The 121,045-nt window shown below is 34.0% G+C and overlaps 1 protein-coding gene and 1 pseudogene across 18 annotated transcripts; both read right to left on the bottom strand.

Annotated features, from left to right (window-relative positions):
• Positions 1–6,832: 6,832 nt before the first annotated feature.
• CD36 (CD36 molecule (CD36 blood group)) lies at positions 6,833–95,506 on the bottom strand. 17 transcript variants are annotated; one of them, XM_081284170.1, is made up of 19 exons: positions 55,630–55,771; positions 48,582–48,804; positions 42,009–42,220; positions 40,603–40,700; positions 38,901–39,000; positions 35,418–35,511; positions 34,669–34,878; positions 25,185–25,345; positions 22,810–22,957; positions 22,235–22,414; positions 20,842–20,933; positions 18,950–18,996; positions 15,845–15,914; positions 14,632–14,819; positions 13,823–13,941; positions 12,835–12,908; positions 12,267–12,321; positions 11,403–11,477; positions 6,833–7,768 (listed from the first exon to the last, which is right to left on the bottom strand). In XM_081284170.1, the coding sequence occupies exons 7-19, from the start codon at positions 34,786–34,788 to the stop codon at positions 7,718–7,720; spliced, it is 1,380 nt and encodes a 459-aa protein (XP_081140296.1). In that variant the 5' UTR covers positions 34,789–34,878; positions 35,418–35,511; positions 38,901–39,000; positions 40,603–40,700; positions 42,009–42,220; positions 48,582–48,804; positions 55,630–55,771; the 3' UTR covers positions 6,833–7,717. The 17 variants fall into 17 exon arrangements, with proteins under 17 accessions (XP_081140296.1, XP_081140289.1, XP_081140288.1 ...); XM_081284163.1 differs by having other exon boundaries at positions 11,321–11,477; positions 34,669–34,792; positions 55,630–55,766; XM_081284162.1 differs by having other exon boundaries at positions 11,321–11,477; positions 55,630–55,765.
• Positions 57,443–66,881, bottom strand: LOC308643849 (ribose-phosphate pyrophosphokinase 2-like; annotated as a pseudogene). The gene has a single exon. The product of its transcript is annotated as a ribose-phosphate pyrophosphokinase 2-like (transcript).
• Positions 95,507–121,045: the final 25,539 nt, after the last annotated feature.

Raw genomic sequence — 121,045 nt, forward strand, 5'->3', positions numbered from 1 at the left:
TCTAATTGCTCTGGCCATTTGAGAACTATTTTGAAGAGAAGTGGTGATAGGGGGCATCCCTGTCTTGTTCCAGATTTTAGAGGGAATGCCTTCAATTTTTCTCCATTCAGAATGATGCTAGCCTCAGGCTCAGCATAGATAGCTTTTACAATGTCGAGGTAAGTTCCTGTTATCCCTAGTTTTTCTAATGTTTTGAACATAAAGGGATGCTGTACTTTGTCGAATGCTTTTGCTACATCTATTGAGATGATCATATGGTTCTTATCTTTAAGTCTATTGATGTGGTGAATAACATTTATTGATTTCTGTATATTGAACCATCCTTGCATCCCAGGGATGAATCCTACTTGATCATGGTGCACAATTTTTTTGATGTGCCTTTGTATCCGATTCGCCAGAATTTTATTGAGGATTTTTGCATCTAGGTTCATCAGAGATATTGGTCTGTAGTTTTCTTTCTTTGAGGTGTCTTTGTCTGGTTTCAAAATCAGGGTGATGTTGGCCTCATAGAATGAATTTGGCAGAGCTCCCTCTTTTTCTATTTCCTGAAATAACTTGAAAAGTATTGGTATTAATTCTTCTTTAAAGGTTTTGTAATACTCCGCTGTATACCCATCCGGTCCTGGGCTTTTCTTGGTTGGTAGTCTTTTGATGGCTTCTTCAATTTCATCCATTGATATTGGTCTGTTTAAATTGTGTGTATCCTCCTGACTCAGTCTGGGCAAATCATATGACCTAAAAAAATTTATCGATGTCTTCACTATCTTCTATTTTATTGGAATATAGGTTTTCAAAATAATTTCTAATTGTCTTCTGTATTTCTGTAGCATCTGTTGTGATATTGCCATTTTCATCCCGTATGTTAGTAATTTGAGTTCTCTCTCGTCTTCTCTTCATTAGCTTGGCTAAGGGTCTGTCTATCTTATTTATTTTTTTCGAAGAACCAACTTTTAGTTTTGTTAATTTTTTCAATAGTTTCTTTTGTTTTAATTTCATTAATTTCTGCTCTGATTTTAATTATTTCTTGCCTTCTGCTACATTTGCTGTTGTTTTGCTCTTCCTTTTCTAGGGCTTTGAGATGAAGTGTGAGCTCATTTATTTGTTGGTTTTTTCCTTTTTTTTTGAGGAAAGACCTCCAGGCGATGAATTTCCCTCTTAAAACTGCTTTCATTGTGTCCCATAGATTCCGATATGTTGTGTCTGTATTTTCATTTATCTCTAAGAATTTTTTGATTTCCTCCTTTATGTCTTCTGTAACCGATTGATCATTCACTAACCTATTGTTCATTTTCCATGTGATGTAGGATTTTTCCTTCCTTCTTTTATCATTGATTTCCAGTTTCATTCCATTATGATCTGATAAAATGCATGGTATTATCTCCACCCCTTTATATTTACTGAGGTTGCCCTATGGCATAATATATGGTCTATTTTTGAGAAGGATCCATGTGCTGCTGAGAAAAATGTATATCCACTTGATGATGGTTGATATATTCTATATATGCCAGTTAAGTCTAGGTTATTGATTGTGATATTGAGATCAATAGTTTCTTTATTCAACTTTTGTTTGGAGGATCTGTCCAATGGTGAGAGAGGTGTGTTGAAGTCACCCATAATTATTGTGTTGTGGTCTATTTGATTCTTGAACTTGAGGAGAATTTGTTTTATGAACGTCGCAGCACCATTATTTGGTGCATAAATATTGATAATTGTTATGTCTTGTTGGTGAATGGTTCCTTTTAACAGTATATAATGTCCTTCCTTATCCCTTTTGATTAACTTAGTCTTGAAGTCGATTTTATTCGATATGAGGATGGCCACCCCTGCTTGCTTACAAGGACCGTGTGCGTGGTATATTTTTTCCCATCCTTTCACCTTCAGCCTGTGTTATGTCTTTTCCAATCAGATGTGTCTCCTGGAGGCAGCATATTGTTGGATTTGTTTTTTTAATCCATGATACCAGCCTATGTCGCTTTATTGGAGAGTTTAAGTCATTAACATTTAGAGTTACTATTGATACATGGTTTGTACTTCCAGCCATGTTTGATTATTTATCTTTTTTTAAAAAAATTTAGTTTGTTTCTCCATGATTATCTTCCCCGTCACCCTCTGTCTTTACCGAGGCACTTCCCACTCATGGTTTTGGTTATTGTTTTTCATTTCTTCCTCGTGTAGTGTTTTGCTCAAGACGCTTTACAATGCTGGTAATCTGGCTTCAAATTCTTTTAACTTTTGTTTATCATGAAAGATTTTTATTTCATTGTCATACCTGAAGCTTAATTTTGCTGGATACAGAATTCTTGGTTGGCATCCATTGTCTTTGAGTGTTGGAAATACGTTGTTCCAGGATCTTCTCGCTTTCAGCGTCTGTGATGAAAAATCTGTTGTTAACCTTATTGGTTTACCCCTGAATGTAATCTGCCTCCTTTCTCTTGTAGCTTTTAATATTTTCTCTTTGTTCTGTATATTGGATATCTTCATAACAATGTGTCTTGGCGTTGGTCTATTGTGATTTTGTGTGCTCGGTGTCCTGTATGCATCTACAATTTGTATATCTATTTCCTTTTTTATTTCTGGAAAGTTTTCTGTAATTATTTCATTCTGGAGGTTACTCATTCCCTTGGTATGAATCTCTGTGCCTTCCTCTATCCCGATGACTCGTAAGTTTGGTTTTTTTATGGTATCCCAAATCTCTTGGATGTTTTTCTCGAGATTTTTTACCAGCCTATCTGAGTTGGCTAGACTCTTTTCAAGATGATATATTTTGTCTTCATTATCTGGCGTTCTGGCTTCTACTTGCTCCACTCTGTTAGTGATACTCTCAATTGAGTTTTTAATTTGGTTTATCGTTTCCTTCATTTGTAGAATTATTGTTTTTTTTTTTTATAATCTCTATCTCCTGATAAAGATTCTTAACTTCTTCTTTTATCTGTTTATGTAATTCATTTTCAATGTGTTCTTTCACTGTTTGGATTTGCTGTCTCGTATCCTCTCTAAGGTTCCATTCCATCTGTCTAAGGTATTCCTTGAGTTCTTTATATGACCATTTTTCTGATGACTCTAGGTCCTCTTGAATATTTAGGCTGTCTTTCATTGTTTGTACTCCTTTTCTTCCTTGCTTTTTTATGCTGCTCATGTTACTTCTTATTCTGTTTGACTGAGTTACTGTTTACTCTTATAAATTTATTTGATGCTTGGGAGGAAAGATATTAGAAGGGAAGGGAAGAAATCACTAGAGAATGAGAGTAGGCAGGTAGAATTCAAGGAAGGGGGAATAAGAAAATTGAAATGAAATGAAAAGACAAAAGAGAAAAAACAGAAAATGAATAAAGAAAAAAATTTAAAAAAAATAATAATGATAATAAAAAATGAAAATTAAAATTAAAATAATAATAATAATAAAATTGAAACATTTTAAAAATTAAAAACATTATAAAAAAGTTAAATAACAACAAAAAAATGAAAATGAAAGAAAAAGCCCAAATTAAAAAAAAAATAATAATAATAATAAATGCAGTCATAGAGTTCGATTAACTTCTCTTCCAGTAGGTGGACCTGTGCCCACTGGGCCAAGCTTCTCCTCTCAATAGGTGGGAACCAATCACTGTGCAGCAGCTCTTCCTCCCAGACTGGGCAGGTCTCCAATTCTGAATGCCTAGGGCCTTCTCTTGTGTTTCCTCAAGCCAGGTCCCGCTCACCTGTGATGCTCTCCACAATACTTGCTACACGCCAGGTCTGCTGCTCCTGGGAGCCCTGTTTTCATGAATGCCTGGGCACACTCTCCCTGTTTGCCTCCCTCAGACCCTATGTTTGTAGAGCTTGGCACTGAGAACCCCCAGCGAATTTGCTTGCCCTTTGGTAGCCACGCCCCCGGTAGCTGGTGCAAGAGACCTCAGTTGTCAGCACTGGTGGGAGCGGTAGCCACTAGTCCCGCGCCACTCCTGATTCCCTTGTTCTGGCTATCGCGCTCACAGGAGAGCTGGGAGGGGCCCTTAAGTCATTCCCCTAGGAATTCCCCGTTGCCGCTGGTTTCAATAAAGTTATCTCCTCTGCCCGTGATGTCAGTTCTCTGCCATGGTGGTATCCCATGCAAATGGTGACCGTTTATTCCCTTTGCTGGGTGACCAATGCAACGGGTGGGTCCTGACTGTGTCTCCCAAGCCCTGTTTCAATCCTGTGGCCACTGCCTATGAAGGCTCGGTTGGCTTTTACCTCTGTAAGTTCAGGAGGGCGGACCAGGTATTTCAGCGGGATCCTTAGTGCTGAGTCATGAGAAGCAGGTGAACCAGAGCTTGAATGCAGCTGATCCGGGCTCGGTGTGTGTTCTGAGAGGCCCAAACTGTTCGCCCCAGATCCACGTCAGCTCAGCATTGCCTAGTGATCCTGAGCAAACAGCATTTAGACAGTTTACGACTCCCCTATGTCCGCGCAGCTGAAGAGGTCAGACTTGATCTCTCTGAGCCCGCCGCCATGTTGGATCTCCGGGAATACTTAACTCATTTCATAAGGCCAGGATTACCCTGAAAACAAAGTCAGCAAGTGTGGGACTGTGTCCCTGGGCGAGGCGCAAAGGGAAAGCGGCTCCGCTGAAGCCCACGGCTACTGGATGCAGGTTCGGGTCCCAGTGGTCGGCAGCCCCGAGGCGCCTCTGCCTTGGTTTTGTTTTGATAGTTAAGTTTCAGTGCATTCCTCCTGGTACCTACCTCACTGAGAAGCTTATTCCTGTTTTTAAATCTGGTGTTGAGGAACTCTTGGGATAGCCATCCTTTCACTAGTCTACCATCTTCCCCTCTTCCCAAATACTTTCTCTTTATTGAATACATGGATGTGGGACCCACAGATATAGAGGCAATACTGTATTTTCAAATAACTTGTCATCGAGTTTATATATATTTTTGTTTGATCAAATCTGCTCTTGATGCTTGAGGTTGGCAATTTTCATTACATTGATTGTATTTCTCAGCTCCAAGATTTCTGAGTTTTTGGTCTTGTATTTCATTCAATCTGTTAAATGTCTGTCTGATCACTTATTGTCTATATTTTCTTAAAGCTGTGAACTTCCATAAAGCAGTTATTTTACATTTTTAGACAGTCCATATATCTCTGTCTTTCACTCAATGACATTTTATTGCTTTGTGGATGTTTCCCTGATTGTTTTTGATCTGTGTGGCCACGTGCCAATGTCTAAAAATTTGAATAAGCAAGGTACTCTTTGTACTTTTTGCAGACTAGTTTTGTCTGGGAGAGCACTTCAACTGTTAGCCCATCCAGAGAATATGAGCAGAGCATCTGGTGAGGGCCCTGCATATGCAATCACTGTGTCTGTTGCCGAGGTAGGGAGTGTCCTATGTCCAGGACTGCCGGTAGCACCTGACCTCCTGTGCTACTGGGGCAAATGCAGTTCCCAAGCACATGTGGAGATTATGGCTGTTGGAGACTGTCATTGAATTTTGTCTAGAACCCAAGTTCATAGTAGTTTGCTAAAAGTGATGCACACTTATGGACTACATATACCCTTGAGGAACCTACAGTTTCTTCCTGGTTCCAGGGCACTTCTAAAGGCTATTTGTATCAACCTAGAGTTTTAATAGGTGTCTTCCCAGTGCTGGGTTTTACTGTGGTACACATGGGGTTGGGGTGTAAGACAAAGTCCCATGTTTGCTCTTCTCTTTCTAATAAGTGAATAGTATTTCTCTTCATCTGATGTTATCTGGGGAAGAGGTAAAATGCATAATATAAAACTGTTCTTCCAACTCTGTCTAGTGCATCTATTATGCTATAACCAGGTACTGTGTGATCTCTCATCTGGTTTCTGGATTTCTCAGCACTTGTGTGGAGGTACCCCCCCCCCCGCCCGCCCCAGGTATGGACAGTTATATCTTTGCTTCTGAAGGGGGACAATTACTTTCATCAATATGCTTCACCCTCTTCCTCATATATATTAAAAAATTCTCATTTACAGAATCATTTTTCTACTGAATATTTTAATATAATCTTACTGTTATATAGACTAACTTCCTTTTTTTACACATTTTAGAAGATTTATGAGAAAATAGAAATTAGAAGTTTTACATAGTTCACCCCTCCATATTCAAGAATTAAATTTATATTTCTGAGATCAATATACCCTAGTGCAAAGGGAATTGATTTTTAATTATCAAGGAAAGATGTTTAGGTATCTCTAAGATATTGACATAAAATTAAACTCTATTTTAATTTCAATTTAAAGGAAAAGCTCTAATTTAGTATGTTTCATGTATTGTCAGATTCAAAAGATTCCTCCAAAGGTGTAATGTCTTAGTTTGAGGTATTCAAGATAAATTTTCAATATTTACATAAAGCATAAAGAGACCTCGATAGTCTTAATTTTGGTATCCTAACAGGTCAGTTACTGATCATTTATTCTATAGCCCTCTGTGTTAAACACAAGATAGAAAGGAAATACAGGTAAATCCTATTTTGGAAATTTGTAAGACTAGTGCTTTCTGTAACAGATAAACCCTCCCTCCTGAAGAAAGCATCAAAACCTACTAATGTGTCTTCACATAAAAATAAACTTTGCATTCAAGTCCTGCTATTGTGAAAGATAAAAGTGTGTGTGTGTGTGTGTGTGTGTATATATATATATATATATATATATATATATATATATATATGTAATATACACAAATATATATATTTGCTCTTGCACTTGGCATAAAAAAAGATGCAGAAGCAAATGGTTAAATTGAGAAAGAATATTTCATAAAAAAGTGTGGATTCACCTAGCATAATTCAAGTGGAAATAAGGGCAAACATTTTGTAGCACAACATGTTACACAAAGCACAGGAATTTAAGGAAGAATATCTTTTAATGCTCGAAACCAGTATTTCTGAGGCAACTATGAAAGCAAGAACTATTACAACAAATAACATTTAATGCTTATATTCTCTAACATTCCATACAATAATTCTTTTATATCATATACATCTATTAATACTAGAACAGCATTCTGAAGTTGCCAGGCATATGTTGCAGCTAAATAGAAAGACAAAATCTATTCACTTCCAGAAGAGCTATACAACATGAAAACATAACGAAGTACTTAAAATACAAAGAGCTACAGTGTGTGAAAAATTATGACCATCTGAAGGATCAGTGACAAACAATATAAGCCCATTGTTATAAAGTACAAAAGTGGCTTTGATGTCTGCTGTACAAAGGATTACATAGAGAAAGGAACTTAAGCTGTAATAAATGGCTCATAAGCCAATCACTCATTTTCCATTTTTAAATGTCTTTCAAAACATTTGATGCTCATGAAATGCAATGTACTGACATTCCTGAGGTCGGTCTGTTGCCAGTTATCAGGGACACTCCTCTGAGTGTGAATGGGTTTTTCACAGTTCATGAGAAAGATGGGAGTTGGGAGCCCAGGATTTGTTTATAATGTCCACTTCCTCTCCTTTACCACCAGAACCAAGTAAAAACAAATCATTTCATGCTAGAGCCAGGTCTGCAGAAACTGAAAACAACTCAGTTGTATAAATGATGAATTTTAAAAGATGCCTTTTTCTGTTCAAATTATAGATTTTAATGACATCCTAATCTTTTTGAAATGTGATGCAGCTTAGTGCAAAAAAATATATAGAGAGAAAGTGCCACCATTTCTTCAACTAAAGGATAATGTGTGTTTTGTAAAAATAAAGCATTAAATATCCATTTTGTAGACTGGTATCACCAAAGGTCTTGATGTAACTGGTGCTTAAGTGCAGACTCATTTACCACCTGAAAAGTAGAATAAGTAATACTGTTTATTAGAAAGCAGCAGAATAATAACAGTACTGCATTCCTATATATCCAAGATCTGATGCTTTCTGTTAGGCAGTCTAATATCTCAAGTAGAACAGAGGGGTTCTCTGTTGTAGCTCACCATTCAGCCAATGCATGTCCCCATTCACGGATTCAAGCAGTTGCTTCCCAACTTTCAAGATGAGCACATAACAAGCCAAGGGACTGGTAGCTAACTAAACTGCTCTAGACAAACATCTCTACCCTCTTGAGACCATTGTTTTCTTGCAGAGTTGGATGTATTACTACTCTCAAAAGGACCACTGACATAGTCTCCTTGTGATCCAATAAGAAAAAAACACTTTAGTTTTACTATCATAAACTTTCTTCTCTCCTATACATCTGTCTCCTTCCTTTTAATAAATTTCCCCACTGAACTTAAGGAATGCTATATCTCCTATAATTCCTTCAATTCTAGTAAATCAAGTAATGAAGAAAAAAATTTTTGTAGGGGGAAAAGCGTTATAAAGGCAATAATTTTTTCTTATAACCATTAAATGTATGAGCAAAACAAATATCTGTTGACCAGCACTGACCATTTTCAGTTCTGTAACTTGGCTATATTTAGACCCAAGGAAGCTGATATTCAGAAATCTTTCTGTGCTGAAATCCATCACATAAGTTTAACACAGAATTATTTTTAAAATAATTTCTTTATAAAAGCATGTTTTACCACTTGAATAAATTTGGTTTTAGATTTTCAGTGAATGAATATTTTTATATTTTTTATTACATAAATGATCCCATGAATAGCCTTCCAACTTGTTATTTCAGTAGTGGCAAATATTAATATGCCATGCTAACATTTTGAATACATTCTGTTCAAATAGATTTTAGGCAGGGTTTTTCAAGTCTTGTGTGTGCGCGTAAACAAACAATTGCAGAAATGATCCAGAGAAAAAATATTGAGCTGCCTCCCAAGACACAGCTCTCAATATCTTAATAAAGTATAAAATGACAGTGGAATGAATAATGTTCCAGTGTACATATATGAAAACATTGGTGAATCCCATAATGAGGACACCATTCTTGTAGATGTTCATAACTAGAGTAAGATATATTCCTTGCATGTATGATTATATCAAAATGGATTCTATTGTGTATGTCTACAAATTCTACTTTAAAAATCATTATTTAGACTAAATTATACTTTAGTAATAGTCACATCTATTAAATTTTGATTTTCTGTATTGTCTCTATAAGATAGAACTGAGGTTGATTAATTCAGACAATTGGAAACTCATTAAATTGTATTAAGGAATAGATGTGATAACACATAAAATGTAAATATTTAAAGCTCAAATAGTTACAAGTAGAAAATTCAGGATTTCATTCTCGTATTGCTAAGTAATATTCCATTGTGTATATATGCCACCTTTTTTTAAGTCCATTCATCTATTGAAGGGCATCTAGGTTGGTTACACAGTCTAGCTATTGTGAATTGTGGTGCTATAAACATTGATGTGGCTGTGTTCCTATAGTATGCTGTTTTTTTAAGTCCTTTGGGTATAGACTGAGGAGAGGGACAGCTGGGTCAAATGGTGGTTCTATTCACAGTTTTCCAATCTCCATACTGCTTTCCATATTGGCTGCACCAATTTGCAGTCCTACCAGCAACCTATGAATGTACCCTTTTCCCCACATCCTCGCCAACACTTATTGTTGTCTGTCTTCATAATAGCTGCCATTCTGACTGTAGGGAGATAATATCTTAGAGTAGTTTTGATTTGCATTTCTCTAATTGCTAGAGATAATGAAAATTTTTGGCATTGGAGAAGATAATGCTAAGTGAATTTAGCCAATCCCCAAAAGCCAAATGTTTTCTCTGATATAAGGAGGCTGATTCATAGTGAGGTAGGGAGGGGAGCATGGGAGGAATACACAAAATCTAGATAGGACAGAGGGGTTAGCAAGGATGGTGGAATGTGAGGGACATCATTATCCAAAGTACATATATAAAGACATGAATTGGTGTGAACATGCTTTATACACAACCAGAGGTATGAAAAATTGTGCTATAAATGTGTAATAAGAATTGTAATGCATTCCACTGTCATTTATTTTTTAAAAATCAATTAAAAAAAAAGAAAATTCATTCAAAGCCTAAGACACACAACCAACCAAAATGGAGTTGCTATTGCTAAAGGGAAGAAGAGTTCACAGCCAGCCCCTAGTGCCTGAAGAGACTCTGAGGATTCTTAAGCGTCCTTGGAACATTGTTTGCAAACTGGGGCTCTAATGCAAGACCCTTAATTTACCCAAAAGATCTGAGGCCATGAAAGAATGCAACCTAACTAGTCACTGTATTAGTTTGTGGCTGGATGTGGATCTGAAACCAGTCCAGTTTTTTTGAGAGTCGGGAAAGTTGGCTTAATGTTCAGGTAGTATCTGGCCTGCAATTGTTCTCATGACCATCCAAAGCTCCTTCTTCTATGTTTGTTGGTTAGACAAAATAAAACTAAACTAGGGAAACTGTGTATCCTTTCTGCCAAATTGTCATCTCCCTCCCAAATTTATATTAAAATAGACTTGTGGCAGAGATTGCTAGTCATCACTCGGAAAAAGAAAGAAAGAAAAAGAAAATTGAGAATTTCTATATAAGATAGTTTATATTCATTTGTTTGATTAGAAAGATTCTTAAAAACATTTTGATGTTGTGACTTTCAGAGCAAGCTTATCCTATTTATACTGCATGCACTTTTGACATGGAAATACCTCCCTAAAAGGCTATTTAAAGAAAGGCTTTTATTTAGGGACAGTAGGGCAAGATTAATTTCTGTTACTGTATAGGGAACATGGTCACTAATATCTACATCAGTGACCTGAACCCCTTTTGCAATTTGTCCATAACACTCTTCTCCAGAGTTACTGGGTTTATCTTCTAGCCTGTGAATAACTTGGTTGACTAATTCTATTTCTTAATACTGTTACACACAAATTTTTATATCATGATTTTTAATTGTTCATCAGTATTTCATATGAAATATCTAGGGTACACACCCAGGATTTGGACATATAGACATCCTGTTCTCCTTAATATGTTTTGTTTTATAATTCATTTTGCTTCTATGCTTTGAAAAAAAACAGCATATTTTTTTCCTTTTAAGTTTTGGCCTACTTAAAAACTGTAGAGGTTTAACGTTGCATAAGTTTCTTAGTATGTAGTAAAATTATGTATTTGTAGTTTTTTTCATAATTAAATATAAGAAATGAAGATTTGGGGCAAAACCTATCCATACTAACTTTATAATGGGCACAATAGTATTTTTCCATTCCTCACAGAATTAAGGCTATAACTTAGTGATCTGCTTGACTGTTTTTGCCTTATTTACTCAGTCTTGATTTGTGTCTTAATACAACCTCCAATTTTTGAAGCGCTAAATATCTCTGGAAAATCTGTCACCCAATATGCCACCCCTCTTCAACAAAGTGTAAAGAATAACTATATAAACTAATTCTACTTAAGGAATATATATTGCATGTACTTACTCCTCTTTGATCTGCATGCACAATATGAAATCATAAATGCAACAAACATCACCACCCCAACACCGAGTAAGATATTTTCTACCAGGCCAAGGAGTTTTATTTTTCCAGTCACTTTACTTTTGAACATTTCTGCCTTCTCATCGCCAATAGTACCAGTCTGCAATCAAATGAATATTTAGCATTATTGGGGAATTTTAGTGAAACAAAATGTTTAAACCCTCCAATTATGTACCATCCTTTTTTTTTTTCAAATCCTTGTAGAGGTATTAATGATCTGCATCTATAGGACAAGTCAGTGGGATTTCCTTCGGCATGCCAAACATGACATGTCAACATAGAGTAATAATACCCTTCCCTTTAAGTGTGCTGGATAGTATTCTTCAATGTATTAGAATTAATCTTCAGAAGTATGTGAAATACTTAATGATTTTCCAAGTGTTTCCCACTGGCAGAGGAAAACTACAAAGGTCAACATTTCTTGTTGACCTTTTGTTTTGAAGGCTTCTGCAAGGCATTTTTTAATTCTGAAAATAATCAATTTGGTGGTTTACACCATATTTGGCTAGTCAGGAAGTAGGACAGAGTGCCTGCACCTACTCTAAAAACAAAATAATAAAAGCCAACTATGCTTTTATTGTCACTAGCATGTTCAGTGAGTCTTCTGTAGGACTCTTCCTAAAGAAGAGATGAAGCATGAAGAAAAATATGTAATAAGCACTTTAAATTTAGATTCAAAATACACTTAATTTTCATTTTTGTTCAGAATACTTAACAAGTTTCTATGCAATTTGGTTATCTCAAACATACATCATCAGTTAAGTGCAAATTCATCCATATGGGCAATAGGAATACAACTTCAAACACTATGTAGACATAATTTTGAAACATCAAAAGCTTTTTTACATAATAAATTGACTGCTAATGACTAATAAATGAACATACTAACCTCATTAAGCCAAAGTATAGGCACAATATAATTTTTCTTCAGGTTCTTTAATGCTCTGTAATAAACATTGACATATATTTTAATAATTATTTCCAATCTATTTGATAATAACCACTAGCATAAATTTTCAGAAATAACCAGTATGTCATGGAAGCTTAAGTTTCTTGATTTTGGTCTCTACAATGAATCATTTAAATTTTAACACAGTTGTTCCTCAGACTTTTCACTAATAATTAAAAATTTCCCAAGCACTCATTTTTCTTTTCAACAAGTTCTACTCAGGGAAGCAAAATGTCGTTTAAAAGTTATTGTCATAGGAATAATTGTGAAATGAAAGGACCCAAAAATCCAATCAGAAGTATTCCAAAATATGTAAATACCATCTCAATAAACTCTAGGTATTAGTCTGAATTATAAGATAATATATCCTAAGTATTTAAATAGTTAATATATAATGACATTAAGCTAAAGAGAAGTCAATATTTGATATTCTTTCCACTTTTATAAATTTACTTATATTCTTTCAAGACAATGCTCCAAATTATAATTAATCTTATCAAAGACTCACTCAATTTTTTTTGCTGGCTTGACCAATATGTTGACTTGTAGCCGTTTTGCAAATTGTAAAGTGAATCCAGTTATCTAAAAAGAGAAATAATTACCAAATTGTTTTAAAGACATTCTTATAATATCCAAAATCCACTTTTGGTATGATAGCAGAAAAGTTTTTAAAAGAAAAAAATTTTTGAAGCTTATAAAAAATTAATTGGACCTAATTATTATTCCATATACAAATACACATAGAATGTGTTTATGCAGTTATGGGTCTACATAACTTTCATATACATGTGTTCATATACACATTTTTGTTGTCTAACCTAATATCAAGGTTTTAGTTTTATGTTATTTACCTAAAATGGTTTTGAAAAAAATAATAGCAGCGTTAACAAAGTGCAAAACACCTTATATAATTTTTAATTCCTGAACTATGTGTGGTCAAATATATTTGGTCAGAATCCATGTATCTGTTTGGGGAGGGTGCTGAAGAGCAAACCCAAGCCCTTTCGCTAGGCAATTGCTCTGACATAGCTATATTCCCAGCCCTCCTTTAACATTTGGAAGAAAAAAAAGACTAAAATAATTCAAATATTAAAACTGTGTGCTACATGAATTGTTAGATTTTTATTGACAGGAAATACACTCATAACACATTGATCCCTCATGGAATACACTGACTCCTTACAGAAGGCCTGTAGAAAGACACGGTATTAGAATAAAATAGTTAAATGTATCTGTATATTTAATTTTTATCAGGCAATTAGTCTTATTTTCATTATTAGATTCCTGACCTATGAAACATTCAAAAGGCTTAGGAAGTTCCATATGCTGAAACTCAAATTGAATTTTCTTGACATTTATGTATGTGCAATAGGAAGAAGTTAATGTAACTTTCACTGAAATTATGTTTCAGTAATTAAGAATGATTCAAAAAGTATGCTCAATATGTGACTAATGAGATAATTTTCATTTTTTAAGAATAATATATATATACTTACAGGTTCAACATCCAAGAATGTACTATGTTCTTCTTCATTTGGATTTAAGCCTTCTATAGGTTCTGAAACATCATGACTTGCATGTAGAAAATGAGGAAGCGAGATGTACACAGGTTTACCTGAAAACAAGTTTTTAGAATCAATTGGAAATTTCTTCTTATATCACTCAGAAAATATTTCCTTAAAAATCTTTATTAGATTAAAAACTACATAATTGGTTTTGAACATGGATTACAACTAAGGGTAAAGGAAAAGTATATCAGGTTACTATTCTACAAAAATAAAACCATCCTACTACTCAGTTCTTCTTTGGATGTCAATTTTCAATATGCAAAGTTCAGCAGTTAATCACAAAGTTTCAACTTATAATTTTTTCATCTTTTGAGCAGTAATAGGTCAATGGACCTAGGATTTAGGAATATTTTTTCTTTCTTCCTTTGTAGTCAGGATAGTATGAAGAATATGATCCAGAAGTTTTGTCAATTCTTGCTTTAGAGACATACTGAAAACACATTTACCTTTCTTTACCATTTTCTAGGAGAAAAAGTGCTAGAACAATGGTGCATGGTAACTTAAAAGCAGCACAGGTTATGAACACTCCCCCCAATAACTACACTGAAATAAAATTGAGGCCTCAAAAAAATCACATGAAACTAAGACCAACATTTCCTGTCACCAACACTTACATTCTGCCATCATCACTGTCTTTAATGTTAAATTGGGGATAGAAAGGGAGTTTAGGCAAAATTTCTACTTAAGGAATATTGCCAGTTACATCATGAAGCCTGACACTGAGCACGTTTACATACCTTCTTTGCACTTGCCAATGTCTAGAACACCATAGGATGTACAATTTTTTGAGATAATTTTTTCTGTGCAGAAACAATGGTTGTCTGGATTATCAACTGGAGATGCAAAGGCCTTTGCTGGAAGAACAAATCTATACACAGGGATTCCTTTCAGGTCAACTTCAGATCCAAATACAGCATAGATGGACCTAAACAGTGATACAAATAGCTTTATTCAAGAACCAGAGGCACATTCTGAAGATCTATTATTTCTTTATTTTAGTTTATATTCATGCTTTAATTTAGAAATATCAGATACTTGCTAGAATTTAAAATTATTAGAAGAAAGTTTTCTTGAAGTTTTAAGACACATAAGAATTCACTACCTGAGTGTGAAATATTCTTTTGTTCTCAAAAGCTTTAGACATTTAGGGCAAGTTTTGCTTATGAACTACCGTAGAATATTTATATCAAATATATTTATCATAGTAAATTTCTCCAAGAGAGTAAATATTTATAACTTACTTCAGAATTCATTATTTGTACCCAGTGTAAATTGAGTGAAATTTCTATCTTTCAAAACTAAATCTTGAGAAAAGCCATTCATTTAGTGAGTCATGTTCATGTGCATGCACACATAGACCTCTAGCATTTGACAAGCATCCACCAGCACCCTAGGAAATGTAGAAGATCTCCATAAATATTCCTTCTAATCCTCAATAACCCTGTGTGAAGAAACACTGCTCTCATTGTTCTGAGAGAGAGGACTGTTTTAGAGATGTTAGAGATCTGCCCACAGTCTCAGTCCTTAGGGATAGGACTGAGATTCAAAGGTAGTGACATGCATGGGCTCCAGTTCTTGTGGGGTATGAATTGAGCCCCCACCAATTTGAAAAGATGCTGTAGTGGCAGAGGATAGCCATTAATAAATAAATTTGTGATAGCTGCATTATCTTTAGAAATACTGGACATATCCTTTTAGGCATGTTATTAAAAATAAATGCATATTAGGTCTTAGAAATGGCAAAGAAAATTATTATAAGTGGAAGTGTATAGAAGGATATTTGCAGAGTTAAACATCATGAATGCCATATGCTGCATTTATTAAATCAAGAAAAACTTCCTTAACTACATTTTTCCAAATGACAATTAAGTAAGGGTTTCCTGACCTTAATTTTTATCATTTGGGAAACTATGTCTGACTTTCAGAGATACATTGATGTCTTTCTCTTACCTGCAAATATCAGAGGAAAAGAACTGCAATAATCGAGTCTTCTCAACAAAAGGTGGAAACGAAGCTGCATCTATTTAAAAATAAATCCAGTGGCAAGTGATTAGATTAACGTGCATTCTAGAAAAATCTAGAAACTTCTAGCATAGTCAATGGAAATGATATAAATCACCTATGTGAAAATTATCTAATACCACAGTAACTTTAAAAAAAAGTAACATATATTTTTGTTTTGAACCAGTATGTCAAAAAATATTTTCATTTAAGTTCCAGTGTGCATTTCTACTAACATTTCAATAATACTAGCTATAGTTTGAGTGCTTGAAAACCGCATGTGGCTAAAAGCTATCCTTTTTCAACAAATTTGCATATCATGTGCATTCATAGGTATAAAATTAAAAAATGGTAAAATCAGATGTAAAAGTTGTGATTTTTATGTGGTTTTTGAAATGCCCTTTTTCATCACCTGAGTGGCTTTTTTTTTTTGTTAAAGTTTATTTAGAACTCTAGCTATATTGTCATTGTTCTTGTTTTTACTTGTGATTCATTCATTTGTACTAATGGCTGATTAATATTTTTAAGACCATGAAGTTCTCTAACTAGTGTTTCTTGCAAATGCTTTCAAAACATATCCATCAAATTTAAAGAAGCATTGTTTTAGTTTATTGAATTCCATAACTATGATTATAATCCATAGCACTCACTGACTAAATGAAGAAATAACTAGGTAACTCCTCCAGTTACTTCCAAAATATTACCAAATTGAGCACCAGTGAATGCATGCATTCTAAACTGTTTAAACTCATCCTTCAATTATGCATTCCAGGTTCTTTTTCTGGCAAAATTGTAAACCCTATGACCTTGTTATCCTTCACCGATGCTCTTGTTATGTGTGATTTTTTTTTTATTAGCTACACATGACATTACAATGATCTTGGCAATTCATACATTTGAATCAATTGGGGTATAATTTCTCATTTTTCTGATTGTACAGATTGCAGAATCACACTAGTCATAGAGTCACCTATATACATACAGCAATCATAATGTCTATTCTATTATAATAAAATTACAATGATACTATGGTCACTGCTTGATCCTGGCATTCAGAGGACAGGATATTAGAGTTTAAAATCCCCATATTGGTCCTTATAGGGCATAGCCTACAGCTGTCTTTCAGGTCATTCACAATTGAAAGAAAATACATTGAAAAACTTTAAAAATCATTATCTGAAATATCATTGAAAATATGCCATAACTATACTCAACAATCACCTTGTACGATGATGATCATAAGTTGGCTTACCTTTCTTCCCCAAAAGAAATGTTCTAAATGTGGATCTTATTTTCACTTTGTCTTTTCAAATTTACTGAAGGTAGGAGATGCACTACTTAAGCATGATGAAAACACATGGGCATCCTTGTTTCATTCAGTATGTCCCCTGCCTCTGCCAAACTACCTCTGCTCTTGATTTATTTTCTGCTTCCATATCTTTACCTTCATGCCTAATGTTCACAATTGTCATTGTCACTAACAAGTCATCTGACCTCTGCCTCCTTTTGTTACACTTATCTTCTGCTTGCTTTGGACAGAATTGTTTAATGATTTTTTCCCATTAAACCCATACAGGATTCTTTCTTCTTTAGGAGCAGTTTAGTGCATTTCTCTCAGTCCTAAATGACTAAGTATTCTGTTGGTAACTCTTAGACGAGTGCCTTAACACTATTAACTCTGTTTATTTGTAGAAATACTCTTAGAATTGTTTCCAAGGCCTAAAATCCTACAAAGAAAATACAATAGTGCTTTTGCTGATTTTTTCCCTTATAAAATTTTAATAAACAGGCAAAATTCAGTCATATCTTTGGAAAAGTAAACAGCTCTGGTGCTTCCTTTTTACATAATTTCGTTTGTCTTTATCATTTTCCTATAGTGCATTTCCTTGCCTGCTTTGTAAACATTTTGCATGTATTTCTAAGCAGATAAACTCACCTGATTTTAATCACCTCATAGTATTTCATTCCCACTGTTTAAAAATTCTTTTCTATTATACATAACAGTAGAATCTGTTTTGATAAAATTGTACATGCATATTTATCTTATTCTAATTAGAACCTCATTCTTGTGGATGTACATGATGGTGGGATTTGCTTAGGTTTTTTCACATATGTACATGGGAAAATTATGTCATATTAATTCCAATGACATTCCTATTCCTATTCTCCCTTCCCTTCATTCCTCTTTATCTAATGTACTGAACTTCTGTTCTTTCCCTACCCTCTTATTGTGTTTTAGCTTCCGCATATTAATGAACACATGCGACCTTTGATTTTTGGGGGGTTGGCTTATTTCACTTAACATAATCTTCCATGCATTTACTGGTAAATATCATGAAGTCATTCTTTATGGCCGAGCACCATTTCATTGTGCATTTAAACCACAATTTCTTAATTCAATCATCTGTTGAAGGGCACTTAGACTGAGTTAAATGTGTACTTTTCTTTTCTTCAGGAAAATAATTATCCAAATCTAACAAAACCTCAAAGCTCTTAAATTTTCCTCCCATTCTAATTCTGAACTTATTTTTAACATATTTTTAAGGTTAATAGCTAATCTTGTTATTTTTTTTCTTTGCTCTCTTATTCTGACATCCAAAATAGATGGTTCAGTTCTGCAGCTTCTCTCATTTAGCTCTGAATCTCAGAGCAGAGTGTTTTCCCATGTGTAATTATGTTAATTTCTTTTCAATTCTGTTATCTTTATGGTATTTGGAAAAGGTCTCAAAAGTAATTATGTCTATAAGCCTGTTTTTTTTTCATTTTAAGCAACTTATTTCCATTGCCAGGATAAGAGTTCATTTAGTACAGGTTTTACAAAGCAAACATTTCCTAGTAATGCAGTAAGAACTAATCATCTGCAGTTAATCTTCAGAAATACCATAATGTTAAACACACATTTACTAAACCCACATAAAAATAGAGACAATTATTTTGTGGGGACTAGAAGACAAGTAAACACACCCTTAACCTTCAGAATAGTGTAGGTTTGGGGCTGTATTGTGCGAGCAGGTGAGTTGGGTTCATGGTGATTATTATCATAAGTGTTCTTACCTGTACCATTAATCATGTCACAATAACTTGGCCAGTAGGAGAGATTCCTTAAGAATAAGAGAGAAATTGAACAAATATTTAAAGAACACCTTACTTGTGTTACTTTTTCTACTAGGATTCAATACCTCTGCTAACATAATGAAAATTAAGATGTGACAAATGAAAAGTTTAAGAAATGTTCTAATTCATTTGATTCACATTTTGTTCAAATCTTTCAAGCTTATTGCAATAAAATACCATCAGTGGCCAGGTTATAAATAAAAATTGAGATGCCAAGTTAATCAGAAACTATTTGGAATAGATATAGTTCTAAAAGAAAACATTGAAAAACATTTATCAGAAATATAGATCTCTACTTAGGGAATTTTCCTTCCAGTAAAATAAATAAATATTTGGTTGCATATTGGGTATCCATATGGAAGAGGAGAAAAACATTAAAGGGATACTAATGAAAGCTTATTATGAGGCAGAAGAGGGGAAAGAAAAGCAGCAGATGTTTGGATACACAGAATTCAAAACATGTAAATATTCAATTTTTATGTTGTCTTCATTATAACACTTGCATAGATTGGCATTAAAGTAGGATAGTGTTTACTAGTTTATGTATTAATGTCTATGTAAGAGCTAGAGAAGGCTCTGGATGTGATAGAAAAATAGGAATAATAATTTCCCTCCATCTGTAGGCATACTTTTGGTGATGGAAAAAATTAGTTTTTTCCCACTCATTATCTACTGAAATGTCAACACAAGCTTTTTTTTTAATTTTAAACATAATATGCTGTTAAAAATGTTTGGTCTTGTCATGAGGAGTTAGGTCAACCCTATAGTCTTAAATTAATGGGTAATTCTTAATCTAATTAGTAGTACTAATTAACTGTCAATAGTGAAATGCTCATTGTTCAAAATGTAAACATCAGTTAGTGATTTCCCCTAGAATAAATACTTAGAAGTGTTTGTTTTCCTCCACTGGACTTTGGTATGAAAAGATGTAACTATGAACTCTTTAGAAGAGGTACTACACTAGTAAATATTTAACTATTGCATGCAGTATTAGATAACAATCCAGTTTGAGGCAATAATTAATAAAAACATGTAATATCTTTCAGTTTTGCTTATTTTTTTCAGGAAATAATTGGTCTAAAGTACAGTTATAAATTTTAAGAAAAGTCTTGCTCACCTGATATATTTTTTCATATGTGTAAAATAGAACCCTAAAAATGACTCCTTTGGATGAGGTTGCAGGAGAAGGGAAATAATGCACTTAAGAAGCTGTGCATTATTATAAGAAGTTGTTCTCTTACTACTTCAAAGATATTTCTGCATTTAATATGCAAATTCTAGCACTGTACTTAAATTCATTCTTGCATTCAGATAGGTAAAATGAGCTGAGCCATTCTTATAGAAATCATTTCAAGATTGTTAGCAGGAGGAAAAAGCTTTTGCATAGATTCATCAAGTTTCTGTCTATATAGACACATTTAGATATGTCACTAAAATGCACAATTTTTATTTGACACACTTAGTTATAAAAACATTAAAATATATTCTATTTCACTAGACTACCAATTAATGTATTGATTTTTCTTTTCAGTTATGATTCTCTCATTGTATGGGTACACAAAAATGCTGGATATGCAGCAGAGATGATAAGATGATAAAGGCAAACCAAACTAAACAGTGCAGATGTTCAACAGCACAAGCTTTGCTTTGCTGTGAACCTGCCAGTTTTCATATTTGATGGGCTAATGCCTGGCAGAACGGTAATTTCTAGGGCTGATATACAGCTGCCACTGGGGTCACAAGTTGAGTCCTCTGCCTTAAATACCACTCCTGCCTTAGAGTAGTACCCTAGTAACTACACACACACACACAAAATTTACCCAGAAACTTACCTTTTACCTTTATAAGTGTCTATTATGGCAACATTGTTTATATTATCTTTTCCACTGAAGACTTTATAAACTCCATCAGCAGTATCATTGTACTGAAAAAAAATGTCCAAGAAAAAATTACTTGCAGAACAAGTCATATTTCCAAGTTATATGTAAGTGACTTACTTGCGCATTTCTTAAATACTGGTAATTCACAATATTATTGCTTATATCATGCAATAAAGTTTTTAAATTATAAGAGTTAATATTTTAAAGGGTAGAATACAAAAATTACCTAGAAATAAGTTCAAAATGCTGAGACAAAGAAAATAAATATCAGAAGCTTTTGTGACACAAACTCAAGCCCTCTGTGTCATAATTTAGCCAATGAGACCATTTTTATCACCATTCCTATTATGTTGAAGTGAGGGCTCATTAAATAAAAATTCTAAGAACAAAGATAGATTTTCTAGAGTTTTTAAAATTTTTTGATTTTTAGAAAAAGTGCATATTAATTGTACAAATATGCCACAATGAAACACAATATTTTGTATAAACATAGTATAATTTGATTAATTTCAAACCCCTATAATCTCCCCCTCCTCCCTCTTAATGGTCTACCTTTTATCTTCATGAAATCTCTTTAATAAATTGTGACTAAAATGATAAAGATCAGACTACAAATTTTAAAAAATAGCCAAGGAAAGAGTTCTGAATCTTTTGAGTTCGAATAATAATTGAATCCCTGATTCCTTAAGGCTTTCTACATTGATATTTATTTGACATATAACTTTGCAATCCTAAACACTGTGTAAATGTAAAACACTAAAGAACTGAAAAATATAGTGTTCACATATAGTGCTAAATAAAGACAAAATGTCAATTCAAGACAGTTTATTCTTTCAGTAATTTAAACCATCATCCTATAACTAAACAAACCATTGAGTCCAAATGTTTTTCTTAATTTCCATACTGCCATTTCATGATATTTGTGAACCACTAAAATAAGGCATACTGACCTAGCCTGAATTTGCACATTTCAATAAGACAAGTTTTTAATTAAGTTTTAAGAGTAACAGGATAAATCATTAAATGCAAGAATAAAGCATGGAACTTGACTTTGTGAAAAGAGTTGCAATAAAAAATTTAAATAAAATTGTATATTTATAAAAATAGAAACTCTTAAAGTTAATTAAATTAAGTAAATTTTCTAACTAGAAAACTGAAGCCATCTGAAAGGGATACTTTTTTGAAAAACTTAGGATTTATATTCCCAGGTCAGGAAGAGGGCTAATACACTAAACTATACTTTGCCAATGACATATATATATACACACACACATACATACGCACACATACATATATATTTATATAATTAAAATATAACAACATGCCATTCATATTGAATACTTACAGGAAAGAACACACCAACTGTGGTAGTAATAGGGTATGGAACCAAACTCAAGAATGGATCCTTGTAGCCCCACAACAGTTCTCTCAAAGTTCTGGTTTGGAACATAGAAGATTTTGACTTTTTGATAAGTGAATTGAGCACCACTTGAACAAATGCATTTTGATAGATATGGGGTGCAGCCTAAAAAAATAACAAACACCATTTAAGGCACATAATTCTAACAAATAAATGAATCCGTTATTAGAATAAAACTTCTTAAACTATGTCTAAAATTATTGCTAAATCCTGCCTGGCCTAAAAGTGTAATTTCTCTAGCTCATTGCCAACCATCATATAACATTCCAAGTTAAGCCCTTTTTTGACATTTGATTCATGATATGCTTAAACAGTCTTCTATTTCCACTTGTTATGATTTTTTCATCTTTACAAATGACCATAAGTCCATTCTAAATAACAGAAGACTATGTTTTCATTAAAATGGCTAAATGACTAAAATCTAATGATAATTTCAAAGATGAGATTGTTTTAAATACTCCAGGACCCAGCATAACCAGAGTTGTTGTCTGTCTACTCACTGCTACAGCTAGATTGAGAACTGTGAATGTGTCATTCTCGGTTCCAACTGACAGTGAAGGTTCAAAGATTGCAGCATTGGGCTGAACGAAAGAGACTGTGTTGTCCTCATAATCATGAGTTATATTCTCCTTGGCTAGAAAACGAACTCTGAAACAAGCAGATATAAGCAAGATTTAAAGAAACTATCTCATGTGATCATTAGATGTCAAATGCTACTTATTCAACAAACACTATTTGAATCCACAGAATATGTCAGACATTATGCTGAACAATGGTTAATTCATCTTTTAAACAGCAGAGTAGAGTCTCCAGCCAACTAATCAGAAGTATTTTGTTATTTCCTCATGAATAAATTAATGGCTCACATTATTTCAAGAGGGCTCAAAATAAGATACTAAGATATATTAAAATATCTGTACACATATATTAAAGATTTGTGTTCAGAGCGCTATTCTCCTTTGAGAATGGTATTTTATATTTTTATATATATATATATATATATATTTTTATTGGTTGTTCACAACATTACAAAGCTCTTGACAAATCATATTTCATACATTAGAATCAAGTGGGTTATGAACTCCCATTTTTACCCCAAATACAGATTGCAGAATCACATCGGTTACACATCACATTTTTACATACTGCCATATTAGTGACTGTTGTATTCTGCTACCTTTCCTATCCTCTACTATCCCCTCTCCCCTCCCCTCCCATCTTCTCTCTCTACCCCATCTACTGTAATTCATTTCCCTCCATGTTTGTTATCCCATTCCCCTCATAACCTCTTATATATAATTTTGTATAACAATGAGGGTCTCCCTCCATTTCCATGTGATTTCCCTTTTCTCTCCCTTTCCCTCCCATCTCATGTCTCTGTTTAATGTTAATCTTTTCTTCCTGCTCTTCCTCCCTGTTCTGTTCTTAGTTGCTCTCATTATATCAAAGAAGACATTTGGTATTTGTTTTTTAAGCTGAAAAGTTTTTTCTCAGCAAGAGAAACAATAAGAGAGGTAAATAGGGAGCCCACATCATGGGAACAAATTTTTACTCCTCACACTTCAGATAGAGCCCTAATATCCAGAGTATACAAAGAACTCAAAAAATTAGACAATAAGAAAACAAACAACCCAATCAACAAATGGGCCAAGGACATGAACAAACACTTCACAGAGGAGGACATACAATCAATCAACAAGGTATTTTTATATTTTTTAAATATAAAAACTAAACAGTACCCAAGTCAAAATTACAAGTAATGTATTTTCTCCCAAATAATTATGTTAAAACTTGAGTATAAATTATTACTTAAGAAAAAGCTACTGTAATTTTAGGAGCATTTGTGGATATATAGTAATTGAAAAAAGTACCAAAATAATTGTGATCCCAATTGAAGGGTATTGTCCAAATTGAAGTGTACTTATAAGATTATACCAGTAGATGGCAGTCATTAAGAGGAAAATCCTTAAAACTGAGCCCTGCCTTCAGAATGTACTTTCAATAAGAACATTACTCAGGATTTTTTTTTAAGTAAAATAATAAAGTTTTGGAAAGTGTTAGTTAATAAGGTCAAGGGAAAGAATCTGTTATGGATTTTTCCCAAGACTTCTTCCTTCGTATTCCTGCCAAAGGTAACTTTAAAAATGATCTATGTTGAATCTCAAAATAGTCTGAAGGAATTACAGTATTCATTGAGATGGTGTTTGTTGAACTAGAATTAAGTCTTGATCCAGGCAATTTCATGCTTTGACCGATGTCATATTATGTCAATGTTTTATCAAGTTCACTTTAGAAGCCATTAGACAAGTAAGTCTTTGGTTCTGTTTAGGAGAAACATCTTCTGATAGTTCCGATTTCAACTAGATTCAGGGTATAATTGATACAGAAGCACATTTAGCTCAACATAGAAAGAAGACTTGCAAAGTAGTAACTTTAAAAAAAAAAGAAGTCAGTATTTTTCGGATTAAGTCATTCAGGCAAGCAAAAAAAAGACTCCATTTTGGTGGTATGAGAAAAGATAACCTGTGGTTGATCAGGAATCCTTTTAAAATTGTTATACAAGGAGGAGTTTATTGTTCATAAAATTTAACTTTAAACTCAACTCTTTCTCTCCATATCTCCCTTGTTGCTTCCCCTAGCAAAGCAAGTCTATCTAACACATCCCCTGGTTGTCCATTAAAGAGGTTAAAGGCTCTTTATTCCACCTTTTCAAAATATAGCCATTACATTCCTAGATTAGTATTTTATGCAGGTAGCAATAATATACTTTGAAAGTAAGTCAACCTCAATACAATGGAATACATCAGGTGGGAACCTTCTCAGCAGCATTCATGCTCAAGGTCAGAGTGCCCCTCCTGTGCAGGGACTCACTCACCTGTATGTGTAAGGACCTCTTTGTTTAACCTTAATGTTGCTGCTGTTCACTGCCACTTCCTGTGGATTTTGCACATCAAAGATCCAAAACTGTCTGTAAACTTCTGTGCCTGTTTTAACCCAGTTTTTATAAGCCGTTGTACCTTCTTCAAGGACAACTTCCTAAGAAAAGGAAACAAGTTTGAGTTATTTCATTGTAGTAAATAAATAGCACTTCTGGAAGTTCCTTTATAACATTTAGGCAGCAAGAATAAAAGGACCACTCCCAAGCATCTTACTCCCGAGGACCTTTGCAACTTTATCACACGCTTGCAACCAGATATTTTTGTATTTTTTTTTCAGCTAGAATATTTTCAACATACTACAGTAACCTTATTTAGTTAACCTTTTAGAAAGAGAATCAGAGTGATACAGAAGCCATGGCTGTTGATTTTAAGGTAAGTTTTATAGCGACACTGTACAATATTGTAACACTGGGTACCACATTTTATTAAGCATGTTTTATTAAAGTTGTCCCAAAAAAATTCTTAATTAGGTTGAATATTCTGCCCCTAAGTAGCTATACCGAAGAGGCAAAAAGCAAAATTAAGAAAATCTAGTAGTATTGAAAGCTTCTTTCCCTTTAAATGTTAGATGACTAATGGGATGGTGACTTAACATTTATTAAATAAGTACTTATGGATGAAAAACACAAATATGAATTTTTCCTCTTCAGAGATTTGCTCAATATGACCTCCCCAACTCTTAAATATTTGTAGTAATGCATTAATTCATGTATCCAAAAATTATGGCTGAATAATACTTCTTTATTTGATTACTAGTTTTTGAAGAACAAGACAAGGAAGATGCCCTGTTTGTGTATGAAATTTGTTAATAATTGATGTCCCTAATTTTGAAGAGAGACAAGTAGAAAATATGCCAAGGACAGAATTTTGAAACCCTATAATAAAATCATGGCATTTGCAGGTAAATGAATGGAGTTAGAGAAGATAATGCAAAATGAAGTTAGCCATTCCCCCAAAAAAACAAATGCCAAATGTTTTCTTTCATATAAGGAGGCTGATTCACAGTGGGATTGGGAGCAGCAGAAGGATGGGAGGAAGAGAGATAGGGCAGAGGGGTTGGAGGAGAAGGGAGGGGAACATGGGGTTATTAATGATGGTGGAATGTGATGATCATTATTATCCAAAGAACAGGTATGAAGACAGGAATTGGTGTAAATATACTATGTATACAACCAGAGATATGAAAAATTGTGCTGTATGAGTATTAAGAATTGTAATGCATTCAGCTGTAATATATAAATAAAAAATAATGATAATAATAAAAAAGAAACCTAGGTCCTCACTTTCAGAGCTTTGGGACTAAGTGAAAAGTCACCAAATGCTTGAGTGTCCTTTTCTTTGTAAGATGAAGAGGCTTTACCAAGATGTTCTCCCAGTTTCCTTCCTCATCTTTCCTTCCCAGAGCTGGAAGTCTATGAAACTGCAGCAACCAGTGTGAACAAGGTCATTTATAGCTGGTAGCATTTCCAAGGAAGTGCCTGGGGAAGAATGCACCTCGTTCAAGAACTCCAGTTTACCTTAGTGTGCAAGAGGAAGAGGAAGAAAGACTTCATAGAAAATGAACCTAGGGACTCAGGAACAATCAGAACTATTTTGTTTTTTCCTTCACCTGGAAGCATCTTTCATAGAATAACAGGAAAGAACACTGGATATTATCACATTTTCCAGTAAAGTGCACCGAGGCTCTGAAAAGCCATGGAGCTGGCTTGAGGGGTAACCTAGGCAAACTGTGGCATAATCCTGTGAATATACTGATCTTTGACCTTTATACTAGTCTTATTGTACATCATGCTAGTACTGGCTTTTTATTTTTTTCTTTCTGTCACTATCCGTACTTAATTGGTAGAAGTTAAGTTAGCTTCTACATCTACATGATATTATGGTGTTTAATGCAGGGAAAAAGGGAATTCTTTAGGGAAGAACTGGGTATCCAGTTAAAATGCAATTATGAAATCTGCTTTCGAAATCCACATACTCTTGGAACAAGAGTTGCTAAAGTGACTCTAAACTCTCTATTGCTTTTACAACAAAATGTCCTTGAAGAACTTTTTGTTTGTTCTCCAAAAGGCTTATTTCCACACCATGCTCAAATATTAAGGAAAAAAAATTGCATAAATTATGACTGCTCTTTTAAATGTAAAGATGTTTGTCAATGTTGAAACTAAAAACTGCTCATTTTCCCTTTTTAAAAGATTATATGAAAGGAGAAAACACACAAGGTTATTCACACACTATATGAAACTTAAGGCCAAAGGCAATATCTATCATCATGTGACTCTCAAGGTGTGTATTTTAGTCCTTAATGATAAGAACTCAGTTTCTATGGAATAGGGAGTCATTCTTTCCTGCGCCCTTCTCTATCTTTAATCTATGTGCCTCTAAGTTCCAAAACACACTGGAAGTGTATTATGCCTTTTTCTTAAAGGCTATAAGTCGTTTTGACTTGTTTCTGGAGATTTTGTTTTTTATAATGGAAAAGTTGAAACACACAAAGTGGAAATGAAAACATTGAATTATCAGTTGTTAGAAAATGGATCCAAGCAAAACAGATGCATAGTTCAATGTCACATGCCAACTTTGTAGCGGATAATGAAGAAATCAAGTCTTTTCATCCCAATCTTTGGACAAGTCATGGCATAATGGAAATCTCCAAGACAAGTACTGGAGTAGGCAAAATAGGAATGCAGTTCCTCTGATGCTAATACTATTATATGTATTATAAAACTGTATAGCTGCTTATTGAATGCCAAGAATGCTACATATTCCTCTAATTTTAAAAAGACATTTTATGACCTTTGTGAATTAAAAATATGGTTTTAAATTAAACTGGACTGGACTATCTAACCTATTTGGAAATATCTCACTAAATTTGAAGTACAACACTGTTAAATTATGTTTCTTTTCCTGTGTACATGGTTAAGATCCCCTCACTTAGTTAAGTCAGTATTTGCTGCTGTGGTTAAATATGCAGGGACTAGATTCTAACCTGGACATTCTCACATTGCATGATCTCCAGTTGTGTTGGAAGCCATTGACCTTGAAACTTCTATTCTTCTGTGCTAATTTGAAAGCAGATGTTTGGGATAGTAATATCTCCTATATACCCACTTGATTGTTGCATGAAAACTCCTTGACATAACTGGAAGGTTTAACATAATTATTAAAATGCCCTTGCTGTATTCCTATGTGGAGTACATACAGCATAAAGGCAGAAAACATGTTGTCTCATTTCTCAAGGATGTTACAAAGTACATATAGCAGATTTGAATCTATGAGTTAAACTCTTGCTGTATCTACCTTGCTCTAACATTGTAGTGACTTTTTTAAAAGCATAGAGTGAAATGGTTAAACTGTAGAACTAGATGCTAGAAGTCTGGCCCAGTTTGGACACTTAACTATTCAAATTGGGGCACTTATTTGTTTGTAACACAGCTTCCTTATTTATAAAGTGAGGATGATAATATTAGTTTGAACCATATTTCAGCTTTTATTCTTGAAAATGAAAACAAGATGACTACTTTTTCATATGATTTAAACATTTATCCTTACCAGTTGATTAATAAATGTAGGCATTTAGGATAGTGTCGGGCCCTAGCAGACATTCAATAAGTGCTAGCTATTAATATTATGCAAATCCAGTTTACTCTCTAGAGGGACAACTCTATCATTTAGTTTCCACAATGCATTAACCACTTGGTTAGTAGTATTTTTTGCCTAATCCATTGCCAGTAAGCCATGCAATGTCCTGGGACACTTCTTTCTGCTAATAATTATTTTATATCTATTCCCTCTTCATTAAAATAAACACTTCCTGGACGAGCAGATACATACTGAAAATAGCCTCCATCCTCCTACCCACTACTGCAATTTACTCATTAACTGCCTAAACAGCAAAGTTTTCTCATTTAAAAAAATGTTTCACATTTATTCATTATGAGTGCAACCTAAAAGACTATGAATTATAATATTAGCAATAGTTGTGCTGAGAGTTGAGTTTTAGAAATCATCAATTAAAATCCAGAATAAAATTTGGTAAAATATAGTAGAGTATATTATCATACATATATACTGTTTAATCTTTTTTTCTATGCTATTTTATAAATTTAAAAATTTTTGGATATTTCTTGTTTCCTCTAGTTATGAAATATAATACAAAATCATCATCTTTAATAACTAATACTTCAGACATTTGAGCTTTATGATACTGTGAAAATGCACACTATCATGTCTAGAAATAATATATTTTATTAAAGTAATAGAAAAATTATATAACTATTGATTTAAAAGTTTGGTCCTTCTAATAAATAAATAACCAATTTTTTTTTATCCTAAGGAATTTTTAAACAAGCTATTAGAGGGTTACTTTCAAGAATGGGGAAGTAAATGATTGCAAAATTGAATTAAGTAATAATTGAACATTAGTCTTTTAATAGAAGTCTTTAATCTTCCTTGGTGTTTTATAGTTTATATCAGAAAATTAATTTATTTAAAATTATCTGTTATAAAATAATGATACAATGTTTAGTGAATAACAATATCAAGTATTAAATTTTGCAAATGGGTTGCATAACTTTGAACTTTTTAAAGTGCTTTGATAGTCTGTACATTCATGGAAGCTCCTGCTATTGACTTTTAGTCTGTCTAAAAAGATTGCATAAACCTACTAGGTCTGCACAAATATATTAGGGATTATACTAAATAACATTGGTTGAAAAAATTATAGCTATAAAATTCATGAAGTATCCAGAAAGTATCCTTTGGAAATAAAGAGCAAAAATAAAATAAAATAGAAATAATATTTCTGGACTATTTAGGCTACTTCAAATAACAGTGTCAGAGTGTCACCTTTAAAATAAGGGAACTATCATAGAACTCCAACTCTATGCTTTACAAAACAATGGGAGATGATTTTCTGATCTCTTTCAAAATGATACTTGTGCATTAGTAGCTTTCTCAATATGCTATTAACTAAATGAATAGTATTCAATGAGTTTTGATGATAAATAAGATGTCACCAGTACTAAAATTTTTTAAATAATTGTGAAATAACAACAAAACTCTGAATGTTCCTAAGGCAGGGATTCAGAGAGTTGGCCTGTACTATATGACAAAGATATACATAGCTCCAGTATAATTTTAAAATTAGTTTTGTAAACTAAAAAAAAAATAAATGAAGCAATCTTATGTTAACAAATTAAAAATCCTAGCTTCTTTTTTGGAGGGCTGTGGAATGAACCCAGGAGTTCATACTTACTAAGCCCAGGCCCTCCCACTAGCAGCTTCCTGAGCTGCACAGCTTATTTAAACAACTAACATTGGTAAAGTCAGTGTGGTCACATAGGAACGTGAGAGCAAATCTATCTTATCCTTAAATGTGCCACAGACCTTGATCACTGTGGGGAAACTGATGATGGGTCTTAGTCTATGGATGTGGAGTGAGCATACAAGGTAAACGAGCCTTCGATCATTCTTTGAAACTTAGGTTTTCCATCCAATTTCAGTTCAGTACCTCCTCCTCAAGTTTACATTCATATTTCTCCATTTTGACTTGTAAAAGATTGCCAGATAACATTCATTTCAAAAATAAGAAGGAAAAGTACTCTATTTCTTAATTTCATCTCTTTGTGATTTCAAAATCATTGTTGACCATGTTCCAACCATTATTTCCTTAACTTCCATCATCCAGAAAACATTTTATTCTGTCTTTCCTTGAGTTCTGGTTTCCATTTCTTTATATAAAAATCACTTCTTTTTTTCTTTTTGTCTTCCTGCCTCTATGTAAAAACATATTTATAGTAATTCTGCTTTTTTATGCTCAAGCTCTCTAGAAAATAAATCTAGTTTTTAGTTTTCTGTCTGTGATTGCAATAGCAAAGATCAAGAGATCTGACCTTTGAAATATAGACTGATCCTATCACACCACTTGTTGAACTTTTCTTCTGAGGTACATTTTTCTATTATTAACTCAACTGAACTCTGGCTTCTTATTTTTGTTCTACTCTCTCTTTAGTGTTTCTATCCAAACTTCTATTGCATCCCATCATACACAAGTTTCAATTATGTACTTCACTACAGTAGACCAGAGTGCCTTTGGTTTTGTATTGGACCTTTTATTCAAATATCTTTATAAAAAAATCTTAAATTCTCCTTAAAAAATGGCCATGTCATAATTTTTTTCTTATTTCCTCTCTTTGGTCTTCTCACTTTACAACCCTTTTTATTGTATAAGAATAGCATAAATGGCTATGTATTATCTAGGCTTAGATTGCTGATGTTTGGAAACCAACTCTACCAACTCAGCTAGCCAACTGATGTAAGGATTTTTACTTATAAAATGGGTAATATTACCTCAAATCTGTAAAGATTCATTTAACACTAAGTACAAAAAAAAAAAAGCTCAACATTTGACAATATCAATCCCTAAATAACACAGGTTTTGTTACATCTTACTTTTTAAAAAAATACATCAACTACCATTTTATAGTATATCATCAACTAAATATTCTTATGTTCAAAGATAAATCGAATCCCAAACTGCTTTTCCAATCACCTCTCTAATCCTGTCACATCTGCTACCTCCTTCCCTCATCACTGTATCTAGTTGCATTTCCACACATTTTTTTTTCCATACTGTTAATTAGCCTTTTGACACCTTTGCTACAATCCTCTTTGGACATTCAAAATTTGGTACTTCTTCAAAATCCAACTCAGTTCCACTTTCTTCCTGACATTTGTTGAATACTCAGATTTCTCTTTCTAAATAATATTTATTTTCCATATTATACATAATACTAGAATATCACAGGTTCCTCTTATCTGTTTTCCTGTAAGTTCTTTTTAAATGTTTCATTTGATTTATTTTTCCTTTCATTTCCAAGATTTTTTTTAACATTTGCAATACACATAAAAATGTTGACAAACAATAAAATAAATCTGTGGCTGTGTGCCATATGATAATTGAGAGAATAAATAATTGCAACAAAAGCATTCCAATAATCGAAGCCTGACTGCAGGACTATTCAACCTGTTTTCCAAAATAATACAACATCAAAACTATCATTTACCCAATTTTCCGCTGACCTTTATGTCAGGTGTTGTTTTTTTTTTCCCAACAGTATCAGTAGTTTAAATATAAATGAACTTGATATTACAATTAAAAGGTATAAATATTCAGGTGGAAAAAGCAAACTCTAGTTATATCTTAAACTTGAGATAAAATTTATTTTACTCTTTCCATCATACAAAAGCACATTTTGATGCCACAGAATTCTCATGATTAATCATTATGAGCTTAGAGATAAATTCTAAATAATTAACCTAAAATACATGCTAGCACTCACATGTCATTCAAGAGTATATGCACTCATTTTTTCTCACAAAGAAAAAATTAGTTGATCCATACTCAGCTATTGATCAATATATAAGGAAAACAGTCTTTGTCTCCAATGTAAGGTATTTTAGACTGACTTTTTTATTCCAAAAATTTTCCAACAGATAAATCATAATCCAACATAGATACTAATTCCATTTTAGCAGAAGATCCAGGTGAAAAGCTCAGATTATGGAGCAGACTGTGTATTGGAGTGATGCTAATTCCATGTCACTGTTAGACAACAGTGACATGGAATTAGCATCACCAACACCTGTCAGTCTTATTGGCCTATATCAAAAGTACTATCAACATTGCAAGTTCAAAGTCAGCCTGAGCAACTTAGTAAGACCCTGTCTCAAAAAAAAAAAAAAAAAAATCAAAACTCTAGGGATATAGCGCAGTGGTTAAGTGACCGTTCAATTCCTGATCAAAAAAAAAAAAAATACTACCAAGAAAACTAGGAATTCCAAGGCTCAGGATATGGTTCAATTTATAATAATATGTTTATATACAATATAATATATATATTATATATTCACATAATGTTTAAACTCATGAGGCTAAAGATCTGCAGTTTGTTTACAATACAAGAGATACTAATGACCAAATTATCATTAAACAAATATAGAATGCATCTTAAAAATGCCCTATTTTTATAGAAAGACAACATTGATAATAGTACAGAGAGATTTTTTTTTAACTTTAAAGCAGTTAGCATTTTTTGCTAAAGAAAATTCAAAGTAACTTCTTGTCATGAGTAAACTATATTTGAAATCAGTTTCCAGGTTGTCAATTAAGTCAATGCATCAGGGAAACAAAATGATATTTGTTTATATTCCTGGTTTTTCAGGATGCTAAATGTGAATGCATGTATGAGAGAGATGAAGGTCTGGGCAATATCACACATTTCAGAATAAATGAATAAGTCTAACTATTTCAACTCCCATTTCTCTACACTGTGCCCCACACTTACTAACTCTCTGTCTAGGTCACCAGGATACCAGCCAGGAAGAAAGCTGAAGCCAGTGCTCTGAATTGGCCAGCATTATGCCCCACAGGCTCACCTCCAGTAAACATTCATGCCTTCAAACAGCACAGAAGTCCCAAGTTCACAAAGGTCCCTTCTTTTTACCTTGTTCTTGACAGCTTAATGTCTTTTTAACCCCCATCTCCAAACTCCCTAAGCCATTTACCTTTGCCATACCTGGTTAAGGATTTATGCAGATCTGCTTTCTCTTATTCTGATTTCCATCAATTAAAATTTCTGGTAAGTCTGAGGATACTTGGAATGAAGTAGGGTAGCAGATGATATTTGTGCAAATCCTGTTGACCAAATCCCTCTAATTTTAGTTAAAACTACAGTTTGTTGATATATCTGAGATTTTCCTACATATATAACATGTTCCAGAAATGTTTTCCTGAATTACTTTTAAGTCAAATATAAACATTTGTAAATAGAAAATACTTGAGATAATCAGTATTATACTTTGAGATAATCAGTATTATACTTTGAGTCAAATATAAACTTTTGTAAATAGGAAATACTTGAGATAATAATACTACTATAAAAATCTGTACTTCACCAGTTTACCAAAAAATTTCTGCTTCAATTATAAACATAATGCTTACAAATACACACATATATAATTCACTTTTCTCAGTATTAACCAAAATTCAGTATTAATCTTGATAAATATCCCTCTACAACATTATTTTTTTTCTCATTCAAAAGCATGTAAACATGACTTTGAACATAATTAAAAACAATTATTACTAACCTATGTGCCTATAGTTTTATCAGAAATAATACTTAAATTTAAGATAGAAATGTATTCATGTTGAATACTTGTCACATTTTACTCATGGTCACATTATCATGTAGAGTTGCAGAAATTGGCAATTACTTTCATGTTGAAGGCACAATATTACCAGTTACCATGAAACATAAAACGAGGGCCCAAAGCCAAAAAAAGAGAGAGAGAATGAATCGGAATGGCAAAAAAAAATAAAAAAAATAAATAAAATAAATAAAATTAGACTACTTGTACCTTTTTAATCGTCTTCTCAATAAGCATATCCCCAACTGGCATTAGAATACCTCCAAACACAGCCAGGACTGCACCAATGACAGCCCCAGTGATGAGGCCACAGTTCCGGTCACAGCCCATTTTTCTTGTGCAGGAGAAGAATTGAGGTTAATCACCTGTTTTCTTTTAAACTCTCAGGTATGATTAAGGTGTTTTCTATAAGGTGTGGTTCTATCATTAGAAAGAGATCATAAAACAGAAGCTTAAATATCAGCACAAGAAGATCAAAGTACAAAGAAAACACACAATTTAAACGTGACTTTGCTGTCTATAAACAAAATAAATTGTTTTTAGTTTTACCAAACTGAATTTCTAAGTCTTCTCTCTTCTCTGCCTTCTACCTACCTACCGATGATCGTAATAATGTTAGAACACTTCTTCAAAATTCTTTAGTTTTCTTCCTATGGCTGATTACTACAGTCTAGGAGAACTGTGTTTATGCACTCCTACCCTCACTACTTTCCCTCAGCCTGAGATGTTTCCTGATAACCTCACCCCTTATATCTTCTGCACCCAAACACAGCCCTCTCCACTACCCTCACTACTTTCCCTCAGCCTGAGATGCTTCCTGATAACCTCACCCCTTATATCTTCTGCACCCAAACACAGCCCTCTCCACCTACTAGGAATTCTCCTGCACTCAATTTGCTTGAACTGAGGTCTTCTCTATCTGAATGTTAACCCACACATGGTAACAGATGTGAATATACCTTATTCACAAACAGCAAGATATGGGTTGGGTTTCACAGGAAATCACCTGGTGATTAGCAGAAAGAATCGATACTTCTAATCATTATAAAATACCTGTTAAAACAAGAAAGTATGGGTAAGTATGGGAAAGTATATTATCAAATAATTAATACTAGTAAGCTCTCTAATATCACCATAATTAAAATTGTTAAAGAAAGTCATATTTACATGTACATTGAGTTTATTCTTGAAATGTTTATCTTATAAACAGTGTGGAAAACATTGAATTATTTAAAATGCATTTTGCTTTTAATTTCATTGTGAATGACTTTTGAATAGACCAAAGATAGGAAGAATTTAAAATACACAAAATGTAGACGATGTCTTATTTTAATGACAGGCATTTTACTAGTCTTAAAGGTTTTTTAATATATTCAAATACAATGTTGTTTGTCATATGTGGTGTTTCACAAAAATTCTATTAAAATCAACTATTTTTATGGATTTCATCTTGCCAGTCTTGTTCATGGTATCATTACACAGTATCTGGTTATTATATAAAAATGAGAAGGAAACAATTTATGGATGAGTGGATGCTGTTGTAAAAATTAATAAGAATATGTCATTTATGATTAAGAATTTTATTTGAGCTATATTGATTATAATTGCATTTTTTATGATGGACTTGAACTATCACTGATGTACAGTCAGAATGTGCCTTGTGGTTTATAAACTAATATACTTAACTTCCAAATGCAGGTGGCCAAGGCAAGCATAGATCCCAATAGAACAAAGGCTACAGACAAACAAAGAGGCACACAGTACTTTTGCCAGCATCATATTAACAAGTATGTTTTGTCATGGTCTCAGGTTTTCCCTTCACATATTTGTTGCAACAGAAGAATCACTTATGATTTCACTGGTGTTCATTTCCACTTGAGGACCATTTAGTTTTAAAAAATAATATTCCTTATGCAGCTAAGAACATAATGGAAAGAGATAAGACTTTTCCCTCAAATGGAGAAATAGAAATGGTATTTTTTTGTTGTTGTTGGCATTTTAATTACTTTTTTTTACCTCTTGGGAATTCCCTTTACCTACTCCTCATACCTTGGATACTCACATTGTAAACCATAGGAATCATGCACCTCATTCACCCTGAGGCCCTCGTGACTAAGACACTTGAATAATTTATTAGTGAATTCATTAATTCACAAGTTTATTCCCAAGCAAATGGGAAACACATTCCTAAACAAGTGATTTATTTTTATGGTGGCATTTTATGTCTCACTGAACAACTGAAGCTGGATTTTTAGCAATTGTTTGGGGGAGGGAATAGGAAGAATAGCTTTCCTTATTCTTTCAATTCATACAATAAGCTACCTCCGATGGCTTTAATCAAGGTTGTCATAATGCAATGAAATAAGTTAGTTAAGGCTGATAAGGACTGAATGTTATCAAAATAGAATATCCTTTGCAAAGTATAATGATGAAGCACTTAAAGTTTTCTTGAAACAATATTTTAAGCAACTGAATTTTTTTGCTAAATTGAAAATATCATTCTGGTGTTTTATAAGCTGTAAATCAATAATTATATTTGCAGATTATATGTAAGCAGCAATCAAAATACAGGAATCCAATCTGGTGCAATTGCATTCGGAGACTGGAGAATCAACCAAAGACTGACTCTCCACTCTTGCTAGGTGACCACGGGCAAGCTACTTAATTTCTTGACACTTCGGTTTCATCATTTGTAGATCTAAGAGATCTAAGGCACCATCAGCAGCCTTCAACCTCAGTAGTTGAAATGGTTCTTCGCTCGCTCCGTCCTTACAGAAGACCAAAAAGCCTAGTGACTATGTTCACATAGCAGTGGTAATAACCCAGAGGCCCTCATTCCTCACTTGGTCTCCATTCCTGCATCTGTCCTTTCTCACCCTTAAAAAGCTTCAGGAGAAGCTCTGTAAGAACCTGTGGGTATTTGAGGCCATTAAAATCAATGAGGCCCCAAATCTTAAATCCAATTCCAATTCTGTGAACTTAATATGAATTTATGTAAAAACAATATAACTCAAAGATTTAGTAATCTCTTTTGGAAAGTTATGTCTGATACAAAATTCACTAATGTAATTCCTTTAGTAGTAATGTAATTCCCAAATCTGTAGGTGAAATACAGAATGATTTAAAAGTTACAGTTCTTTAAAAAAATCACATTTTACTTTAATCAGATATATACATAGATTTACCCATTTTTTGAGTTCTACATCATGACCTGTGAATATTTTTTCAGAACCATTGTTTATTCATCACATGCTACATGAAAGGTTCTGTGCAAGGGGTAGAGAATTCCAAGAGCTGTACCTGGAGGATAATTCTTATGACTGTGTGGACTTTGAGCCCAGATGTGTCAAGCAGTGGGCAGGCCTAGCTATTCCCGGGATTCTGTCTGCTTTGAACCTAAAACTGAAGTGAGATTATATACCTCCCACTTCGACTGACTAAAGTTCATTAGAAAACAGAAGTATCAAGTAATGTATTCAGTTGAATCACATAGCTGGACAACTTTCAGTTATCTGTACCGCACATAAAAGTACTAATCTAACATTATTTCAATCACTTACTGATATTTGAGAGACTAAGTTAAGTTTTTCTACTTGTTCAAATTCTTGATTGATTGATTAACTTTTACTACCTTGACATAAGGTTGTTTTATTTCCCTATAAGAATAGGAAACACACATGACATATTTAGGTCCATTTATTATCCTTCAGTGCCCTGACACAGTGAGTAATGATGCTTTGCTAGCATAATCAGACTTTGTCCTGATGCTGTGGTACTATATAGTTGGTGACTTTTTCCTCCCCAGTAACAGCTGATTGAATCCAGGTCTTTCACAAGAAGTGGAAGGGCTAGTGTTCTACCACTGAGTTATATCCCCAGATATCCCATACCCTTTTTAATTTTGAGACATTGTCTCATGAAGTTGCCCCAGGGACTTCGAATTTGTGTTTCTCCTGCCACAATTCCCCAAGTAGCTGGGATTACAGGTATGCACCACCATGCCCAGCTCAAAATAGTTTTATTCACTTGAGGCAGGAGGAGGACTGAACAGTGTATGTGAGACATGTACCAAGTATATGAAAGTTAACAGCATATTCTAGCCAGGAGCTTTTTTTAAAAAATACATAATTAACTTCAAAGAAAAATTCTTTGCTTCTTCCTTTACACCAGAGTTAGCTATTCAGGCACACAAAATTTGGATCTACCACACTAAGTTTTCTTAATAACACAGCTCCTTACATATTAAAATAGGTCATTAATTCCATTGGCTAATTTTAAATCATTTTTACTATTTGCCCTTTATAAGAAATGGACACAATATTGATGTCTTATTTTTTACTTCAGGGCACAAATTGAGAAGGCAGAGAATGAGCACAGGCACAGAAAACCTATGCTAAGGGGGAAGAGAGAATGGAAGGGTATCTTTGTCACTAATTACATACCTTTCTTGATTCTATAGGTACATCAGTTGCCACCCATTCAGTTTATAGGTTATAAATAGATTCCTTTTGTAGAACTGTGAGTGGATTTTATTCCCTTGGGCTGTATTTGAAAGAAAGAGGAAAAAGTATATTTTTTTCTGTCAGATTGATAGTGTTGTTATAATGAAGTTTTTTTTTTAATACCTTTCCTCTATATTGGGAACATGATAGAAATGAAGAGGCCAAGATTTCACAGAGCCTGTGGTAGGCTGTTATAAGAAGGCTCTCTAGCAAATAGGCCAGAACATTAGATCAAACCCTCAGAGAACCTATAGTCATTCCTATGTGTGGTTAAAATTGTGCTCCCTGGGACACTCCACCCAGAAGCAGTGTGACCCAGAGGTAACATTCACTGGGTCACATTCTGAAAAAGCTTCACATTTCTAGGGTACTTGTACCAGAAATAAGTGATAAGACCTGAATGTCATTTTTGTTTTAATTGATTGGAGGATAACTAAAATTTCCTATCCTTTCCTTCAAACTTCAATTTTTCTGAAGGTATAAAGCAAGGCCATGTACCTCTACTTTCCCCTATTAATCTTGAGTATATAGTCTTCCCACCATAAAAAAAAGCCCATATAACCCAATATATGGAGTTACTGGGGATAATCAAATTGGATATAAGTATAGATGTTAGGTTTTAAAATTAAATTCCTTTCCATACTCTTACCCTACACCATATTTGTGTGTTTACAAATCCATGGTTCCTTAGACATGGGTACTATACACTCAACTCCAATGTATTTGAAATGGGTGCAAATCCATCATTTACATCTGACTATATTTCATCTTGTGGAAATGAGATGATTGATTAGGTCAGTTTTTATAGAGACAGAGCTCTAGTTAACGCGTATACATAATCTTCAGCTATAAAGACGATTCAAAGAGCTACAACCGTTGTCCCCTCATTTAGGCTCAAGTCATCCCCACAAAATTAAAGGACTCTACAGAAAATTTAAATTGGATCAGGAAGCTTCCAACACCTATCCTTTGACATACATGCTCATTTGCATCCCAAGAGAATATATTAAGGTTAAAAATAGCAAGAAAAAATGTATAGGTATAATTTAAAACAGTAATGTATCTAACTAAATTATGCTTATTAAATATCACAATGTGAAACTTGTTTTGTTAATAATATTGAAAAAATACAATACATTCATTAGCTTCACATATGCTTAGGATCCTTCAAGAACTAAATCTGTCTTATAGTAATTCCTAGTTCATAAGTCTCTAAGTTTTAAATGACTCTTTTAGTCATGTTGACTTTAAATACAATTATCTATGCCCATTTTTAATGATTGAACCCTAGATACAAATGTGATTTTTTAAATGCTATTATTTCTGCACCTAAAATTCACTGTAAATGGAAAGAAACTAAAAGATTTATAGTGGTTAAAACTCTATACTTGAAGTTTGGAAATAGAGATTTAATTCTGGGTCTTCATGTGGAAGCTTATGATTCAATTTCTCTAATAAGTCTATTATATATCAAGGAAGTCTGCAAGTATTAAATGAGAAAATGTTTAAAAATTCTCATAGAAAATAGAATGCATATTTTACATAAATAGAAATGACTATTGGCAAAACAATAAAATCTGATATATCAATAAAGACATATATGAAATTAAACTATCATACAAATGAAAAAAGAAGCTTCTACCTTAGAACATGCTACTTGAAAGTTTTAGCCATATCTTGGGACAGTGAACTAAAACATCTTGTGATTAAATTAGACAATAGTTACAGAATTAGTTCCTTCTGGAAATAGAAAACAACACACAAATAATTTGGGAGTGAACATTGCCAGTATTTCATAAAAATAAGGATAGCAAATGTAATCCTCAAGGTCAATTCCTACATTTTCAGTACATTCTGTACCTCTCCCATTGTTAATTTAAGATTTCTTCCAGGTTAACATGTTATCTGATGGCTCTGAATTTAGTTTATTGTTCTGGTTCAATAATGACTTGAAGAGATTACAAGGTTTCTACATTTTTTTTCTTATTATTAACTCCAAGGATCCACTGTAATATCTACATAACAAAAAATTTTAAAGATTTCATTCTGGTTTCCTTGCAAGTCAATATTTAAAGTAATTTTTTCTTTTAATATAAAAAGATATTATAGATTAGAACAATATAGAAAAGGATGAAAAAGTCTGAAAAATCTTTAAAATCATCTTTCAATGTGTGACTTGATAATTCCATAACTGAAATTTACTAAAAGGAATTTGTGCCATTTATATTTATAAAGTTACTCATTATAATTAATTGAGCCTTTTAATTAATTTATCCAGAATGACTTGTCCTCTATATACAGTATAATTATTTAAGACAATTCATTAATGTTTACAATTATCTTCCTGAATTGTAAAGGTATAAATTTTGGCTTATTTTTGTTACCAAATTATAATATGCACTATTAAATTTCAGATTATTGTCTAAAATGGATATTTTTTATCATTCCTAGCAGCAATTACAGCATCAGGTTTCATTAAAAAAAAGGCTTAATAAGCACATATCCGATATATACCTTGCATTTAACCATGTACACAAAGTCAGGTTCATCAAAATTTATACAATTCAGATTGAAAATGAGAAAAGCTAATGACTGTAAAGTAATCAACAATTGCACAGTATAAAGGCTGTTGACAGAGTTGAAAGTCATTTATAAAAACTAACGTCATTTTAATGTTCATCTTAATCGAATATTATGTATAAATAGCCTTAAGTATAAAATGAAAATCCTGCTTTCATTTGGATTATAAATCATTTTAAATACTAACAAATGTTTAAGGATAGACACGATATTAAACATTCAGAAATGAAAATGTCATTGGTCATTGATCACTGTTAATATTTAAGCATAAAATGGAACAAGATTCACAATTGAGAAAAACAACATAAACCTGATTTTAAAATAAAACCTAGATACATTAAGAAAACAGTAACTACTTTTTGTTGTTCCTGCTCTGTGACTTGTCTGGATTACTTATCATCTTCTCCCATCATTTAGAAAATGGAAAATTTCTTGATCTTTTCTACTTAAAGAAAAATCATGACTTACCTTTAAAAGAGTTATTAAGGAATTTTCAGTCAAATACTCCAACATTTGAACAGACAATTCTTCATAGGACCAAATGACACACTGCAGAAAAATCCTATCCTGAAACCCTTACCAGCATATGTGTGTTAGAGTTTAAATATGCTTTAAAAAAAAAAAAAAAAAAAAAAAAACTACAACGTCAGATTCCAGTGTGTGGTTTGCTGCCAGAGGAACTGAAAAAAGAAAAGAAAGAAACCCCACAGATATCATGCTACTGGGATTGGTCTATTTTTATGGTCTGCTAAAGACCCATTACCTATATCTGAGATATTCAGTATTTCCCCCCACCCCCAATTTGGCCGTCTTCCCATCCAAGTAAGTCAGAGGCCATAGAAACAAAAGGAACTGATTTGTTGAACCACCCCTAATGTGCTTTACTACACAATCATTTTTCCAGATGCCAAACGGGGGGTAGAAAAGGGAAAGTGGGGAACATGCTCACATTCTCACTTGCCGGACAAGATTGACCTTGCAAGCCCATCTGATGAAGCTGAAAGAAAACGTACTTTTCCATAGAACACACCATAAATCTGACGTACTTTGAGACTAATAATTTTGAAAACAGTTGGAAACTGTCAATTAACAGGGATGACAAACAGACTTTAAAAAGGGAAATAGCCTATTGTTCTAGCTTGACCTTCTTAACTGTTTATCACTCTGTTAGTTTTAGAGAAGTTTCAGGAGCACAGCAAGATCCTTCTGCAAGGGAAAAAAAATCCCTTAATAGTCTGAAGCCAGACTATAAAATAACATTTAAATTAAGATACTATTGAAGATGATCTTTTACTGTAAAAAAAAATAAACCCTTTACTTTCAAAGAAAGGAATTATGTCCACATCTAATCTAAATAGTTATTACATTTGGGGTAAGCGGACCCTCAACGTTAGGACCCTTAATCTTACAAAGTAATTCTTAGTATCAAGTTGGTTAAATCTTCAGAAAGTTAAACTGGCATATATTGGAGAGGTCAACTGGATAAATGCCTACAAGTCACTCTTGAAATAAAGTAACCTAAGAATAATGAGCAGAAATATATTTAGTTCATTAGATTATATTTAAAAAACCCTTATCCTTATGTTACTCTTGCTGTCTCTGTTGTTCATATTAGATATGTTTCTTCTCATTTGCAAGCAGCACAATACAACTGGAAAGGAACCCCAAACTCCTCTGCTAAGCATTACTTTTGTTTTTCCAGTGTTTTTACTGAATATTTATTTTAAAATAAATATGAAGCCCTAAAAATAGATAAGTGATATATTTGAAAAATGAAATCCTTATCTAGAGAAAGTAGAAATAGCCTAGTGCATTCTCATTACGATTATACTTTTCATTAAAAAAAAAAAAAGTGTACAGAGATTCCAGAAACATAAGGCAATTCCTTTGTGACTACCACCATTTATCTTGGTGTATGATGTTAAAAGTGTAGTATAAAGGGCAATCTTAACTATTTTGAAGGTATATGTAAGTACTCTGCTGTAAGTATTTTCTTCTCAAACATAAATCATATGCTTTATATATATATACATACCAGTATGACAATTTTAAAACAGCTTGCAAACACAAGAGTTAAGATCTATTTTAAAGAATATATTTAAAATGTTTGACAGGATAGTTAAATTATAATAAATGTGTACACAGAAAGGTATTTCAGAAAAAAACATGCAAAATGGATGTAAAAGGATACTGACCTTACTTGAATCATTATTTAATCAGTAGCCTAATGCCATCCAAATCTGACTATGCTTGGAGAGGAAAATGTCACACGTTCCCATGAGCAGTCCAAGGAATCAAATTTACATCCCCAGAGACAACTGTGAAGTGTCCAGTCCCATAGACAACATCCCCCGGGTAGCTTGGCATTCCAGAATGGAAAAAGCACATAGCTGAACCAAATCTACAACCATGGATTTTGAGAAAAATCTAGACCTTGAACAATAAAATAGGCATAGCCTTTTGCTGCCTTAAAAATGAAAACGCAGCATTTTTTAGAGTGCACACCCACCATATTTTGAGAGAATATTTTATGTGAGGGTACACTTATCCTTATGTACATCCACACAACCATAGACAAACTTATTAGAATGACAAATTAAAAACTTCAGTACTATTGTTCACTTAGCCACAATAGTTTGGAAAATCAACTTTAAAACATGATTAAAAAAAAACAAACCACATAGGGTTAAAAGACAGATATTATTATTATTATTATTATTATTATTATTATTATTATTTTGTGGTGCTGGGTTTGAACGCAGGACCTTGTGCATGCAAGGTAAGCACTTTACCAACTGAGTTATATCCCCAGCCCAATGGAAGAAAAAGTAGGCCCTAATCTTTATCATGTAAGGCTAGGCCCCAACTCCCTTAATAAGACGCCTATAGCACAAGAATTAAAACCAAGAATCAACAAACGGGATGGATTCAAACTAAAAAGTTTTTTCTCAGCAAAAGAAATAATCTGTGAGGTGAACAGGGAGCCTACATCCTGGGAGAAAATGTTTACTCCTCACACATTAGATAGAGCACTAATCTCTAGGGTATATAAAAAACTCAACAAGCTAAGCACCAAACAAACACAAATTATCCAATCAATATATGGGCCAAGGACCTGAACAGACATTTCTCAGAAGAGGATATACAAACAATCAACAAATATATTTAAAAATACTCATCATCTCTAGCAATCAGAGAAATGCAAATCAAAACTACTCTAAGATACCATCTCCATTAAGAATGGCAGCCATTATGAAGACAAACAATAAGTGTTGGCGAGGATCTGGGGAAAAAGGTACACTCATTCACTGCTGGTGGGACTGCAAATTGGTGCAGCCAATTTGGAAAGCAGTATGGAGATTCCTTGGAAATTTGGGAATGGAACCACCATTTGACCCAGCTATTCCTCTTCTCAGACTATACCCAAAGAACCTGAAAACAGCATACTACAGGGACACAGCCACATCAATGTTTACAGCAGCACAATTCATAATAGCTAAACTGTGGAGCCAACCTAGATGTCCTTCAGTGGATGAATGGAGAAAAAAGTGTGGAATTTATACACAATGGAATATTACTCGGCACTAAAAAAGAACAAAATCATGGCATTTGCAGGTAAATGGGTGGCGTTAGAGAATATTATGCTAAGTGAAGTTAGCCAATCCCCCCAAAACAAATGCTGAATGTTTTCTCTGATATAAGGGGGTTGACTCAAAGTGGGTTAGGGAGGTAGACCATGGGAGGAAGATTATTTCTAGATAGGGAAGAGCCATGGGAGGGAAAAAAGGGGGGAAGGGAAATAGTAAGGATGAGGGAATGTGATGGTAATAATTATACAAAATATATGTATGAAGATTTGAATTTGGTGTCAACATACCTTATATACAAACAGATATGAAAAATTATGGTATATATGTGTATTAAGAATTGTAATGCAAAAAAAAGGTACATGTATAATGGCATAATTTGGTGTGAAAATACCAAACAGTTACAAAAACTGTGCTGTAAATGGGTAATCATGCATATAAAGCATTCCACTATTGTCATGTATGTAAAAAATAAATTTTTAAAAAAGACATAAGTTTGAATCATGCTACCAGGCACTAGCTATATTAGGTAGAAATTAAATAGGAGTTGTTTTCTTTTTAGCTCTATCAAGTTGAATGTGATGTTTTGATATGCATTGTGAAATGATTACCATCATCTATCTAACTGGTGGGAACTGAGGTGAGGAGTACACAATACTTGACAGGGCCCTACCACCTACTGGTCCCCCAAACTAGAATGCTTCCCTTATAATCACTTCCTTTTCTAAAGTCCTCTTCCTCCTTTCTTCTTTCTCTGTTTTGCTTTACACAGGTCACTTTTCAGTGTTGGGCACACTCCACAATTGACTTTCTAACTCCCCCCCCCATCTTTGTACCTACTAGAATATAGAGTCCATGAGGAGGGGAAAAAGTCTAACTTCCAAGAGCATGGAACAGGGTCAGAGTTGCTAATCAGTTGAAAGAATGGACCTATACAATGATTATTATAATAGAAAAAGGAATGAGAATTTATGAAAATGAGAGCTATATGCTGCTTTTTTATAGCATGTATATGTAATGATTGGAACTGGAAATTAAGAGTATCTGCTATGAAGATGAAAGAATCCATGTTTGAATTCATTACTTCCTAAGTGTATGACTTGTGGCTAACTTCTTTACTTCTGGTAGCCTTCACATAATTGTTGTAAAGATCGATAGTGAAAATATAAAGGACTTCACACAGAGCCTAACATAGTTTTTGCTTAACAAATAATAGCTGCAGTTATCATTGCTAATAAGCAAAATTTCATTTAAGGAAATCTATTAAAGAAGGCAAGTAAGATGGTAAATTATATAAAGGTATAAAATGAGAAATTTCCAATTTGAGAAGCAATGTTAGCTATATTAACTACTATAGGTAGTTTAATAATGTCAAAATTATATATTCATGTATGTGGCATACAATATATACTGAATCATATTTTCTGAAACTTTCCTCTTATATTATGTTCCTTGTAGGTATTCCTATATCATGAATAGTCCATTATTGTTCTATTGCAAGATATTTCATAATAAGTGCTGTACTTGTTTTAAATAGTAAATGCTGTATGAATGAACATCATTGTTTCTAGTTTTCTGTTCTTATAAAGGTAAGGCACAAAATTCTCATAGCTTTATGTACATGTACCCTGGACACCAGTGTATGCTGTTTTTCCAAAATTCCAAGGATTTTGTCAAATTTTTATTTGTACACAGCCATGTGTGAGAATGCCTGTCTTTATAAATATTCACACTGGTTTATACTGAAATTTAAGATTTTAACAAGTACGTTGGTGGTTTTTAAAAGAATATTTAGTTCATGAAATATAACATTTTCTAAAGTATACTAGCCATTTATTTTAAAACACTTATAATATCCTCATTTATTTTTTTCAGTGTTGATTTGTCTTATCCTCAGTTTTTTCCAATAACCAATGTTATGATATTTGTCATTTTAAAATTTTGTCATGTTTTACTTTATGTGTACTGATGAATAAAATTTTTAAATTTCTGTAATTTATACAAGTTTTAGTCATTTCCTTTTAAAACTCATGCCATTCTTCAAACTGCTTTCTTTACTTTGAGAATATGAAAATTAACAGGGTTGCTTCTAGAGAGTTCATGGTTCATACAAATTCTTTGCAGCAGTATGTTGGACAAGCTGACTCATGGAATTTAACTCTTGAGAAATAAAAGAGGAACAGGATAAATTGAGTAGCACAAATATTGCAACATATTTGAGAAGCAGATGACAGATGCATTTAAAAAAAGTTGAAGAGAGATCACATGGCCCCAATTCTTAGCTCAGCTTTATTCACAATGGAATTGGTGAAGTGGACATGACACAGTCATTATATTCCTGATGTCTTTCTTATCAAAGAGGAAAACCGTAGAGTCTATACCCTCAAGCTGACAATCAAATTAGATGATAGATTTAAATGTACAGTCATACACAAATATAAATTTGTCATTCACAGTAATAGGTTAGCATATTTTAAATTTAAGTGATATTTTTCTCTTGACAGTAAATGAAATATCCTACAGCAAATGAAACATTTCATTATTACTCGCATTGTAAAGCTAGGTTGTACAGGTAAGCAAAACACTCCTAAGTTATAAAGATGATGATAAAATAACAAAGGTAACAAACAGTGGGAGCATACTAACTGCCAGATGTTGAGCTAAGTGTTTCACATGTTTTACCTATTGACCACTCATACCACTTATTAGGCTCTTTATATAACCAGCTGAGGTACAGAAGGATGTGTCAAAACAAGGGTTAAAATCCAGACTAACTGAAGAGCTTATATTCCTTTCTAAAATGAAATATCAAGTGTGTTCTTGATCAATACTAATTTTACATATTCTTTAAAATTTTTGTAGAAATTCAATAGTGATTCTAAATAACCTAATATTACACTGAGAGAAAATTTTCTACATATAACAAATGAATGATGAACATATTCTGTAGTTGGCAATTAACAATCATTTTCAAATTTATTAAATAAAATGGATTCTAATGATCTGGAAATTGTCTCAAAACATTATTTAGCAATGTAAAATAGGAAAGAATGTATCCCATTAATCCTTAGGGAATAACAATATAGATTTATACATACAAACCTTTATGCACATATGTAAACACATGCTTATACATTTTTCAATTGCTAGCTTGTGTATTTATTAGAAATATTAAACTAATGGTTTTTTCACTTGTTTAAAATGGTAAGGAAGGACATGACATGTAAGAATAAAAATAATTATGTAGGTATAGATTTTAAGAATTTTAAGTTGCAAAAGTCAACAGTATAATGTAATGTCAGATTTCTAGTGACTCTTTTAAGAGAAAACTTCAAAAACATTCTTAATAGATAAAATGAAGAATGTCAAGGTAATATCTAGATTTAAACCACATGGCTCAATGAATCAAGACAATGTGACAAACATACTCATTAAAAATATAAAGTAATCTTACCTAAATGCTTCCCAGAAGTCATAGTAGAAGTTGTGTGTAAAAGAGATTAAACAGAGAACACCTCTGTGTATAAGACAGACCTTATGTGGGCATGGCCAGATCAATATGTAAATCTCTCAGGCCATCTAGAAATGTTGGCAGACATCATTCTTACTTGAACAGGTGCAAACATGACTTAACTCTTTAAGTGTTGACTTCCTTTCTTTTCTCTCCTTAAATTATGCTATGGAACGAGAAATATTATGTTCAGCATAATTTATCAGGTAAGTTGTGCTCATTGAATAGATGGAAATTTTTAGGGGAAAAGAATAATTAGGTCTCAAAGCATGAAGTGGTGGAATAGCTGGTAAAAAGATCAATAATTGGTAGTTAAAATCAGAATTTAATTGACAAATACCAAATATAAAATTAAGAGAGTCAATTAATTTGAAATTTCACAGGGCAGAAAGACAAAATTTGTCATAATTCAGGGTACAACAATTTTAATGCTGAGAAATATTATACCCCTGAACTAGAGAGAGAATCTCTCAAGTGGGGGATAAAATAAACATAATAAATATTCTAAAAACAATTATGTTAGCATCTGTACCTTCTACCATCTTATTTTTTAAAACACACAACTCTTGAGCATTAGCTTCCTTGGAACAGTTAAATGCATATACAGACTCACAAGCAAACATACTCGCACAGTTTCCAGGCATATGGAAGCACACCTAATTAGACCTATTTGTAAAGTTTCTAAGAATGATGTTATGTAACAACAACTTATAAAAAAAAACAACAGAAAATATAGCTCTGAGACTTTCTTCAGTTTTGTGTATTTTTGTTATTGTTGTTTGAGTAGAGAAGTGTGATCCCTCTGCCCTGACAGTTCAGAGAACCACTTGGCACAGATCCTACGTTTGAGTGACATAGAAGCTTCTGCTAACAGTTTTTAAAGAATGTCAAATAATCAAACCATACAGTGAAATCAAAACCTCACTCTACAGGTTGAGTCTCATGTTCTTAAAGGAAGGACCTATTCTTGGAGAAGCCCGAATTTTCTTTCATGGTATCAGTAGGTTTGACTTGGAATATTAATTCTCGAAGGTATTCTTGGGAATACCTTAAAATATGCTCTTAATATTGTCAAGAGTTTATAGGATTAAAAGTGGCAAAATCTTACTCTAAATGTACTTTTCTTCTTTGACCAGGCACCATACAATATTCTTTGCAAAAATATGTAAATATGTTTTACATATTGTTCCTATATAGACATATAACTAAAATAATGTGTTATATATAATATTTGTAACATATAACATATTATATATAAGACGCAATATATATCTTTAAACTTCCAGAAACAAATGTGTTTCTCGAAATTTTATGAATCATTTACATTGCTTTATTTATACCATATTTCCATAAACATTCTAAGTAACATTAGAATCCAGAAAAAATTTAAAAATCCAGGTTACTAATCTGTAATATATAACAGAGATGTCTTATGAATTCAGAACCATTCTAAATTATTAAAACTGTTGACTGTATTGTATGTGTTTGTGATTTCTGATTAACTGCTTGTATGAAGAAGTGAAAACTTGTCAGGCAGGAGTAGACTGAAATCTTCACTTTGGAAACTCCTAATTCAAATTTTCAATAATAGAGAAGCTTGACTTACCATCTTAACACTTACCTATTAGCCCTGACACTTTGTTAGGGCTATCAAAGTTTATCTCGCATTATGAAACAATGACCATGAACTAAAGTACTTTACCTTGTGGGTCACATAGAAAAAAATTCCTTCCTCCTCCTAGCTCTTCTTGGTAGGTTTTGGTATCATGAACCCTGTCTATGCAAGTGTCTATAATCCTCATTGTTCTTCAGTAAACAACCAAGGACTTGACATGTTTATTGTCACTATTCCCTTTCAGTTTTATGAATGTAACTTTCCTGTTTAGAGATGAGATTTAAGCAAACAATAGTGGGTTACAGAATCTTACTTGCTGTGGAATGTCATCCTTAAAATGACTACTCGCCCTGCTACTTTTGCACTGCTGAATTAGGACATAGATCCTCAGAGATTTCTAGAACACAGCTCAGTTTGACTTTGGAGCCTGCAATTTCAAGTTTGGTTAGCAAGCTCTCCTGCTCCAAAATGCCTCCTGTTCATGGATCCAGATACAAATGTGAGGCAAGATGCTTGTTTTGTCTATGTTTCATTGTACTTGGATGTTCCTTTGTTAACATGGTGCTCTGGTGCTCAGTGTGAATGTGCTAAGGGCACCATTTTACCAAGCTGCATGTATAAGTCTTGTAGCAGCATCTTTCATGCAGCCTAAAGACTAAAAATATTTTCTGGCCATGATCCAAGATTATTGCTCAGCCTGTTTTTCCTCTCATTTTCAATCACTCCTCAGGGAAAAATCAGGTAATCACAGTAGGTTGGAGGAAAGCAGATGAAAGTGAGCAAAAATCTGAGGTGAAACAAATCCATTAAAATATGAAAACGACATTCATGCAACCCCAAGTACAAACGTTAAATGCTGCCTATGTCATAAACATGCATATTTTCAAGAACGTTTTATAATTAGTTTTCATGTGGACTTAAGAAAAAAAAATGGTGAAAGAGAATTTCATATTTTTCCTTCTTTTCTTCCTCATTTACCCTATATTCACTGATTCTTGAGTTTTGACTAATTGATGTTTTCTATCTTAATTTTCTCAGTGATATCCAGTTTTAGGTGTATAAATTTGTGATTGCATCTAAATTAACTTAATGCAATTTGCACACACAAAATTACAAATAACCCTATATTAGAAGAAACCATGAGTTTAGGGGTTCTTGAATCCTTGCATGGATATGCTTATTTTATACACTTTAGTGATGTTTCCATTTTAAGAGGAGACATCCTCCAATGGCAGTTCAATACACAAAAATGAACCTTCAAATATTATGATAAGAATTTTAGTCAATATTGAACCTTATTCTGGCATTTATTATTTTAACCCTTGTTTTTACCACATAAAATACCATGTGGCATTATTTTCTTCTATATACAACTTCAGGGCACTTTAGTGTCCTGCCATAGAAGGTATTCCAGAAAAGTTCAAGTTATCATGCATTTGTTCTTTCATGAGTAGCAAAGGAGCAGGTCACAGTGAAATTTCCTACAATGTATTCTCTGGGAACCATGTTGTAGTGTTTACCATTATATTCCAGAGTTTAAAGGTGTCTGACACATAATAATGCATGCCCAAATATTCCATGAATAGATGCTGAATAAACTATTATGAGTATCACAGCATAGGTTAAAAACAGACATGAGCATGTTAAATACTTTTATAGGAGATATAGTATCTTTGCTTTTTCAAGTTATCAGATGTTAAATTTAAAATAACTGATTTTCCAGATATGCATTTTAGGTGTGTGTGGGTGTGTGTGTGTGTGTGTGTTCAATAGATACCACGCATATATAGTTTGTTTTAAGCAAAAATCTGAATATTGAACAGATAAAGCAATTTCACAGTAGAGAATATTTTTATGAAGGACTTTAATTCTATCATTCCATAGACATTTATTGAATAGTTATAAAATGGATTACTTGGTTCTATGAAATATTTACCCAAATATTTTAAATGATGCTATGTGTCGATTGAGTGTTTATATTCATTGCCAGGAGTAGACATTTTGATTAAAATAAATTTTTTTATAATTTATTAGAATAATTCAATCACATTAACAAGCATGATTAAACATGAAATGTAGATCAGTAAGTAGTACTATATGTTTTTGTTCTCTCTTCTGAGTCTGTTTCATGTCTCCAGAATATTTATATTCTGCTAATTTGTACATGCCAATCTACTGCCTCCTAATAGACTATAATACACATATGTGATTACATGATAAGAGTTTGACTCCTTTGCATTGTTCAATATTTTGGACTGCTCACTTATTTTTTCAAATCAGTGGAACTTAACCAAATGCTCCCTGTCAAGGGAGATATCAATATAGCCTAGTCATGAATCTTTAAATAAGGACTTTGGTAATTGAGTTTTTCAGGGAAGTTAATTCCAGCGAAATGGCCCAAGTTCTATCTCTTGCACTTCTTTCCATCTGTGAGATGAGGCATATGATTACCCACAGAGGCAATGCATAGCTGAACTGAAAAAATAGATGATTCAAAATAGTAAAGCAGATTGATTATCTTCAGAATTATGTGGAGGTGAATATAGCGTAAAGAAAAATTGAAACCATCAAATGTAGCACTGTCCTGTGAAAACCTAAGTCAGACTGCTTCATTCACTCTCAAGAGAACTTTTAATATGGTGAACCTTAAATATCAAAACAAAATGCATAAATGCCAAAACCCAGGAGAAAAGGACAATAAAAAAAGCCTGCTAGTAGTCCTGTCTCAGGAGAGCCTGCTAACTCTACCTTGCTATTGACTGTGATAAACACAGCAGAGGCAATCAATAGGGAGATAAAGTAAACGCAACACTTACATTTGAAGAAGTGCAGAGAAGATTACAGTACACAAATAGCATAAATATATGAAACAATGAAAGCTATTAGAATCTAAAAGCATGCCTAAAAACAACGGGTAAAATCATCTCATCGTACATTTATTGCAGTAAGCAACTGCTCAAACTAAGGGTAAAAGCACGTTCCCCAATGCCTTTCCACATCACCAAAACTTGCTTTTCCAGTAAATACATTTGTGTAGCAGATTATGTGGTATATTACTTAAAACATAAGATTCAAAATAGAACTAATACAGTTTCATATTTATATGATCTGTGAAGGAGTTAGTGATATAAAATAAAAATGGCATTTTACTAGATAGACTTTTAGGTTAACACAGAAATAATACTTGAGAGATTTACATAAATATTTATTTGCATATGGATAATATGGTGTACTAGTTTTTTCTACATACATTTAATAAAAATCATATGTTTCTGTATATCTCAAAACTCAGACAATAGAACTAGTAGACATTATAAATTTGAATTAAAAATATAGAATTCATGCTTTACTTTCTTATATTAATAAACTGTTTTCAATATTTAGTAAATTACAATATTTAGCTTGATTGTATAAATAACAAAAATACTTATAAAAGGGATAATCTGAATATTCTTACCAGCAAAATATGGAGATTTAGCAAAAAGCCAGCTTAGTTTTTCATTCACTGATAAATTGGGTTGCCATAGCAAGCCCATAGTCACTGAGTTTCTAAGCAACCTACAACTCCACAGACCGCAGATACTTACTAGTCCACGGATCTTTCATCATCTTTAAAACAAATATGAACACTATAGCAAAATCAGTGGAGGATCCCTTGATTGTCCAATCAAGAAGTGACTTTCATCCAATGTCCCCTGCACTGATAGGCATTCAGTTTTTTTTTTTTTTTAGAAGAATAGAACTTGTATTAGGGGATTATTTGAATATTCAGTGCTAGGTAGAACAAGTTAAGTGCAGAAAATAGTCAGTACCTCAGTACTAGATGGAATAAGTATAAAAAAAAAAGGTCAGTACCTATATATTATGTATTGAGCAAACAAATATTTATTGAATGAACAAAGATAAAACATACAATCTAACTTCTAGAGAGTCATTTATATAATGCTAGTTTCATGATTTATTTTCTATTCATATATATTTAGTATTCTTAATATGTCCCTTTAATTTGTACATAATTATTGTATATTACAATAACCTTGATAATAGTAAAGCAACAATTTTTCCTGAGATCTTGTATTAAAAGATTGTAATTATGGCTTCTCTAGAATATTTGAGTAACAATATTAACTACCCAAGAGACACACAAATTACATAAATGTGGATGAAAAGTTATGTTTTCAATGAGTTTATATTAGCATTTCCTGTTCCTGTCTATAAACACCTCTTCACTCTCCTGTTTCACAGTGCCCACTGAGATAAACCATTGCCTCTGCACTGTTTTAATTCACTAGGTTGCATTTCTAACTATTTAATTGCAATAAATAAAATTAAGACATACAAATCTGGTCTATTCCTACAGATCATAGTATTACAATGCTAGTCCAAATAAAAGGTCACAAAGGGGAATGATTGTATGTGACCAGCAAAGTGATTGTAACTAATCCGTACAATTTTGCCTAGTTCCATGCTTAATTTTCTATACTTTCTACTGTCATTCTATGTAGTAAATTCTTTCCTTGAAAAACATCTTGAGGGATGACTTTCAAATTGGAAGCCAGCTTTAATTTACTGGTTAATTATTTGTTACCTTATACATCCTATTTGCTATTGCATCAGAGATTTAGTAGCCAGAGTCAATACATTACAATAACTGAGTTCTCTAACCTAAGTAAAATTACAAAATCACCTCTTGGGCATGTCACAGAAGGCACCTGTTGACTAGTGCCATGCCAGGAATTCCAGCAGTAGTTACTGCCTGTGACCTCTACTTGTTGCACTGATCATCAGAAGCAGGGAGCACAGATTGTTCTTTCTGTCTGAGAAGACAGCCACTCTGTCTTAAAATCTTAATACAAGGGAGACCAAAACTTCTATAACTCTGTTAATTTCCTCTTGGGTTGAAAGTAACCATCTATAATTTAAGTCTTCCTAGGACATACATATCCCTCAGAAAAAAAAGATTCCTGCACATAATGTTGTACTTTTTAGTATGTTGCTCTACTAAGGTATTTCTGTCATTGCAAAAATGGAACCATATATTGGAGGGTTTAAATAATTGCAAATACTTTTGAATGCCCTCTTTTCAATTAGTAGTGTAGACATAGGTGAGATCACAGTAAATTACTACACCTGGCCTCTCGCCACTTTCTTTAAGTATAATCCTTATTTAAAAGTTTGGGAAACAGTGTCTGAATGCCTACAATACCACACATATTCTACTCCCTGAGAGAAGAGAGAAATTCAAGTATACCCTAAACCGGGCAAGGACAAAGCAAAAATCAGAACAAAGCAAGAGAGTTTAGTACTGCAGGCACCAGTCTGGACTCTTACATCTTTAAACTAGGTAACTTTCAGTTATTATATAGATGTAATTACCGGTTAGAAGTCCGATGAGAGAGTGCAAGGCCACGAATATTAACGTATTTTGAAAATGCTGTTGGAAGACCACAGAATAACACTGATGACTCCAGTCTGTTTGCTGCAAGTGCTGGATCAAATCATTGCTGTATGCCAGACAGCCCCACCTCCAAGTATCCAAGAATGGCTGTGGAATTTTGATTGACACTCCAGTGAGGCAGTAGACTCCTAAACCAAAGTAAACCCTGCACCCAGTGTTTGCTAACCTGTCCAGCTTGAAAATGAGCTCTCTTTATCCTGGTCCTTTTCTTTTTTTGAAAAAAAGAAACAATTACTCTGTGACGTTTAAAAGAACACTGTAGCAGTTCCCTCTCCAGGGATGGCCCTACTTATTTTCCCCTAGCAATTCCCTGGACTCCTTCCATTCTGTGTCTTAGTTGAAGGACTTTATGGTCTTCCTTGGAAGCACGTAAGAACATGTATGCTGGACTTTGGGAGGAGAAACAAAGCACCAGTGAATACTCTGGGTTTTGGAAAGCTGAAGATAGCATTGAACAGAGCCATGGAAAACTGTCACTATCAAGTTCAGGCTCACCATAGTGGTGATGCTCCTTTGCCCTATAAGAGAACCAAGATGGTACTATTTGATGAACATACCATTAAATATGTAATACATAATTATAGTTTAAAACAAACATACTCTAAAAATTAAGGGCATTTTAATATATGCTAAATGAAACCAAAAATATGATTGTTTCCCAAATCATTTAAGAAACAACTGCAGATTTCGAGCCTGATGACATTTATCCTCATGTACTCACACATACCTCATGAATATTTATCATGTAGCCACTACATGCTGAGAACTCTGCCACAAAGAAGAAAGCATGATTCCTACCATGACATTTTCTGCAATATACTTCAAATACTTCAACATAAATTACAGCGTGTATCCAAGTGTTCCATATTTTGAACCTACCCTAGTTGAGAACATTCATTCTAGAGATAGTTACTTACCTAGCATTTAATACAAATCCAAAATTTAGTTATCTTTATTCCCTCAAGAGGTTGGCATAATAAATATTGAGGTTTTAATGGTGAAATAAATGATTTCAAAGATTTATGGATTGGCTATAAATAGTACAGGCTAACTCTCTACTCTTATATAACAGTTTAAAAAAATCTATCAAGTAGAGTTGTCTGAAGCTAGCTCAGAAATGGCTTGTTGTCTAAGCATTGATTTAAAGCAGTCTTGGCTGCATCCAATTGAACAGAGGGTTTTAGATACACATTAAATGTATTTCTCAGATGAACTGTTATTGAGGTTACTAATACTTACGGAGACAACCCAATAGTAGTGCCTGTCCAAACTGGCACTTAGTATAGAGGAGCTTATATTGTACATACACAGAAGACAATTTCACAAAGATTCAAGCGGGGAGCGGAGGGGAGAGACCACAAAGTCCTTTGACTCATAGGACATGCACATTTGCTCAGATATAAATAGCTGTGACTCACAGTCCAGGGACCCTTTTGCCCACATCTACATGTGATACAGTTCTTCTCTTTCCTTCATGACCTTCATATTGCAGAAGTTGAAAAAAATCTTATTGATCATTGATTCTCCATCATTTAAAAAAATAAGGATTTAGAGAGCTAGGGAGTCAGGAAAATCTTGTTTTAAATCATCCTAATGGTTATTTTTAAAGCCCTCAAGTCAAATATTGCTTGATTTTTATCATTGTGTTCCTACTTTCTCTACTTGTCGCCTTTTCTTCACATCTCTTATCCCTGGCTCTGCCATGTGATTGGACAAGGTACTGCTTCCATGTTTTGTGTATGTCATTATTCTTTGTTCTTCAGTGATGTTACTCAACCTAATAATAACCTCCTGGGTCATTTTAATACTTTATGCTTCTTTTTGATTTCCATACATTGTTAATATTACTGCTACTAGTATGAAGTTATTTTTTTTAAAACTTTAATTCCAGTGTTCTTGTGTTTTAATTTTAAATTAAATCATTAAATAGAATTAAAATAGGCTATATTAATCAAATTGAATTTTTAATTAAATTATTAATAGAATGATGTAAATTAAACAATATATCCTATTTCTTTCTCCTTATTTGGGACAACTTGACAAATTATAGGAAAGAATAGGAAAAGGACAAATATTTATGCACACATTACCATGGGTCAGGTGTCATGTTAAATATTCATGTCCAGAAAATTTCTATGAATTAAGTACTTTTAGCCACTTTTTTTTTTTTTTACAAAGAAAATAACTGACCTGAGGAAATTAAGAAAATTAGATAAATGCAGACATGTCCACAATTGGGATGAAATAGGTAACCTTGATTTTATGCATCTAGTTCACAAGTATTACTAAAGGTTGGTAGGAAAACATGAGGATGCTTAGTAAACTATAAGCATTTTCTTGTTCATATTTAAATTTTGCCTTTTGTCAATATAAATCTCTCAGCAGAAGCATTTCTCTGTTACTTTGATGTTTCAGGATTATCTTATTTCCACATAGATTATAATTAAAACACTTATTGATAGTCATTTAACTTTAATGAACTAATCTTTAACAATAGCTATTTCTGAGTCCAGAGGATCTGAAAATAGACAAAACCTTTAATGGAAACAAGCTTAGTTACACATACAGAAAAATTATTATCAAATAGCACAATGGAGACCATAGCAGAGGGTCTATGGTTCAACCTACACAGAGGTGGCAATCCTAAAGGGGGTTTTAGGAGGACAAATGGCAGGCTCCATAGAGAAAACAATAGACCATCTCTATGCTGAAGCTGGAGTTAAGAGATCCAGCACCAGGCCTTGGCCAAGGCAGAGGACATTACCCCATCCAGAGGAAGATTTAGCAATTTCCACCAGTAGCCAAGGACTCTGAGAAGGGAAATGGAGTTGTGGTAGCTTCAAAATAAAAGAGGAAAGTCATTTCAAATTGAGTACCTAAATTCAGGCTTCACTAGAAGAAAACTCAGGTTTCCAAAGCAGCCAGACTGCTAAAAGTTCTCACTTCACTTGCATTAGGAAGCACAAATAAAAACTAAACACTCTATTTCAAGTCACACAAATCTCAATGCTAAAAAGTTACAAAATACTTGATGCATTTTATAATCATCTTCGTTTTGTTCTTTGGCAACTTTCAGCCTAAAGAAAACCCCATTTAAATCTAGAAAATGAGGGCAAATCTGTTGACTTGTTATAAAATGCAGAAACTATTATTCAAAAATAATAAATACAAAAGCTAAGAGATTTGTTTATAACTTTGGAAACATTATCATGATTTCTAAGCCTTACAGTATTCAGAATAAAAATATCAAAAGGTGAGTGTTTCTGTCAGTACAGATCTCTTTGCTTTCTGAAGTAATATATGTTTTAAAAAGATCTTAGTATGTTTCTTTGTATCTATGGATAAAAGCACATCATATGACTATGAATGTTGGGGGCAGAAAAAGCCAGTGCTCAGGCCTATGGAAATAAGAAAACTGAGATGGGTAAATAATCATCCACACCAATATAGAAGCCTAATTGATATGTTCATAAAGAAATTAAACACAAGGAAACTTGAATATTTTAAAATGTTTATTTTTTCTATTTTACACTTTGATATGGAAAGAGTCTACATTGTAGAACAGTGTTACTGAAGTGAGCTTTTGAAAAGTACAGATTTTGTACTAATCTCCCTTATTCCCCCACCCCTCTCCCACTTAAAAATCTCCTAGCAATCCCCGGTAACTCTTGTAAAATACACTCTCGTGGTGCCACTACAGTCACATTTATTTCCAAGTTCTGCTACCCTTCCCAGAAGCTGGGGTTAAGCTAAGGACAGCACACTCATGCGCCATGAAGCTCACTCCCTGGCCTCTGTCCAACAGTTTTTTTCTGGAGTCTCTCACCCTCTATTGCTCAACTGGATTAGTCAATAGCAGCTCAATCTTCCTGTCCCCCCATCAGACAGCAACCCTCAAAGTCTCTGGGACAAGCACTGGCCTCCTTTTGCCTTGAACTTAACTGAGCTTCGATGTAAACAAATGGATACATAGTCAGACCTAGGAGCAACTTCCTAGAATAAGACAACTGGGGGAAATAGGTATTTATATCTTACTAAATTCCAACCTTTAGTATCTCATACCCCTTCCTCCTTGGGGTTAAGTAGAACCAAAACTATTTATAGTGACTGTTTTAAAAGTCATTATGCTTATCTCTTTAATCTGCTTGGAATTGAGGAGGAATTTACATATTATTGTGGAGTGTTGTCTGTTTAAAAAAAATCCCATCACCTATTTTAGTCCTTGAAATATGACTTCATATTTTAACCTGTGAAATTATATTTCCATAAGTTCATGTATTGAAAAACCATTTAAACTGTATTACATTATATTAATAGCTAACATTGACAGTGCTTAACACAGACCAAAGAGCATCCTGATAATATTACATGGGCTTTTATGTCATCTATATTAATCTTCACAACATCCTTCGAGAAATTACTGTTTTTCCAAATATTATAAACAGCAAAATAAGTTAGGTAACTTGCTCAAGGTTAGTCAGTACTGAGCTAAGGGTTCAATATCACCATTTCCCTCAGATGCTCCATCCTTTACTATGACTATCTCACATGATCACCTATTGCTATCTGTATAAAATAACATTAAAAAGGAAATATTTTTTAAAAATTATATATTTTCTCTTAACTTTTTTCATTAGTATTTTCTTTCACATATAACACTTATCTAATTTACATAAAGAAAATGAAATCCTGTTCAAATCTGATTTGGGCAACTTAGGCCTCACCACATTTTTGCAAGTCTACTCTATCTTGTCTTTCTTTACTCCAGCATACAGAGCATAGGTTTCTTTGCAAAAATACCATAATGATGTCAGAAAAGAAAAAATCTTCAAGTATGAAGTTACCTTCCACACAGCAATTTAACTTTTTGAAACTTGTTTTCAGGACACTTTAATATTCAAATAGTGAAGTTACATAAACCAGAATAGAACCCATTGTGACAGATGTCACTGACCCTCCATATTCATATTTTCTAAACAAGCTCTGATATTATATTTCATATATTTTATGTCCATGTAATTCTAAGACCCTCTTTCAAGATACTGAGGCTGAATATTGATCAATTTAATAATTCTCTTTGATAATAAGAGATGCACACTCAAGATAGAACACAATACTAACAATTAAGGCATAAAGAAAATACAGCTACAGAGCTATAGTGATGGGTTCACTGTGTTTTAAAAAATTGACACAAGACAAATACGTTTTATCCTACAATATAAAGACATGATGCTTGGCATTCCTACAGCTACTTTGTACCCATGAGATAAACATTAATGAAATTATAGAAAAATCCATGAAGAGCCCTATCATTGTTGACCCTGTGAATCAGCCAGCTTAGAATCATCCTGCATATTGAATCCTTGTTATATGAAACAAATTATTGTGCCCCATGTTTTAAGTTGCTTTTATTGGACTATTTTATTACTTACAGATAAATTTATCCCAACTCATAGAACTATAGATCTTTCACTGAAACTTATTTCCATAATGCTTGTTAAAAAAAAAAACTCTAAAGATAAGAGACCCAGAATAGCTAAAGCAATCCTTAGCAGGAAGAGTGAAGCAGGTGGCATCACTATACCAGACCTTAAACTATACTACAGAGCAATAGTAAAAAAACAGTATAGTATTGGCACCAAAACAGACTGGTAGAACAATGGTACAGAATACAGGACACATAGACTAACCCACAAAATTACAATTATCTTATAATAGATAAAGTTGGCAAAAACATGCATTGGAGGAAAGATAGCCTCTTCAACAAATGGTGCTTGGAAAACTGGAAATCCATATACAACAAAATGAAATTAAACCACTATCTCTCACCATGCACAAAACTCAACTCAAAATGAATCAAGGACTTAGGAATACAACCAGAGACTCTACATCTAATAGAAGAAAAAGTAGACCCTAATCTCCATCATGTGGGATTAGACCCCAAGTTCCTTAATAAGACTCCTTTGGTGCAAGAATTAAAATCAAGAATAACAAATGGGGTGGAATCAAACTAAAAAGTTTCTTCTCAGCCAAAGAAACAATCCTGGAGCCAATCTTTCCCCCTCACACATCAGATACAGCACTCATCTCTAGAATATATAAAGAACACAAAAAGATAAACATAAAAAAAACAAATAACCCAATCAATAAATGAGCCAAGGGCCTGAACAGACACTTCTCAGAAGATGATATACAATCAATCAACAAATATATGAAAAAATGCTCATCATCTCTAGCAATTAGAGAAATGCAAAAATCAAAACCACTCTAAGATTTCATCTCACTCCTGTCAGAATGGTAGCTATTATGAAGACAAACAGCAATAAGTGTTGGCAAGGATGTGGGGAAAAAGGTATACTCATACGGATGGTTTGACTGCAAGTTGGTGCAGCCAATATGGAAAACAGTATGGAGAGTTCTTGGAAAATTGGCAATGGAACCACCATTGACCCAGATGTCAATTTGGCCCAGATTGTAATGCATCCCACTGTCACATATAAATTTTTAATAATTAAGAAAAAAAAACTTCTGGCTTTTCCCTAGAGTAACCATTATAAAATATTACACTGTCATGACACTTTGATACTATAATTACTTGTTCAATTATATATATATATATATATACACACACACACACACACACACACACACACACACACACACATACACACACACACACATGTACATGTAATCAATAGAAATTAAAGATTGACATATTGTAGGATCTCCTAAACCTATGGGAAATATGAGTCTCTTTATTTAAAGGGAAGAACTGTTATACATTAAGAAGTCAAAATAATTTTTATTTTGAATTTTGACTTTAAGTCCATGATTCTATCACTCAGGGAAATTAAACTGGATTCTCTGACGTATGGAATGTGAAATATCAAATTCAGCTGAACCAAAGTAAAGCTATCACAGACTTGGAAAGATCTTTCATTTGTTTTCATAAGCAAATGATCACAAGAAACCATGAGGATGGTTGTATATTACTGAAATAGAAATGAAGGTCACTGTCAAACTCTGGCGTGCAAAATGGAATTTTTATTATTATTTTTTTTAGTCAGCAGGATTTTATTGAAATTCTTTAGTACACTGTAGGATCTTAAAATCCTAGATTCTAACCAATGCAAGCACTGCAAATGATACATTCATGAATCTAGTTGGCAGCATATCTACTAAAGGGCAGTTATCATCTGAACATCTATAAGTTGACTAGTATAATTTAAGTTGGAGGTTAAACAAGTTTGGTATAGTCATATTTTGGTGGATCCCTTTTTTGGCTAGATATATGCAAAGTTTGCCCCCATTCAGGAGAGTTGGACAGGATTGATACATTTGGTGGTCTCAAGTTTTCACACAAAAAACAGCAAGGAAGGAGTATGTTCTGGGATTAAGCTGTTCACAAGGCATTCTTCGTCATCTCTGTCCACTGGAAACCACTGAATAGTTAAAGCCTGTATCTCCATGGTGTAAGGCTAAGTCCAATCTAATTAGTTCATAACTGTATTCAGGAGTATTTTAAAATGCAAAAGTAGGGCTAAGTAATGATAGTAGCAATATTCTTAAATCTGGAAATCATTATTATAAAACTAGTTCTATAAATTCTTAGACTTTAATTATCTTAGATAAAACGGTTACCTTTAAATCAACTGGTTTTAGTCAACACACCTGAACTTGCATACTTGTATGTCAAGCTGTCTACATAAGCGTTTACATTTGTTTTCATTTCATACAAGCATAGCAATCCAATGAAATACATATGTCAGACATTTATCAAAAAGGAAAATTCCAAAGCACCCATATAGGTTCTTTACCCATCTCCAGTCGACTCTTTCTAGACAGAGTCAATCTGCACTGCAGAGCCAACTTTTTACCAGGCTTCATCACTCTTTCTCAAAAAACAAATTTAAAGTACAACAAAATGATAGTTTTGGTAACAACTTAAATGATATTTTCTTTCATATATATATATATATTTTTTTTTTTAGTTTTCGGCCGACACAACATCTTTGTATTTGGTGCTGAGGATCGAACCCGGGCCGCAAGCATGCCAGGAGAGCGCGCTACCGCTTGAGCCACACGCCCAGACCCTTAAATGATATTTTCTAACTTCAACTTCTGCTGTCTTAAATTTTTAAATTCTAATGACTGCTGTTCAAGTTCGTTAATGACTTAGATTTGATTGTTCAACCTGAAGAATTTTGATCAGAGCATTTATTCTCTCTCAGTGTTAAGACTCAGCAGAGATTTTAATCCCCAGTTCCAATAAAACAATGGATGAAAGATTCAGCAGAGGGTATCGTTTTTCTCATTTCTAGGCTTTATCTATGCAGAAGAATCCTGTTATTTGGGGGCTGACAAGTTCAGTTGGTTTTCCTCCAACATGCATATAATAAATTCAGAGAGTCAATGCTTGACTTCTGCCACAGAGACAGCAAGGCACTTCACTTAAGAGAATGTTATCAAGGGCCATTTATGGAGAAGGCATTCCTCAGTGAATTTTCCCTTCACAATCTTTAAATCACTTTTGAGCCACTTTTTGAACATTATCCTAATGAAGCAATTGATGTTGACTTTCCATAGGCCTCTCCTGCACACATTTTTTTGGGGGTGGTGTACCAGATTTAGTTAAGATGTTTGTTTGCCAGATACCTACTACTTCCAAGGGCAAAATAACATTTAACCAAAGCTCATGTTTAAATAAACATTTGGTGCTACTCATTAAAAAATTCACATTTATGTAAGTCAAAAGCAAAATAATGATCAGCTCAGTAAATTTGAGGGGATTTAAGAGAGTCATCGTTTGGTAGAAATCCTTAAGCGAAATTACTGGAAAAAATGCAAGGTGAAACCTTTGGATAAAAATATGGCGCAAAGAAACATGATGACAAGAACACTAGGTACATCCCAAATAATTATCTATCTGGGGTGAACAGAGGAGAGTATAAATATGACCCTGAGCTCAGCAACCACAATTCAAAATGGTTTATAAATTAGAATGATTGTAGAACATAATTTTGGAGTTTGGGGACATGGTATTTTAAGTGATAGTTATAACTTAAAGGTGGCAATAAAAAATCATACAGAACTATGTTGCCTTTGAAATATCTAATTTTACCAAAAAAATTAATGTGTCAGTGGCTATCTTTAGCTAAATAAAATTTGGGACAAAGTAGGCACAGTTAAGGTGGCTTATTTAAAACCCAGATACAATTTTTAAAGAAGGAAAAAAATTCAAAATTCTTGGTATTAATAAATTTTCTAAGATTCACTCCAAAGTAAAAGACTATACAGGGTATTACCCAAATGTCCATAGGCATTATCATTATATATTTGCACAGAAGGTTTTAATGTGAAGTCACCTTTGGCAGCCTCAAAATATATAAAAGATGAATTTCCACAATGGAATTTTATACTTGAAAGTTGTCACCTCAAAATACTAAAAAAACAAAAGAAAATATCACCTATCAGAACAAGTTAAAATAATAAAAACATGATTCATTTAAGATGGTTCACTTAAATAACAAATAACCACCACCTTTCCCCCAATAAACCAGAAAGAAATAGTCTTGGGCTTCAGAAGGGGAAATAATGTATCTCAGACTATACAAATATCTGATGCCTTTGCCAGTGATTAGCCTACCATTGCCTAGTCCTAAACCTAAAAAAGCAAATAAATCAAGTGATAAGTCTGAGGAGGCGACACTTCTCACTTTGCATTTACAGTGGAACATGGCTGAACAAATAAAACATGGATTCTCCATTGTCCTTCAGATATTCTCATCCTTCAGATCATCTAAGCCAGGATCATTGAAATGTCAATCACCTGAATCTTGGAGCAGTGTTTCATCTTGTCCTCTTGCAGAATTGTGTTTGCGACAACAGCCTCAAAGGAAACATTATTGATCCTGGATATAGCTGGCCCAGAGAAGATACCATGAGTGAGGATAGCATAAACTTTGGTGGCTCTAGCTGAGAGTAGTTTATCCGCAGCATGGCAGATGATACCACATGTGTCAGCCCTGTCACCCATGAGGATGGCCACATAGTCCTTCACATCCCCCAGCAGAATCGAAGCAAATTCCACATTCAACCTATCTGCAATTGATGTGACCCTCTTGGCTCCCCGTGGATTCAGTGAAACCATGATATAGTCCTTCTACTCAGTGATGTTCTCCAAATCCACTGCAGAACTGCAGGCTCCATGTATAAGTTATCCACAGGAATATATAGGAATCCCTGTATCTGAGAGGCATGCAGATCCATGGTGATGACGTGATCAGCCCCAGCAACCGAGAGCATGTTAGCCACAAGTTTTGCAGAAGTTGGAGCATGACTCTTGTCCTTTTTATCTTGTCAGGCATATGGAAAACACGGGATCACTGCGGTCACCTGGATGATGAGGCAATCTTGCAGGTATTGATCATGATGAGCAGGTTTCATCAGGTTGTCATTGATTTCTCCACAGCCACTCTGGATGATATAGACATCTTCCCCTCTTACATTTCACCAAGCTCAATGATGGTCTCCTGGCTACTGAACTTCTTGGTGACCACCATGCCTAGCTACAGGCCAAGGAGGTCAGCCATGCTGGGACAGGTCCTGGTGTGAGCTGCTGCTGAAGAGCATGATGTTGGGCAAGGTGAGGTGCTGGTTCTGAGGGGCGCACAGCGAGGGCGACTGGGACAACTATAGCAACACAGACGGCTGCTGCTGCAGGAGCGGGCAAAGTGTAGCAGCTGGACCCAAAAGCAATTTATACATTCTATTTTTAACCTTGATCCTCCATTCTGTCTGATCCAGGATATTCCATATATTCGTTGTTAAGAAACTTTCAACTTTTGATATTGCTTGGTCATTTCATATTTAGATCTCAGTTATATTTTTCTCAACTGATTATGTTCAGAGGACATAATGTGTGCCTTCTCTAAATTCATGGCTATGGATTTCCCTTGTTCTGGCCATGAGCACTTTGAAATGATAGCTCCTTGACTTTATAACACCATCTTCCAGGCCCTGGACACAATTTTATGGTCCAAATGTTTCCATTAATCTACTTTTAAATATAGATGCCTGCAGTCCACACAAAGAGCCAATCATAACCTACTGCTTTGGGGCCAGAATGCACACAGCATTGGGCTTATCACATCCTCCCTGAGAAGCTCACACTCACCTGCTGGGTGAAAGGGAGAGCGAGCTCATCCTCAGGAACTAGTGGGCAGCAAGGCAGATCACAGAACTTTCAGACTTAAGCTCTGATGACCCCACTTCCATCCAAGTTTCTGGTCCTTTTGTCTGTTTTGGGATGATGTTAAGAACAACTCTGTCAGGTTGAGTAATAATCACTTTCCAAGGTCCATTCCTTGGAACCATTAAAATCCTTTCCCCAATTTATGGATTCATATCATTCAGTCCATAAAGAGAATGAAGAGATTAGAAGGAACAAAGCCATGTGGATAATACCTCACAATATCATCTTATATTTTAAAACTTATAAATTGCAGGAAACAATGAGAGAAACTTAATTGAGAGCGTGAGATTGATAGTCAAGTCCCCTAAAAGTGTGTTCACAGATTTATTAGATCCTTAATCTATCCCAGATGATTAACTGAATCTAAGTAAAAGGAAGTTAAATTCTAAGCAAATAAAATTAGGTAATTACATAAAGCACTTGGATAATTACACTGCTGTAGTTGGCATGGTTTGAAAAAGGACATGTGAACCAACTAAGCCTATTGATCAGCTATCAGAGGGAAAAACAGAGACCCCATCATAGGACAGACACTTAAATGCCCCAACACAACCCAACAGACACAAGTTACTGTAGAAGGGGATGATGAGATGATTTAAAAATTTTAAAACATGACCAAAACTTCTAGTTAACATGGAAAATTGAATACCTATGTTTATTTTCATGTGCACCTGAACTCTCATAAAAATACAATGAACAAAATTTACAAAAATATGAATATAGATGTTAATGATATAGGACAGAAAACAAGTGAATATCAAAAATATTAGCATTTCAACATACAATTTTAAAATTAATTAAAATTATAATTTATATTTATTGTACAAAGTTTGGAAAATCTGATATTTATTTAAACTCATGGCACATCTGAGTTTTGACTAGCTACATTTAAAGTTCTCAGTAGTTACATATGGTTAGTGGCTACTGTCTTGGATGGGACAATAGATGTCAAGAAACATCCATATTTATTGCCCACAATTTAAGAATAAATGGAAAATTGTTCATTTGAGGAAAACCTCTCAAATATAAGACAAAATTTTACTACAAATAAGCAGCTAATAAGATTGAATGTAAAAAGGATGTTTAAATAAACAAAGTTTTTTATGACTAATATCTTCAGGCAACTAAGGGAAGATATTGCATTAATTAAGATGGTAAAATAGAAAACCAAGGCACTATAAGAATCAAAAAATGAAATATAGCACACTAGAAAATTTAAATAGTGATTGAAGAAATAATCCAGCACAATGATTGGGACGTTAGAACAACATTAGAGTCATAGAGTAAATTCAACTGCCATACAGTGAGATTTCCATAGAAATTGAAGTAAAACCAGAAACAAAATGGAGAAATTAAGAGAGAATGCAATAATGTTTTCAGTAATTGACAGACATTACTCTCTGTTGTGCAAGAGCCCATCTGTCTACAACTTAAAAGACTACATGCCATGACCAACCTACTCATCTTCAAAGCATTACAGAAGATCAAACTAATAAGCACAAGATCTTAAAAGACTAATGGATGGGAGTGTAATATTACATGAATCAGAAAGAAAACACTTTCACAGAAATACTTAGAATTTAGAAATAAATCAAATCTCTTTAATTAAAAATTGAGAGAAAATAATTCCCTCCTGCTATTCATTGTGCAATCAAACCTTCAAGAATTCAACCCAATTTACAAGAACATTAACCAAGTAAATTGTATAAACTTCAAAACAAGGATGTAAACCAAAAAATAAGACCGAAATGAGGAAATAGTTTATCTGACAACTAAGATTCAAAGGGATTTTTCAGAGAGAGGTTGAGAGTCTTGACCCATGAGTTAGGAAGAGGCCACTGCAGTGGGGGGGTGGGGGGGATAATTTATCTAGAAGAGCAAAGAATTTAAGGTGGGAATTATTATCACCAAAATAAGTAAATTGTACCAGAAAGAAATTAATTATTATACACCTTTTTGTTCTATTAAAAAATATTTATGGGCTGGGGATGTGGCTCAAGCGGTAGCGCGCTCGCCTGGCATGCGTGCGGCCCGGGTTCGATCCTCAGCACCACATACCAACAAAGATGTTGTGTCCGCCGAGAACTGAAAAATAAATATTAAAAATTCTCTCTCTCTCTCCCTCCCTCTCTCTCCTCTCTCACTCTCTCTTTAAAAAAAAATATTTATAATGATGATGATGTAGATATCAACAGTATTAAAAAAGCAACGGCATTAATTAGTTGAAATGAGAAGTACTTATGTGGAGATAGTCTAGGGTATGGAATGGTAATACAAAAGCTAAATCCTTTTTTACAGGAGGCCTCAAGGACTAATGGTTAAAACATTCAAAAAAAAAAATCAAGTAATACCACTATATCTAGAAATAGTTTAAAGTGTTCCTTCCTAGAAAACAGCATAAGGATTTACAATTTACCAAAATAAGGCAGTCGTTTTTTGTAACACTATTTCTTTTTTCAATGACAAACATTCACGTGATACACATGGCAGTGCTAGGAATTAAATCTAGGGATATGTTACCAGCTCTTTTTAAAACTTGAAATGGGGTCTTACTAAGGTGTTAAAACTGACTTTGAAGTTACAACCCTGCCTCAGCTTCCTGAGTAACTGGAATTCGGCATGTGCCACCACACCTGGCTCAAATACATTTTTATCCAAGATCATATTTCAGTTGAGTGTGGTCAATATTTCTTCCCAATCCTTTACCCCTGCCTCCATCTTGTGATTCTTACCTTCCCTGTAGTGATTTTTTTCTTGCCTCCTTTATTTTAAGAATATCTCTGGAAATCTGTCTTCTCAGGTTATAGCTTTATCTTCTACTATAGAGAAGATTGAATCCATCTACTTTATAGCCTTGACCTCTCTACAAAAATGTCCCTGTAAATCAGCGATCCCTTTCTCTGAAATCACATTCATAAAGAAATAAGATCGACTAATCCATCCGGCTGAAACAACTGGTCAGCCCTTCTGTTCCTACGGAGGTAAATGCCAACCGAGCCTTCATAGGTAGTGGCCACAGGTTTGAAACGGGGCTTGGGAGAGACAGTAAGGACCCAGCCATTGCATTGGTCACCCGACAAAGGGAAACGAACTGTCACCATTTGCAAGAGATACCACCATGGCAGAGAACTGACGTCACCAGACTGCGGTGGAGGAGATAACTTCATTGAAACCTGCGGCTAGAGCATCAAATAAATTTATAGGAGTAAACAGTAACTCAACAGTCAAACACAACAAGAAGTAACATGAGCAACTTGAAAAAGCAAGGAAGAAAAGGAGTACAAACAATGCAGGACAGCCTAAATATTCAGGAGGACCTAGAGTCATCAGAAAAATGGTCATATAAAGACCTCAAGGAACACCTTAGACAGATGGAATGGAACCTTAAAGAGGATACAAGACAGCAAATTCAAGCAGCGAAAGAACACATTGAGAATGAATTACATAAACAGCTAAAAGAAGAAGTTAAGCATCTTTATCAGGAGATAGAGATTATAAAAAATAATCAAACAATAATTCTAGAAATGAAGGAAACGATAAACCAAATTAAAAACTCAATTGAGAGTATCACTAACAGAGTGGAGCAAGTAGAAGCCAGACCGTTAGATGATGAAGACAAAATATAACATCTTGAAAAGACTCTAGCCAACTCAGAAAGGCTGGTAAAAAATCACGAGGAAAACATCCAAGAGTTATGGGATAACATAAAAAAACCAAACTTACGAGTCATCGGGATAGAGGAAGGCACAGAGATTCATACCAAGGGAATGAGTAACCTCCTGAATGAAATAATTACAGAAAACTTTCCAGAAATAAAAAAGGAAATAAATATACAAATTGTAGATGCATACAGGACACCGAGCACACAAAATCACAGTAGACCAACGCCAAGACACATTGTTATGAAGATATCCAATATACAGAACAAAGAGAAAATATTAAAAGCTACAAGAGAAAGGAGGCAGGTTACATTTAGGGGTAAACCAATTAGGTTAACAACGGATTTTTTATCACAGACGCTGAAAGCAAGAAGATCCTGGAACAACGTATTTCCAACACTCAAAGACAATGGATGCCAACCAAGAATTCTGTATCCAGCAAAATTAAGCTTCAGGTATGACAATGAAATAAAAATCTTTCATGATAAACAAAAGTTAAAAGAATTTGTAGCCAGCAAACCAGCATTGCAAAGCACTTTGAGCAAAACACTACACAAGGAAGAAATGAAAAACAATAACCAAAACCATGAGTGGGAAGTGCCTCGGTAAAGACAGAGGGTGACGGGGAAGATAATCATGGAGAAACAAACTAAATTTTTTTTAAAAAAGATAAATAATCAAACATGGCTGGAAGTACAAACCATGTATCAATAGTAACTCTAAATGTTAATGACTTAAACTCTCCAATAAAGCGACATAGGCTGGTATCATGGATTAAAAAAACAAATCCAACAATATGCTGCCTCCAGGAGACACATCTGATTGGAAAAGACATAACACAGGCTGAAGGTGAAAGGATGGGAAAAAATATACCACGCACACGGTCCTTGTAAGCAAGCAGGGGTGGCCATCCTCATATCGAATAAAATCGACTTCAAGACTAAGTTAATCAAAAGGGATAAGGAAGGACATTATATACTGTTAAAAGGAACCATTCACCAACAAGACATAACAATTATCAATATTTATGCACCAAATAATGGTGCTGCGACGTTCATAAAACAAATTCTCCTCAAGTTCAAGAATCAAATAGACCACAACACAATAATTATGGGTGACTTCAACACACCTCTCTCACCATTGGACAGATCCTCCAAACAAAAGTTGAATAAAGAAACTATAGAACTCAATACCACAATCAATAACCTAGACTTAACTGACATATATAGAATATATCAACCATCATCAAATGGATATACTTTTTTCTCAGAGCACATGGATCCCTCTCAAAAATATTCCATATATTATGCCATAGGGCCACGCTCAGTAAATATAAAGGGGTGGAGATAATACCATGCATTTTATCTGATCATAATGGAATGAAACTGGAAATCAATGACAAAAGAAGGAAGGAAAAATCCTACATCACATGGAAAATGAATAATATGTTACTGAATGATCAATGGGTTACAGAAGACATAAAGGAGGAAATAAATTCTTAGAGATAAATGAAAATACAGACACAACATATCAGAATCTATGGGACACAATGAAAGCAGTTTTAAGAGGGAAATTCATCACCTGGTGGTCATTCCTCAAAAAAAGAAAAAAACAACAAATAAATGAGCTCACACTTCATCTCAAAGCCCTAGAAAAGGAAGAGCAAAACAACAGCAAATGTAGCAGAAGGCAAGAAATAATTAAAATCAGAGTAGAAATCAATGAAACTGAAACAAAAGAAACTATTGAAAAAATTAACAAAACTAAAAGTTGGTTCCTCGAAAAAATAAATAAGATCGACAGACCTTTAGCCATGCTAACGAAGAGAAGAAGAGAGAGAACTCAAATTACTAACATACGGGATGAAAACGGCAATATCACAACAGATGCTGCAGAAATACAGAAGACAATTAGAAATTACTTTGAAAACCTATATTCCAATAAAATAGAAGATAGTGAAGACATTGATAAATTTCTTAAGTCATATGATTTGCCCAGACTGAGTCAGGAGGATAGACACAATTTGAACAGACCAATATCAATGGATGAAATTGAAGAAAAGCCCAGGACTGGATGGGTATACAGCGGAGTTTTACAAAACCTTTAAAGAAGAATTAATACCAATACTTTTCAAGTTATTTCAGGAAATAGAAAAAGAGGGAGCTCTGCCAAATTCATTCTATGAGGCCAACATCACCCTGATTCTGAAACCAGACAAAGACACCTCAAAGAAAGAAAACTACAGACCAATATCTCTGATGAACCTAGATGCAAAAATCCTCAATAAAATTCTGGCGAATCGGATACAAAGGCACATCAAAAAAATTGTGCACCATGATCAAGTAGGATTCATCCCTGGGATGCAAGGATGGTTCAATATACGGAAATCAATAAATGTTATTCACCACATCAATAGACTTAAAGATAAGAACCATATGATCATCTCAATAGTCGCAGAAAAAGCATTCGACAAAGTTCAGCATCCCTTTATGTTCAAAACATTAGAAAAACTAGGGAAAACAGGAACTTTCCTCGACATTGTAAAAGCTATCTATGCTAAGCCTCAGGCTAGCATCATTCTGAATGGACAAAAGTTGAAGGCATTCCCTCTAAAATCTGGAACAAGATAGAAGTGGTGAGAGAGGGCATCCCTATTTAATTTAGTCCTTGAAATACTAGCCAGAGCAATTAGACAGACAAAAGATATTAAAGGCATAAAAATAGGAAAAGAAGAACTTAAATTATCACTATTTGCGGACGACATGATTCTCTACCTAGAAGACCCAAAAGGATCTACAAAGAAACTACTAGAACTAATAAATGAATTCAGCAAAGTGGCAGGATATAAAATTAAGATGCATAAATCAAAGGCATTTCTGTATATCAGCAACAAAACTTCTGAAACGGAAATGAGGAAAAACACTCCATTCACAATATCCTCAAAAAAAATAAAATACTTGGGAATAAACCTAACAAAAGAGGTGAAACATTTATACAATGAAAACTACAGAACCCTAAAGAGAGAAGTAGAAGAAGATCTTAGAAGATGGAAAAATATACCCTGTTCATGGATAGGCAGAACTAACATTATCAAACTGGCGATATTACCAAAAGTTCTCTATAGGTTTAAAGCAATGCCAATCAAAATCCCAATGGCATTTCTTGTAGAAATAGATAAAGCAATCATGAAATTCATATGGAAAAATAAAAGACCCAGAATAGCAAAAGCAATTCTAAGCAGGAAGTGTGAATCAGGTGGTATAGCGATACCAGATTTGAAACTATACTACAGAGCAATAGTAACAAAAACAGCATGGTGGTACTGGTACCAAAACAGGCAGGTGGGCCAATGGTATAGAATAGAGGACACAGAGACTAATCCACAAAGTTACAACTATCTTATATTTGATAAAGGGGCTAAAAGCATGCAATGGAGGAAGGATAGCATCTTCAACAAATGGTGTTGGGAAAACTGGAAATCCATATGCAACAAAATGAAACTGAATCCCTTTCTCTCGCCATGCACAAAAGTTAACTCAAAATGGATCAAGGAGCTTGATATCAAATCAGAGATTCTGCATCTGATAGAAGAAAAAGTTGGCTCCGATCTACATATTGTGGGGTTGGGCTCCAAATTCCTTAATAGGACACCCATAGCACAAGAGTTAATAACAAGAATCAACAAATGGGACTTGCTTAAACTAAAAAGTTTTTTCTCAGCAAGAGAAACAATAAGAGAGGTAAATAGGGAGCCTACATCCTGGGAACAAATTTTTACTCCTCACACTTCAGATAGAGCCCTAATATCCAGAGTATACAAAGAACTCAAAAAATTAGACAATAAGATAACAAATAACCCAATCAACAAATGGGCCAAGGATCTGTACAGACACTTCTCAGAGGAGGATATACAATCAATCAACAAGTACATGAAAAAATGCTCACCGTCTCTAGCAGTCAGAGAAATGCAAATCAAAACCACCCTAAGATACCATCTCATTCCAGTAAGATTGGCAGCCACTATGAAGTCAAACAACAACAAGTGCTGTCGAGGATGTGGAGTAAAGGGTACACTTGTACATTGCTGGTGGGACTGCAAATAGGTGCGGCCAATTTGGAAAGCAGTATGGAGATTCCTGGGAAAGCTAGGAATGGAACCACCATTTGACCCTGCTATTGCCCTTCTCGGACTATTCCCTGAAGACCTTAAAAGAGTGTACTACAGGGATACTGCCACATCGATGTTCATAGCAGCACAATTCACAATTGCTAGACTGTGGAACCAACCCAGATGCCCTTCAATAGATGAATGGATAAAAAAAATGTGGCATTATACACCATGGAATATTAGGCAGCACTAAAAAATGACAAAATCATGGAATTTGCAGGGAAATGGATGGCACTAGAGCAGATTATGCTTAGTGAAGCTAGCCAATCCCTAAAAAACAAATACCAAATGTCTTCTTTGATATAATGAGAGCAACTATGAACAGAGTAGGGAGGAAGAGCAGGAAGAAAAGATTAACTTTAAACAGAGACATGAGATGGGAGGGAAAGAGAGAGAAAAGGGAAATTGCATGGAAATGAAGGGAGACCCTCATTGCTATACAAAATTACATATAAGAGGTTGTGAGGGGAATGGGAAAACAAACAAGGAGAGAAATGAATTACAGCAGATGGGGTAGAGAGAGAAGATGTGAGGGAAGGGGAGGGGGGATAGTAGGGGATAGGAAAGGTAACAGAATACAACAATTACTAATAGGGCATTATGTAAAATTGTGGATGTGTAACCGACGTGATTCTGCAATCTGCATTTGGGGTAAAATTGGGAGTTCATAACCCACTTCAATCTAATGTATGAAATATGATATGTCAAGAGCTTTGTAATGTTGTGAACAACCAATAAAAAGAAGAAAAAATAAAAACCATGAACTTTTCGAAAAAAAATAAAAGAAGAAAAATAAAAAAAATAAAATAAAGAAAGAAGATCTGTCTTTTGGACACATCCTTTTCAATTATAGTTTTGACTTCTCTGGGCTAGGGATTGGCTTAGATTTGGGCTGCAAGCAAAGGTAGACCCATGCACTACTGCCTCGACTTGGGCATATTTTTCTATCCCAGGATGAGTGCCTGGAGCAAACAGGGCCAATCAGGACCCATGCCAGGTTTGTGAAGTTGGGATGAATACACATTAATCTCTTCTCTGATAGAAATACAAAAATTTATTACATACAAGAATTTAGAGTTGTTAGAAACCAGGATCCTGGAGAATGCACAATGCAGTCTACAGAAGAGACTGACTTTTATTATCTAATAAAATATAGTTTAATAATATCCCCAAATAGGGAAATTGAATATATTAGTTACAAACATTGAAAATTAACTCTTTAGAATGCTAAAATATAATGTCTAGTAATACATTTTAGAACGATAATTAACATACAAATATCAGATTAATTATGTGATGAAGTTCTAAGTAACATCTGTTAACATGGAGAACAGTCTCTCTCTCTCTCTCTCTCTCTCTCTCATACACATACACACACACACACAGAGTTTTCTCTGTAATAAAAATTATAGACATATTTTTCTTGCCTGAACATTAATAAAGAAGTGTTATTCTTGCCTGAACATCTGGATTCAATGGAATTATGCTATATTTTCCTTGTGAGTATTATGTCCAATACTCCTTTATTTTTTTATTTTCATTTTTTTAAAGAGAGTGAGAGAGGGAAGAGAGAATTTTAATATTTATTTATTTATTTATTTATTTAGTTATTGGTGGATACAACATCTTTGTTTTGTATGTGGTGCTGAGGATCGAAGCCGGGCCGCACGCATGCCAGGCGAGCGTGCTACCGCTTCAGCCACATCCCCAGCCCTCCAATACTCCTTTATAGCACCAGTATAAACTCATTTCCACTACTTAATTGTATCCAATTATATAATTCAATGTGTGATTAGAATTATATATCAGAAACTAAGATTCCCTTAATCACAAAATGTATAAAATAACTAAACTAAGCACTCCTTAAAAGGGTAATGATTTTAAAGGGAATCATTTAGAAAACTAAAATATAAAAACTATAGAATCATAGATCTCAGAAGGATTAGTGTATAAATAAATTTACATGGAACAAATACACAAGGCAAGGAGAGTTGAGGGTACCTTGGAATTGTTAGTACTTCTGTGCTCTTTACAAGGTAGGTCTAGATTCTAGATATGCAGAGAGACAAAACAATGTGCTAAATGGCTTTGGCATTCCTAATCACACATTTCTGAAACTAAACAATGAACAAGACTGAAGTTTGCCTTGGGGTCAGATTTTTCTCTTGTGAACTTATTACTTACACACTAATGCTACAGTAAACTTCAGGATTATTTGTGACCTCAAAGATTTTATCATTTCTTCAACACTTCTAATGGCCCTTAAACAAACCATCAGTACTTTTTAGAAATATTTATACATTTTAAAAATATCCCAAGGTTTTTCTTGTAAAATAATTTTTTGAATATTATTTGCAAATTGGGATTTATAGTTGGATATTATACATAAAATGGCATGTTTTTATAAACTATTGCTATCTCATCCTGTATATCAGAAAATCAACTAATTAGAAAGCATGAATTTATTTGCTTAGAACAGACCAAGACATTATAGCCAACTGCTTACCAGTTCCCAATAATCTGCCCTGTAATTCTACAAGATTCTATTGTTGAAATCATTTTTCTTTGTCAAAAAATTTAAAAACACATTTGGGACACTTTGATACACTACTATACCAAATGGGAAGGAAAAAAACTATATTCATGAATTCAGATCATAGATAATAAAAAAAGAACTACAGCATTGGAATATTCTTTATACAGTAACTGGTACAACTTTCTCATTCTAAGAAGCAGAAATATACCATTAGAAATTACTTTTTCAATGTCACAGACAGTAAAAAGATGGGAACCAAGCTCAAGTCTCAATTCTGCAATCTAAAAGAGATATTAAAGATCAACATGTCAGGAAAGAAACAAATTACCTACTATTTTCTGCTCTCACACCACAGTGAACACTGACAACAGATGCATGGAGGATTCCCCAACACACCCAGCAAGCAATGGACTGCTGCAGACAAGAAATGGATAGCCTCTAACCTAATTCAATTCCAACATTATGGAAACCAAAGGAAAATCAGAATAAATCCTCTAGACTCAACTAGCTGCACTTCTTTTTATTTTAAAATCACAAATTGTGGAGGTCACATAGCTAAGTAACTAGCTTTGCTATAGATAATACCTAAAATCCTCCCTGCCCCCCAACCCCAGGAACTTGGAGGTTGCTTTTGTCTATCTCCAAAAAGTTGAAACCACTATCCCTGCATTTGGGCCTGAGCAAGTGTCTGAGATGTGACCTTTTGACACCAGAATTCCAGATGTTCACCTTCAGAGCATGCTAATACAGACACTTCTAAATATGGACCCTATGAAGAACCATGAAATTTGATTATGCATACACAAATACCAAATTACTTCACTTTTCCTCACGTACAATCACCTTCCCCCACACCTTACACCACCCTGTTTCTTTATCCCATAAATATCCCAAAACATTCTCCTCTGGGAGGCTTATTTGAGGTTTGTCTCTGATCTTCACAACTGGCTACCTTGTAACTTTTTTTCAAAACCTGATAATTTCAGTGATTGGCATGCTAGGCAAAATGGGCCTCATTCTAAACTGCTAATATATATCTGCAGGTAACATCAGATCCCTCAGGTTGAGGATTCATTCCCCAATACTGTGCCTCACTGAAGATCCCAGCAGCTAGCCCTAGGTTATGTAACCTGTGTTCTGACTGGCTAAAAATCTTGGTTCCCAAAATGCCCTCATAGTCTTTAACTTGCTAGAGCAGCTCAGAGAACTCAAGAACTTTTTTAAATTTTTTTTTTTACATTTACCTGCTTATTATGAAGGGTATTAAAAGATACAAGTGAAGAGATGCATAGATTGAGGTACAGAAAGAAAAACCACAGAGCTTCCTTGCCCTCTGCAGGTATACCACCATCCAGGTGTGTTCAGCTATCTGGAAGCTTTCCAAACCCTACTGTTGTAGATTTTCATGGAGATTTTTTTCTGGGCATGATTGAAGCATGGACAACTGTGCTGAAATATGATTGGACACAAAGGGTATGATCTAAAGTAAGACCGAGTGGGGAAACGCAGTAAGACCAATCTGTTCAGATTCTTCTTGGTCTGTGTGCTAACATTCCTCCCTCCAGGGGATGGGGCAGGACCTCTCTGGAATGAGGAGGGTCTTATGACCTACTATTAGACAAAAGGTAGGTCAGATAATTTCTTTATGACCAGTTCCAGGACAGAAAGCAGGATGGGGTGTGTGTGTGTGTGTGTGTGTGTTGTGGGGGGAGAGAAGATGGATATTGGAGTTTCTACAGTCTGCCTGTGGAAAGAAGAATTGCAGTTTCTACAGCCTTCCTGGGGATAAAGTTATGAGTCAGGAACCATTGACAAAAAACAAAAAAATATATAAATAAATAAACGAATAAATAAATACACACACATATTCATAGTTATTTAATTTTTTCCCCTAAATGAAACAACAGTTCAGATTGTTCATATGTGGTTTGTCTTCTCAAATCTTAACCATAAGATGATTATGTACCCACTTTCCAAGCGAATAAACTGAGGCACTTAGAAGTTATATCATTTACTCAAGGTCTCAAAATCAGGGAAATTTTTAAGAGTTTTCATGAAGCATTCTTCTAAAACTTTTTTTTGGAAAGAACGAATTATAAAGAGCAAAGAGAACACCCAAGCCAAATTTAGGATGTAGAGGGAGGAAGGGGTTAAGGATTTAATCTAGTCAAACACTTCCTGACCATTGACTATATTCCAAACTTTAAGCTTGGCACTGGAATACAAAGACAACTGAAACATGATCTTTAAAATATTGTTTTGTTGAAAGGAAAGAGATTAAAAATAATAAAAGGGCTTCAGTAGATGGATAGACATTTCTAATAACACAAGAGGAAGAAGCAGCAGTAGAAATGGAAGAGCTTGCATAAATTCAGTTTCAGGAAGGGAATGGAATAGTGTTTGTAGTGAAATGAGACAGCAACAGGGTTGTGTAGGGAAGACCTTTAGTTTCCTTGCTTAATATTCTAAGGAGCTTGAACTTTAATCTCTAAACAAAATAGAACTATTAATTATGAAACTAGGTATTGTCAGGATAAGCCTTTCCATCTCTAAAGGTCACATGAAAAGCAGTAAATCAGGATAAATCTGACTGGAGGACTAATGACACTAAAAAGACAAAGTCCTGAACTAAAACTTGTATTCAGCCTTTTGAAGTGAGCTGGGCCCCTTCTATCTAAACAGGGTTTGGATAAGTGAAGAATGTGCTTGCATTGGATGGCAGCAGTACAGAGGGTTGTAATCTTGGAAAGCCGACTGTGAGAGTACTCGTCATGAGTGAGAGAAATACTCTTGTAAGTTGTTTTGATGGCACTCTGGGACATAAGCTTTGGGGGTAGAAAGAAAAAAGAATTGGATAAGAACTAAAGTGATAGTCTGTAAAAGCAGATAAATTACTAAAAGTTGAAGGAATAGAAGGACCTCATTTATATTGGCTCTGGGTGAAATGATAAATACATGTATACATCTAAGAAATAGCTGAGCAGACAACAGAGCTCATTTGATACTATGGAATGATTAATTTCCCATTTTGCTCCACCCGAGGTAACAGGCTGGTATCTTGGTGTTGGAGTTTGTCTCCAAGGTGTGTCTTCCAAGGTAGCACAGAATCCAGCATCACCTCAGTGGCATGGGACATGGGTGAGGTGGGAAATTGGCTGTAAGAGGAAGATGGAAGTGTTAAGAGAGTGAAGGTCAACAGACAGAGGCCTTCCCTGAAAATGCCACAAACCAATAGGCAAGAGAGATGATCAGTTCATTTTACAGAGTGTGGAGTTAGGAACTGGAATCAGGTAAAGAAGAACATCAGGAAGAAGCAATGAATGAAATGATTACCTTAATCTGCTCTCTGGTAAGCATATATGTAGATTATCTCAATGGCCACTGGGTATATAATATGAAAGTGCATTATGACATTTAAAGAAGTAGGATAAAAAAGAGAAAGAAAAATTATGCCTAAACCCAAATAAAACTAAGAAGACTCTAAGAAATGATATGGGGAGTTTCTGCAGTTAAAAACAATCACTACTATTTGCCCAAAAGGCTACGTTTTTCTTGGGAAATGAAGATTAACATAAAGAAACACAAGATGCCCATTTTATTCTTGTATAATTTATACAATTGCTTTAAAAATATTTGTCATCTATAAAAGTTTCCACAACCAAGTACAGGAATATTTCCTGTAAGAAAACTGATTATAGTTACATTTTATTTCCATTTCAAATTGATATTTGCTACAAAGATGGGCATACAAAATATCCCATTAACCAATAGGAAAACCTGTAATAAATTTTCATCTGTAATAGCCTTCCAGACAGTAATATTAAAAAACTTAATATATTACAAAAAGCATGTTATCTAATTATATGCAAATTTTATTTATATATATATATATATATATATATATATATATATATATATATATATATAGTGTGTGTGTGTGTGTGTGTGTATAATGGGTTCCAATATTACTATTTTAATTTCCTAAATAACCAGTTCTTATTGGTTGTATGATAAATACTTGTATAAAGATATTCACATTATTTACCTTTTATTACTACTAACAAAAAGTCAACTCAATTATCAGGATCCCACTCATTTATCTATTAGACCATTTAGATTAAAGGGTCAAAAGTACTACCATGAACTCTGTAAAACTTGAGTAAACTCCCTGTCCTAAACATATGATGGACATCCTTAATCTTAAAAAAAATGTATGTATGTATGTGTGTGTGTGTGTGTATATATATATATATATATATATATACACACACACACACACACACACACACAAAACAAAGAAACCTCATTGCTCCATTAAAAGATAAAGTTTAGTTAGAATTTTAACTTCTCAACTTTAGTTTCTTCTTAAGTAAATTTTTATTTTTGTCTCACATAAAACCAAGCTACATATTTAACTTAAAAATAGGAAAGATGAAATGGAACCCTCTGGAAGAATATAAACCATAAAGGGAAAGTAAAGAATGTACACCATTCTTTGACTAAATGATATCATTAAGTTAAAGAGAAAACTATAAATTTCAATTAAAATAGCTTATTAGCAAAATAATATAAATAGAGCAGAAGTAGAAAGGAAAACATTTTTGCTTTGACTATCATATTTAAGCCCCAAAAAAACGATAAGATGATGAAAGACACTGAAGGCACAAATGGAAAGATACCCTACTTTTTCATCAATTGCAACAATTAACATTGTTAAAAATGTCTATACTACTCAGATCAATGTAGAAGCTCCATTAAATCTATCAAAATACTAAGGAAAATATTCACAGAAATAAAATAAATAAGTAAATAAACAAATAAAACATAATTTGTATGCAGTTTCAGAAGGCCCCAAAGAGCAAAGCCAATCTTGAGCAAAAGGAATAAAGTTGGAAGACCACATTACTTTACTACAAAATACACTACAGTTACAATAGCCTAACAACATTGAACTGATGTAAAAACAGACACAAAGACGAATGGGACAGAATGAAAGGAGTACCCAGAAATATACCCATGTATTTTTATTGCCAATTGATTTTTTAAAAAGGTGTCAAGAACACACAATAGGGAAACAATAGTCTTTTCACTAAATGGGAAAATATATATATATATATATATATATATGGAGAGAGAGAGAGAGAGAGAGAGAGAATGAAATAAAAACCTTCTCCCTATATAAAAAAATCAACTTAAAATTAAGATCTTAAATTGAAATTAATAGGAAAAAACCTAGGGAGAAATCTCCATAACATTGGTCTTGGTGATGATCTTTTTTCCCCTTTTAAAAAAATGTTTGACTCAAAAGCACAATTTAAAAAAAAAAGAGCAGATGAATATTAAATCAAACTAAAATCCTTTTGCATAGCCAAGGGAATAAAGCCCACAGAATGGAAGAAAGTATTTGCTAACTACACCTTGGATTGGAAATTAATCCCTACAAGGGGTTAATATACAAAATATATAAGGAATCCAAAGAAGTTAATAGCAAGAAAAGAACCCAATTTAGATAGGCAAATGACCTAAATAAACATTTCTTAAAAAATCATAAAATTGATGAGCAGGTATATAAAAAAAAATTCTTAACATTATACATCAGGGAGGAGCAAATCAAAACTGCAATGATGTCACTTTACTCCTATAAAGAGATATCTCCTTTAAGTCAGTTGGGTATAAAACAAGGAGTGTAATAGCTGGATCAAATGGTGTTTCCATTGCCAATTTTCCAAGGAATCTCCATACTGCTTTACAGAGTGGTTGCACCAATTTGCAGTCCCACCAGCAATGTAAGAGTGTGCCCTTTCCCCCACATGCTCACCAACACTTATTGTTTGTATTCTTAATAGCTGCCATTCTGACTGGAGTGAGATGAAATCTTACAGTGGTTTTTGATTTGCATTTTTCTAATTGCTAGAGATGTTGAGCATTTTTTTCATAAAATTGTTGATTGATTTATATCATCTTCTGAGAAGTGTCTGTTCAGGTCCTTGGTAATTTATTGATTGGGTTGTTTGTTTTTTGATGTTAAGATTTTTTAGTTCTGTATATATCTTAGAGATTAGTGCTCTATCTGATGTGCCTGTGGTAAAAATTTGCTCCCATTCTGTAGGCTCTCTATTCACTTCACTGATTGTTTCCTTTGCTGAGAAGAAGATTTTTAGTTTAAATCCATCCCATTTATTGATTCTTGATTTAAATTCTTGTGCTCTATGAGTATTATTAAGGAAATTGGGGCCATTCTGACATGATGGAGAATTGGGCCTACTTTTTCTTCTATTAGGTATACAGTCTTTGGATTAATTCCTAGGTCCTTGATCCACTTTGAGTTGAATTTTGTGCATGGTGAGAGATAGGTGCTTAAACAGCATATTACAACAGCATATTAAACAGCCACATCAATGTTTATGGCAGCACAATTCACAATAGCTAAATTGTGGAACCAACCTAGATGCCCCACAGTAGATGAATGTATAAAGAAAATGTTGTATATATTCACAGTGAAATATTACTCAGCATTTAAAGAGAATAAAATTATGGCATTTTCAGGGAAATGGATGTAGTTTAAGAATATAATGCTAAGTGAAGTAAGCCAATCTCAAAAAGCCAAATGATGAATGTTTCCTATGATATTAGGATGCTGATTCATAATGGGGATGGGGGGGCATGGGAGGAATAGATAAACTTTAGATAGAGCAAAGCGGAAGGAGGGGAAGGAAGGGAGATTGGAGTAGGAAAGACGGTGGAAAGAGAGACCATCTCACTCCAGTAAGATTGGCAGCCATTATGAAGTCAAACAACAACAAGTGCTGGCGAGGATGTAGGGAAAAGGGTACTCTTGCACATTGCTGGTGGGACTGCAAATTGGTGCGGCCAATTTGGAAAGCAGTATGGAGATTCCTGGGAAAGCTGGGAATGGAACCACCATTCCACCCAGCTATTGCCCTTCTCGGACTATTCCCTGAAGACCTTAAAAGAGCGTACTACAGGGATACTGCCACATCGATGTTCATAGCAGCACAATTCACAATTGCTAGACTGTGGAACCAACCCAGATGCCCTTCAATAGATGAATGGATAAAAAAATGTGGCATTTATACACCATGGAATATTATGCAGCACTAAAAAATGACGAAATCATGGAATTTGCAGGGAAATGGATGGCATTAAAGCAGATTATGCTTAGTGAAGCTAGCCAATCCCTAAAAAACAAATACCAAATGTCTTCTTTGATATAATGAGAACAACTAAGAACAGAGCAGGGAGGAAGAGCAGGAAGAAAAGATCAACATTTAACAGATACATTAGGTGGGAGGGAAAGGGAGAGAAAAGGGAAATTGCATGGTAATGGAGGGAGACCCTCATTGTTATACAAAATTACACATAAGAGGTTGTGAGGGGAACGGGAAAATAAACGAGGAGAGAAATGAATTACAGTAGATGGGGTAGAGAGAGAAGATGGGAGGGGAGGGGCAATAGTAGAGGATAGGAAAGGTAGAATACAACAGTTACTAATAGGGCATTATGTAAAAATGTGGATGTGTAACCGATGTGATTCTGTAATCTGTATATGGGGTAAAATTGGGAGTTCATAACCAACTTGAATCTAATGTATGAAATATGATATGTCAAGAGCTTTGTAATGTTTTGAACAACCAATAAAAAAAAGAGAGACATCATTACCCTAAGTGCATGTATGAACGAACACATGAATGGTGTGACTACTTTGTGTACAATCATAGACATGAAAATTGCGCTCTATTTGTGTAATATGAATTGAATTGCATTTGCTGTCATATATAACAAAATAGAATAAATAAAATAAATAAAAACAAAGAGATGTCTCATTTTCCTATAATCCCAGTGGCTCAGGAGGCTGAGGCAGGATTGAGGAATTCAAAGGAGTGAGATTTCAAAGCCAGCCTTCACAAAAGCAAGATGCTAAGCAACTCAGTGAGACACTGTCTGTAAATAAAACACAAAATAAGGCTGGGGATATGGCTTAGTGGTCAAGTGCCTGAGTTCAATCCCCAGTACCCACCCTACCTACCGAAAGAAAGAAAGAAAGAAAGAAAGAAAGAAAGAAAGAAAGAAAGAAAGAAAAGAAAGGAAAAGAAAAGAAAAGAAAAGAAAAGAAAAGAAAAAAAGAAAGAGAGAGAGAGGGAGAGAGAGGGAGAGAGAGGGAGAGAGAGGGAGAGAGAGGGGGAGAGAGAGAGAGAGAGAGAGAGAGAGAGAGAGAGAGAGAGAGAGAGAGAGATATCTCTTTTTCAAAGAGAAAAATAATAAGTGTTGGAGAGGTCTCATAGAAAAGAGAATATCATTAGCATGGTAAATTTGTGCTGCCTCCAAGTGAAACAATATATAGGGTTTCCACAAAAAAAATTAAAAAATAGAACTACCATGTAATCCCACAATACCACAATTGGGTATATATCCAAAGGAAATAAAACATTATGTTTTATGCAAAATTCAATGGCCCAAATATGGAATTAACCTAAGTATCCATCAACAGGTGAGCAGATAAAGAAACTGTGGTACATATACACGGTGGAATACTATTACACATAATAGAAAAATTCTATTATTTTTGACAATTCTTATGAAACTAAATTACATTATGCCAAGTCCGCTAAAATACATATACCACATGATCTCATTTCTATGTGGAATTGAAAGACATTGATCTCATAGAATGGTAGTTATCAGAAATTGGGGAAGTTGGGGGATGGGGTTGAGGAGCTAGCTGTTTGTCAAAGATACAAAATTGCAGTTAGATGATAATAATAATTTCCAGAGATGTATTGTACTGCATGGTGGCTATAGCTAATACCCAATACATTAGCCAATATATTAGCTATAGCTATATTGCATCCTGAAAATGTTAAGAAAATGGATGTTTTCATCACAAAAATATCAGCTAGTTGATATTTCATGTATAATAACTAGGTGACATATGTTCTCTCACATATGTTGCATTTATTGTACAGCTTATATTTTACAAGCATGTATGTTTAAATCAAAGTATTTCAAATATCTTACATGTTACATTTCTATAGAGGAAATATGGCTTTTTCATGTAGAATCAAGCTTAATTATAGACTTCTCTCATTTCCTTCTTCCTCCCACTCCTCAACACTTCCACTATAGACATGAGAAGTTAGAAAGTAGATGATTAGATTGGGAAATTTGTTAATGTTTCTACTCATTTGTCTCCATAAATTAAAATATACTGAGTATTATTCAATCATTAACTTGAATCATTTGCTAAATGTTCTTTCTTTAATCAAAGCTTCTGATGGAAGTCTACATATTTATATAAGTGTTCACAGAATGAATGTAAAGAGTTTTCACTTTGGAAATGATAACCATGTGAGGTGATATTTTAATTAGCTAGTTATATAGTCATTCCAATGTATATTGCAATAATATATTCTAATATATATTATAATATATATTCTTATATATATTCCAATATGTATACATAATGAATATGTAGAGACTATGTATATGAATGTACACATATTCATATACATACATATGTACATTCATACATACATTCATATACAGCATGTTTTACATGGTAAATACATGTAATTTATCTGTCAGTTTAAAAAATTAAAAATGTCTTTGTAAAACAAAGTCATGTTATCCTGTTGATTTCAGGAGATAAAGAATATCTTTAAAAGTTTAACAATATATATAACCACATTTATATCAGTTATACTGAAATGCATGTTTTTGAAAGTATACCAATTTAAGGTAATTCTCAAGTCTAACATTCTACAATCTGATTATCAAGCTAGTTTTCTGTGTAATAAGGGAAAAGACACCTTATTTCACAAGTAACTTTCACTAAATAAAATTAAATTTCATTCATTTTATATCTGCCAATGGTATATGTATTTTTTCATTTAAATGACAAATTAGATTTTACAGTGTAAGTACAGAAGAAGAATTGATTACCACCTAAACAATCTGTGCATGTTGTAGGTACTGTGCAGAGATTTTTCTCTACTTGTGTCCCTTAGTGGTCAAACTACTAGCAAAACAGAAATGAAATTCTGTGTTTAATTACCAATGTGTTGATCATTTCATGGGAGCTAGGGAGGAAACTATAAAGGAACTTCTCCTGAATCCTTTGTAGTTCACCAGAATCTTACCTCAATAGTCCTCTGAGTTGTGGAAATCGCATTCACCACGAATGGATTTCATGAAGTAACAAAGAACTTTGTCATGGAGAGAAAAGAGCCCACCCTCCAGGGGTTGTGCTGGGACTAGCAGTTAAGTCTTGCTTCTTCTAGATACTGCCTGGCATTCATAGCCTGGCCTGAGTGTCCTAGTGAACCTAAGCAATTTCATAGAACATTAACTTTAGACTGGACACTCTAAGATCAGAACAGATCAAGACAAAAAAGGTCTTATTCTTCCATAATCATATGTGAACACAGCCCAATTATGAACCCCATCCAAGCCACAGACTGCATGATTTCCCTTTCCCACCTAATGTAACTGCTGCTTCTTTATCAATCACAGTTTTAACATCAGTCTGTTTTTCTTTCCCCTCAGATAAAATTAAAACAGTCATAAAATTATCTTTCCTTGCCTCCTGCTAACATCTAGTTCAGAGAAAACCACTATTTCCTTTACTTCACTCCTACCCCAAATCAACCAACCAAAGTCCATATCCTATAATAGATTCTACACTTTCTTCCTGGCCTGTGGTATGCTTGTCCTTCTTTACCATAAGTAATAAACTCGACTGGTCCACAGATATGTTCCTGGTGGTCTCTGGTTGAAGGACATTGGCATTGGTGGGGGGGATCTAAAGAGCTCGATGCCAAATACCAGTGTTATCAGGGGACTCTCATGTACTTGGTAGCATAATCTCGTAGGAGATACAACTTCAAAATACAAATTACAAAATGCCATAATGATGAGAAACAGGGGAAAGTATTATGAATGTGTAAAATGGGTGGACAGAGCTTTTGCTGTTAGAGGAAGAGACCATCTGCTGAAAGGCCATACAATGCCCAACAGCTTTATTACAAGTCTTTTTCAAAAGATAGTGAAGAATTTTAAGTCAGTGTCACAAAGTTTCACTCAAAGGAAGAAGTCTCAGCCACTACATATATTGTTCTTATATTTACAAAAGAAAAGTATAATGTAATTAAGGAATTAATGTTCCTCCCCGTTAACAACTAAGACTATAGTAGGAGAATTTTGAATAACTTCTTAGGAAGGATTAAGACAAACTCTGTATTTAGAAAGAATTAAAATATTAATCAGTGAATTGAGAATTACAGGGTACAAATGTAGATTAGAAAAATGAGTAATGATGGTGATTATTACAAAAGCATAGCAATAATGAATTTCTTAAAGCAGAAATGTGCGGAAAGTTTGTCTCATGACAAAATTTTGAGAACTACTATATTAAGGTTGGTCTCATTTAATCACTTGTTAAAACTGAGCTATATACTTCAAGATAATACTTCCCTTTCTAGTTTTTAGCATTTGCTTGTTAATCTTTTGTTTTCCAAGAGAAGGAAGCATTTAAAACTGTCTGATTCTGAGCTTGGCTCACCCTCCACAGTGCATGTCCTTCCCTAATCTTATCTTGCCCTCAACCCTTTGCCTACATAGCAAGCACCTGCTGGGCAGTCATGCCTGCAACCTGAACCAAGTTCTGCTCTCTCTCTCTCCACTAGCAGAGTAACATCAGAACATAGTAAATTCTTGCTCATTTTTTTTTGCTCTTATTTTTTGTTTTCTGATTCTTAAGACTATTATCTCCCTTTCAAATTCTTTCTTCTTAGTGAAATGTGCAGATTATACTTGAAATTATTTTCTTATCATAACTTTGTAATCAGAGTTTTCATTTATGGTTTTATACCTCCAGTGACATTGGCAACTATTTCATTAATCCATAGCCCTTGTAACAAGTTTCCTAAGTATTCCGGAACCTTTAATTGGGATAAAATGTGAGGATTAACAAAACAAAAATCTGATCTCTGCATGACAGAAGGGCAGACTCATAAACAGACAATATGATAATATGACAGTGAGACATCTACCCCCAGATGTTAAGAGGGGATGCTGGGTTGGAGAAGGGTGCTAAGAGACAGTTGGTGAAGGAAGTGATGGCTTACTTGAGGACCACAGAACACCGGTCGAGGCTTGGAGCATGAGAGAGTATATAAGGGCGTATGGGCATTTCACCAAATAGAGACCCATAAGAAAGCAGTAGCCCTGTAGTACGCTCTTTTAAGGTCTTCAGGGAATAGTCTGAGAAGGGCAATAGCTGGGTCGAATGGTGGTTCCATTCCCAGCTTTCCCAGGAATCTCCAAACTGCTTTCTAAATTGTCCGCACCAGTTTGCAGCCCCACCAGCAATGTACAAGTGTACTCTTTTCTCCACATCCTCGCCAGCACTTGTTGTTGTTTGACTTCATCATGGCTGCCAATCTTACTGGAGTGAGATGGTCTCTCTTTCCACCGTCTTTCCTACTCACACATGGCTAAACTCAGGAGAGTGATTGGAGCCATGAGATGTAGATTTGGTTCTCTTCAATATAGTTTATAAGTGAAACTATGAAAATAGACAAGATCATTTAGGAGGTGGGAAGATAGAAGGAGAGGGAGAGCCTAGAAAACCTGTAGAAAGGAAAATTGGGGAAATAACAATTTAATCTAGGTAAGAGTTTAAAAGCTCACTTAAATTTTGTGAGCCTCAGAGTTCTTCTTTGTGAAAAGAGTCAGTGGATCTTTAAAGGTGTGCTAAGAATTATCCACACTTCTAATGGTTTTAGCTTTTGCTATTTTTAAAAAATGCAACTATTAGGAAAGTAGCTAAGAGTAATCTCCTCCTCTAACTCAGAAAACAAGCCCAGCTTCATAGCTGTTTGCCATGGTAAATAATTAAGCACTTTTTTTTTTCCTTCAGAAAGACCGGATCATTGCTTTTATTTATTCTACAGGATTTCAGCTTCAGAAATGCTCTCCTGTTACTATGTACAGAAGTCCTGCATGGGAGATTTAAGAGAACAAAATGGCATCATGGATACTCAAGAGGAATATTAATGGGATAGAGAAGACAATGGGAATAATTGTACTAAGCTTCCTTTCTGTTTGCCTTTTAATACCAGAAATTGCTTTTCTCCCTTTCTTAATCCTGTCTTTCCTGACTTCATCTAGGAAGCATGAATTTTTTAAAATATTTATTTATTTGGTTTTAGTTATAGGAGGACACAATGCCTTTTTTTAATTTTTATATGGTGCTGATGATCAAACCCAGTGCTTCAGCATGCTAGATGAGTACTCTACCTCTGAGCCACAATCCCAGCCTCTGATTTTTTTTTTTAACTATTTTGGTAAGACTGCAGTACAAGGATGCCAATGAATGAGCTTCTCAAACTGACTCACTGAGAAATTCTCAGTGTCTAAGTCTATGTAATTAGCATGATGTAAATTATAGACAATTTATCCATTAAATTTCCACAATTAGTTCTATGAGGATCTGTTATTTATTTTAAAAACAACAAACAAAAGCAAAAACAGAACACCAAATAAAAATCCCAGCCAGACTTTCTGGGAAGAACAGTATTAATAATGTTCCATTAAACTATCACAGGATTGCACACAAAAATGCTTCACAGCTGTATTTTATGGTAGAGATTTATGTCAATCTGAATATTTTTAAAAAGAATCAAGTATAAGAGATGAAAGATAGATTTTTAAATTGTTTAAATGATTAAAACTTCTTAAAAGTTTAGTCATAGTCCCAGTAATTGGGAGGCTGAGGCAGGAGGATCACAAGTTCAAGGACAATCTCAGCAATTTAGCAAGGTCCTAAGCAACTCAGTGAGACCCCAAGGGTTAGGGATGTGGCTCAGAGGTTAAGTGTCCCTGGATTCAATCCCTGGTACCAAAGAATAAATAAATAAAAGATAATTTAGTAATAGTGATTAATAGAAAGTAAACATTTTAGTTAGATTTTGTTTTAAAAATATTATGTCTTTTCCATTTGTCAAATACTTATTATATGGCAGGCACTGGGAAAATGCTGCTTCTGACATGAGAAGTTGTAAATGACTATTGCCTTCCTGGAGTTTCTCTTTTCGCTGGAAGCCGGCTCTAAGCAATAGTGTTGATCTGTAAGCATGACCTGCTCACCATATACTACTTGCATCAGAGCTTGTACCTTATTGCATTGTAAATGCCTATTTTATGCCTACTTTGATATAAACATTGCCCTCGCAGCTCTTAAAAGGATGTGGTTCATAGAAACTACATTTTTCCCCAAGAGACTAGGCTAAAATTTAGACAACTCTTTGTTCCCATTTCATACAATTAGTTCAACAAGAAATAAATTGAGAGATTAAATAACCAAAAAGCCCAAGGTCCATACTGTAGTTATTTGACTCTGGAGGAGTTCTATGGGCTATATGAAATTAGTATTTTAAGAATAAATTATGCATTTGAAAAGGCAATGACAAGAAGCTTACAACAGGCAAGAGAAACGGTTCTGCCTATTATCTTCCTTCAAATTCTATAAGTTTTTCACCCATTTGATCCATTTGCTTTTCTTCAAAAGATTGGCCCACCAAATGGGTCTGTTGATGTTGGACAAGGTGGCACCCTCCTGTAATCCCAAGGGCTGAAGCACCACATTCAGATCACAAGTTTGAGACTGACCTCAGCAATTTAACAAGGCCCTGTCTCCAAAAATAAATAAAAATAAAAAGGACTGAAAGGACTGGAGGTGTAGCTCAGTGGTAAAACACCGGTGGGTTTAATCAGGGGTGAATCTGTTTGTGGTCCCTGGGAAACTGCTTTATGAATTTGACTGTGTTCATCATTTACTAATATTTTTTGTTGTTGTTGTTTTGTTTTGTTTTTTAGTTTTCAAAGGGTTTTATTCCATGTGAACAAAATTCAGAACTGTGACCTATAAAAAGATGTTGAATCTGTATAAATGTTTAGCATAGCATTGTTTCAAATGGTGCTCTCTAGAGCCTATTGGCACACAGTAGGTGCTCATTCAATATTTTTTGTATAATGTGTCCATGAATAAATGACTCTGAAAAACAGCAAAACCATCAATTAAGGATTTTTTAAGGTTCAGGAATTTTTTAAGGAAGAATAATTTTGCAAAGATCCAGTTTACTTACTAGGAGTTTATATGTGCTCTATAAAGATACTATGCTCGGGGTTTTATGGTCATTAACCACTGTACTGAATATTACTTCATTTCTAAATTTCCCAGAATGAGATTCAAGAAGTACACCTTTTAATGCATCTGACACATTTCAAATAGAATAATTCAAGTTCCAGACTAGGACATAAATGAACCTGTAAATGAATTTCAGCTAGACTGAGGTGTACTTTATTAAATCATGTCTTAAAACATGATAGGACAATAACGACTAATATATTTTTGATTTCCTAAAATTACATTAGAAGAAATGTAAGATTTATATTGAGAACATTTAATGACAGCACAGGTTAATTTAGAGATGAAACTGATGATATGTTAGAAATATTGTCCTTGTTCTACTTTTAAACTTCACAAGTCCTGAAGGGCAAGCACACAATTCTTTCCTAGCTTAGTACACTCTGGAGTCCTTGGAGAATGCAGCCAAGCCGTCTCCTACATCCCCTCTACAAGGCTTGCCAATTGTCTGTCATTTCCTCCCATATGACAGTGTTTGTGTGACAAAGGTCTCCGAGAATGTTGCAAAACATCCTCAACTATTTAGTAGAGTACTACCAAGCACATAATTAAAGTGGTACTGGTTCTGGACATGGCTTAATTTGTGAGAAGATACCAAATAGAATTCACCTAACCCTTCTCCACAAAGAAATTGGAAAATCTTCTGTGGAACCTCATCATACTAATGTAAAAGAAAAGTGTCCAGAGGTTTAGGCAATTTCTGCATTTGTACTTAGAATAAACAAAACAGTAAAACTAATTATTATCAGACTATTTTTTTTTATATTCCTGGGTAAGTCTTTCCTTTTCCTGACACATAGTTCATTGTTTGAGTTTCAGAGAGTCATGTTGAATGAGACAGTATTTAGAATTCCAGTCATCCAATATGAAAACTATTTCTCAATGTCCCCATGGTTCTTAGTCAACATCCCTCCTTTTGGTGACACACCCTACTATCCTTAAGAAAAAACACAAACAACTAACTGATAAATTTTCCCTTTTCATTCATTATAAATAATTTTTTAATTTCAAAATTTTATGACTTTTTGGTGGGAAAAAAAAATCACTGAGAGGCTGAGGTTGTGGCTCAGTGGTAGAGCACTTGCCTAGCATGTGTGGAGCCCTGGGTTCGATCCTCAGCACCACATAAAAATAAATAAATAAATGTATTTGTCCGTCTACAGCTAAAAAATATTTAAAAATATATTTTTTAAAGTCACTGTAAAGTTTAGCTCATAAATACTAAGAATATCAATATCAAATGAAATTCCTCAAGTAGCAACCCCAATGAACAATTTGTGCCAAAAGCAAAATGAGTCATCTTCACATCAGGAGCATTATATTATATATTTCTTTGCTATAAGAGAAATCTGCTCTCATTTAAGGTCCTACCCCTCAGTTTTAAATTCTTTGCTAGAGATTTGTCCACACTTTGAATGCTTTTCTTTTTTACTTTTTCCTGACAGCAATTTTTCTGAGTTCAGCAGCTTATCTGTTTTCCCAGGTGAGTTTTATTATCCTCAGGTGTTTGTTTTCTTAAACTCTTAGAACAGTTCATTACGAAGTTGTCATTGTCTTTTACAAAAGGATCTGATTTCAAATAATTGTTGTTTGTGTAGTACATCATTTGAAAACATTTCAGACATTTCTCCTTCCCTCTGTCAGGGTTATAGGAGTCTCATGTATTGCTCCACACCTCCACTTTTATTAAGAGTATACCTGAGAACAAGGCAGGTATATTCTTTATTTGATCCAAACCTCACCTGAGTTGTCTCAGAGAAAGGGAACAAGGAGTTTGCACATTTATGAGAATCAGCCAGAATGCTTTCCCCAGAATTCCGCATAGCACCAAGCAAATATTCTGCAAAAAATAAAAGCTACTGACTTTCAAAAAGTAAAACAGCCTAATTCATGCTCAGGCTTTGAAAAGTAGCATGGAGAGACACAGAGAATTGCTGTTTTGTGTCAGCAACTGATTCCTCTCTAAATAAGCATATCCTTATTAAGTTCCCTTTCTGGATAAGTCATTACTCTAGAATTACTCTATTCTTTGCAGCTTCCTAGTCTTATACAGCATTTGTGAGCACACCCTTAAAAAAAATTCTGCTACATAACAAAATCTCCCACGACCCCACAAACAACAGAACTGTTGCCTAAAGTCACTAAAATTTTCATGGTCACAAATGATGAATACATTTCATGGTGTGGAAAAACTTTTTTTTTCCTTTCTAGGAATTAAGAAGATGGCCTCTTTAAGATTATTTTAGTATATTTGCCAATTGTGACAAACAGCCAAAACATAAACTTTCAGAGTTTTATAAATAAAGGACATGCAACCTCTACTCTGATTTTAAAAACAGTTTTTCCAACTTGGAAGAGAAAAATCTAATCGGTTGGGACTTAGAGATCCTTTTTATGGGATTAATATTATAAAAGGCCTATAAGCAAGTAAATAGGGATTAACATAAAATATGAAATTAGATAAGGACTCATCAGCTAAATTTAGAGAATATGTAGGAATAAAAATTTCAACTAAATTTACATGAGAAGTTATGTTTTCTATACTCTCTAAACAAAAGACATGAAGTGTGCAAATGGAAATTCCATAGGATGAATTTAGAGACTTATGAAAATGTAAAATCAAAGGGTTAACATCAACTTTGGTTGCAAGCTCATAAATACATTTTAAAAAGCATTATACACTAAATTATTATAGCAGATAGCATTTATTTTCCTCAAGGCCTTAAACTAATGACTGTTATTTAGTAGATGAAAGTGTATCAATTACAACGATATTTATAGCCATGCTCCCAAACAAGAAGAATTTTGCTCACCACCTTCTAGAAGAGCGTGCTTACCCAGTCGTAGGACCTCAAGACCAGCTTCAGAGAGACTGTGGGAGGAGAGGCAGAAAGTAAACACATGATCTCTACAGCACAGCAGCTGAGAGCTCAGAGAGGAGGCCCAGGCTCTCCAGCATTCATTTATCTACAAGGTTGTCCTAACATCTGAAAGCCATTGATATCCTGAGCATTCTAACACTTCAGGCACATGCCAAACACAAGATAAATATAGATCCCTGACACCTGAGACAAATGAAATGAAAGTTAACTTGAAAAATCTCACTCATTTTGTGCCTCACTTGAGGAAAATAAAACCCTTAATCCTTTTCCTGCTGAAACCTGTTATGCCCCTAACAAAGAATTGCAATGCTTATGAAACATGAAAATTCAAATTATTACTTGTTAATAATCAATTTGCTCTTCTTCATGATTACTGGTTGCTCTGATGGTAGAGGCAGGCTCAAGTTTCCCTTTCCTGATGGAGTACAAAAGCAATATGCACTATTATAGTGAATATTGAGAATTGTTTAGTCAACAAACAGGTTTCTGCTTCAGTCACTGTTACAGGTGAAGTGAGTGAAATATAAAGTCTATCTGGTAAACTTTCTTAGTATTCATTTTCCTATGTATTTTTAGGAGTAATTCATTAGTAATTGTTTACCTCAATTAATGAAGTGGAATGTAGCATGTGTTGCCAGGGTGCTTATGCTTAAGTTATTTACTTATGTTTTGTTATTTATTTATTTTTATATGTTGTTTTTAGATATAACTTTCATCTTTTGAAACAATTGTATAATGTATTTGATTCCAAATGGAAGTTGCACCTATGAGTAAGGCTCTCACTCAGTCTGAAATAGTCCTGTGTTTACAAAGTTTTACTCTGAAGAAATAATGACATTTCTAATAATAAATACCCTGCTAGGATTCATACATTAAGAATCTCTATTTTAAAGCAAAGTAAGCAGAGAAACCATAAGGGTTATACTGCTCTCTCAATATGCTGAGGTATTAAATATTTTCAATTTAATGTATCTTTTACAGAATAGTATCAAGGGAAAATGATAAACTTCTGAGTTGCCACTCTTTAAGTGAAAGTGTGCTGTAACCAATAGTACCCACCACCACAGGAAAAAAAAATGGTTATCAAATAGCCAAACCTTTGTTTTCATAATTTTTATTAATGCATCTCATGCATTGAGCACTGTCTATGCATATCATATCATTTCACTCGAGTTTCCTAATCTCAAAAGAACTTTTCAAATCAATTTAATATTTTAAGCACATCTTCCAGAAAAGAAAACTGAAAGTAAAGAATAAATATTGACAGCTGGACATATGGCTAATAAGTAGTTCATTTGTGAGCCTAATCCACACAATTTTGACTTAAGAGCAAGTTTTCTTTTTCATCCTACATTACAGTTACAAGTTAAAAATGAGTTTCATCTGCCCTTTATATGTATCAGATTAGCCATCCTATGAGCAATTGCAAGGCTTCTTTTATTTTTCTGTTTAAGCAAAGTTAGGGAGAGCATAGAAATTGTCCCTATGGAGTATTGCTATGACACCAGGAAATCCCCAGAAGCATTTTATATCTCTAACACAAAGAAAATATAGAAGATCTGTAAGCCACATCTGTAGGCAAGGTTAGCTCTCATCTTTATGTTTGTCAAGTTCTTATTGCCAGTTTGTAAAGCAGAGTTTGACTTAGGAAAGCCTGGAGAGGGCTAATCCTCTCTGTAATCTAGAGTTCATCTAATCCTCCCACGCCCCTGCCCCAACCCCATTATGTATCAGAATCCTTATATCAGAGAAAACATGCAGCATTTGTTTTTTTGGAGATTGGCTAACTTCACTTAGCATTATAGCCTAAACAACAACTTTTAACAAATTGCTTTATTAACGAAGTGAGAAGACAAATGTTAACCCAGCTACACATGAAATATGGTGTAATAGAATGCCTCTGACATTCTAAACACCATCATTTCTGAATATGAATTCTATCCTATATGTAAGATGAAAACATCTTAATTTTTTTTCCATGCATTATATATGCATCGTCTTTAAAGTTTTCATTCTTTGCTGGTCATCATGTTATGAAGGGTGTGTATTGAGGCCCAAGGAAGGGTAGTGATGAACTGAACTAAGTAAATGGTAAGTAATTGGATGAGATTACTGACCCTCTCCACCCAGGGAATCCATCAGAAACTCTCTTCATCAACTGTCTTCAAATCTGAACATTTTATCACAATGTCAGTTGAACCCAGGAGTCCCCACTACACCCAATTGGTTGTCTCTCTAGTGTTTATGAACCAAACTTTTGAATGAGGCAACACCAAGACCTTTTCTGAGGAAAAGTGAGCAATATAACTTTGAGCCATTAAAATTGGACTAACAACTGTGCTGCTGCTACCAGCTGTTGCTAGAATGTTTTTCTTAGACACTATTGTGGAACTTCCCATGTCTTTGTGAAATTCTTTTCTCAGAACAAGCAACTAAATTCATCTGTCCACATGTAAGGTCACATTGACACAGGAGTCCCAGTAATGTTCATATTTTCTCTCCTTCCCAATAGTTCCCAAGTCCTGTTTCTTCCCTGCCTTCTGCTATCCCTTCTTCAGATTTTGTTCTTTATCTGGCCAGCATCAGCCAGTGTGACATTTGATTTATCCTTCAGTATGTCATGCTCACTGTGTTTAGAACTTTTATATTAATAGTGTGATGCTTTTCAAAATCCTCTCGGATACACTGAAATTTTATATAAGAGATCAGTCCCTCAATTGTATGTTTCTGCCCATTGTGTAAGAGTTAGCAGCAAACTGTTCTTGAACATCTGGCTCTGAACCTAACAGGGAAGGAACAGTTTGTGGCCTTCCAGGGAAAATTGGCATAAACTGAACTACCTAATTAAAAACAATGAGTAATATTCACTGAAATGTTTGCACATTAACCTTGCTAACTTGTGTCTAGGAAAAAACCCATTTGAGAAATACCATTGAATAATTAGCTTTTTAAAAGTTTATATTTAGGACCTGAAAAGCTATTGGGGCACTCATTTGGAACTGCTTCTCTTAGCATACTCTTCTTTCCAGGGTTCACTGTTTGTTTTTCATGTTAGCATGGAATAAACAAGTTCACCTAAAGATATTCTTCCTAAGGAACACTTTCAGGATAGCTATGGTAAAGGTTTAATATTAAACTTCTCTGCTTAAATCATTTTCCTCAACTCTATCATATCTGAAATGTCCTTATTGTAAACCTCAGTTTAAGGTAAAGCTTTTATTGTTACTTTCTCTAAAAATTGACTTTAAAATATTCCTTTCTTAAAAATGTTGAGTGGTAAGATGTTTTCACCACACAAGTGATAACTCTGTATTTACGCAGATGTTAATTAGCTAGAAAACTAGTGATTCATAATATGAATATAATTTAAAACATCATCTCCTATATAATGCATCGCAATTTTATCTGACAACTTTAAAAAAATAAAACGACATTTTATGTGTTTGGAAAAAAGCATACTTTAGAGAAGAGTGCTATGTGCTTGCTATTAAAAGTTAATAAAGAGATTTATAGGAATCACTACCATCAAAAATAATTTAATAAGTCTTTGAAGCCTAAAATTATTGCTGAACTTTATATCCTTTTCTCCCCTCTTCCAATGTCACCTTCATTAATTATAAAATCCTTACAATTTGCATGAAACAATATAGATCAAAAGCTACGTTCTTAATTTTTAAGATGGATGGGTGATAATTTAAACATTTATTTATTCAATAGCAAGATATATTAAGATTGCTTATGTGTAAATATTACAATAATCCTCTAGGGGAAAAATGATAAATTAAGAGCCAAAGATTGTTCTCTTAATCATATTATTGTTTAGCAAAAAGAGACAAAGTTGAATATCCACTGACTATATACACGTGTGTGTTTAAACTTGTATATGTATACATATGTATAGATATCTTTTGTATACATGTAAATATGCCTGGATACATAAGGGTAGTGTTTGTGTTCGTGTGTGCATAGGAGCTAAATAAGCTAATATCTAAAAATCAGTAGGTTTTCGTAGGCAACAAATTAGAGAAGCATTCAAAGACAAGGAATCAGCAACTGCAGTGAGCCTGGCATGGATAGAAAAGAGCATGGTAGATTTAGGTAACTGAAAGTAGAAAGCAGAAGGCTGCCAATGTGGTGGGATGATAGAGGATAGTGATGAGTAATGAGATATGATACAGGACAGTTAAGGATAGTCCAGATGTCATAGGGATTTGTAGGGATTTATCCTAAAAAACAATGAGAAGCCTTTGAAGTATTTTAATCTGCAGAGATACATGATTGGATCTAATCTACATTGATAGAACAAAGTCTCTGACAGCATTGAGAATGATGTATAGAAGAGAAGTGAGAACGGATGTGGACCAAAAGCAATAGGAACTCTTGCTAAATTGGCCTAAAATGGGGGAAACTTTAGACTAAAGAAATATTTAGGAGGTAAAATCAATAGGTTTTGGTCATGGTGGTGGTATGTGAAGAAAAGGGAATGGATTACTTGAAAAAGACTTTTAATAAAAACTATTACAGAAATTGTTCTAAACACTAACATGAAAACTCATTCTTTATATAACACATGAAAACACATCAGCATGTAGTAGGTGCTGAAAAAGTATTTCCTGAATGAAAGCATAAATAAATGGATGAGTACATGAATGGAATTTTATCCCATGTGAATTCAGGGTACTGTGATAGTGCAACATCGACACAATCAGTCCTTAGTCTCCTTGGGATCTTCAACTTGAGGTTCTGCATATGAAGATTCAACCAACCAACTATGGAAAATATTTGAAAAAAAAAAAGTATCTGTACTGAGTCTGTTAGACTTACTTCTTGTCATAATTCCCTAAATAATACAACTATTTATATAGCACTTACATTATGTTACCTATTATAAATAATCTAGGGATGATTTGAGGTATATGGGAAGATTGTGTAGGTTATATGCAAACATGACAACTTTTTATTTAGGTTCTTGAGTATCTTTACATTTTGGAATCCTCAAGAGTCTTGATGATTGGGGGCAAGTATACTAAGAGAAAATTGTGTACCTCTTTAGTTTGGTTTACAGGGTTGTGATGTAGAGAATAACAATATACCATATGATACTTTAGAGACCAAAATTAAGATACTTAATTTTCATAGAGCAAAGACCACAGGACACTAGAAGAAACCCAATATTGAAGGAAACATGTTAATTATGATTCAGAGAAACTCTGTAAGAGTCTTAACACACATCTGGTTATGTGTATAGAGCTTGTAATCTAGTGGAAACTTAGGTCCCGCTGGACCAAGAGCAAATAATATCCACAGGACATACAGTCCCTTTTCCAGCACAACAAAACAACAGGCTGATAGCCAATTATGGTAGAAGCCAAGCAGATGTCCCACTGGTTTTTAAATCAGACACAGAGCCTTCATTTATGATAATTACTCCTTGCATGTTGTAGCATTTTTTGTTCATAAATTTTTTTCTGACATTATCAGCTTATCACCAGCAATAATCAATTCTTATGTACTTTAAGAGTAACTGTATAGAGTGGCATTAGTGAGGTGTAACTCCAACCTCTTTTGTTCAAGAGAAACATGGGAAGATTAATCAGTACAAGGCAAAAGTTGATCAAACAGTTTTAGCAAAGTTCTGGAATTGAGACAATCTTTATCATATGATTCTTTCATATATGGTCCCTCTATTTTTTTGTGTATCTTTTTCAGTTAAAGATCAGGTACTTATTGTCTTTGCTGCTTTCTGTCTACTGTTTTATCTTTTTCAGATCAGCAAGCTCTTCTTTATTTAGCAGAGGTGTCAATGGGTCAAACACCTGGCTTAGCTCATTTTCAGGGCAAAGAATGGCATCTTTGTCCACTTTTTGCATTCCTTTTTGTTCCACCTGTATTCTAAATGAAGGTATCTGTCAATGTCTAGGCTTATATTTCCCTTTTCCTTCCTGTATCTTCCCTTCTTTGACATGTGGTCTCTCTCTGTACTTAATTTTGTATCATTACCCAATAATTTAAAAATCTATTTTATGACCCATAAATTCTACCTTAATAGTAAAATTAGTTCATGATTTTGAAAATTGTCCATACCTTACTATAATATCTACTATATCATTTAATATTTTAACTCCTGAGATGATAGTAATATTTACTATTTTATAAATTCAAATGGAAGTTTAGAAAAGTTAAGTGACACATGTCACTCTCATAGTGCTAAGGTGGCTGGACTTGGGATCAGATCCCCACATATCCAGGTCTTATACACCACATACACTCATATGCTCTTATACATCCTGGTGTGATTGACTTATTGATTCAACTGCATGTCAGCCTCCCATGGACATCTCCACCCAGGTACCTAGGCATGTCTTCCCATTGCTTTCTCTAAGTACATTGTCAATTTTTGTAAATTATATCACCACACTCCTGTCACCAGCTTGAAACTGTCCTTATGCACCCAATCATCTTCCAGTTCCTCACAACTCTAACATCACCATGCACTTTCCATATTCTCCTGTATATCATTTTTGACTCCCCTATATAAAGTTCAATCACTGTCCACCTTAACCATCACCATGGCTGCCTAACTGATCTCTCTGCATATAGATTTTCTCCCCTCTCAACTATAAGATTAATTTCCTAAAAACATAAATTTATATTTTATGACTTATTTATTTTAAATAAAATATTAATGATCATCTTTTTCTAGTTAAAAGACTTTAAGCTCCTTAGACCAGTATTTGAGACCCTCAACTATAATTTCTATTCTGGTATGTAGTCTGTTCTTCAATGAAACAATCCCTGCAGCATTTCTCACTGCTTCAAATATTCCCTTTATCTAGAATTTTTAATTCTTAACCTCAATTTTTCTCTCCAAATTCAACATTAACAAGCTACGTATACCTGAGAATTTTTTTAAAATACTATGTCCAGTGTCCATCCCAGCCAAATTGAATATGAATTAATGGTATTTCCATATTTAAAAATTGTTTTTAGTGTTTTCATAAGCCCATTTGACATCATTGTGCAAATGAAAGAAACCACTTCTTCAAGACACTTTACCGTACTCTGCAAGAACATTACCATAATATATATTATGTCTATTGATATACATATGTATTTATATTATCACTATGTATATCATATTATGTATAATGTTTGCATTATAAATAATATAGCATATATAAACATTCACATACACAATATAAATAGCACCCTTTATTTTTGTGCTGTGTACAGCAAGCATTACAGTATTCAGCATCACACAATAGTCTTCCAGATTCAATGAAAGCATCTCATATGTGATGTCTTCTTCAATTTCCATTTCCCTGGCAAAAGCTTTGTCTGTGATAGCTTCCCACAGATGAAGCCTTACTTTATCTGTCAATTTAAGTCTGCATTTAGTCATTCTATTTAATGTAATCTAGAGTCCCTGGATATTAAACCCACTATTTAATAAGTGGATATCTCATGAGTCATTGTTTTAAAAAGAACTGTAGAGTGATAAATATGGTGGTTTTGATTTTTTTATTATACCCATTTCAAAATTATTTAAAATAATACTGAACAACGTAACATCAGTGGAGACATGAAACAAAGGACAAAGAAAATAATTGAGGTGGAGATGGATTTGCCCAACACCTTTGCTAAGGAATGTTAGTTCACTGGAGCATAAGCTTTGAGTTCCCTGAAAGCCAGAATCACAGGCAACTGCAGTATGTCAAAGCTTTCATCAGATAAAGGAAAACTTAGTTCTTCAGGAGACATCAAATTTCTTTGTGCACTGAACTCTAAGACAGCTTGAAGATCTTTATAAAAATATACATTAAAAGAGACAATGTTTTTCAAAATATTCTAATGAAATATTCAGTAGAAAAGATTGTCTTCAAGGATCCAGAGCTGTAAGATCTCACATGATTGTATCCTTGATTATTTCTTCATCCTTACCTGCCTATGTTCCTATTCATACTTTCAGCCAAAATATTCTGGCTTCCTGTAATATTCAGGATTATATTCTGCCTCTGGACCATTCCTTCAGTGGCTGTTCCTACAAGATAGACTCTTGTTTCCCAGATATCTACACCCTAGTTTTATTCACTCTTTTCATTCAGTGTCTCTTCTCAAATATTATATATAGAGAAGCCACTATTTATCATAATGGTCTCTCATTATATGCTGTCTTCTAGCCCCACTTTATTGCATTTATTATGATACATATTTTACCACATATTAATTTTGTATTTAAAAATCTCTAGTATTTATATTCCCTGTAAAAAATGTAAGCTCCTTAAGACCAGGAGAATTTTTCTGCCCTATCCACACTGATCAGAAGAATACTCAGCACAGAGATACATCTGGTGTGCTAAGACATATTTTTTTTGGCTACTGGAAGAAAGTTTTGGTATATTTTTAATGCATTAAAAACAATTAAAACTGTTCAGAATTTAACATTGAACCTTAATTCCTTGAAAGAATATCTATGGTCAACGAAAAACCTATAGTTCAATACACAGATTTTGGATTATTTGTCTTGATACAGGAAGATGGGAATTAATACAAAAAATAAAAAAAGAAAAAAGAACATTTTGTATTATCTTTTATTACTGCATAATAAATTAGCACAGATTTTGTATTTTACAGCAGCACCCCTTTATTGCTTCATAGTTCTATGTGTCAGCTATCCATGCATAGGATGGCTAGATTCTCTTCTTAGTATCTCTCAAAGCTAAAGTCAAAGTTTTGGCTAAGCAGAATTCTCATTTGAGTCTTGGGGTTCTCTTATAGGCTCACATGATTGTTGGTTGAGTTCCTTGCAGTTGGAGGACTGAGGTTCCTGTCTCCATGCTGGTAGATTCTCTGGATTTACCCACTAAGAGGCGGCCTTAAGGTCCCAGCTATGAGGCTTCTTCACAATGTGGCAGCTATCCTCCTTAAAATCAATAGAAGACTTTAAATTCCAGTTGCCTTTTTAAGGCTTCCTATCTGATTAACTCAAGGTCTACAAAATCCCTTCACATTTATCACAAAACATCTACAACACAACATAAAGTATTAGTCTATTTTCCATCACTGAAACAGAAGGCTTAAGACTGGGTGCCTTAAAAAAAAAAAGGAAGGGAGGAAAGGAAAGGAAAGGAAAGGAAAGGAAAGGAAAGGAAAGGAAAGGAAAGGAAAGGAAAGGAAAGGAAAGGAAAGGAAAGGGGGAGGGAAGGAAGGAAGGAAGGAAGGAAGGAAGGAAGGAAGGAAGGAAGGAAGGAAGGAAGGAAGGAAGGAAGGAAGGGACTTCTTTAGCTCACAGACTTAGTGGATGAAAGTCCAAATAGCATGACACTGGTTCTGGCACATGCCTTCCACCCCACTGTGTTCCATCATGCCAAATGGCATGTGCATCTGTGGGGAAATACTGTAAGACAGGTAATTAGAGAGCAGGGAGGCATCAGCCTTTCTCTTTTACAACAGCTTGCTCTTGAAAGAAATAACTCACTCTGTAAGATCAGCATTAATCTTTTTGGCAACCATTTTCCAGTAGGTGCTACCTCTTGAAGGTTCCACCACCTCTTAATATCACTCAAGTAAGGACCAAACACATGAACACTAGGGGACACAATCAAACTGTATTTGAACCATAGCATATACCTTAATCACTGAAGTTAAAATTATCATATTTATAGTTCTTTCTGCATTTAAGGCAGGAAATTACATATGTGTGTATGCTAGACAGCAGAAATGTTGGGGGTCAACACAGAATTCTGTCTACTACATGTAATATGCTATTATCCCAAATGAAGCCTAATCAAAGTTGTTAATAGTCATATCCTGAAGAGTAAATAAATGACTATTTATTTCTATGGAATTGGCACAGCTATTGAAGCTTCTTATTGAAGCTTCCTGCAGTTAAATAGGATAATAGTGTTATTTAAATTCCAGTAGTTATAATTCTCAGTATTAAAAACTATTGTGCTTGAGGGCTATGAAGGCATGCAGTGGTAGAGTGCTTGCCTAGCATCACGAAGCCCTGGATTCAATGCCCAGTACTGGGAAAAAATTAAAATAAAAGAAATTATTGTACTTTGGATCACCATCTTACATTAATTATTGGATTTGAATTTAAAGACAATAATATAAATAATGGTACCAGGAATACTAAAATATTAACATGTTACCAATGCCACAAACCATCTTATTTTAGAGTTATGCCTTATATTTTAAAAAGATGCAGTCTCATATCAGGGATTGTTCATATCAGGTATTGCTATAACAGTAGTCATGCGATGTGAATCCCTGCTCCTTGTCAAGATAACTGCATAATTTTAAGACACATCTTCTAATCCTAATGCAATTTCCAATCTTAAAATTAGTGCACTATAGATATAAATTTTCTATTTAATAGTCAATATCTAAATGTAAAACTGGCAGCCCATTTTCTCTTTGTATAGGAGCAATCTGAGGCATATTTGTGGAAAGTAGTGGGGGAGTACATGAAAAAGTGAGAAGTCTACAATTTCTGGATCAGTACAGAGATCTCTAAACAAATACTGAAGAAGCTATCATGGTGCCAGTGACTTTAAAATTTGAGCATGAGAAATTAAGATTTTCTAAGCTTATGAGCAATATGTATGTGATATTATATAATCCTGCCATTAAAATGATTAATATTAACTTATTTATCAAGTATTCGTTAGACCAAATTTTATAAAAACATTTTAATCTTTAAATTTTGGTGCAATGAATTATAAAGATGTAGATGAGCTGGAGCACTAAGCTCTTAGTCTTAAGCCCTAGAAAGTTAAGGGATGCTATCAAACAATACTAGAGTGCTATTGGGTCTGGACACATGAAGACAGCACACAGTAAGGCTGGGAAGAAGTACCAACTTCCAGGGCTTGTATATCCCTCCCCAACTTATCAACAACACACACTGAGCCTCATAAATACCACAAACAAGTTGTGGCCACACTTAAAGTACAGCATGTAAGACAGAAACTTCTTGGAGAGTATGGCAAACCTAGGTGTATTGGAGATATTACTGTATTTACTTTTAGTAATCTTGTGCTCTACAACTAAAGTTTCTGTGTAAACGTCCTTCCTCAGGTCCTACAGTTCTTAAGTGGCAGTGTGGGAATTCAAACCAGGTTTTTCTGTCTTTACAGATAATTTCTCCTCCAATAAATCTGGCTACTCAGCCCACCTTCCACCTCCCATATTTGCACATCTTTTTATTTACTGATATATCAAATTTCTGAGTGAATGTAAAGCACTAATATTATTATTTTCAGTTTTTATTTATTTATATTCATCAATTAACATTTCCAAACATGTTCTTGCCTGTGGCTCATTTTTTTTTTTTTTCGTTAAATATAGTGTTTAAAAATAGTGTTTGGGCTGGGGTTGTAGCTCAGCGGTAGAGAGCTTGCCTCACATGTGTGGGGTACTGGGTTCAATCCTCAGCACCACATAAAAATAAATAAATGAAATAGAGGTATTGTGTTCAACTACAACTAAAAATAAATATTTTATTTATTTTTTTAAACAATTTTAATTTTTTTTAGAGAGAGAATCTTTTTTTTTAATATTTATTTATTTATTTTTAGTTTTTGGCGGACACAACATCTTTGTTTGTATGTGGTGCTGAGGATCGAACCCAGGCCGCACGCATGTCAGGCGAGCGCGCTACCGCTTGAGCCACATCCACCATGATCAAGTAGGATTCATCCCTGGGATGCAAGGATGGTTCAATATACGGAAATCAATAAATGTTACTGACCACATCAATAGACTTAAAGATAAGAACCATATGATCATCTCGATAGACACAGAGAAAGCATTCGACAAAGTACAGCATCCCTTTATGTTCAAAACATTAGAAAAACTAGGGATAACAGGAACTTACCTTGACATTGTAAAAGCTATCTATGCTAAGCCTCAGGCTAGCATCATTCTGAATGGACAAAAGTTAAAGGCATTCCCTCTAAAATCTGGAACAAGACAGGGATGCCCTCTCTCACCACTTCTATTTAATTTAGTCCTTGAAATACTAGCCAGAGCAATTAGACAGACGAAAGAAATTAAAGGCATAAAAATAGGAAAAGAAGAACTTAAATTATCACTATTTGCGGACGACATGATTCTATACCTAGAAGACCCAAAAGGATCTACAAAGAAACTACTAGAACTAATAAATGAATTCAGCAAAGTGGCAGGATATAAAATCAACACGCATAAATCAAAGGCATTTCTGTATATCAGCGACAAAACTTCTGAAACAGAAATGAGGAAAAACACTCCATTCATAATATCCTCAAAAAAAAAATAAAATACTTGGGAATCAACCCAACAAAAGAGGTGAAAGATTTATACAATGAAAACTACAGAACCCTAAAGAGAGAAGTAGAAGAAGATCTTAGAAGATGGAAAAATATATACTGTTCATGGATAGGCAGAACTAACATTATCAAAATGGCGATATTACCAAAAGTTCTCTATAGGTTTAAAGCAATGCCAATCAAAATCCCAACGGCATTTCTTGTAGAAATAGATAAAGCAATCATGAAATTCATATGGAAAAATAAAAGACCCAGAATAGCAAAAGCAATTCTAAGCAGGAAGTGTGAATCAGGCAGTATAGCGATACCAGATTTCAAACTATAATACAGAGCAATAGTGACAAAAACAGCATGGTACTGGTACCAAAACAGGCGGGTGGACCAATGGTATAGAATAGAGGACACAGAGACTAATCCACAAAGTTACAACTATCTTATATTTGATAAAGGGGCTAAAAGCATGCAATGGAGGAAGGATAGCATCTTCAACAAATGGTGTTGGGAAAACTGGAAATCCATATGCAACAAAATGAAACTGAATCCCTTTCTCTCGCCATGCACAAAAGTTAACTCAAAATGGATCAAGGAGCTTGATATCAAATCAGAGATTCTGCATCTGATAGAAGAAAAAGTTGGCTCCGATCTACATATTGTGGGGTTGGGCTCCAAATTCCTTAATAGGACACCCATAGCACAAGAGTTAATAACAAGAATCAACAAATGGGACTTACTTAAACTAAAAAGTTTTTTTCTCAGCAAGAGAAACAATAAGAGAGGTAAATATGGAGCCTACATCCTGGGAACAAATTTTTACTCCTCACACTTCAGATAGAGCCCTAATATCCAGAGTATACAAAGAACTCAAAAAATTAGATAATAAGATAACACATAACCCAATCAACAAATGGGCCAAGGACCTGAACAGACACTTCTCAGAGGAGGATATACAATCAATCAACAAGTACATGAAAAAATGCTCTCCATCTCTAGCAGTCAGAGAAATGCAAATCAAAACCACCCTAAGATACCATCTCACTCCAGTAAGATTGGCAGCCACTGTGAATTCAAACAACAACAAGTGCTGGCGAGGATGTGGAGAAAAGGGTACACTTGTACATTGCTGGTGGGACTGCAAATTGGTGCGGCCAATTTGGAAAGCAGTTTGGAGATTCCTGGGAAAGCTGGGAATGGAACCACCATTTGACCCTGCTATTGCCCTTCTCGGACTATTCCCTGAAGACCTTAAAAGAGTGTACTACAGGGATACTGCCACATCGATGTTCATAGCAGCACAATTCACAATTGCTAGACTGTGAAACCAACCCAGATGCCCTTCAATAGATGAATGGATAAAAAAAAATGTGGCATTTATACACCATGGAATATTACACAGCACTAAAAAATGACAAAATCATGGAATTTGCAGGGAAATGGATGGCACTAGAGCAGATTATGCTTAGTGAAGCTAGCCAATCCCTAAAAAACAAATACCAAATGTCTTCTTTGATATAATGAGAGCAACTATGAATAGAGTAGGGAGGAAGAGCAGGAAGAAAAGATTAACTTTAAACAGAGACATGAGATGGGAGGGAAAGAGAGAGAAAAGGGAAATTGCATGGAAATGAAGGGAGACCCTCATTGCTATACAAAATTACATATAAGAGGTTGTGAGGGGAATGGGAAAATAAACAAGGAGAGAAATGAATTACAGTAGATGGGGTAGAGAGAGAAGATGTGAGGGAAGGGGAGGGGGGATAGTAGGGGATAGGAAAGGTAGCAGAATACAACAATTACTAATAGGGCATTATGTAAAATTGTGGATGTGTAACCGACGTGATTCTGCAATCTGCATTTGGGGTAAAATTGGGAGTTCATAACCCACTTCAATCTAATGTATGAAATATGATATGTCAAGAGCTTTGCAATGTTGTGAACAACCAATAAAATAAATAAATAAATAAATATTTTCAAAATATAGTGTTCATTTTTAATATGATAATTTTAGTTACATTAGTTTAATTATATAGTTAAAAATGAATAACAATCTTTTGTTCAAAGTTTAAATTTAGTTCTTTTAGCTGTAACAGAGAACTAAATTTAATTTTTCCTAACAGAAAATTTTGTTTTAAAATAATTATTTATAAAACATGTAATTTGTTAGTGCATAAATTAAAAGTTTTCATTAACAAATATATAATAAAAAGAAAACTGGAAGTCAACTAATTTTTGACACTAAATATAGAAAAATATTATTCATACATTGCTATTTAATTTTTATAATTTCACAATTAAAAATGTATCATATTCGTTTTCATATGCATAACTTTTATTATGAGATAAGAAAGAAATGCTAACTGGAAACACTTTTCCATTTGTAGTTTAATTTGGTTGTGACATGTTTGTATCTGTAAATAAAAAATGTAGCATATAACACTATATTTTCTTTTTGATCATTTGTGTTAAAATATTAGAGATAATTCTTTTTGTCTTATAGTAATATTAATCAACTTAATGTAATTTTTAAATGTAATAAAGATAGCATTGTTGCAACTTTGCAGATGCTTATGTGCAGAGAGGAATAGATGATAGATGTGTTTTTTTTACATTCACCTGTGGTTTTTAATATCCTTATATTTCTCAAAACTTTTAATCAGTGATATATAAAATAGTTTTTAAGAAGATAAAAAATGATGATTTACAATTGAATAATCTTTAATCTTTATACCTGACAGTGCTCAGTTTTGATAAACTGAATGGATGCCTATTTGACACCACTAAGATAATCCCAAACTGCCAATTTCTTTTTTTGTATATAATTATATTCCAAGTTGATTTAAAAAGAAATCAAACCAGATACCTTTACCACCTCTATCATTGTTTATTCTTAAACATCAGTAGTTAAGGAAAACTGCCTTATAATAATAGATATAAAACACATTACTTATAGAAAAGGTAGCTAGTTATAAGACTATAAACACGAATCAATAATTTGAGACATCAGCAAGAAATTAGTAAACATAGAAATAGCAGAATATTATGTAAAACTTTGAAAATTTTGTAGGATATGTGATGAAGAACACCAATGAAATGGGCTTCTGAACTAAGTGGTGTTAAAGAGAGATATGGAGGTCCTTAAAATCTTAAAATACAGGACATGAATAGAATTAGGGATTAAGAGTGCTCCAACTCTGATAAATCAAGAAGTAGGAAGTAATTTTAAATGAGTAAAAATAGGTGTTGGGGTTGTGGCTCAGGGGTAAAGTGCCTGCCTCACATGCGTGAAGCACTGGGTTCCATCCTTAGCACCACATAAAAATAAACAAACAAAATTAAATGGGAAAAAATAAGAGGAAACATCACAGCAGGGGATGCTTGACCAAGGTATCCATGAAGTAGGGATTAGGGAATATTGAAAATTTACAAAGTTTGGTGCAATTTACTTTTTTGGAGTTTGGCATATCTTGGCTCATAATTTCCTTTGCTTTTTCACTTTCAACTTCCCTTGAAAACTATAAGTGTCTGAGATTTTTAATAATATAGAATATATTTAAGATTCCTGTGCTACCTTTGTCCTTGATAAGACTACTGTTATTTTAAAACTTTTGCAGTCAATCCCTTACTCTCCGTGATCTTGCATTTCCTCACTTTCACTAATTGGTGTTACATTACCAGATTAGTAAACTTTACCAGGAGCTCATGGCTTATAAACTGAATATTTTTATCCAGCCCATCTGTGGGATATCATCTAGGTACCTATAAGGAACACTTATACTTTATATTGCTTATAACAATTACTAATACTTTATATTGCTTATAACAATTACAATTAGAAGATATGTCTATCCATGTCAAGTCCATGTATTTTATCAATGAGTTCAGATTAGAATTGATAATCATGTCCATGATTCAGCAGATAACCCATATCCAGAAATCATTCATATATACACATATATAATTTATAATAAGTTATACATATGTAAGCATATGCTATATATAATGTACATATATATTTATATACAATATGTATATGAGAGCTATTTCATATCTATTAAATTGGGAACATTTTGGCATCAAGCCCAATGACTTCATAAGTACATCACATAACAAGATGTTTTTATATTTGTGTGTAAAATCAAATAACTAATAATTTGTTGTTATAGTTACATTTATTAGATAATAAAACCTGTTTGTTGCCTGTTCATACTTGTTTGATATATTATCAAATTTAGGCACTGCAGCAATAGATATCTAAAAGTATGCACCAAGTTTAGACATATTAACCTTTGCCTTTTCATTTGAGATACCTATAGCAACTATTGTTCTTTATTTCATATCAAAATTTTTATCTTTGATGGAAACTTAAGGAAAGCCTACAGATTTATTACATATCAGTCAGCCCTTAAAAACGAGATAAAATATAAACTATTTGAACAAAGGTCAAAGGTCTTAAAATGGAATGGATCCACCCTAGCTATGCATTAATGGAAAAAACTCTTCTTACTGATCTTTCCTGTTCATTAATGTAGGTATTTCAGAACTGCACATTCAGCAGTGCATTTTACATGAGTCACTAGGAAAGTTCTCACACTAAGTCCCTGCATGATATCCTTTGGTAGCCTTTTGTTCTGAGACACGCCCTGATTGTGGAACTTGAGGACATTGTTTTCTTTAAAATTCCTTCAAATATTTTAACAGGTGACAAAAGGAATGAAAATATACTGGATGAGGGCCTACTATGCATTTTTTCAATGACAGAAGACTCAGAAATTTAAATGCTATGTGACATGCCTAGTGTAAGGTGCTATTAAACTGTCAGCAGGGTGATGCCAAGAAATTATTAAATATGCAATTATATAATTTTTTTCCTTTTACCTTCAGTTCAAACAGGCTTTGAGTGCGAGTGTGTATGTGTGAGCATGTGCATTTCTTTGAGGCTGTGCACTATGTGCACGTGCAGAGTAGAGATGAGGGTGGGTGGCCAACATTGTGAGCACAGGTTTTTCCCGATGAAGAAAAAGTCAGCAGGAAGGAAAAAGAATATTCCTAAAACATTTTATCTAATTAGTGACAGAAGTTTCCATCAAGAACATGTGAGAAATTCATCTGCATCCGCTGGCCTCTGAACTGTACTGTTCAGCTGAGGCAGGTTGTGAAACTCAAATCTGCTTGCTCATTTCTAATCCATGCTCCTCACATTCTTAACTCTCTCATGTAGTTCTCTGGATACTTCTCTGGTTTTCGTCTCTCTCCCCAAGTCAACTGGACTTGGTGCTCCTAGGTTCTGTCCTGGACTATGGATCTAAGCTTTATGCTTTGGCCTTTGCTTAGTTTCATTCCATCAGTTTCTTGAGTAGGAAATTTTCAGTGAGGTCTTGCAGCTTCAAAAATCAATCTTCTCTTACCTGTCATTCAAATGGTGCCCTAGATGACCAGCTTATGTTTACCAGTTTGGAGCTTAAAAATACAGTCTATTTAAACTTCAGGAACTCATCTATCACCTATTGAATATACAGTTTGAAAGAGACATCTGTGCATTTAAAAGTATTTGAAGAATTTATGTATATACTGTGTACTTATAAGCTCATAATTTTTAAAAAGTTGGCTTTTATCCCTAAAATGAGCCCTCCTTCCACTTTCATTCCATGGAAATATATTAGTTCTACAACTAATGAGGTTATAAAAATAATAAATATTATATAACAGGTAAATATTATATAACACTTGCAAAGAATTTTGTATGAAATACAGAACTCTTAGCAATAGCTCAATATGCTTGAAAATTAAATAGTACTTTATTTGAGATTCATGTAACTCTCTAGACTTTGGAAAAACTGAAAGATATCTTTTTAAATGTTATTCTTAGTTTACTATAGAAGTGTGCCTTGGGGCTGGGGATGTGGCTCAAGCGGTAGCGCGCTCGCCTGGCATGCATGCGGCCCGGGTTCGATCCTCAGCACCACATACCAACAAAGATGTTGTGTCTGCCGAGAACTAAAAAATAATAAATATTAAAAAATTCTCTCTCTCTCTCTCTCTCTCTCTCTCTCTCCCTCTCTCTCCCCCCTCTCTCACTCTCTCTTTAAAAAAAAAAAAAAAAAAAAGAAGTGTGCCTTGGCTGGGTGTGGTGGCATATGCCTGTAATCCCAGTGGCTCCAGACTCTGAGGCAGTAAGTAGAATAGCAAGTTCAAAGCCAGCCTCAGCAACAGCGAGGCAATAAGCAACTCAGTGAAATGCTGTCTCTAAGTAAAATACAAAAAAGGGCTAGGGATCTGGCTCAGAGGTTGAGTGCCCCTGAGTTCAATCCCTAGTACCCCCTCTTCCCCCCAAAAAAGTGTGTCTCTGCTATAAATGGAAGTACTTGAAGATGATACAATTATGAATCAGGAGACCTGTGCTAACTGCTGATTCTCCCACTCTTAGGTAAGTGATCATAAACCACTTAATCTTTTTAAACTTCAATTTCATCATTTGCAAATTCAGAAGAAACTTGGTATATTAGTAGGACCTGATTATTTTATACTGCCAGTACAATTTTCAATGTCGTTGTTTGCTAAAATATTTTCTATTCAACATTATGGAGCCATCAAAAGAAGTAACATCAAAAGAAGAACAGTGAATGAATAATATTATCAATGTTTTCATTTTCCCCTTAAATAACATATAGCCAAGTATTGTAATTATAAACGAATATTAAGCTGTATAAATAGCCAGCCCCATTCTAAAAGACAATTATTAAGTGTTTACTTAAACATTAAACTACAGTTACAATACAAATTGGAATTTCCCCATAAGTTTTTTTCCCCCTTCTACACTGAGATCATGGTTAGATTCATGAATGCTGTCTACTTTTTTCTTTGTCTCATCTGGAATAGCCATTGACAGTGTTTCTTTCTTTCTATTTTTTTCTTTTCCATATTTTTAACATAGAGCTTCCTTCCGTGTTCCTAAAGCAGGGAAGTCCCAAGTTTCCAGCTCAAGGTTTCTACACCGTAATTCCCCTCAAAGAAGATATTAGTAAATACCTATTATAAGAGAAATAAAGGAAGCAAAAAAGAAACTCTAACCTAGTCTAAAAGAAACATCTGGTCCCCAGCACAAGCATTGTGGTAAAAATAAAATGAATCTATGAAATTTGAAGTTTAAGCTAACAATGACCACAATATAGAAAGGGGGAAAATTGAGCAATTATTACCCAAAGGCCTAACTCATCAGGTTTTTTTCCTAACATGACTCCTTCCAGGAAACTTGGAAACCACAGGAGACTAATCTTCTTTCATATAAAAATTGAAATGCATGCAAAATTTATAAAGCAAGATATATACGTGTTTTTCAGCAAACAGAAGAAACATGATTGCTCAGCGTAAACTTCTCTGTTGTGGTAAAGTTAAAAGATAATGTCATACTTATTTTATTCACAAAGGCAGTGCTAGTTTCCTCTGTCCTTTGACTTGCATCATGGTCATTTCTCAGAAGCAGAGATAATGCTATAATGAGTCCAGATGATCATCCTTCAGTTTCCATGTTCATTAGCATTTTTCCACTTGACAGAAAATCACTTAGGTAATATGAAAGACCTTAATGATTAAAAGGAAGCATGGAGTACATACAAAAAAAATATCCAGATATTTGAATATTGACAATTGAAAGCTAAAGTAGAATTTAGATTAGAATTTCAAAGACCAAGGTCAGGAGAAGCTTGGAAAAAAAGTCATTAAATTTTATTTGTATTTTATGCATTTCAATTCACAACTCAGAAGCAATTAATTTATTTATCTATCATATACTATTAGTCAAGATATCCCCATAATAGAAATATCACTAAATCCAAACCTGCTACCTGTATAGTTTTTGATGATAGCTCAAATGAAAATTCTATTCTATTGCCCAAATAGCAACAAAGGGCTTTCTCACACTTCAATATAAAGCCTCTCCAAGAAAACATAGTAAGTAATAATACTTTTAAATACATGAATTCATCATTATGTTTACTGGAGTAATTAATTATTAATCAATAGTTCGATTGAAAATCTAGACTTTATAAACTTCATAATCATAAACAATAAGAATCTATCACCAAACACAGTGACCAAGACCTGTAATCTCAGTGACTTAGGAGGCTGAGGCAGAAGGATTTTGAGTTCAATACCAGTCTCAGAAATTTAGCAAAACCCTCCCTATCTCTAAATAAAAAATAAATTTGGGATAAATCTCAGTGGCAAAGCAACCCTGGGTTAGATTTCCTATTTCACATTTCCAGAAGTTTTTGTTTACTCTGTTCACTATATATGAACAAATATCCATACAGAGGCTTTGGATGATTGACAGACCAGTTTCTAGCACATTTGAAATGACTAAAATACAGTATCTTTTCCCTTTGATCTCAGCTTTCCCTCCAACGTCAGTCCATTCTTTGCACCTTCTTGAGTTCAGGCTCTTGAATAAGGCTGACTTTTGGAAAAAAAATCTTCTAATGACTTCTAATTGTGAAAACAAGATTGACTGACATATATACATAAAGTAATTAATTCAAAGTAATTGAATTAATTTGAATGTAAATCAATAGAGCTAACTCAAGATATATATATATATATATATATATATATATATATATATATATATATATATATATAACAAATGAGAAAAGTTCAATGCAGCTATTCAAGGAAAATTCCATCATAGACATCTGTTCTTTGCACTTCATTGAGTTTATATCTCCAAAGCAAATATTCCTTAACTGTGTAGTTTATACCACCTCTGTACCAATACTCCAACATTCCACCTTATAGTTATTTAGTAGTCAGAGCTAAGACAGCAGTAGCCATTTCATTTAAGCATTATTACATGTCTCAAGTGAGACTCCATAGTGCAGATTATGCTAGGATGCAGAAGCTATCTTATTTATCAACTCGTCAATATTATTTATTCTTGCTGCTTGGTCAAGGGACACTAAATATCAAGTTTAATTTGATAATAACATCCTCCCTTATCTTGGTAGCCATTTGGGTTTGTATTCCTATAAAATTTCAGTTCTGAATGGGAAATGACCTAATGGATCTCCCTGATTCTGGATTTTCCAAACACTGTTTCTCAGATGACTTCTCAATACTTAACTAATTCAACCAACTTTTTAAAGACAAAGAATCACATTTTCTTATCTATGAACAAAAGGTATCAGAATCTTGAGCCCCCAAAAATTTAGATTATGGTTCTCTGGATTCTAAACTTGACCTTGTACTCATTACTATATACATTTAAAATTATTTTATGCTTTATAGATACATATGCCAGTAGAGTGTATTTTGACATATTATAAATACATGGAGTATAACTTTGTGTTCTTGTGGTTGTATATGATGTGGAGTTACACTGGCCATGTATTCATATATGAACATGGGAAAGTTATGTCCATTTCATTCTACTGTCTTTACTATTCCCATCCCTCCTCCATTTTTCATTGCCTAATTCATTGAACATTTATTCAAAAAAATTTTTTTTAAGAGAGAGAGAGAGAGAGAGAGAGAGAGAGAGAGAGAGGAGAGAATTTTATTTTTAATATTTATTTTTTAGTTCTCAGCGGATATTCAAAAATTTAATGCATAAAGACCATCTATGTTAGAATCAAACATTTTTACTTGCTTTGTAGATATTTTCTGTTATAATATCTAGAAATAGTGGACAAAATGCAATATATAATAGGTCTTTAGAATATCAGAAAAATACTTTCCCACCCCCACCCCCCAAAATGATGTGTGAATCCAATTATAGCAAAGTCTTAGTGAATGAGAAGTTCTGATGAATTTAATAAGGATGCCTATTTTATTTCTGCCATATTTAAAAAAATATTAGTAGCATTAATTTTTATGTTTTGTGATGTTATGCAATAGTTGATCTTCATTAAGGGCCTCTCTCAAGCAAGAAGAGATATCCTTATCACTGGAGGGAATTATGAAGAAACTTGAAAATGGTCATAATTAGTGGAATAAGTAACATATACATGCTTTCAATTTTTAATTATTCCTCCGATTATATGTATGGAACATCTTCATATTCATAGTGAAAAAAACCTAGTATTAGTTATTTTAAAAATCACAAATTATAACCCAATATGAAAGGTATGATTTGAATACATTTTTCCAATGAAAAATCATTTTAGATTGCCAATTATAATTATATTCTTATTTTTTATGTTTTTATTTACTTATGTTGGTATGAGAAATAACATTGGCATTGTCTCACCATTAATATTCTTCATATGTTTTATAACTACATTATGAGTATTAATTCAGTTTAAATTATTATTCATTTAGTTTGGGGAATTTAATCATGTAATTAAAGATTCCTTAAGGAATTTCAAGAAATAACATATCAAATCATTGCCTTAGCAGATGTTTCCCTCTCTAGTCTTCTTATATCACCATTTCCAAAATGCTCTTACCAGCTCCAAGATTTAAACAGCCTTGAAGAATACCCAGATTTCAAGCCTTAAAACTTGAATGAAAGAGTGAGTGGAATGCTTCACAATTGTCTTCCACATGGGAGATCCTGTAAATGAGAAGGGAATATATTTCCTCCCAAGAGAAATCAAGCTTAAATAAACACTTGAGCTCATATCCTAAACTCTTCAGCATTAAACTGTCTTTTATACACCTCACTTCCAGAATGTTTCTTTTTGTAATACAAATGCTATTTATAAAGCCTTGGGAACAGATAACCAACACTATTAATATTTTTGACAACAGAAGTTGTCAAATGAAATGATTTTTAAAAATATAATTTAAGGCTCTTTTACAAAGGGCAGTTATAGACATTGATATCCAAGTATTCTTTACCATGGTCATTTTCTAACCATTAATACATAAAAAATAGAGTGCACTGATCACCCATATTTTTGCCAAATATGCAAAGAAAATCAAATATAAATTTGAAGGTGAAGAGAAGTCAATGGTGCCTAATGTAGGAAGAAACAATATGAAAGGGGAACCACTTTCCTTTCAAATTTTTAAAACAAGTGACATTTCAGAGATTATATAAAAAAATTCTAAAACTTTTCCCAATTGCCTGTAATTATTTGGAACAAATCCTGCAGCAAATATCGAAGATAAATGAAGCACCCATATTTTGAGTGATTTAACAGTCCCAATATTGAAGGCTTTTTGCATCTTGGTTCCTCTAGAGAGATCCTAAGTGCAGGGTGCATGCTCTATTCTCTAAAATATGTCTGCTTCTCTCCCTTGATCAACATCAAGTGACCTTATAAAGTTTCACATAATTAGACTCAGGGTTCCATTTAAACCTCTGTAAGTAAACTGTCTATAGCAGTAACATTGCAAAAGAACCTAGCAGCCTGTTAGTGCTTCTAGTGAAATTAGGTAGCAGTTCTGCGGCTTTCTCCTTTCCCCATTGACTCTGCCTCACTCTTTTGGCTTCCCCTGCTTACTTCGTCCGTCCTGTGCCACAGTATCCAGTTACATGACAGAGACATTTATGCAATGGGCTGGCACACCTCCTGCCATTCTGACAGGTTGGCTGACATGCTTAGAGCAGAGATTATCATGGGAATCTGACTGGATCTATTTAAAATGATGAAGCGATATATACAATGTCAAGGGAAAACTTTAAAAAGCATTTGTGAAATAGAGGGAAGGGCAGAAACATAGGAAAGAAAAACACTGCAGTGCCTGAAGTGAAGAAGAAATGGGTACCAAATGGAAGAAAACATGGCAAAACCCCACTAAGATTATCTGACTGAAGTCTAAACAGTAGTTATGGTCTGAAAAGAACAAGGGAATCTGGGTGACTGGTATTCTCCTTTTATTTTATTTTTTTTCTTTTCTTTTTACAGTGTTTATTTTTTAAATGTTTTGATATATGCATACATTGTGAAATGATTAAAGCAAACTAACATTTGTTTGTGTTTGATGAGAACACTTAAAATTGCTCTTAGCAATTTTCAAATCTATATACATAGTAGTATTAACTTTAGTCACCATGATGTACAGTAGACCTCTTAAACTTATTCGCCCTGACTGAAACTTTGTACTATTTGACCATTACTCCCAAACCACTCCATGTCACCAGTCCATGATCATTGTCATTTACTCTCTACTTCTGTGAATTCAACCCTTTTAGATTCTCTACACATAAGAGAGAGAGAGTGCAGTATGTGTCTTTCTGTGTCTCAGAAGATTTCCTTCTTGATGCACTTCTGCCAAAACTAACCCTAGGAACCTCAGAAACCTCAGAAAATTCACTTGAAGAGCCTCTTTGAGTCTCTTTTTTTTGTTTGTTTGTTTTTGTTTTTTGTTTTTTTTTTTTTTTTTTTTTTTTTTTTTTTTTGTCTGTTAAAGAGAAATAAAAATATTTGCTCAGCCAATCTTGTAACCTTTCCATTTACTGTGGCACGGCCCAGTTACTGTAACAAAGCCAGGCATCAAGCAGCTTGACATGATTGTGAATACCCCAAAACAAAACCCTCCAAAACAAAAACACTTAAGACATTCTCCTAGGCAAAAATCTGCAATAAATGAAAATCTGCTTTCATTCTTTGACTCTCCATTTTTATGAAATTCCTTTATTTTAGAATTGGCCTCTTCTTTCCAATTATTTAAAGCTCTTGAATCATTTCCATTAATCCCCTCTTTTTAAAAATGTCCTACAGCTGGGCATAGTGTTGTATGCCTATAATCCCAGTGACAGAGGGTGGGTGGGGGGAGGCAGGAGGATCACAAGTTCAAGGCCAGCCCCAGCAACTTATTATTAAGACCTGAAGCAATTTAGTGAAATGCTGTCTCAAAATGAAAATAAAAAGTTCTGGGGATATAGTTCACTGGTAAAGTGCTCCTACGTTCAATCCTCAGTATCAAAACAAACGAACAAAATACTGCTTAGTTAATATTTATGATAAGTAAAACTCAGTCATGGGTCATCATAAGAATATTAATTTAAGAGTTCGTTTTCATTGGAGAAAGTGCTCTTTTCATTTCATTGCTAAAGCCCTGTTTTAAATTAGCACCATGATGTTTAATTCCAAACATGATAAAATGGACTAAGATTGGTGTTGATGGCAAACAGAAATGGTAAAAGAGGGCTTTGAGGAGAGAGTGTGGGAAGATAAGATGTAAAACAGGAAAAACCAGGGTTGGGGTTACACATAGAGAAGGGAGATGGGCATGCACAGGACACAAATTTACGCTACTCTGCAGGCAGGTTTTCTTGAGTTTTCTAATATATAAAGCCTGAGGCAATCAGCATCAAATTCAATATTTTTTTTTTTTAAGAATGGCATGAGAGA

This window comes from Spermophilus citellus (genome assembly GCF_964194105.1).
Source record: "Spermophilus citellus genome assembly, chromosome: 3".
Lineage (NCBI taxonomy): Eukaryota > Metazoa > Chordata > Mammalia > Rodentia > Sciuridae > Spermophilus > Spermophilus citellus.

What these genes read in the sequence shown, in the direction of transcription:
- CD36 (XM_081284175.1), bottom strand. Translation starts at nt 34,788, where the DNA reads ATGGGCTGTGACCGGAACTGTGGCCTCATCACTGGGGCTGTCATTGGT. An exon ending in CATTCTTGGATGTTGAACCT is followed by an intron (nt 12,909 to 13,822) that starts GTAAGTATATAT and finishes TTCTCTTTTTAG; the next exon opens with ATAACTGGATTCACTTTACA. An exon ending in AAGCCAGCAAAAAAAATTGA is followed by an intron (nt 12,322 to 12,834) that starts GTGAGTCTTTGA and finishes TGTTTATTACAG; the next exon opens with AGCATTAAAGAACCTGAAGA.